This window comes from Lissotriton vulgaris, chromosome 5 (genome assembly GCF_964263255.1).
Source record: "Lissotriton vulgaris chromosome 5, aLisVul1.2, whole genome shotgun sequence".
Lineage (NCBI taxonomy): Eukaryota > Metazoa > Chordata > Amphibia > Caudata > Salamandridae > Lissotriton > Lissotriton vulgaris.
Window position 1 is genome coordinate 1,764,560,486 of NC_141693.1, and position 144,179 is coordinate 1,764,704,664.

Below are 144,179 nucleotides of genomic sequence, written 5' to 3' on the forward strand. Positions count from 1 at the left end.
CCGCAGAGTCCCGCATGGCCCCCGCATTCAATTTAACAAAAGCTCAGTGGAGGTGGTGGTCCCCAGGGCAAAGCAGGGTCTGCACAGCCCCCCATTCATATTATTTAAAGACCTGGAGAGCTGGAGGTCCAAGGCGCCTGTGGGGGTCCATGCGGTGCCCCCACATTAAATTTAACAAAAGCTACAGGGAGGTGGTAGTCCACTGGGGTCAGGGGTCCATGCATCTTCCCATATTAATTTTATTTATTGCCCTGGGGAGGAGGTGGTCCCCAGGAACTGTTGGGTCCATGCGGCCCCCATATTACATTTACTATTAGCCCAGGGAGGTGGTGGTCACCGGTGTTCAGGGGGTTAGCGCTGTCTCCTCAATTATTTTATTTGTAGCCCTGGGGAGTGGTGGTCCCTTGGGCCTGGGTGTCCATCCTGCCTCTTGCTTGTACTTTAACATAAGCCCTGGGGAGCTGGTGGTCCCGGGGGGACAGCCATCGCCCGGGGGAAAATCATAGTTAAATATTGCATGGGGGGCGTGGCTAGGCGCCGGCAGAAATCGCCGCCTGAATCGACTGCTCCGTTCACCCTAAACCCCAACATCCCTAACCGCCCTAAATCCGCTGACTCCAGCACTTGTACTGCGACATTGAACTCCCCAGCAGCTGAGGTACCGTCTGGTCTAACTCCGGTCCTGCTGTGCATCTCCATTAGCGAGCACCGGCCGTGAGAGTGGTGGCCCGGGGGCGGACCCAAAGTGGGAGTGCACGGCAGACGGCCACCTCCCTAGGCAAGTCCCCGGCTTGAGGCCTACATGGAACGCGGTGAGGCCTTGTGAGTCCCGAAAAGAGTGTGACGCCTCAGTGGGGGACCGCGACATTAACGAGGACCCGTGACACATTGTGGAGGACTTGACTGCCCTACGGGAGGTGTGACTGGGCCGAGGAGAGGAGGGGTCGCCACAGGCGGACGGAGGGCCCGGCCTAGCAGCACAGTGAACAGGGCAGCGGGAGAAGGTAACCCGCTCTACAGCCTACAACTTTGGCGGGCAGTCTCCGACTGCTTGGTGAGCCCCAACCCCGCATAACGGTGAGCACCCGTGGGCAACCCGAGTTGGGCTGGTGCTGCTGGGCCCCCATACGACCGGTACCAGACGCTCAGGACAGGCGGGCCCCGTGGCTGGAAGCAGGTGCTGGGAGCGAGATTGCCGCATCGCCAAGCGACAGCCTGCTGAGTGACATCGTGCCCCGGGAGGTGACACTGCTGCAGAGACTCCGTAACTGGCACCCAAAGGGGCAGTGAACGCCCGTGCATCCTCAAAACCAGGCCTGGGAATCTACAGAGCACTACCACGAGGCCGTCTGGTGCACCTGCGCCGACATATAGAAGAACCCGGGAATTCAGTGCACAACAATGAGGCCCAAGCAGGGTACATCCACACAGTCAAATAACCTGGACAAATACACAGTCCAGAGGGGCGCACAGCGGACAGAAGCGCCGGCTGGGGACTTACAGGGCCAGAAAGAACCATCCCTGACCAGTATCATGACGGCCATACAATCCTTGGGGGAGTCCCTGGAATCGAAAATAGACAAAATTTCCATAGAGGTTAATCTCCTACGCACGGACCTAAACAAGACGTCGGAAAAGGCCAAAGTGAATGAGGCGGGCATCGCGGAGCTGCAGACGTCGATGAAAGAGCTGGAAAAGCGGGTGAATGATCTGGTCCATCAACACCGTCAGATGGCGCTCCGGCTGGAGGACCAAGAAGGAAGGGCCCAAAGAAGCAACATCCGCCTGGTAGGTGTGCCGGAAGAAATTGAGGGGCTCAACACGGAACTCTTTGTCGAGGACCTGATCCTTAACCACCTCAAGCCGAAGCGTCTGTCTAAAATATTCACAGCCGAGCAAGCACATAGGGCACCCATTCCAAAGCCAAAACCAGGGGCGCCGCCACGAACAATCATCGCAAAGATCCTCAACTATAGAGATAGAGATGCCATTCTTCACGCAGCTAGACAGACTGGAGACCTGCGCTACGATAATGCCACAATAAGGTTTTTCCCGGATTTCACCCTCCAGGTTCAGAGAGAGAGAGACGGTCCTTTGCAGGGGTCAAGGCGGTGCTGAGAGAAAAGGGCATCAAGTACATGATGTTTTCCCGGCCAAACTCAAGGTCCTTGCCGGAGGAAAATCCTTATTTTTCATGTCACCATCGGAGGTGCAGGACTGGCTGGACAGAGAGTCACCTGCTGAGGGAAGGGGCGCGGAGGGTCAAGGCTGGAGGGACACCCGAGGTGGATCTCCGGGATCTGCAGATAGGAGATCGGATCTGGACGGCCACAGTCAACGCTCCTGGAAATCCTGCTCGGCGAGCCCGAGATGGGACACACTCCGTGATGCGGCTGGAGATGAGACTGAGGGACCCCTCCGCAGCTGAGTGGTAAACTGTACTGTTTTTCTTTTAATCAGGTTTCAGGGCGCCGCTCAACAATGGGATAAGGGTTCCACCTAGTGATACTGCTGGGACCGAACGCCAGGCACACTAAACTGCAGGACTTGTGGACAGAGTACATGCCTTACTGTTTGGGGGAGGGACTCTGGTGGCGGGCGGGGCCGGACCAGCACACGCACCCGGGATGTTGGTACACCAGGAGGGGAGGACGGGTCTCACAGACTTCTAGTTCTACCTATTCTGGGTAACTGGGGCGAAAGTCACTCTGCTAATTGGGGATGTGTGTAGTTTCAAGCCTACAGAGCAGGGGAGCAGGGAGGGGGGTGAAGAGGGGGGAGTTGGTCAGTTCGGGGTGGACTGAGATGAGGTGAGGGAGGATGGGTGGCAAGGGAAGGGGGGAGGGAAGTTTGGTTATGTGGCACTCTGACAATTTTACTGTAGCTGTTTGATCACACTAGCGAGGCACGGGCACTAAGGAGGTTCAGTGGCAGGCGTGAGACACGGGACACTTGCAGTTCGTGAAGAAAGGATGGCTAAACAATGGGAAAAAGTCTCAAGCTACTAAGTTGGAATGTGAACGGGTTGGGGACAAACTCAAGCGTACAATGGTGTTGCAATTTGTTAAATGCCACCTTCCCGACGCGGTGCTGCTTCAGGAGACTCACCTGCTAGGCATCACCTGCCAAGCACTGAACAGGTATGGGTACACTCTGGCGGTCCACTCCGGCTTTACAACAGGATCGAGGGGGATGGGCATTCTTCTCCGACGCAGCTTCCCCTTCCTCACTGAACACACTACTACTGACCCACAGGGTTGATTTGAATCGGTCTCCGGTACCTGGGAACGGCGCGGGCTTACTTTGGTATCTGGATACATCCCGCCGGGTCTTCAAAAAGCAGGCCTACGCTGACCTGGGGAAACTCATTCTGTCCCTCCCGGAGGGGTGCTTGATCATAGGGGGAGACTTTAACGCGTTGTATCTGGTACACGAGACAGACACCCACCAAGGGACACGCCTCGGGGGCAGAGATGGTTGGGGGACGTCTAAGAAATGTTTGGCCTCACGGATGTGTGGCGCATGACACACCCAACAGACGAACAGTACACATTCTTCTCGGGGCCTCACCGCTCCTTCTCCCGCCTGGATTACATCCTTACTCCACTTCACCGAGACACAGTAGTACGGACGGCGACCCACCTGGCGAGAGGTATTTCAGACCACTCACCGGTCATGGCCCATTTCACAATGGGCATCAAGCGAGAGGGGTGTGTGGCACCAATTAACGCCTGGCACCTCTGGGACGAGGACCTCCGCAACAAACTGACCCTTTCAATAGCGAACTACTTCGCTAGCAACGACGGCTCAGTGGAATCGGCAACCACTCTGTGGGAGGCCTTTAAAACGGTCCTCAGGGGAGAGACCCTCTCAGCGATTGCGGGTCGGCGAAAAGTGAGGGAGGCGCAACTGGTTGCGATAGAGGCTGACCTGGGTGAAATGGAGGAGACTGTGCGTTTGGCGGACACAACGAGTGCGCGTCACCGGCTGTCCCTTAAGACGGCAGAATACCGAGAGATAGCAACAGAGGCGGCAAAGAAAATTGCAGCCTTCAAGGAGGGCAGGATATATGACCAGGGAGTCAAGGCAGGCAAGCTTCTTGCCAGGCTCGACAAAAAGCAACAAGCAAATAGAGTAGTGGCGGAACTTCGGTCGGAGGCCGGCACGTTACTCACAGAACCACAAGAGATAGTTGCGGAATTTGCCTGACATTTCCAAATGATTTACCGCAAAGGGTCTGACCGCCGGGAGGAAGACTCGATCGAGCTGCTGACGGATCTTAAAATGCCTTCCCTCTCTGATGAGGAACGCAAACTCCTGGAAGAACCGCTCACCACGGCGGGAGTGGAACGTGCTATTAGGGATCTGCGCCCCGGGAAGGCACTCGGGCCCAACGGCCTTCCGATCGAGCTCTATAAGCTCAAACCGGAGGGCGTCAGCCCATATCTCAAATGCATGTTTGACGAAAGTAAGTCAAACGGGACATTGCCCCGGGAGCAAAGACTAGCGACAATCATGACGATCCCCAAAGAAGGCAAGCCTAGGGAACTATGTTCCTCATACAGGCCCATTTCCCTGTTAAATGCAGAACCAAAAATCCTAGCGAAAGTCCTGGCAACTAGACTCCAACCGGTCCTTAACACCTTGGTCCATCCGGATCAATCGGGCTTCATGCTCCGCCGAAACACGGCACTTAACCTCCGCCGGCTGAACGGGGACCTGGGGAGGTGCCACACCTTGACCGAAGATGCAATGGTGGTGTCACTGGACGCCACCATGGCCTTCGACACCCTAGAATGGCCATACATGATGGCGGTCCTCCGTAAGCTGGGGTTCGGCCCTAGTTTCATAGCATGGGTGCAACTCCTCTATTCGGAACCGCTGGCACAGGTAGTTGTAAATAATAAAGTCTCTGGGACATTCACATTGGGGAGGGGGACACGCCAGGGATGCCCGCTTTCGCCCCTCTTATTTGCTCTCTTCCTGGAACCACTGGCCACCTGGATTAGACAGGACGTCTCCCTGAAGGGGCTTCGGTGGACAGAAGGCTGGGAAGATAGGATTTCCCTGTACGCGGACGACATTCTGCTTTACCTGTCCAGACCTAGAAAGTCACTGATAGTAGCCCTTGACATCTTTACTAGCTTCGGCAGGAACTCCAGATACAGCATCAACTGGAGCAACTCTCAATTGTATGTCCTCCATGGGGACGCCCCCACTCTGCCACGAAATTGCCCCATACAGGTATCTACCGAAGGCTTCACGTACCTGGGCATATTTATATCCAAGGACAAGGCGGCGATGTACGAAAGAAACTTGCTTAAGCCCCTCCGGAGACTCCAGCACGACTCCGCTGCCTGGCAGAGGCTCCCCGTCTCACTGGGCCGTGCGGCGCTATTTAAGATGATGGCGCTGCCGCGCTTTCTCTACGCCCTACAGAACTACCCAGACTTGATTCCACCCACTTACTTCACTGCGGTGGAGGTGGCACAGCGAAACCTCCTATGGTCTGGGACGCCTAGGATAGCGTCGCATAAATTGACACTGGGCTGGTACGATGGGGGATAGCCCTTCCCGACATCCGTAGGTACTACTGGGCAGCACACCTCTCAGCGATTAATCAGGGCACCTACAGTGATGGTAACGATCCAGGGTATGGTATGGACAGGTGGCTGCTGCCGGGCGGGAACTATGAAGCGGCGCTGTACTTCCGGACCAGGCAGACACGCTCTAACGGGGCCCACACTCCACTCAGTGCAACTTTGGCATAGGGTCCAACGTAACATGGGCTGGCACAACACACTTACCATGGCCACCCCGCTTTGGTTCTCGGAATGACTCAGCCTTCTGGGTCGCACTAAAGGGTTCAGAAACTGGGACCTGATCAGTATTTCCCGGATAGGGGACCGCTGGGACTCAGATGGGATCAAATCCTTTTCCTACCTACAAACCACATATGAGCTCGCGGACACTGAGTACTTTAAATGCATTCAGGTACGCCACTAACTGCAACGACATATTCCGCAGGGCACAGTGCCCCCCAATCTTCCCCTCTCGAAGATAAACTGCTTGACGGCCATATACAGAAACATGCTATCTCACTCACGTACAAGAAGCTGATAAATAACCTCCCCAAGTTACTCTTGGGCCTTAAAGGGAGATGGGAGGCAGACGGCTTGGAAATTGATGAGGAGGAGTGGAGAAGTACACTTGCCTCCCCTAAGGAGGTGGCCATTTCGTCACGATTGCGACTTGTGCAACTTAAAATCCTCCACAGGGTACACATATCATATCATATACAGAAACATGCTATCTCACTCACGTACAAGAAGCTGATAAATAACCTCCCCAAGTTACTCTTGGGCCTTAAAGGGAGATGGGAGGCAGACGGCTTGGAAATTGATGAGAAGGAGTGGAGAAGTACGCTTGCCTCCCCTAAGGAGGTGGCCATTTCGTCACGATTGCGACTTGTTCAACTTAAAATGGTATTCACCTGTTACAACGCATTTTTTACAACGCACTACCACTACAACGCAGGCATTACAACGCATACCATTACAACGCATAGCGCTGGGGGGCGCTCTAGGATAAGAGGTAAGTTTAATTTACTATCCAACACCTTCCCTAGGGTCCACGGGGACTGGAGTTAGAATAGTAAATTATACTTACCACTATCCAGCACCCCAAAGCGCTATGCGTTGTAGTGGTATGCGTTGTGAATACCGCGTTGTAATGGTATGCGGAGTAAAAGTATGCGTTGTAACGTCATACATCCCTTAAAATCCTCCACAGGGTATACATATCATGTACAAGGCTAAAAAGCATGGGCAGAAGTGAGAGTGATGCATGTAGGAGGGGATGTGGTGTAGTTGGCACCTTCTTTCACATGCTGTGGGCGTGCCCACTACTGCAGGCGTTTTGGGTGAAGGTAACACGCTGTATGCAAGATGTGTGGGAGGTAGAGTTGCACCCGGAGGTGAAACGCTGTATCCTTAATATCTGGGAGCCAACGGACTTACCGGCAAGAGGCAGGCTCTGGGCAACGCTCGGCCAAATGGTAGCCAAACGCAACATCGCCAGACTGTGGGGGGCAGCCACACCTCTGCGACTCACTGAGTGGAAACGAGACATGGACTGGTCTATGTTGCAAGAGAAGACAGTATATGTGGCCCGGAGGTGTCCCAAGAAATGGGGGGAGATATGGAGCAAATGGAATGAATATAGGGGAAGTATCTGTGAACCACCCCTTCCCCGACGTTCCACGCCTGAGACAGAGATATAATGTTCTCGAAAACTGCTGTCTTGCTGACTATGCCACTGCTGAAATGTAATATCTCTAGCTGATCTACGATGTACTCCTCATGCCTGATGTGACCTGGATATCTACTGTCTGTTTGGTTTAATAATAAGAGTTTTAAATATAAAAGGACCTTGGTTATACTAGCCGATTCGTTGAACATCCATATTATCATGCAGTACACTGCACTAATTAGCTATCCATTACCAAACGCCACCGGACCGGAAGGTTGTCGGTCAATGGCCGTGTGATATGCTCAATTGTCCGGCTACTATGCTGCTGGCCTCCGGGTTGTAGGCTTGAAAGCTGTGTACATGAAGCATATGTGAATAAAGGTCTTTTAAAAAAAAATGCATGGGGGACCTGGGTGGCCCACCACGGAGAGCCACTTCCCCGAGCCAGTTAAATAAATGTATGTGGTGGTTGTCCCCTTACCCCTAGGACCACCACCTCCCAAAGTAAATTATGATGAAAAAAGCAGGGGTCCGTGCGGCCACCCCACAGCCCCGGGCACCACCGCCTACCTGGGGCTAAATACCACTCCCATCCTCGGGAGGTGGCCGTTTGCTGTTGCTGAGTTCACAGTTCCCAGCAAGCAAAAGCAAACATAACTCTGCTTTCTGTCAAAAAACTCTGGCTTGCAGAAAGCAAAGTTTTCATCTGTTTCCCTGCATGCAAATATGTGTGCAGGGAAATTGATGAAAAAAGTTGCTCTGACAGATAGGGAGCTACCTTTCAGAAGCCCCCTGTCTCTCAGAGCAATGCTGGCTCCAGCAGGAGGTGGGAAGCTGGCTGGGACCATGGGGGCCTTGAGGCTCCCCTGTGGCCCCTTTGCACACTGTGTGCCATGGCTGGGCCTGGGTGATGGGGTCCCTGGGGACAAATTCGGCCAGGGGAGGGGGGCCACACACCCCCTTTCCATAGTGTAGTTTAGGAGATGCACTATATATGTACCCAATGAGGTAGCACTTACTAATTACTCAGTAGAAAGTACTTCAGTTGGTAGAGGTGTTGCACATAATAGTGGCATCTTGAATAAATGTGCAGGGCAGGATTCATTCTGGCACAATGCTCATTTACCAGAAATGAAACCTCAACGGGAAGCACTTACAGATATAAACAAAGCATGTGCCTAAGTTGAAGTCCCACTTCTGTAAAGTACTATTCATCCTAACTTCGTGGGTATGGCCAAGGCAAAGCAAGTGTGGTGTCTCTGCCTATCCAATGTGAAAAAGTATCAGTAATGGAGGAGTTTGCATTCTTGCTTTTGCCGAGCACAAAATCTCATATTGTGTCTGTGACGAGGAGATTGTTTCTTGACATCTGTTAGTGAGACCAGATATTGTGTTCAAAACTTTTTCAACCTACAAATATGTAAACTTGCCTACAAGACATGCCCCATACAGCATTAGCAGGATGCAATGTCTTTCCGCCCTTTCTGAGGATGATGGATAGCTTATTAAAAGAACCCCCAACACATTTCGCACCCATTTTGGAGATGCATTCCTCATGCTTATGAATATGATAGCATCTTCACCAAACAAAGAAGCACTTACTTCTGTAAAGTACAAATCATCCAAGTGTGTTTTCTCTGCAGTACCACAATTGTACCGAGAGCTGGAGAAGACACTTGAGGAACAATCACATTGGCAATGTTACAGGCACACAAGGTCACTGGAAACATTTTCCCTGCATCTTTTACACAGTTGTAGTGTAGAAGATGCAACTATACAATTACACAACGAGGTAGCACTTACTAATTAACCAGTAGAAAGTATTCCAAGTGGGTAGAGGTGTTGCACAAAACAGTGGCTTCTTCTTGGATAAATACAGAGGGCAGTATTCATTCTGGCATTCATTTCACAAAAATAAAACCTCAACAGATTACAGCTAGGCAATAAAATTTGAAAAATCATTGAAATTCAGTGAAAACAACAAAGGTTATTGGGAATTTACAGTTAGTAAATAGAAATAAAAAGATCTTAGAAATTCACTTCATTAGCGATGTCATCAGTGATGTCACTCACCATGTCATGAGTGATTTATTATGTGAGGTCAAACACAGTGCATTACGGGGCATAAGTTATAGTTAACTCAGCTAACTATTACTGCTGAATTTCCCTAGTTTTGTACAAATGAAATGTGAGCCTAACTTTAATGTGCCTGTAACCTTTGGTTTTTTAGTCAATATATATGTGTCTGTGTGTGTTATTAATGACTGTTTTTGTAAGGCCCAGTAAAGGTGTCAGTCATTTAAACCTGAGCTCAACCCCTAGTAGCTATCGCGCAGAGCAGACAGACATGCCAAACTTTAGAAAAAGTGTGAAGCATTTAGAAGTGCCATAAGTACCAAAGTAGTTGATATGCCGACGTGGTCCTAACTATAACTACCCAGTGGGGACCACCAGCGGGTATATATTTTAAAATGGGTATGTTTGTGTATGATATATAAATACATTTACATATCTATATTTTATCTGAAAGTTTTATGAGTGATTTGAAGGTAGATGACTCAAATTGGTTGGTGAAAAATCAGAAAGGTTTCTGGCGATGTTCAAAATGTAAAGCCTGTGGATATTGATAGAATTAAGGGCCGCATTAGGATGTAGGGCGGATCGCCACCGCATGCATGGCGGTGGTGATCCACCCTAGCCTGCCACATTAGTATAGCAGAGGGACTGCGGTGGACGGGAAGACTGTCTGCCGCTTTTCCGCCCAGTCAATGAGTTGACCGGGCGGAAAAGGGTTCATATGGTGGCAGTGTCTGCTAGACACTTTATTCGATTATTTAAAATCACATAAAGTACAAAACACATTATAAAATGTGCACAATAATATCAAATATAAAACATTATGGGCGTTTAAGACAATAAAAACAGCATTTTTAAATAGATATTTCATTAAAATTAAAAGCAGTCAGGTAGATATTAAATTCATTCAATGTAAAAATAGATAATTTCAAACAGGAATTATCGAAGAGAATCTTTGTTTTTTAAGTCGTACAGCTGCAACCAGAAAGCTAGCGATATTAAAAATATTCCAGGTATTGCTAAGCATTTGCAAGTAGAGGAGAGCTGGCCTGACCTGTTAAAAACCCTTGCCCCTCAGAAGAGGAACTAGAAACCTCCTTCGAATTTCTGTGTAAAAATCACAAAACATCATAAAGTGTAATGCATCCTGCGGTGAAAAGGTGTCACACTGACATGGACCTAGATTCTCTGGTTTACTCCTCCCCGAGATGTTACCCAGAGAAAAAATTATTACATTAAAACGGAATCTATTCAGGAGCCAACGATGGAAGGGCTTGGTCACTAATCTCAAATAGGGCTCAATTGATGGAGAGGATATTATCAGATAATGGGCCCTGACATAGGGTTTCTGTAGCTCCCGCTCCTCATGTTTGAAAATCAATATATTCAAGAGTTGTGATTTAGTCCATTTCACATCTTCCTTTCTGATGCCTTCCAGAAGGTCAAAAAGATCAGGGAGTCCTAATTTAAAAAAACATGTGCAACCATAGGATGCTACTGTCTTTATCTAGGGAAACACAATCAAGCCGGAACGATGGTTCAGGTTTAAATCTGGATTAAGCCAGGTTTTGAGCCAACATACCAACGGGGCAATTCTCATTAAATCAGATACATAGCCCATTCCAAGTTCCTGATGGATGGCAAAGGTAGAGGTAGATTGAGGGACGGACAAGAGGGTTCTTAAAAATCTATTTTCCACATTCTGTACCCCTTCCTGCTGTTATAGCCCCAGATCATTGAGCCATACATGGCAATAGCCAACCATTAGGATCTCTAAATACCAAGCATGGCTTCAAAAGGTCTAGCACCCAGTTATTGAGCAAACCCTAAGAGGGCTGTTGTTGACCTGACTACAGCAGTCTTTTTTGGCTTCTGTTGGGGTACCCAGGGACCTCTTTCATCAAATAGCACCCCCAAATAAGTAAAAGAGGGCTCCCTAGATACCTCTACTCCATTACAATAAAATGGTTTGATTTTCCTATTTCTTTTACCATTTATCATAACATGGGATTACTTTATATTAACTATCAGATCCAAGGATTTCATAAAATGACCAAAGGCATTCAAAAGCCTCTGAAGGCCGATAGCAATACTAGCTAATATTACTGCATCATCCGCGTGTGCGAGGACCGGGAAAATCAGTTCTCCTACATTCAGGATAACCAAACAAGTCTCAACCAAAGCTTTTTCTAAAGCATTAATATAAAGGGTAAAAAGAATTGGGGCCAAAATACATATATGTCGGACGCCCCTCCCTGACTTAAAATGCCTTGTTCATTTGCTAGCCTACGTAACCCTGACTGTTGCAGAAAGATCCCGATGCGGATCAGCCAGAAAATGAACTAGAGATTGATAAATGTGCATATCTAGCAAAATAATCCACAGCTTCGACCTGTTAGGCAAGTTGAACGCTGAAGAAAGGTCCATAAAACCCATATATAAAGAACCTTCTTTAGCTATCGTATATTTGCTTATTATGAGATGTAGATTCAGACACTGATCCAAAATACTTCTTCCCTGTCTAAATTCATATTGGAGGTCAGAGAGGACCTCATTGTCATTCCCCCAGTCCATGGTGTTGGCCAAAATAAATGTTCCCAATATTTTAACAGCAGTATCAATCAAGGATATGGGTCTATAACAACCAGGATCCCTTCTCTGACACTTTTTAAAAACTGGGATGATTGTTGATAGGGCCCAAGAATCAGGAAACCCCTGAGTACCCGAGGCATTATAGACATTAGTTAATATCCTTGCCCACAATTTGGGGTCACATTTATACAGGTCTGCCGGGACACAATATAGACCAGGTGCTTTATTATTAGAAGTCTCTATGATTGCCTTTTCTACATCCATCTCCTAAGAAATCAGTGGGAGCGAGGCCCGGCACGTTATTAAACTCAGAGGGGGGTCCCCGTCCACATTGAGCCCATACATTGCCTCAAAATGCGAGAGCCACTGCTCCTCAGTGATGTTGCTCTCCATGGGATCATTCTCTACACCGGAAAAAAAAGGTGTGTTAACAATGGCCCAAAATATCGCACTATCCTTTAAGACCATAGTGATACAAATACTTTGTAACATTGTATCCCACATGTGTAATTTGGTTTTAAAAGGTTCAAGGGAAGGGGACTATTCCCCTTTGAGAGCACTCTAGACACAATTTGACCCTATGCCCAGCTGAATGCTCCTACCTGAAATGCATAGTCATGCGTGTGTGCCCGCACTTGGTAAGGTGTAAATTTGAAAAATAAACAATTTGCAATACCTTGCCTAGTTGTGCTGCCTGTTCTTGGAACTGCACCAAAGAACTGGGATCAGAATAGGCGTTAACAGAGACGCCAGTTGAAACACAAGCACATACATGTCTTGCTGCTTCACTCCCACACAGGACTCAGGTCTTGTGTCTTTGAGCAGAAACCTGCTCAACAAAAGCTTCTAATTCCATCAAGACACGCTTCGGCCAACTTAGTGGCCTTGATTACATGTACCATCTTGTTGGAATTAAAAGCTTTTCTCAAACAGATTTCTGAGTGAAAGCCTACTTGTATAGGATTTATATATATATATATATATATATATATATATATATATATATTCACTGAAAAACCCATTGGTTTCGCAAACGTTATAGTTAGGAATTAGCATTTTGAAAACCTTTGACATTCACTGAAAAAACCATAGGTTTCACACCAGTTATGGTCAGCTGGTCATTTTACATATACAAAACCTTTGAAATTCCCCCGTTATAGTTAGTTCAGCTAACGATAACTCGCGCACCCGCAATGCACTGCTGATGACGTCCCATATTACATCACTCATGACATGGTCAGTGACATCACTCATGACATCACTGATGACATCTCAAATGAGCGAGCAAAAAATGCCAACTACGATACACTACGCATTTTTGCAAAATGTAAACACAGACGAAGGATTGATTCTGAAACGCATTTGTTTTGCTGCGCTAAAGAAATAAATTGAAATTTCTGTAACTTATCCTCGTGAGTGCTGGTATCATTTCGGGAAAAGAGAAGAACTCTGGAGCAAGAATGTTATCACGGAGCACCGCCGCGCAAGAGCGCCCGCCGAAAGAGTGACGCGCTACATCTGTGCACAGGAGCAGTATGTATTAAGCGAAGTCACCAACCTCGGTTCCGAGACACCGTGAAGGAGTTCACGATATTCGGACAAAGAAGTGTAACAACTGTGCACACGGCGAACCACAAATTTTGTATTTTTTGTATTTTGAAAGTTTTATATAGCGCGAACAAGATCTTCGCAGATATCAGAGCGCTTTACAGAGGAGGGGAGCATGTATACGCAGATACATCAATCATGTTAAAAGTACATTGAAGTGATATCATAAAACAATCAAGTAAGTCAATTTCAGAGTCAAAATAAAATACAAAGGGTTCGAACAAGTAGTACAGATGAGTATCGAGTCTTTGTAGTTTTTCCCCAGTAGTGGTTCAAGTGTATTTAGCCATGAGGATCGCTTTTACTTCTTTCTTGAAAAGTATGGTAGAGGTGATGAGCCTGGTTTCAGGGGGGAGCGAGTTCCAAATCCTGGGAGCCATTCCCGAGAAAGAGCATTTATAGGTTTTTTCCTTGCGGAATCTTTTAGGCTTTAGCAAAAGATTGTTTGTGCCTCTAGTGTTTCTGGAGCCTCCAGAAATCGTCAGCTTCTGAGCGAGGTATCTAGGTGAGCTCAGGTGGACAGCCTTGTGCGTCAAACAAGCGATTTTCAGGTGTATTCTGGCTTCAAACGGCAGCCAGTTCAGGAATTTGAAGTCAGGGGTAAAATACTGACCCAGGACCAGGCGAGGGGCAAGAAACAGCAAATACAATTTATTTAAAGGGAGCCCGGGACCGGAGCTCCTGCTAAACATAAAATGAACATGTTTAGTGAAACAGTGTTCAGGGAGGCAGCAGGAGACATTTTCATAAAAGAAAAAATTGGACACGACAAGCCTAGGAACGACCGAAACTCATAACATCCCGAACACTCTGCAAACAGAATATGTTAGACTTGAATGACTATATGAAAGGGAGATACGTAAATGGTGGGAGGCCACCTCTCTTCAGAATTACATCGAGGTGGAAAGAGTCCCCAGTGGATTGCGTATCTACACCGTGCCAGCATATGAGAACCCGGACCCACTCCTCATGGAGGAGTGGGTGGCACACACAGCATTATCATGCAAAGGGATGCTAAATATACTCATGAAATTCACCTGGAGCGATAGAGACAAAGCTCTAAAGGAGATTGAGATTTTGGAGGAGGAGCTAATGAAGAACACAGACAAGAACCAGCAAGATCAACTGAGGGAAGCAATGAGAAAACGGCTATCCCAATCTATACTACTATTATAAAGAGAGAACAGAAACCTTTTGGCAAGGTAAACTCGGGAACCACAGCGCCAATCAAAACACCCAATACATTGTTGTAATCCTCAGGGTGTGTGGATGGACATAGGCTGCATAAAATTTTAAAAAAACGTAAATTAAAAAATGTAACTTTAAAAACAAAGTAGTCCCCTAAAAGTAGCGCCAGCCGCGACGTAGCGCTGGCTGTGACCTAGCGATGTCCGCAACGTGCGTGATGACGACAGGCAGGGAGGAGCGGTGACGAGCAGGGAGGAGTGGCGGTGAAGTCCGGAGCGCAGGGAAGAGCGGCGGCTCAGGTAAGGCAAAAGCAAAGGCGAGGCGGGAGGTGGAAGGCGGGAGCCGGTCTGGGCAATGTCGGGGCGGGCGGGGTAAGGCAAAGGCAAAGACGAGGTGGGAGGCAGGAGGCGGGAGGCGGGCGGGAGGCGGGTGGCGGTCTGGGCAATGTTGGGGTGGGCGGGGGCCGGGGCGGGAGTGCACCCAAGCCAGAAATGTTGCCCCCAGCCCCCTTCTGCCCCGGGCAATGCTGCCGCAATCTGGAAATGCGGCCACCAGCCCCCTTCTGCCCCAGGCAATGCTGTGGTGGGCTGCTAGTATGAAATAAAAAGAAAACAACGAAAACAAGAGAAATGTGAGTGTGACGAGAGCGATTATGCGATGGGCAAGATATTGACCTTCGCGAAAAAATCCGAACAATCAAGGGAAGAAGTGTCAATAAAGAAGGCAACAACAACAGCAATACCAGCCAGAGTGGAAACCTCAGAATCTGACATGATGGAGAATGAGCAATCAGAGGAGGAAATAGCGGGTCCATCTGGAAAACTACAGGCTCGTTATATCTGACACAATGAAACAAAACAATACGTTGGAGGCCAGTGTATACCTTCAATATGACTGATAAAGTCAGTAGTATCCTTAATATAGGATGTCAGTTAAAAAACTGACTCAAAAAGGAAATGATCTATAAACCTAGAAAGGTTTTCCGTTAGGCTGCCCAAAGAGGAAACTATTGGCCTGCCAAGTGGTCTCACACTATCCTTGTGTATTTTGGGTAAGTGATAAAATGTTGGTAAAATGTGATTCATTGTTCTCCCCAAAAAATATTCGTCCATGTCTAGCATAGATTTTTTATGCCATTTCTGTATTAAAGTATGCAGTTGTAGGATGCTGTTATAATATTGCTCTTTTGTTGTTCATAACAATCTTGATTTTTTAGCTGTCGCAGGGCCTCCTCCACAAATTGTTCTCAAGACATAAGGACAATGTTGCCACCCTTATCTGAGGGCTTACAGATCTCTGTTGTGTCCTTTTGGAGATTCATCACTGCAGTTTTCTGAGATTTAGTTAAGTTCTTTTTAACTTTAGAGGGTTTTTTGTTTTCTCTGAATTTTGTTAGATCTTTAATTACCGCTTCTGAAAAAGTGTCTATTGCGTCAAATGGCATCTGCGGTAAAAATTGTGATGGTGGTTTAAACCCACTCCCTGCTGCTTCTTGTTTTTTGTGTTAGTGTTACGGCGGCTCTCAGATCCTCTGTTGATCCTTTCTGGTGTAGTTCTTCCAGCACCTTCAGGGTGGTTAAGTAATTAACTGCCAGCAGATCTGTGTCTTTACTTAGTAATTTAAGGAGTCTTGCCTCCCTTGTAGTTGGTTTTAATTTAAAGTACTTGTATATTATGAGCTTGCGCACAAACTTGTGAAGTTAAAGGACTGAAATCAGGAAAAAGAATCAATAAATGTATGACCTGTCAGACCACACATGCTGTCTATTGCCTGAAGTGCCAGTGTGGCCTCAGGTATATAGGCAGCACGATACACTATGTCAAAATAAGAATACTCGAAAACATGCGTGCCATAGCAAAGCAGGATAGGAATTATCTGGTTGAAAGGCACTTTGCCATTAAACATAAAAGTGATAGGGATCTATCACAGTTTTTCAGTATTGATTGTGTCCCAGCTTACATCAGATGGGGGGACAGAGTGTTGAAGTTAAGAAGACTTGGGTCGGGATATATTATAGACCTCCAGACAAAAACCCCGAATGGGTTAAACAGTGGGGAGGAGTTGATAGTACAACTGGAGACTTAGAATGTACATGGAAGTCGGCAATCTAGGCATAACACCAAGTGAAAACATGAAATAATAGTATCAAAATGTATTTATTTATTCTTTTTAACTATTGTCTGATGGATGGGTGCCGATACACGGCGGGATATAGTAAATTCTACAGGGAGTATATATATATATATATATATATCCAGACAAACATCCAAGTGCAACCATGCACTAAAACAGCTGCAACGTACTCCAATATTTAGCTGGTGCTAGTAATTCAGTTTCATTTTTCTGCTCGTGCTGCCCATGATGCGTTTTGGTTAACCTTGGGCGTAGTTCACATAGTAGCGCTACGCATAGCTACGTGAATTGCAGTTCTAACTATGAGAGCTGCGCTTAGCACTAAGCGAACTGCGTAGTGTGGTAGGGAAATACTGTTCGCAACGATTGCACAGTGCCGGATGCTTGTACGGACTGTGCAATCATTGCAAACGGCATCTTGCACGTTGCAAGTAGTCGTTTTCTGCTGCTCGACTAGCTTTTCACTCGAGTGGCAGCTTTCTCAACGCGCACTGGTAGTTTTTCATCGCGAGCTTATGCGACCACTCGCAATGAGAAACCTGACCTCCCCGCGTTGAGAACCTCGCTGGGAGGTTTATTTTTCATGCTCACGTTCAGCAACTTGATGTTGCTGATCCTGAACGAGGAAAAAGTCTCACCGGGATGTTATTTTGCTCACTCGTGGTCGCCAACTTGACGTTGAGGACTGCGAGCGAGCAAAAAATGCCAACTACTCTACGTGTTTTTGCACTGTGCTACGTGCAATTCGCGTATCGCGTAGTTGCCCAACATATGCAAACTACGCAAGTATAATTTTCGCCCAGACATAGTTTCGGCCACGTCCTGTGGCCTTGATCACATGACCACACTGCGTCTGTGTGAACATTTTAACGGGAACATCACACCCCATGTGATTTGTGATGCTTTCCAATGGCAATAGAAAACATACTGCTGTTTTGCTGGTACAATAACATAATGGTAGCTCCTAATGAGAATTTTATTCGAAGCAGGCATTATAGCAACCTTATGTAGGGGCCCATTAGGATGTCTAGTGGATTGCCCCCGCCAGGATGGCGGTAGCCACCGCTGGCCTGGCGGGGGCAATCCGCCAGACATCCGCAACTGAATTTCCCCGCCATAATAGTATGTCGGGGGGACCGCGGCAGATGGAAAGACCATCCGATGCTTTTCCACCCGGTCGCCTTGCGGCCGGGGCGGAAAAGGATTAATATGGTGGTGGTGGCTAATAGACACCACCAGCCATATTAGTGTGGGCCAATTCAGATGCCTTTCCGTGGCTTGTGGTCTTCACTCTGTGAAGAGTGAAGGAGGGGTGGGGGTGCACACGGAAGGTAACTGTGGTACCCCCCAGCATTTGCATACACGAATCAGCAGGCACCGCTTAGTGTATGCAAATGCATGCATACATTTTTAACATTGTGGCGGGCGTTGCAGTGAGCACCGCCCGCCACAATGAGGGATGCGGTACAAAAGGAGGTGGTGATGGATGGAGCATCTGAATCAATCAAACACTCACACCCAGTCAAAAGATTTGGGTTCAATCCATCACTGTTCTTTAGCCCACTCTGCCACCCCAGTTCAGACATGGCTATATGCAAATCAGTCTGACCCTGTGCCTCATGGGAACAGTCCAGCCCGAACTGCCAAGCCGTGTCTTCCCTGGACCGGAAACTAGCTTCCGAGGACCGGTTTCTGGCATTCCAGCCGTCTTCAGCCTGGCTTGCTTGAATCCAGTGGCAAAGTGAGCAAGGGACTCACGTCTGAGCATACCCTGCCACACTTATTGCGGCCAAAGACGGTACAAAAGGGGGTGGTGATGGACGGAGCATCTGAATCAATCAAACACTCACACCCAGTCAAAAGATCTGGGTTTAATCCATCACCGTTCTTCAGCCAACTCTGCCACCCCAGTTCAGACAAGGCTATATGCAAATCTGTCTGGCTGGACTGTTCCCATTACTCACACACATAGTCACACATGCAAATAAACTATCAAACATCCATTTACTTGCATATACAGCTATACACACACCACTACCCTTTCTTTTACAGAAACGTACACATACTTACTCTCTTAAACAATCACTTATAGAAACACATACTTATGTATACAGGAACTTGTCCAATCTCTCACTCACACATATAAACACTTATATACATCAATACTCATATATACTAGATTAAAACACATGTAGTTACTCATAAAAATACTATTGAGACAGTTATTCACTCACTAACACACCTATACACACACTCATCTACCCATACAGTCCTGCACACATGCTGTCTTCAAAACACATACAAACAGTGAGTCAGTCATTCATGCATCTGTTCATTAAGTAATACCCCCCACCAAACTATACAGGCACTCATACTGATACTCTAAAAATCAACTAATAACCCATATAGACACTCATATAGCTAGTCACCAACCCATGCAGCCACTTATACACAAAGTGAGACACTGATACAGATATTTACATATTTAAACATTACTCGCTAATACATGTATTCACTAAGATACACTTAATAAGTCAGTTATGCAATCATTTTTACAAAAAAACATCCATTTAGACCCATTTATTCTACAGTCGACCTTTAGATACATATATAAAAAATAGGTATTTTTCTGAAAGACACACATTCACTGGATGATGTCATCAGTGATGTCATCAGTGATGTCATTTGAGATGTCATCAGTGATGTCATGAGTGATGTCACTGACCATGCCATGAGTGATGTAATATGTGACGTCATCAGCAGTGCATTGCGGGCGCGCAAATTATAGTTAATTTCAATGGTTTTGCATGAGTGAAATGTCCAGCTAACTATAACATGTGTGAAACCTATGGTTTTTCAGCAGTGATATACATATATATAGAAGCAATGAGCAATGAGAACAGACCATATGAGCATCACGAGGGACACACCTTGAGGCAAGTGTGACTACAGGGGTCCCTCGATTCCTCCCTTCCCATGGGACATTTCTACCCCTAACCCAGGGTTACTGGAGTTTTATAGTAGAGTTTGACAAAGGTCAACCTACCTAAGTGGATTAAACTTAGTCTATTTGAAACTAGATAGGAGTCCAATCTTCCACCTCCTGATGAATGCCTTGGACCCTCTTGGCCACAGAGGCAGAAACATGTTGGCGACACTGATGGGGATGGGTCACTAATTCCCCCAAGTCCCCTTTGTTAGCTTTAATATTGAGCTAATCCTGCGCAATTAAAGTTTTCATGTTATATTTGCATCAATTTTTAACACCACTCACTCACTTTCTTAGCATGGGCCCCCAATTAGTTGTAGAAGTGCTTCCCTGTCTCCTGGTGTAAGCCCGCTCTTTATCAAACGCAGTTTTTAAAGAGCAAGAACTGCCGATGATGAAGCATGACACCTGGTGGTGTGTGAAGACAGTCCTTACATTTTTGGAGATCCCCAACAGCACGTAGGTTACCGGCATAGTGTGCCACTACCTCCCTTAAGAATCAGACATCTTGCCAGGCTAGCTTCTTGTTGTGTGAGGTAACTAATTTTGTTGCCAACTGCAGAATGTAGTGTTCACACTTATGGCTCTGAGAGCCATACATACTTGTTATCTCCAGGAGGGCTGTATGATTGGTTGTTTGAGCAGGGATTGCCTGATGAGGTGTAAGCATGGGCGAATTTTGCGAATCTGGCGTTCGCGAATTTTGCGAATTTGCGGATTTTTTATTTTTTTTTGTTCGCAAGGGTTTCTGCCAGTTCGCGAGGGTTTGGTACTAGTTCGCAATTGCGAACTTACTTGTTGGCTCGCAACAGTCGCGACTATGTTGTTTCTACGTCTGGTTCATCATCACAGCCTCCCAGCACCCTCTGTTTCACCACTGCCACCCTCTGTTTCACCCATGCCACCCTCTGTTACATCAATGCCACCCTCTGGTTCATCATCACTGCTTCAACTGACATGAATTAATTTGGGGTTAGTTTATTAATGTGTCACTGTTTTAAAATTCCAGGTCTGGCACAAGCTTCCTTATCAGTAATTTGCTTTCTGTTGCAGTGCAAATTTTTTTTCCAGGACCTTTGTGGCCTACTTCTAGCTACTCTACGAGCCTGCTGTGAGGGTCAGAGCAGGGTCATACAATTGTTGCAACTAGCAACTGAACTCTGGAGGGGCCCCAGTCAGGAAGCACTACAGGGAATGGTTACTAATGATGAGCTTGAACTCTTGCACCTGCCGAGTGCTTTCAGTTTTGCAAAACTCGTTTTTCTGCAATTTCGCGGGATTCGCGGGGCGCAAACACGCGCGAGTTTGGATTCGGAAGTCGCGAATTTGTGCGAATATGCGATTTCTTTTTTTGCGGCGTGTTAGTTCGCAAGGATTTGTGCGTTTTCGCAAGCCGCTTGTAGCGCAAGACGCGAAGTTACCCTTGCGGTTGTTCAAGGGCGCGGCCATCTTGTTTGCATGATGTATTTCCGTTTCCGGGCGCGAAGTGTAATCTCGCAAAGTGTGCGGCTCGCCAGTACAATTTCGCAAGTGTTCGCGGGAACTTACCCGCGCGGTCGTGAACGGGCACGGCCATCTTGTTTCTCATTCATTGCTATGGTTCTGGGCATGCTTTTTGTATCTTCCCTAAATCTCTGCCATCCTTTGCTTGTTTGAAGTTTTTTTTGATCTGTTGATCTGTTTTACTTATTATCTATCCCTCTCTTTTTCTAGCCCTATATTTTTGTGTTTACTGCTACTTTTGGTTAATTTTAAACTACTTTTTTAAACTCTTTTCTTTTCTTCTCTTCCCTATTCTATTTTCTTTATTCCTTTCCGCCCAGACCATGGTGAAGGGAGCCGGGAAGCATCCTGAGAAGGGGAAGGGTCCCGCACCCCGTGCCCGGCTCCCGTGCGGGCGTTTTGAGGGAGGAGCTAGTGATGCCACGGGAGATCTTTAGCGCGGAGGAGGTGGCCGCACTAGTGTTCTATGTACAGCGCCACCTCCCCAGGACCATAATGGCAGGCGGCAAGATCGGAGGCGGGTACGGGATGCGGGAGCGCCGGAAGCGGAGTGAGAAGGTGTGCCGGGCCATGTACTACCACTCTCGGGTCCGGCGCACCTACAACCAGGCCACCCACCGCTGGACGGATGTCCTGACCCGTGAACGAGATCTGCTCGACCTGCTTTATCTCGAGATCCCCGGGCTTGGTGAGTAGTAGTAGCTATTTCTTTACTACTCTGTTTTCTCCTGCTGTGTTATTATATTGCAAATTTTTGTTTTTTACCAAGAGCAATAATGCTGCTCATTACATTGTAGGTAAATTATATTTCAAAATCTTCTGTACATTTGAGGTGCACTGCTCTCCTTCTCAGTAGTGTTGCTACTATGCTTATTTGTTTTCGATTTTGTGTTCATTTCATTGGCCTGTGAAATTATGTATGAGTGTAGTTTAAAGAACTGCGTAATGCTACACACTAAGGTTCAGATTTTTAATTACCGGCGCATCCCTGCAAAGTTGAGGGAGGAGCTAGTGATGCGCCAGTAATTGTGCGCCACGCCACTATCACCCATGGTCCGCCGTATTTACAATGCGGCGCACCATGGGCCCAAAACGTCACCAAAGCGTTACGCATCTGTGCCGTAAGGGCGGCGCATTGCTGGAGTTGCGCCGCAACGATGGCGCAGCCCCATCAATGCTCTGGGGTGTCCTATCTCCCCAATGCTGCGTCAAGCCGTACGTCTGCTTCAAGCAGGCGCAGGGTTTGAGTCACGCATCATTGTCGTTAAAGTGAGTGATTGAAATCGTGTAGATTTCCCTCAGCCACTTTTAGGATGCGTTCCTGCGCAGGGACGCCCTCCCTTGTGCCGGAACGCCCCCTGAAGGCGCAGGGCTTTACAACTTGGTGCATCTCCCATATGCATCACGTTGTTAATATACGCCGCACCATTGCGCCTCTTTTGTGCTGCCGCTGCGTCACAAAAGTCACGCAACAATGGAGCAAAAGAGCCGCAAGGGGCTTCTAAATCAGCCCCTACAGACTCAAGTCCAGTCCTTCCTTTGTACACATGGCGATAAGAAGAAATAGTGGTGGTGGATTGATAGTTAGAGTATTTTAATGACTGGTTAATGTAGTAGGAAACTTTAGTGTTGTCGCTGATCTGCAATCACGATGGACTTTGGCTGTCACTTTGCGTGTTGCGGACTGCTGCCTGCCAATCCTAGGCAAACCTTTTTAGTACTTTGTTTAGTGAGTTACATAAGAAGTTTCCAATTTGACGGTCCGCAAATCAAGCAATACTAATAACGTAGTAGACCACATGAGATTGGTCAATAATATATCCCGTGGAATAGTTGTCTATTTGCTATTTCGCCAAAATATTTTGTTAGTTCTTTTGAAATGTTTGATTTGGTTGACAAATATCATCCATGTTTTCTGTTTTTCTTTCTTTCATGTTGTACATCAGCCTTCCCCAGGGGCAAGAGGAGAACACAGGAGGAGGAGGAGGAGGAGGGTGCTGTTCAGGATGCAGGCCAGGATCAGGCAGGCGAGGGCTCCTTTGCTGGCCCCAGTAAGTTTTAATTTTAATATAGAGTACTTATTTTTTCCCAGCGTTCCTCATTCGATTTTTTCTAAATCGTCTTTGATCTTCTTGTAGACTGGATCTAAATTCTTATCCTGCCTCGACTATGACTCTGTGTGGTATTACTAGATTATTCTTATTAGTCTGTCTGTGTAGCTAACTAAGATTGCACATTTGGCAATTCCATTGGACTCCCATTCTAGTCAGCAATAGCTCTCTCTGGGATTGTCCATAATGTCTTTTCAAGTCTTCTAAATGTTTATGCTTTGACAATTGCCAACAATAAAAAGGTGAATGACCACCAAGAAAGAATAAGATACTACTTTACTTTTGGTTTGGATAGGAGGACAATCCATTCTACTACTGTTGCAGGGACAAATCTGCACAAACAGAACTATGGACACTGAATAATGCATTGCTTAGCTTATCAATTATAATAGGTGCTTTTAGACTTTCCACATACCTCAGTGATAACAGACTTTGTAGTTGAACCCCCAATCTCCTTACTGACTAGATAGTGTGGCAGAGTCATTTAGCTCCCAAAGTCACCGATGATTATTCCCCAATGATGTCAGAGGCACGGACTCATGCTTGCAAAAATTGCAAAACCTTTAGCTCATCCACTCTAGTCTGGAGGACCAAAAACCACAGAGTCTATTTAAGTTTAAAAGCTTTATTAAAAGTAAACACATTTATTAAAATCAAGTTTGTCATAAAAGTAATTGTTTAACTGAAAACGGAAAAGTGCTTAGTGCTGACGATTAATTGGACACATTTCTTGTGGTCGAGCCGAGCTCTCACCTGGTTTGAACTTGATCCTGCTCGTGTTCTTAGAAGTCAAGCTTCTGTCTGTTAGGAGAAAAAGTGGTGCGTGTTAAAAATAAAAAGCAAGCATTCAACAGTTGTGCCATAAAGTGCAGCAAGACAACAGCCTACCCTGGAAAAGGGATATTTTTACTTTAGAGTAGACAGTCACAAATTATTAAATTGTATACTGTTTTTTTCACATTTCTTTCTTCCTCCTAGACCAAATATTATATAGTAGTGAGTGGTGTATTCTAACATTATTAAATGTACTTTGTAGGTGGAACATCTGGAGGCGGGGCCAGCGCTGAGGTGGTGGTGGCATTGGACGAGGACAACTCTGGGGAGGAGGCGGTGGAAGTGCCGGACAATTCTTTGGGGGATGACACGGTGGTGGCGGGCAGAGGTAAGCTATATATTCCTTACTTATTGAGATTGAAGACTGCAGAGTGTGCTTTCTGCACGGGTGTATTATAAATAAACCAGGTAATAGCCTCCTCTAAATGTACTTCGACTTAGCTGTGAAGTTTTTGGCGAGAAGAATCCCAATCAGATCTGAGATGAACTTGATGGATGGGATGAACGAAAAGCGAAAGAAGGGTGTAAGTAAGTGTGGAAGGACGAGAAATGTAATGATGACTGGCAAAGAAGAATGATATGTGTTTGCTTGGTCCCCGAGGTGGCTGGGAAGGAAAGAATATGGTATGGTGCATGGCTGGGTGAATGATGAAGCAAGGATGGGTGGAAGGAGAACAGCCTGGGTGGGTGAAACAGAAACTGTATGTGTGCATATACTTTGAATGGATGGATGCCTGGATCATTCATGGCACTATCTGACTCTTAGATAGCATATGTGTATCTAGAGAGAGTAGACGGTCACTGGATGAACTAAGTGTTACTTTGAAGAGCATGTAACACCGCACCCACACGTCCGTTCCAGTGTAGGAAAGGCAAGGAAAAGAAGTTGTAATTTTGTCCAAATACTACCATGAATAGTAGCAGTAGTTTGTATTGCAACTGCAAGCACAGCATATATCCGGTTATTACGGTGGACACTCCCTACCTCTCTTAATAACTTTAGTTTAGTAGTAGTACGTCATTCATGTGTGGGTGTATCACTGTTCACTCAATAATAAGCAAAGCACCTAAAGTCATCCCATATGTCATCAAATACATCCCATGTGAAGTGATAGATAATCAGATTATTTAGCTTCTTCATTTTCCTTTTCTAATACTCATTTGCACTGTAGGGTGAAAGCTAAATTAATTAAGCAGTAGCCCTTTTAACAGAGTATTCTCAGTGCCACCCGTAATAGAAAAGTAAGAGCTTCACCACCTGCATATACTGGACTGGTACAGTAACGCAAGTCTGTCTCACTCACCATGGTGTGCGTCTGTTTTTCTCGGGTGCAAGTTCACTGCGCTGGCATTATGCCGGCTTGCATAAGATAACGTACCAATTTTCCTAAACAAGAGAGAAGAAGAAGAATAAGACTGGTGTACTGTCATAGTCGACTGTAATGGAAGTCCATAGTGCTCGTAGAATTTGTTCCTTAAACTCCCACTAATGTTAGAGCAAGGATGAAGAAGTCGGAGGTTACATAGATACTGTCCTCAATAGTTATGTACTGTGCTTTCAATTTGCTACTTGTACTGTGACAACTTTCTGCTCAATCATTTTGTGTTAATCTTAAGGAGCATTGGTTACAGACTGTGTCTTTCTTTCTTCATATAGTTGCTCCTTCCAAATACAAGAGACCATCAAGGAGGAGGGAGCTGGCTCGAATGGCCCGGCAACGGAGGCTGGATGCCACTGTCGCTGAATATCGGCGGCTGGTGGCCCTGGAGGAGGAGGAGACGCAGTCTGGTACTACAACAACGTCCACTGGGACAGCTGCATCCTCCTCCGTGCGGGCTGCCAGCCAGCGCAGTCCTCCAGCGGTACGGAGCCGGGCTACCAAAGCCAAACGCCACCGCCGAGCAGCAAAGACAGCAGCTGCCCCCCACAGGATTTGCAAGGCACGCCAGCGCCGCTTATCCCTCAGACTGTCCTACCTGGAGCAGGAGGTCCTGAACTATAAGAACTTGGTCGAGGGCCTCCGCTTCGAACATGCCACCCTCCGCAAGGAGCATGATGCCCTGGCTGCTAAAGTCAACAGCACCCTGCCGTAGTGTCCCTTGCCCCTTTTTTAGAGACTTTTGGGGGGTGGGAATTGGGAGTTGGGTTTTTTGGGGACTTTTGAAGGACAAACGTTGGGGTTATGGAGGGTCTTGCAGGAGATTATTTTGTTAGGGCTATAAAAATATACTTTTTGAAACTTTATCTGACCATACCTGTTTTTTACTGCTTTTGAGTCTGGTGGGTGGGGATTTAACAGTAAGTTTGTTTTCCTGAATAGTCCTAGGACTTTAGTAGTACTACCGTCAATCTCTCGTCTCTCCTAATACTCCATTATACTACCTCCAACCAAACGCTTATCTTACCTGTAATTTCTGTTTGAAAGTAGGGCTAGGCCCAGGGCTGGCTCCACGGGAAATGGCGATTAGGGTTGCAATCCAGGGCGGCTGAAATTTCCTGCTCATTGCGGTGGTACTAGTGGTGTGACACAGTGGCAGTTGCATGGCTATGGAAAAAAAGAAAATGAAACCTGTTTGTCCTTACTGTAGCATTACAACGGTACGATAGAGAATATAGCAGGTGACAGTACACTAGACTACAACAGTGCCACAATGTAGCCTAACAAATGGTAAAGTATTTATAGTATAACTTGTACTTGTGTAGGATTTCTTTGACATTGGCTACTACTACAAGAAATAGTACTGAAGCTGAGTAAGTCTAGAATATATCCTCGGATTCCTTCACCAGCCTGTTGCTATGACCTTATCCTCCCCAGCAAGTGTGTGGAATTATTGATGTCATTTAGTCACACATCAAGCAAAACCACACAACCCGGGGGAAGAGGGTTAGGGTTTGTAAAATAGATGGGAATGGGGGTTTCTTTTTGGGTAGGTTTTGTTGAGAGAAAAAAAAAGCACAGCATGGACAAACAATAAGTGAACATAAAGAAATTTTTGGGTACAAAGCTAACCATAAATCTTTTACGTGACATAAAGGAAGTGCATGCACTACTGAATGCATTGTTACAGAAAAGTAAGTAGTACTTTCGACAACCGTGAATGACAGAATGCGACAGTACAGGGCTACATTAAATTAGGTTTAAAAAATAGGCGAAGTAAAACCTATAGAATGGCTGAAGGGTTCAATTTAGAAGCAGAGAGAGATCCAAGAAATGCAGTCACACACACTCATTGAATAAAAGAATGGATACTGTATCTGTATTGTTGTAGTTGTCCTGTTGAATTTGGTAAGTAAGTTGCATGCAGCAAACAATTCCTCTTATTAGCGGCACTCCTCCATTCCAGCTGACGCTTCGTCCATCAATGTTGGTGACCAGAAGACACCCTGTCCACTGCCTGCCTGGCGGATGCTGAATTGCGGCTCGCTAAAGTGAAGCCTGACTCCATCCTTTTTTCCCCATTGCACAGACTGAAACCCGGCCTGTAATTATTGAACACACTGATAAATAAATATAAGGTAAGTACGCTGTGTAGTGCAAAAAGTCACACTTTGATTTTCCTAATAGACAGTACAACATTTTTGAAAGTGCGTACTCTGTCTGAGTCACCTTTTCAAGGATAAATAAGTATGGGCAAATTAATTTAGCAGATCTTTCCCCTCAAGCTAGGTGTACTGTAAACTGTGTTTTAGAACAAAATTAGACCTTCCCAGCAGTGCTTCCACCCAGACCCTTACTAAAGCCAGTTGCAAAAATGTAGAAGACCCCCAATCAGATCTCAAAAAACGAGGCCTAGCAGAAAACTGGTGACAAAACGTACTTCGAAAGTAAAAGTAGGCCCAAATACCCCCATTCCCAACGTGGATTGTATTCAAACCACTTGCAAGCAAGCAAAAGTATCCATAGCCAGCATCGCTCCAAGACTCGAAAACCCCCCCACCCAAACACATGCAATAGAAATACTGCTAACCCTAACGAGCCCTAAGTTAAGAATAGTGGCAGAGGCTTTCTTTAACTATGCCAAATCCCCCCTTTCCCACCATGGATTTTCTTCAAATGGCTTGCAACCAAAATTACAAATTCTCACAAGTGCTCTAAGACCCCAGAACTCAGTTGCAAAAATATAGAACACCCCAAAACACATGCAATCCTGCTGTTAAGCCTAACCCTAACGAACCCTAAGTTACAAAAAGTGCCAAAAGGCTTTTCCTTATGGATTTTGTCCCAACCACTTCTATCCGGTATTAGACCTTCCCAGGAATGCCCCAAGACCCGCCAACCCACCCGCCAAAAAGCACAACACCCCCAAACAGCCCAAAAGCAAAATCTCATACTTACAATATTTCTCGGCCTTCGGTCCAAACGCGCTGTGCAGCTAGGCCATAACTCCAGTTTTCCACCACGGATTTCCTGAAAAGCAAATGCAATCAAGATTAGACTGTCCCAGCAGTGCTCCCAGACCCCAAAACTCACCCACAAAAACCCGGAACCCCCCCAAAGAGCACCTCAAAGGCAAGCAAGTCAGCAAAAACACAAAATAATTTCCGCCTCCGATTTGGTCCAAACCACTTTTATCCGGTATTGGAGCTTCCCAGCAATGGCCCCAGAGCTGTCAACTCACCCGCAAAGAAGTAGAACACCTCCACAAGTGCTGAGTCTTTCTTCATTGGGCGTAATCCAGCCCTCTGCTTTGATGGAAATAGGAGTCTGGAGGAGGAGGATAGAGGAGCATGTTCTTCTGAACTTGTGAACCTGAGGAATGCAGACTGCGGCACCTTCAAATCAATAAGCAAACAAGTGAAGGCAGTTCTGATGATGGGCTTGTTTTTGTGATTAGGTGATTAAAGTTTGAATTATATTAACTGTGCACAACAAAGAAAGACAGACACACAGGAATAAAAGTGAATAAGGACGAAAAAGAAAGTTATTGATTCATTGTCTCATTTTCAGGGCTCGGTGTCAGGGAATAAGAATAAGAGTTCGTCATCATACTCTGCGAATTCAGGCAGGGTGAGGTCAGTGTCACCGAACAGAGAACAAATTCCCTCATCTACGTTGCTGTCCTCCTCGTCTTCATGCGGCGTGCTTTCTCGTACTTTGTAATCTGGTGGTATGAGGGGCTGATTCATCTTGATCATTGTTAACCTCTCCACATTTTTGGGCGAGAGGCGGCTCCGTTTGGGAGTTACAATGCCACCAGCAGCACTGAAAACACGTTCAGAAGACACGCTTGCGAGTGGGCAAGACAAGTAGTTTAAAGCCAGGTTGGAGAGCTGTGGCCACAATTCTTTTTTCCATGCCAATACGCCAATGGTTCAGCATTAACATAGACCTCTGTTGAGTCATTCAGATAGTCCTGCACCATCGACTCAAGGTCCTCCAAGGTTCCTCCACTTTGCTTAGCTTTTGCTGTGACCTTTTGAGAACCAAACCCAAGCCGATTTAGCCAATCCTCTTCAGCATCCAATGTTACTGTTGTGTCTGGTGCAGATGATCTGGTTGCCGGTGTCTTTAACGGCTGAGAGGTCACTTGTGCCACAGCCACAGGTGCAGAAGTGGATTATTTTGACTGGGGGTGGCCTACTGATGCTGATGTACTGCCTTTTCCATCAATTTTCTGCCGTTCTCTTTCAAACCTCTTGGCTGACATGGCTAGCCAACGTTTGTACTTTGTAACATCTTCATCAGCAAAAGGAAAAAATGCTCGGCCTGCCAGCACCTTTTTGTAGCGTGGATCCAGAATAGTAGCACAAATGTAATGCTGGTGTGAGTGGATCATTTGAAGACGTTCATCACCTTGTAGGCGCTCTAATAATTTCTCCGCCAAAACAAAAGGGTCTTTGTTTTTTTCATCTTTTTGAAACACAGAAGACACCTCCTTCAGTTGGTGCTCCAGCATGTACAACAATGGGATAGCTTTTCCCAAATTCCAGTCCTCCTTGCTGACTGCACGCGTGAAGACCTCAAAAGGACGAAGCATGCGTGTCAGGCTTTTAACTATGTCCCATTGCGCTACACCCATCCTCAGGTCCTTCTGAGCTGTACCCTGTTTTAAGAAATAGTGATCGAGTACCGTATACTGCTCATACAGACGCTCAAGCATGTAGAAGGTTGAGTTCCAACGTGTTGCCACCTCCTGGATGAGTGCTTTCACTGGCATTCGACGTTCATGTAGCAGGCTCCTTAGATGCTTCCGGGCCTTAAAAGAATGGCTGAAATGGTTGCACATTTTTCGGCAGGTGTCCACTACCTCGTACGCTGGACTGTCTTTCTCACTCAAGAATTTTTTGACAACCAGGTTTATACAGTGCGCCAAACACGGCACTCTGAAATACTGACCCAGCTCCATGGCCTTAACTACATTGGAGCCATTATCCGTGGAAACATAACCAATCTGGCATTTTTTTGGGGACAGCCAGTCAAGGACCTTTGTGTTAAACTCATCCAAAATGTTTTGTGCTGTGTGACGTTTCTCCAAACCAAACATGGCTAGTGTTGCATGTTTCCGAGCAGCTTTAAAAACTTGGTCCGGGTCAGCACCTGCGTTTAGCTTTGCTTTAACCCCTGAAAAAGAGACCCAGTGTGCAGTGATGCACATGTAATCAGCGCCTGCGCCACTGGCCCACATGTCTGTTGTCAGATGTATAGTGTCAACAGCACTCTTCTGCAAAGCTGCCCCAATCACCTCCAGCACATCTTCATGTAGTGCTGGAACCGCAACTCTGGCAAAATAGAACCGGCTAGGAACCTTCCATTTAGGGCAGAGCGCTGCCACTAATTCTAGAAAACCAACACCTTCTACAAAAGAAAAAGGGAGAAGGTCCAGAGCTAGCATTTTAGCCAGCTTAGTGTTATACAGACGCGTCAGTGGGTGGTTGCGTTCATATTGCACTTCTGTAAACAGCATCTTTTTAATGTTGCCCTGGACCAAGCATTTACGGGATGTTGATGATGATGATATCTTCGACCCAGTTACGCTCGCTGATGAACTTTTTCGCATTGGTGTCTCACTCTCTCCCACACTCTTAGTGTGGCTCACATGGGGTGTGCTGCTGACAGGGGTACTGGGTGTAAGTGAAGTGTTTGACACGTCTTCTTCCTCCTCGTCATCATCAGATGAAACAGCATTACATGCAATTCGTGCTTCCTTGATCGCCTGTAGGTGCGCAAACCATTTGACAGCGTGCTTTCTTTCAAGATGACCTCTCTGGCCTCCGGTACCATAGTTGGAACCAAACTTACCACGACTAACTGCCAACTTACAAATGCTACAAATGGCAAAGTTTTCCTTTTTTGGGCAAACACTAAAGAAGTCCCAAACTGCGGACTTGAAATGTCTTTGGGGGCCGGAGGAGGCGGCGATACTGGTGGTGGTGGTCCTGCTGCTAATGCCAGATGAAGTGGAGGATGTGGATTGCCGAACTTCAGTACGTTTTGCACTTTCACCACCACTAATTGAGGTCGAGGTGGATGGAGGTCCCTTCTGGCGACTAAGAAATATGGAAGCGGTAGGTGTTGGTGTACTAGTTAACTCCAATGATTGTGGTGTTTCTTCCATTGCCTCCTCGTCGACAACATCATCACGCTCAGCAGCTTCTCGGGATAGGGTCAAAATGTCTTTTTGCTGCATGCCAGCTGGGGCTGCAGTGACCTTTATGATGACTGCGTCGTCGTGGTGAGAGTCTTCATCAGCAGGAGTATCCGCCACTTCTTGTTGAGCCTCATCACACTCCATAACTATGAGTTTTTCGACGACCTTCCTTTTACGCTTAAGTACCTTTGTCAGATCATGGTGTGCCTCACTCTCAGACGGCAGTGGTGCTGGTTCCCAGTTGGGATCCGTATCATCAGAAGGAGGTGGGCTTGAAGAAGATGTAGACACCAACCTTGATCTTTTCCTTGCTAGGGATGTGGAAGACAATGAATGATCATCAGGAGGAGTGGCTTCCTCAAATGATTTAGTATCAAAAAAGAGGAGTCTTGGGCTATTACTGCTCTTATCGGAGCAGAAGGTCCATACACGACATGCCCAAATAACACAGAATGCAAAGATAGTTGCGATGTTCCTATAGATAGAGGAAGGTGTTGGTACAGACTGTAGTGCAGGTGGATTAGAACAGGGTAGCCTGGTGGTCACCCTGGGAATCCATTTTGTTAGATTTAATGCCCTCACACACCCTTTCAGGTGTCATGCTTCATCATTTGGGCCTGCTCCTTGTTGGGTCGGCGGTGCAATACCCAACGGGCAACACCTCAAAGAGGGGCTCTTTGGCAGAGATCTTTTTCCAACTGCCGTATAGATGAAGTGCGGGTGTGGGGCCAGGATTCAAGGTAGACGTAGTTGAGTGAGATAAAATAAAGCTAGTGGTACCAGAGACACTTTATTCAGGAGGGCCACTGCTTTAGTTTAAAAACAATTTCCTAGAGGAGGGTAGTGGAAAGTGATGTTTCCTACTCTCTTCTGGAGTGTGTTAGAGTCCGGTCGACATGTTTCTCGCTACTCTAAAATTTACTGAGCGATTCTTCAGGACCAAGGGGACTGATTTAGCAAGTATCTAAGTGAAAATGTAACTGTCTACACTATTGTCACAAGGTATGGTGTGTGTAAGCTCGTATGGCTACCATCCTAGTGGGTGGAAAAAGGGGGGAACTATATTACCCTTCTTCACGTTGCAATTGTTAATACCTGTTGGAGGCAAAAAAGAAGGGATAAAAAAACATATCGCGAACAAGTTGTGTTACTTTGCATTACAGTCTGTGATACTTGTGTATAACGCATGCTGTGATTCATGCGTGGCGCAGCATAGTTACACAAGTGTGGCAAGTACTCTCAACAGTGGCAATTCAGTGGGAGTGACGTGTGAAAGAAGATAAAAACAGAATCTTGTGTTAAAAATAAAATACCAATTTGGTATTAATTGCACACAATTATTCAAGACTCACCTAAAGTTAAAAACAATCAGACAACAACAGTGTCCAGCGGGTAAAGCTTCAGGAGATCTTCCACCACAATGCTATATATAGGGGGAAAGATCTCAGTAATATTTTGCACAGATCATATTATCCTAATGATATTGACAATCTAAGGACAATGTAATACATGAATATATACAGGCATATTTTACAGTAGTACTAAATGTTGAGTGTTGTTGCTGGCATGTTTTACATAAGAAAAATGTATTCAGAACTCAGAGTTTTTTCAGGGGTGATGTTGTGGATCAGCCAAATGTTAAGTGGTTGATAACACCATTAGGTAGAATAATTGTGCCAGTTTATAGATGGAGTATCTCTTTTCATAGCTAAAATAGAGGTCGGTCTGTTGTGGTTTCTACCCCAGGGGCATTGTCTCTGTGGGTGTCTAAAGGAAACTACCCCAACAAATATGTGTATAACAATAATGTCTGGTGTATGTCCCTTTGTGGACATTTGAAAAATCTGTGTTAACAGAAGGGGTTTCAATCCGGGTCCTTTTTAAGTGAGGGAGTATGCTGATGATCGGGTTCAGTGACCGAATTTCAAAAACGGAACCCGCTGTATTTTATAGTTAAAATTCTGGTATGTAATCCTGCTTGGATTCTACTTTTGAAGAGTCACGCGTCCGCCCGTTTAAATGTGGTAATCGGCGGATCGTTTTGTCTACTCGGCTTTTAGCGGTAAACATAGCGTTTGGGTTTCTCTTCAAACAAACATGCGCCCGTGTAAACTGTACACGCGGGCGCGCTGTTGTCATAACGTTTATTATGTTACCGGTCGGGTACGACCGCGTGTTTGTGCACGCTGCAAATCTTTTTTTTTTTTTTTTTTTTTCGATCTAGTTTTGGGCAAAAGGATCGGCCGGCACTTATTTACAACGCGCATCTAAATAGCTAAAACGTGAGCCTGAAATCACGGCCGGACAATATTGTGTTTAATTTTTCAAATGGGGGGGAAGGGGGAAACGCATTTCTTGACACTTACTTGATGAATGCCTGAGCTTCGTGTCAAGCACCTACCCATCGCCGCTGGAACCGGGTGGAGGCAGTGGGAGGGGTTGGAATTGTTTATAAAGGAAGTTAGCGTGGATCCCATTGGTTAGCACTAATGGCAGCCATCTTGTAGTGGTGGATGGTTATTATATGTTTATGCACAGAGACTACTAGGTGCCTGTATGATCATGTATCTGTGTGTGTGTTAATGGGGAACCTACAAAGTTGGGCAGAGAGTCTCACATTAGTATACTTATTTGAATAATTATCTATTGCGGTTAAGTTTGTTATCGCACTGCAGTACGGAGAATTAATCATTTTCTCCTCTACCTCGTGTTGACATATGGATAAGACAGAAAGAGTAAAACTACCTTCCTGAGTTTTGCAGGAAGTGTTCATATCAGTATGCAAAAATATTATTATGTTCATAAGATGGCAGCCATTTAGAATGGTTTCAAACCATTTGTATCTTACATCTCCTAGTGGAGTGGATATTTCTCGGATATATAGGGGGATATGTGATTGGGGTAGTCAAAAGCCAAAATTATTGTCTCAGTTCTTGAGGGAGCATTATATGGTTGAATCAGTATAGTGATGGTGGTGTATTCACTATAATGGTCGTTTCAGAGGCTTGCCCAGGGTATATCTTCGTTTAGGCCCTTGCTGTTGGAGGACAGTCTGTGAATCCAACGTTGTTCTTTGTAGAACAGTCCTTCCTTAGCTGTCTGGGGACTGGCTTCCAGGACAAGCCATTGGAGAGAGTCAGCTGTATGTTGCATTTCCAGGAAATGCTTGCACATTTTGGTGTTATTCTTTTTACACCTGAAATTGCTTCGATGTTTTGATATCCTGGTCTTTACACTGCGTGTTGTCATGCCTATATAGTATAGTTTACACGGACATATGATCAGGTAAATACAGTTAGAGCTATTGCAATTTGTATGGCCTCTCATTTCCCACATGAAGGTGTCAGATAAGGTGATAGATTTGTATTTTTTGGTGAGAGGGCACGCCATGCAATTCCCACATGGGTAGTGTCTGGTGACTGGTGGCAGACCCCATAATGTTGCTTGCCGGTTGGGTTCATTTTTTGTATTGGGTCTGGTATGGATAAGAATATCCTTTATGTTCCTTGACCTTTTAAAGGCAAACCTCGGTTGGTCTATGTTGAGGGTGCCAGTGTTTAGAATGGACCAGTGGCCTTTCACCATTTTCTTTACTTTGTTGGATATGGGTGTGAAAGTCGTCACACAAGTCATGGGTTGGGCAGTAGCAAGGTCTCTCTCTCTGTGTTCAATCAAACTCTCCCTATTGTTGTTCTGAGCTCTTTTCAAACTTCTTTTTATGTCTCTGGTAGGGTACCCTCTTTCCCTCAGGTTCCTTGAAAGGATAGCAGATTCAGTTCTGTAGTTGGCCATGGTGCTACAGTTGCGCCGTATCCTGAGAAATTGCCCATACGGTAAGTTGGATCGTAGGGCTTTGGGATGGTGGCTTTGGTAGTGGAGTAAGCTATTGCGGTCAGTGCTTTTTTTAAATAAGGTAGTATTCAGGGAACCACCTTCCAAACGTATCGTGAGATCAAGAAACGCTATGCGATTATTTGAAACAGTCATGGTAAATGACAAATATGGATTAAGAGTATTCATCCATGCAAAGAACGCTTTGTACGAGTCTTCGCTGCCAGACCAGAAGATCAAGATGTCGTCTATGTAACGTTTATATAGCTTTATGTTCTCATGGAAGGGGTTAGTTAGAGGTGCTATGTTGGTTTCTTCAAAGTGTGCCATATACAGACATGCTACACTGGGGGCTACAGTGCTCCCCATGCAAGTTCCTTGTACTTGGTGGTAGTAGGTACCCTTAAATTCAAAGTAGTTCTCGGTTAGGACCTTTTCTGCACATTCCATGATGAAGCTGATGGGCGTGGCAGACGTCCATTCAGTCTTTTCCAAAGCAATGGCTATAACACCTAGGGAGGCCCTCTGTGGGATGTTGGTGTAGAGGGCCTCAACATCTAGGGTTAAAAGGTAATCAATAGATCTTGCCTCATTGTAATCCTGTAAAAGGCGTAATAGATCTGTGGTATCCTGAATATAGGAAGGTATTTGTTTTACAAGTGGCTGTAAGAAGTGGTCGCAAAATTTGGAAAGTGGTTCCAGTACTGAGTCAATCCCGGAGACGATCGGGCGACCCGGGACTGGAGTGACTCCCTTGTGTATCTTTGGCAACGTATAGAAATACGGAACTTTACGGTTCTTTTTAACAAGGAATTCAGCCTCCTTCTTACTGAGCCAGCCTTGACATTCTGCTGACTCCACCATACTCACAATTGATAAAGCGAGTCGTTCTGTGGGGTTTTGGTTAATGGCCTTGTAGTATTTTGTGTCATTAAGTTGTCTTTGACACTCTGTCTCATAATCTACAGTGTCCATTAATACCGTGGCGCCACCCTTATCTGCTTGTTTGATTGTTAGCAGCGGGTTGTTGGATAGGGCGTCAAGAATCGCTCTTTCTTCTCTCGACATATTGTTGTATGTCGAGGTATTGGTTAGTTTGTTGATGTCTCTCAAGACTGCTTGTTCATAGGTTAGAACTTCGCTGGGTACCATGCCGCTATGAGGGGTAAAGGTAGATATGTTGTGTAACCCTGAGTCCTCTATGGGTTCTTGTGGTTTCCCATCAAAAAATGCCTGAAGTCTTATTTTTCTGAAGAATTTTTGTAGCTCCACTGTTTGGAGAAAGTCGTCAATCTTGGGTGTCGGGACAAAGCCTAGCCCTTTTTGGAGGACCTTCTCTTGTTTCTCAGTTAGTTGGTGGGAGGAAAGGTTTACTACGAGACTCATTTCTTGCTCGTTTTGCTCCGAGTGTCCATCCCTTGGGGTGTCCTGCCCTCCCATTGCACCCGTTTGTCGGTTGCGTTCCCTCTCTTTCGCCCTCGCCCTCTGCCCCAACCTCTGTCTAAAAAAGGCCGCTTACCTTGGGGGGCAAATTGAGGGGGGTATTGTGGTCCAAACTGCGGTATGGCCTGCGGGAACTGTGGATATTGCCACATCGGGTGTCCTGGGAATGGTAGTTGTGCGGGGGGGGTATGTATATTGCCCCCTTCTCCCACCTCTTCCACCCCGTCGTGGGCGTGTCTGCCATTCATCCCCACTGGAATTGCTGTCACTATAGGACCCTCTTCTTGACGAATTGTCGCTTGAATCAGAGAGGTAACCCCCACCCGAAGGGGTGTAGTCTTTTTTAAGGTATGGGTATACTTTTTCCTTGACAAAGCGGTCAATATCTTTTTGTAGCTTATTGACTTTTTGTTTCATCAGGTAATCCTTATGTTCACTTATTTCTTTATTGATTTCTGCCAATTTAGTTTTAAACCCTGGGTTGTTCCCATTTTTCAGTGTCGCCTCTAATGCCTGGAGTTTTTTCCAGCAGGGCGTCCGCCAGGCGTTTTGAAGTATTGACAATCAAAATCAATAAGTCGTGTGTACACTTCCAGGATATCTGGGACCATTCCACCTTGAACTGGCCATCTTCCCAGAAGATCCTTGGAAAGTTCTTGACAATTAGTCCATTCGGAGCAATTTTGGCCTTGAAATATTCCGCCATTAAGGCGCCATGTAAGCTGATCCTTATCCACTCTCTTTTGAGATCAGAGAGTGTTTTCCAGTCAGCTGTATTGCTACCCGTTGCTGCGTCGCTGGCAAGCCAGGCACGGATCCCCAGAACAATCACACCCGTAGGAGTTTTTCCCTTGGTGGGTAAGATTAGCTCTGTCCCCCTATCTAACCTCCCTGCCTAGCAACAGCAAGCCAGGCACGGATCCCCAGAACAACATCCCACCACAGTCCATCCCTACTCAAAATGGAGGGACAAGGACTTAGTTTCGGTGAGGATGATGCCGCAGCTATTCTCAGGACTCCCTCTATTTTAAACATGGACAGCGACGCAGCAACGATTTTGATTGTCAATACTTCAAAACGCCTGGCGGACTTCCTGCTGGAAAAAATCCAGGCATTAGAGGCGACACTGAAAAATGGGAACAACCCAGGGTTTAAAACTAAATTGGCAGAAATCAATAAAGAAATAAGTGAACATAAGGATTACCTGATGAAACAAAAAGTCAATAAGCTACAAAAAGATATTGACCGCTTTGACAAGGAAAAAGTATACCCATACCTTAAAAAAGACTACACCCCTTCGGGTGGGGGATAACTCTCTGATTGAAGCGACAATTCGTCAAGAAGAGGGTCCTATAGTGACAGCAATTCCAGTGGGGATGAATGGTAGACACGCCCACGACGGGGTGGAAGAGGTGGGAGAAGGGGGCAATATACATACCCCCCCCACAACTACCATTCCCAGGAGACCCGATGTGGCAATATCCACAGTTCCCGCAGGCCATACCGCAGTTTGGACCACAATACCCCCCTCAATTTGCCCCCCAAGGTAACCGGCCTTTTTTAGACAGAGGTTGGGGCAGAGGGCGAGGGCGAAAGAGAGGGAACGCAACCGACAAACGGGTGCAATGGGAGGACACAACACCCCAAGGGATGGACACTTGGAGCAAAACGAGCAAGAAATGAGTCTCGTAGTGAACCTTTCCTCCCACCAACTAACTGAGAAACAAGAGAAGGTCCTCCAAAAAGGGCTAGGCTTTGTCCCGACACCCAAGATTGACGACTTTCTCCAAACAGTGGAGCTACAAAAATTCTTCAGAAAAATAAGACTTCAGGCATTTTTTGATGGGAAACCACAAGAACCCATAGAGGACTCAGGGTTACACAACGCATCTACCTTTACCCCTCATAGCGGCATGGTACCCAGCGAAGTTCTAACCTATGAACAAGCAGTCTTGAGAGACATCAACAAACTAACCAATACCTCGACATACAACAATATGTCGAGAGAAGAAAGAGCGATTCTTGACGCCCTATCCAACAACTCGCTGCTAACAATCAAACAAGCAGATAAGGGTGGCGCCACGGTATTAATGGACACTGTAGATTATGAGACAGAGTGTCAAAGACAACTTAATGACACAAAATACTACAAGGCCATTAACCAAAACCCCACAGAACGACTCGCTTTATCAATTGTGAGTATGGTGGAGTCAGCAGAATGTCAAGGCTGGCTCAGTAAGAAGGAGGCTGAATTCCTTGTTAAAAAGAACCCTAAAGTTCCGTATTTCTATACGTTGCTAAAGATACACAAGGGAGTCACTCCAGGTCCCGGTCGCCCGATCGTCTCCGGGATTGACTCAGTACTGGAACCACTTTCCAAATTTTGCGACCACTTCTTACAGCCACTTGTAAAACAAATACCTTCCTATATTCAGGATACCACAGATCTATTACGCCTTTTACAGGATTACAATGAGGCAAGATCTATTGATTACCTTCTAACCCTAGATGTTGAGGCCCTCTACACCAACATCCCACAGAGGGCCTCCCTAGGTGTTATAGACATTGCTTTGGAAAAGACTGAATGGACGTCTGCCACGCCCATCAGCTTCATCATGGAATGTGCAGAAAAGGTCCTAACCGAGAACTACTTTGAATTTAAGGGTACCTACTACCACCAAGTACAAGGAACTTGCATGGGGAGCACTGTAGCCCCAAGTGTAGCATGTCTGTATATGGCACACTTTGAAGAAACCAACATAGCACCTCTAACTAACCCCTTCCATGAGAACATAAAGCTATATAAACGTTACATAGACGACATCTTGATCTTCTGGTCTGGCAGCGAAGACTCGTACAAAGAGTTCTTTGCATGGATGAATACTCTTAATCCATATTTGTCATTTACCATGACTGTTTCAAATAATCGCATAGCGTTTCTTGATCTCACGATATGTTTGGAAGGTGGTTCCCTGAATACTACCTTATTTAAAAAAAGCACTGACCGCAATAGCTTACTCCACTACCAAAGCCACCATCCCAAAGCCCTACGATCCAACTTACCGTATGGGCAATTTCTCCAGGATACGGCGCAACTGTAGCACCATGGCCAACTACAGAACTGAATCTGCTATCCTTTCAAGGAACCTGAGGGAAAGAGGGTACCCTACCAGAGACATAAAAAGAAGTTTGAAAAGAGCTCAGAACAACAATAGGGAGAGTTTGATTGAACCCAGAGAGAGAGACCTTGCTACTGCCCAACCCATGACTTGTGTGACGACTTTCACACCCATATCCAACAAAGTAAAGAAAATTGTGAAACGCCACTGGTCCATTCTAAACACTGGCACCCTCAACATAGACCAACCGAGGTTTGCCTTTAAAAGGTCAAGGAACATAAAGGATATTCTTATCCATACCAGACCCAATACAAAAAATGAACCCAACCGGCAAGCAACATTATGGGGTCTGCCACCAGTCACCGGACACTACCCATGTGGGAATTGCACGGCGTGCCCTCTCACCAAAAAATACAAATCTATCATCTTATCTGACACCTTCATGTGGGAAATGAGAGGCCATACAAATTGCAATAGCTCTAACTATATTTACCTGATCATATGTCCGTGTAACCTATACTATATAGGCATGACAACACGCAGTGTAAAGACCAGGATATCAGAACATCGAAGCAATTTCAGGTGTAAAAAGAATAACACCAAAATGTGCAAGCATTTCCTGGAAATGCAACATACAGCTGACTCTCTCCAATGGCTTGTCCTGGAAGCCAGTCCCCAGACATCTAAGGAAGGACTGTTCTACAAAGAACAACGTTGGATTCACAGACTGTCCTCCAACAGCAAGGGCCTAAACGAAGATATACCCTGGGCAAGCCTCTGAAACGACCATTATAGTGAATACACCACCATCACTATACTGATTCAACCATATAATGCTCCCTCAAGAACTGAGACAATAATTTTCGCTTTAGACTACCCCAATCACATATCCCCCTATATATCCGAGAAATATCCACTCCACTAGGAGATGTAAGATACAAATGGTTTGAAACCATTCTAAATGGCTGGCATCTTATGAACATAATAATATTTTTGCATACTGATATGAACACTTCCTGCAAAACTCAGGAAGGTAGTTTTACTCTTTCTGTCTTATCCATATGTCAACACGAGGTAGAGGAGAAAATGATTAATTCTCCGTACTGCAGTGCGATAACAAACTTAACCGCAATAGATAATTATTCAAATAATTATACTAATGTGAGACTCTCTGCCCAACTTTGTAGGTTCCCCATTAACACACACACAGATACATGATCATACAGGCACCTAGTAGTCTCTGTGCATAAACATATAATAACCATCCACCACTACAAGATGGCTGCCATTACTGCTAACCAATGGGATCTACGCTAACTTCCTTTATAAACAATTCCAACCCCTCCCACTGCCTCCACCCGGTTCCAGCGGCCATGGGTAGGTGCTTGACACGAAGCTCAGGCATTCATCGAGTAAGTGTCAAGAAATGCGTTTCCCCCTTCCCCCCCCATTTGAAAAATTAAACACAATAATGTCCGGCCGTGATTTCAGGCTCACGTTTTAGCTATTTAGATGCGCGTTGTAAATAAGTGCCGGCCGATCCTTTTGCCCAAAACTAGATCGAAAAAAAAACAAACAAAAAAGATTTGCAGCGTGCACAAACACGCGGTCGTACCCGACCAGTAACATAATAAACGTTATGACAACAGCGCGCCCGCGTGTACAGTTTAGACGGGCGCATGTTTGTTTGAAGAGAAACCCAAACGTTATGTTTACCGCTAAAAGCCGAGTAGACAAAACGATCCGCCGATTACCACATTTAAACGGGCGGACGCGTGACTCTTCAAAAGTAGAATCCAAGCAGGATTACATACCAGAATTTTAACTATAAAATACAACGGGTTCCGTTTTTGAAATTCGGTCACTGAACCCGATCATCAGCATACTCCCTCCCTTAAAAAGGACCCGGATTGAAACCCCTTCTTTTAACACAGATTTTTCAAATGTCCACAAAGGGACATACGCCAGGCATTATTGTTATACACATATTTGTTGGGGTAGTTTCCTTTAGACACCCACAGAGACAATGCCCCTGGGGTAGAAACCACAACGGACCGACCTCTATTTTAGCTATGAAAAGAGGTACTCCATCTATAAACTGGCACAATTATTCTACCTAATGGTGTTATCAACCACTTAACATTTGGCTGATCCACAACATCACCCCTGAAAAAACTCTGAGTTCTGAATACATTTTTCTTATGTAAAACATGCCAGCAACAACACTCAACATTTAGTACTACTGTAAAATATGCCTGTATATCTTCATGTATTACATTGTCCTTAGATTGTCAATATCATTAGGATAATATGATCTGTGCAAAATATTACTGAGATCTTTCCCCCTATATATAGCATTGTGGTGGAAGATCTCCTGAAGCTTTACCCGCTGGACACTGTTGTTGTCTGATTGTTTTTAACTTTAGGTGAGTCTTGAATAGTTGTGTGCAATTAATACCAAATTGGTATTTTATTTTTAACACAAGATTCTGTTTTTATCTTCTTTCACACGTCACTCCCACTGAATTGCCACTGTTGAGAGTACTTGCTACACTTGTGTAACTATGCTGCGCCACGCATGAATCACAGCATGCGTTATACACAAGTATCACAGACTGTAATGCAAAGTAACACAACTTGTTCGCGATATGTTTTTTTATCCCTTCTTTTTTGCCTCCAACAGGTATTAACAATCGCAACGTGAAGAAGGGTAATATAGTTCCCCCCTTTTTCCACCCACTAGGATGGTAGCCATACGAGCTTACACACACCATACCTTGTGACAATAGTGTAGACAGTTACATTTTCACTTAGATACTTGCTAAATCAGTCCCCTTGGTCCTGAAGAATCGCTCAGTAAATTTTAGAGTAGCGAGAAACATGTCGACCGGACTCTAACACACTCCAGAAGAGAGTAGGAAACATCACTTTCCACTACCCTCCTCTAGGAAATTGTTTTTAAACTAAAGCAGTGGCCCTCCTGAATAAAGTGTCTCTGGTACCACTAGCTTTATTTTATCTCACACAACTACGTCTACCTTGAATCCTGGCCCCACACCCGCACTTCATCTATACGGCAGTTGGAAAAAGATCTCCGCCAAAGAGCCCCTCTTTGAGGTGTTGCCCGTTGGGTATTGCACCGCCGACCCAACGAGGAGCAGGCCCAAATGATGAAGCATGACACCTGAAAGGGTGTGTGAGGGCATTAAATCCAACAAAATGGATTCCCAGGGTGACCACCAGGCTACCCTGTTCTAATCCACCTGCACTACAGTCTGTACCAACACCTTCCTCTATCTATGGGAACATCGCGACTATCTTCCTCAAATGATACCTCGGCTTCATTGTCGATTTCCTGATGTGCCCCTACTTTGGGAGGAACAACTATTGTGGGCACTTGTGACCCTCCATGCACCTCTGCTTGCGCATCTCCTTGCGCTGCCTCTCCTTCCACATGTACTTGTACTACTACTTGCACATGTGGTTGTTGTTGCGGCTGTGGTTGTTCAACACTTGTCAGATGAGTTACAACAACCTGTGTTGATTCAGGGACATTGCTGCTACTTTCTTGCGATGAGCCAACATCACTGGTCAATGGTGATTGAAGAAGTACACTGACTGCCTCTGCAGCACTCAAGGGCTTGGACTTAAGTTGGCGTGGTGGTGGTGGTGGAGGCACTGAGCCCAATGGAGCGGGCGTGCTGCTCCCAGCTTGGTCCCCAGCAGATCCCGCTGCTGCTGCAGGCGTACTTTTTTTTTACTCCTAAAAAACGCGGCGGCCGGCACACCAGCCTCCTTGGTAACTTGCTTCTTCTGCTCCTTACTGGCAACTTTCTTGCTAGAGGAGCTACGGAGAATTTGTTTTGGGGCCATCTTCTTCAGAGCAGGTCAGAACAGCAGGCCGCAGTTGCACGAGTTGCAGAGTTGTCTGTGGCCAGACGTGACGTTGCGTGACGTTATGCTGCACACACACACCGCTGCAGGACTTCTTCCTGGCACTGGTGGTTCTCTTGAGTCTTGTGCACCTAAAAGCAATGGAATACAGAGGAACATCAGTTCAGTTATACACCCCAAAAAAATTGAAAAAAAACTGAAAAATCAGCACAATCCCATGCCCTCCATGATGTTTAAATTCAAGACACCCCACAGAAAGACTAGGCCCATGCAACACTCACTAGTCACTACCCCTGGTGAAAAGGCCACAACAACAGGCTAAAAAAACGAAAATCACAGAAAAATCAGGACAATCCCAAGCCATCCAGCCCCTCCATGATGTTTAAATTCAAGACAACCCACAGAAAGACTAGGCCCATGCAACACTCACTACCCCTGGGCATAAAGGTTGAAAACTAGGCAAAATGGTTGCAGGCCTAACAACACTGCCTGCATTCAAAATGGCCCCCTCCCTCCCAGCACATGGCCAGGGCCTGTAGCAGCACTCAAAATGGCCCCCACCCACATGGCCTGTCCCCATGAACACCCCAAAAAATCGAAAAACACAGAAAAACCAGCACAATCCCAAACCATCCAGGCCCTCCATGATGCTTAAAATCAAGACACCCCACAGAAAGACTAGGCCCATGCAACACTCACTACCCCTGGGCATAAAGGTTGAAATCTAGGCAAAATGGTTGCAGGCCTAACAACACTGCCTGCATTCAAAATGGCCCCCTCCCTCCCAGCACATGGCCAGGGCCTGTAGCAGCACTCAAAATGGCCCCCACCCACATGGCCTGTCCCCATGAACACCCCAAAAAAACGAAAATCACAGAAAAATCAGCACAATCCCAAGCCATCCAGCCACTCCATGATGTTTAAATTCAAGACAACCCACAGAAAGACTAGGCCCATGCAACACTCACTACCCCTGGTGCAAAGGCCACAACAACAGGCCCAAAAAACGAAAATCACAGAAAAATCAGCACAATCCCAAACCATCCAGGCCCTCCATGATGTTTAAATTCAAGACACCCCACAGAAAGACTAGGCCCATGCAACACTCACTACCCCTGGGCATAAAGGTTGAAAACTAGGCAAAATTGTTTGCAGGCCTAACAACACTGCCTGCATTCAAAATGGCCCCCTCCCTCCCAGCACATGGCCAGGGCCTGTAGCAGCACTCAAAATGCCCCCCACCCACATGGCCTGTCCCCATGAACACCCCAAAAAACGAAAATCACAGAAAAATCAGCACAATCCCAAGCCATCCAGCCTCTCCATGATGTTTAAATTCAGGACAACCCACAGAAAGACTAGGCCCATGCAACACTCACTACCCCTGGTGAAAAGGCCACAGCAACAGGCCCAAAAAACGAAAATCACAGAAAAATCAGCACAATCCCAAACCATCCAGGCCCTCAATGATGTTTAAATTCAAGACACCCCACAGAAAGACTAGGCCCATGCAACACTCACTACCCCTGGGCATAAAGGTTGAAAACTAGGCAAAATGGTTGCAGGCCTAACAACACTGCCTGCATTCAAAATGGCCCCCTCCCTCCCAGCACATGGCCAGGGCCTGTAGCAGCACTCCAAATGGCCCCCACCCACATGGCCTGTCCCCATGAACACCCCAAAAAAACGAAAATCACAGAAAAATCAGCACAATCCCAAGCCATCCAGCCCCTCCATGATGTTTAAATTCAAGACAACCCACAGAAAGACTAGGCCCATGCAACACTCACTACCCCTGGTGAAAAGGCCACAGCAACAGGCCCAAAAAACGAAAATCACAGAAAAATCAGCACAATCCCAAACCATCCAGGCCCTCCATGATGTTTAAATTCAAGACACCCCACAGAAAGACTAGGCCCATGCAACACTCATTACCCCTGGGCATAAAGGTTGAAAACTAGGCAAAATGGTTGCAGGCCTAACAACACTGCCTGCATTCAAAATGGCCCCCTCCCTCCCAGCACATGGCCAGGGCCTGTAGCAGCACTCAAAATGGCCCCCACCCACATGGCCTGTCCCCATGAACACCCCAAAAAATCGAAAAACACAGAAAAATCAGCACAATCCCAAGCCATCCAGCCCCTCCATGATGTTTAAATTCAAGACAACCCACAGAAAGACTAGGCCCATGCAACACTCACTACCCCTGGTGAAAAGGCCACAACAGGCCAAAAAACGAAAATCACAGAAAAGTCAGCACAATCCCAAGCCATCCAGCCCCTCCATGATGTTTACATTCAAAACACCCCACAGAAAGACTCAGTGCACCCACCACTGAGTACCCCTGGGCAAAAGGCCCCAAAACAGCCCAAGAATCGAAAATTCCAAAATTGTAGTTGCAGCAACTGTAATGCCCCAAACAAACTTACTTGTGAAATTTCTAATCCAAAAGTGATCCAAAGAAAGTCAAAAAGGCCTCAAATCCAAATATCCAGCAGCATCCACAAAAAGTAATCCTTCCAGCTCCAGATCCAAATGAAAAGTGACCAGGAGATGGACAAAGCACTGGGAGGAGCCTGCTGGACAGGAACAGGAAGTTGAAGACTGTGGGGCACTTTCTTCCTCCCGCCTCCCCTCCCCAAAATGGACTCCTCGCAAAAAAAGTGCAGGCAAATGTCAACCTGAGGAGTTATTCAGATAAAAATCATCATTTCCAGAAGGTTTATGCTGCTTGCTGGTGGATTTCTTGTGCAGAATTGCAAATTTTGTATTTTCGCGAGTGCGAGATTGTTGCTGCTCGCCGCATCTACAAGCTCGTAATTGTGAAGTCCCGCGATACGTGATCACGGCGTACTCGCATTGACAAACTCTCGCTGTGCAAGTTGGCAAGCCGCGATGACGTAATCGCGCTCGCCAAATTCCCGCGGGATCCCGCAGCAAGATCCAAAATGGCGCAGCACTCGCAAAATATCGAGAAAAACAACTCGGCAAACGCTGAATGACAGTAAGTAAACGCCGCGCGCCGCAAAATTGTATCACCAAGAAAAAAAAATCTGCTGCGTGCGAATTTGCGGCAAAATTCGCGAGCGTTCGCGGATTGCGGATTTACCGAAAATCCGCAAAATCCGCGAGCGTAACGGATTTTGCGCTCACACTTAATGAAGTGCAAACAGTAGCAGTGTTTGGATAGGTAAATGGGTGAATGTTCATATTTCCTGCTTGTGACAGATTGTTCAGGAGAGGGGAAGGAGGACTCTGCGGATGTCAGTGTTCTGCTCCCTGAGGGGAGGGGGCACTGACTTGTGAGGATCCTTCCTCTGAAATCGCTAATGGGTAATGAATAGGATGGTAAGTGTACCTAGGCCTACTCTTAGGTGTGGCAGGTGCTGTCCCCCTCCCACTAGCTGCTCAACTGCTGATTATTTAGTACCTCGGATTTTTGGAGCAATATCTGGACCATAACACTTTCCAGAAATAGGAACTCCCCAACCAAGTGATAGATCATTGCTGGCTTCCACCAAAGCAAGCCTGCTTTGAACAGGATCCTGAAGAAGGGCTTGGCTGACCTGTCTTCATTGCCATTTTTCTGGTGGGGTGAAGGGATTCAGGCTAGACAGACAGGCTACAAATGACTGAATGGGCAAAAATGCCATTCCTCACCCATACTTTACCTCGGTGCTCCAGCCTAGGAGGATAACAGGACCCTGATATAGGTTAAGAAGTGGAGCTCAATGTGGGCACTAGCCGAGTCAGGAGTTATGCTGGTTCCAGTGTCTTGAATACCATTGTTTATAGGCCACTTGTACTGGTGTTGTGTAAATATATTTGCGGCATGACAGTGGATGAGGCGTGATCCTAGAGAGGCTCTGAATGATCTTGGTGGCCCTTATCCATCTACAAGAGATGCTTTTAATAATTTCTAAATATTAGGATAGAAAATTAATTATTATAGTATGCTAAATGTGCCGGAAAGAGTGTAACATTTAAGTTTAATCTGACATACATTTGAAATTGCAGTAGGCAATTATTGCTATTCAAGTAGGTCACAGAAGAACCTTGACACAAGTTTTCCTAGCTAAGAAAAAACAAGAAATTGTTGAAATGTGGACAACGTGATGTAGAAGCTTGACCTTAGATTGATGCTTAGAGATGTTTTTATAACTGCAGAATTTTCCCATTTAACAAAGAATATTTTTATTCTTGAATGTCATGGATGTCCTATTTCTTAATGTTTCATGTAAGAATTTAATAGAATTGCCTATGCATTTAAAAAATCAGGGCTGCTGTTTAGTACGAAAAGAATGCATTTCTTAACCATGATTTTTCTTTCAGTTAGTAGTTCATTGTTTTTGCAGTGAAATAAATAGTGATACTGAAGGTCAATGGATGTGAAAAGCCTATGGGAACTATGCCTCATGTTTCCAGAATCTAACCTTGCAAGACTGCCTGCAGCTAATAACATGATAAAACGTTTGATCCACATTTATTTCCGTGGGAAATGAGGAGCTGAACTTGCTTACCGAAGAACCCTTTCCTTCTATTAGCTTGTGGAGGATAAAGCTGACAACAATGTTTTCTATTGTTTTCCCTTTTCGAAATTCATTATTAAACATCAAGGAACAACTAGTGCTTGACCATAGGTCTAAAAGAAACAACCAAATATTACAAGGAAAAGATAACAACAGCTAAAATGAACAGCATCATAATACCTAGGGGAAGGAAAGCCCTGTGGACAGCTGGATAAACCCGTGTTCAAATCTGGGCAGACCAGCCCGGGGATACAGCCATCTCTGCGAGCCAACCACGAATAGGATCTCAGATCCGACCCAACCTTTTCCTCTGAGGATCATTACCAATTAGAATCATCTCCAGACTACTTGTACATTAGAATTCCCTGCACCAGATCCAAAGATCTGGTGGATCCCTGGCAAGACAGAATCGAGCCAAAATCAGGCTCGCCAGCATTATGGAAAAAAATAAACCCCCGCAAAAGGAAGGGGTTACAAGGGAATAGCCTGAGAATGCCCCAACATAATGAATTTAAATCTACCACCACTGCCATATTAGAAATAGCCCCCAATTTACCAAAAGTGAGTTGCCAAAACAGTTGAAGAGCAGGGCAGGATGTAAAAACATGGACTGCATTGGACCCCGCCAGTCCATACCGAAAGCACTGATCATCCGGCCATAGTTTCCTAATAAAAAGACAATGTGGAGTTAAAAAACAGTTGTTTACACATTTAAGATGATGAACCTTATTCAGAGAAACATTCAATGTTGAATGGACCATCATATGACTACGGCGCAGATCCTTGCCAGTGACTTCAGTCCTAGTCCAAGTCCATTTATAAGCCCGCTGCTGAAACCCGGCTTCGGCAAGAGCATGTGAAGCTGCATAGATCACCTTATAAACCGCCCCAATATTTCTTCTTGAAGGAGTTTTCCTAATAAGATCCAGCCCTACATCTTCAAACCAATTGAAGTCCTCGTCCTTGCAGCTCAAAATTAAATGCTGCATCTGTAAACATCTAAAGACAAACTATGGGGCAGATTTATGTTAACTGGCGCATCCCGAGGGATGCGCCAGTTAACATGCGCCACAGTGCGCCACAGCTACGCCACCCATGGTGCGCCGCATTCATGATGCGGCGCACCATGGGGCAAAAACGGCACAGATGCGTGACGCATCTGTGCCGGAAATGTGGCGCATTGCTGGAGTTGCGTCGCAAGCGCGACGCAGCTCCAGCAATGCTCTGGGGGGGCCTATTCTTTCAATGCTGCCTCAAGCCTTACGTCTGCTTCAAGCAGGCGCAGGGTTTTGACGCAGCATTGCCCTGAAAGTGACTGAGTGAAATCTCATAGATTTCACTCAGCCACTTTCAAGAGGCGTTCCTGCGCAGGAACGCCCCCCCCTGCGCAGGAACGCCTCCTCATGGCGCAGTGCTGTACAACGTGACGCATCTCCTAGATGCGTCACGTTGTAAGTAGGGCGCAGGGATGCGCCACGTTTCAGCGCCGTTGCGTCACGCAACGGCAGCGTAAACGTGGCGCAAGCCCTTCATAAATCTGCCCCCTGGACAGCAGGGGAACCAACTGCTGCAAGGTGCTGAATGAAACAAAAACAACCCTCTCAACAAGTTGTCCTAAGGTCAGCAGATCAACCCTTCCCCATATCTCTCGAAACCCTTCATGAATACCATGAGGAAATTAGGGTTATAACCCAAATACGTAAGCAGATTAAATGTAGTAATGCCAAGGAACAATCTCCTAAAAGAGCACCAAACCATATGAAAAACTATTAAGGTCTTAAAACGGGTATGCTTGAAATACATTATATTAATAATACCTGACCCAAGGACGAAAACCTGTCAGCCAATGACCAAGGAGCCCATCCCTGCAGCAACCGAAGTTGTTGTGAAAAAAGACACCAGAAATGAAAAGCTAAGGATAGGAAGTATTCTCCCCGTCCCCCCAGAATTCTTTGAACTGCTGTAAAAACTGAACCTTACATTGAGGTCTATGGTAAGCCCAGATAAACATCTGCCACAGTGTCTCCACTCTGGTAAAAACGGACACTGGACAAGAAAGTGGAATGCATCAAAAGAGATAAAGATAGCGCAAGAGAATAATCATCTTCATAAGATTACAGTGGCCGATAATCCCCGAACGCAAAAGATTCCACTTAAGAAAAACCTCCACAGAATGCTGACACAACTTTTTTTTAACATATATTTTTTGGCATTGCAAAGTTGTACACAGATGTTTCCAGATCCCAAACATTGATAAAGTGGTCCCACTCCCCACCTCTTAGTATCCAGTACATCAGTTTATAACCTACTGCAGTCATTTTTACAGTCATTACGAAGGGCCGCTGTCATTGGCCCTTCCTCCGAGCATGCCAATGAGAAACAAGAAACTTCCCCAATGCCCTCTCCAATCCCATCCTGTGTCAAATTCCCATTTGACGGGCTAGGTGTACCTTATATGTGCAGTGCCTGTAGTGTAAATGTCCCTCTGGGGCCTTCCTGTGAGCCATTCGCGAGTCATTTCGTCAGGCGTCCTCCATCTCCGCATTGTCTGAGTAATTCGTGGCTGTGTGTCCCGCAGATCCGCTAGAATTGCGACCCATGCTCTTAGGTTGTCCTCTAATTTATCATCTTTTCGGACATGCTTTATGCGCGTTGCCTCTGGTAACGCCCACTCACACATGCCCTTCATCTAGGTCTCTACCCGGGGAAGTATGTGGCTTTGCAATATTATCGGAAATTGTCTTTTTGCAAAAACTAGCCCCAACATTACAAGTTTCCTGCTCAATTTCTTTTTTTGAGGGGTTGGTAGCAATCCCAGTAAAACAGTCCATATTACCCACCCTGTGGCTCCCCGCAAACGAGTCAGTATAGTTCACCAATATATTGTCAGAGTTAAGCAGGACCATACCATATGTATAAATTCAGCGTCCCTAGCTATGCATCGGGGACATTCACCTGAGCGGTCTGGAGAGATTCTACTCAATGTCCATGGGGTGAGATATGTCTGATGTATAAACTTATACTGAATAAGATGGAAGCGTGCACTAGTGCTTGCAGTACCAAATCCCTGGTGAATTTGTTGGCAATTGTTTATGGTGAGAGGATCCCCAATTGTGACATACTTTTTTGCTTGTACTGGGAGTGTTCCCACTGGATCATCATCTCGGAGTGACCGATACAGGTGTGAAACCAGCCAACGGCCCTGTGCCATATAGCGCATGGGTTGTAGTACATTAGTGCGGAGGGACTCCTCCATAAAGGAAGACCAGAGCTCTTCAGCCACACTGGATATTTTCCCGTATTGTAGGAACTATCCTGATCCTAATGAAAAGGCAGTCTCTGCCTCTCTTTGGGTCATAAAGTGCCTACTATCGAATTGGTCTCCCATAAGTAGGCAGCCTCCCTCCTGCCATACTTCTTATCGACATGGAGTCAACTATTTGCTGGAAGGGGCTCACCATCCAGAGGGGCATATCCGGGGCATACGGCGCATGTCATACCACCCTGCGGCCCAAATGTTCCCATATCTCAGCAACATATCTTCTAGCATAGGGAAGGTCTACGGGTACCCTGGACCCAAGCATCAAGAGCTCCGGTAAGGATCATGCCCCATATGTGCCTTTCAGAAGCTGTTTTTCCCAATTCTCATTGTCGTCCAGCCAGTGTACTTCGTGTTGCAGTTGGGAGGCCGTTTAGTAGAGCTCCGGGCGTGGTACCTCAAACCCCCGGCCCACGTCTTTGGCAGCATTTTAGAACATCCACGTTTTCTATTGAAGACCCAGAGGAGGCCCACCATCAGACCATTGAATATTCTAAAGCATTAATTGGCGGATTTTGTAAAGGGAATGCTGTAGAGCTTAGAGTCGCTGTGGAATAATGTCATCCTCACAATGGCTAATCTTCTCATAAAGGACAGGGAAAGGTTCCTCCAGAACTTAAAAAGATTGTGTGTATCCTCCATGATGATCCTTATATTAAGGTTCAGAAATGCAGAGGCCGTGTTTGCCAGATGGAACCCTAAATACTGAGTCCCTTCAGCTGCCTAAGAGAATCCCACTTCAGGTAGCACTTCCAACAGACCCGTCGTCAGCCTCCCCAGTGGGACCAATTGATATTTCTTAGGTTAATGTGGAGCCCTGAGATGGTCCCAAACTTATACAGGACATCCAGAATAAAGGGTATCAACCACTCTGGTTGTTGGGCATATACAAGTGTGCCATCCGTGTATAGGGAGACCCCATAGTGGGTCTCCCCAAGAAGTATTCACCAGGGAGCCATCTGTTTGTGCAGGGCCGACGCCAGAGGTTCTATAGCCATTGTGAAAATGAGTGGGGACAGAAGGCAGCCCTGTCATGTTCCCCGAGTCAGCGAAAAGGAGTCAGAGACCAGCCCTTCAGTTTGTACACAGGTGGCGAGAGCAGTTTAGAGTACTTGAGCCCATTTAAGAAAATTAGGGCTCACTCCAAGCCATTGCAAAACCAACCTAATATAGGACCAATCTACAGAATCAAAGGCTTGCTCTATGTTGAGCAATGCCATGGCATAGTTGTCCTCCATGAGACATGGAGCATGCCATACAACACTTGGATAAAATAAGTATGAAAGGGAGTTACAAAAATGTATGAGACCCCTCCTGTGTTGGAAGTAGATAATTTGGTGTGATCATATTGGGTCAGGCCTTATTGTGGTTTATAATGTGTTGAGTGGGGGCCGGCCTGTCCTTTTTATCCCCTTGTGGCTCCTATTGTGTTGATGGTGTCTTCATACAGCCCCCGTATAACAACCTTCATGGCCTCTCACTCAAACACTTGATTTGAGGCTGACCACCAGTTCTCCCCAAAATAGTGCATCAGTGCGCTCTATATCACAGCTCCAAAGGGAGGATCCAGTAGTGCCTTGCTCACCACATGCACCATAAGGGTAGTGCCTGGTGCTCTGCTGTACCCCTAAGAGTCAGGACAGGTGAATGGTCAGAGAATTACCGGGGTAGGTACGTCACTCCCTCCATCCCGGGAGTTAGCTTCGGCGGGAGAAAAAAGTAGTCTAGCTGGTTAAAAGTCCCAGTTGCTGGGGTTTGACTAGAAAACACTCTCTTAGCAGGGTAGCAATCTCTCCACACAATGCCTAACTGCATGCCCTGTAAAATATCACTCAGGGTCCCAATCATCTGAGGTTTAGTGTATGCATGTGGGGGTTCCCGATCTAATGTTCCATCCATGGTAATTGCAGCACCCAAGTATGGTGCCGCTGCAGCCAATAGTGCTGGGAAGAATGAGGGGCAGTCAATGTTAGGGGCATATATATTGAGGATACAAAGTTTCCACCCATCCAGGGTACCATGAAGGATGACATACCTCCCATCGGGGTCCATTATGTGGTGCAAATGTTGGAAGGGGAACCCTGAGCCCACCCATATGAGGGCTCACTGTGCAAACCCCAAATAGGAGGTGGCATAAAGTTGCCCTCTCCATCTCCTTCGCAAACTGGGCAGTGAGTTCCCCCATAAATATGCCTCCTGTAAGCATGGGGTTGCATCGTCTCAGATAACCGAAGACACATCTGCGCTTCTCAAACTATGCTATTCCATGTGATTAAGCATGGGCGGAAAATCCGTTCCGCTCGCGGATTTCGCGGATTTTCGGTATATTTGCAATCCGCGAGATTCACGAATTTCCCGCAAAATCCGCGAACGGAAATCCTCGAACGGGGATTGGGTCAAAAGTTCAAGCTGACTTTTGTAACTCTTTTAGAATGGCGCCAGCAAGCTGCCAGAGCCATTCTAAAATAGTTACAAAAGTCAGCTTCAACAGGAAGCTCTAATAGATAAAGTAAAGCAGGTGCTGCTCAAATTCAGTTACACAATCATTAATCACCCCCAAACTTAGGGTGATTAATGATTGTGTAACTTAATTTGACCTTCAACTGGAGCACCTGCTTTACTTTATCTATTAGTGCTTCCTGTTGAAAGCTATTTCTAGCTATTTTAGAATGGCGCTGGCAGCTTGCCAGCGCCATTCTAAATGGGGCTGGAGGCAGAAGGGCACAAAGGTGGGACAGAGGGCAGAATGGGACAAAAAATGAGTGGGGCAGAGGGCAGAAGGGCACAGAAACAAGTGGTACAGAGGGCAGATGGGCATAAAAAACAAGAGGGTGGCAGTGATTAAGCAGGCAAAAAAAAAACCTGCGAAATTGCAAAGCGCCTCGCGAACATCCGCGAACACGCAAAGCGCCTCTCAAACACCCGCGAACACGCAAAAATAAAAAAATCCGCAAATTTGCGCGAATTTGCGAATTTTGTGGTTTGCTAATTCGCAAATCCGCAAATTCATGAATTTCCAATTCGCAAAATTCGCCCATGCTTACATGGGATCGGTTTTGTTATGCAGTGCACCATCAGTCGAGATACTTCCCCTGTTTCTTCTCTTCTTCCCCCTCCAGCCTTGGCTCTGCTATCACCCAGTGGGACCTTTTCAGGAATGCCATTCCTGCGATTTCACATGGGAGCAATAGAAACAGAGCAAAATTTCCCACAACATATAGGTCCCGAACAGTCCCAACATCCCCCCTCCTCATGGGCAGTGTCACCATTCCCTCCCCTTTTGTAGCACAAAGGGTAAAGAATTGGGTATGCCACCCCATAACCCTTTAAAACTCTTAGCAAAATAGAACTAACATCCACAGATTCATTACCATCAATTTTGCAGGTATTTAGTGAAGTAATATGTGGACTGTGTGCAGCTCTAGTGGTTGACTAAGCGGTGGAGGCAAGGCCAAGACCTCTAACTTCTGGCGCTGGAATACAACTCAGGGGGAGGGAGCCCCCCCCCCGCCCACAATTAGTTGTTCTTATAAGGAGATTTCTTGTTCTGTCACTGCCAAATCAGCTCCCTTCTATTTAGTTCATAGTGGGCCAGATGTACAGCGAGCAAAATTGTGCATTGCGACTCATTTGCGTGTCGCAATTTGCGAGGCTCAATATGCCATGTACAACAGTGTGTTTAACACTGTTTGTGATTCCCAATGGGGTCACAAATTAATATTAATGAGCCTCTCGCAATTTGCGAGCCCATTGGGTATGACAGGCCCTCCCAGGCATGATTGCCTGCTGGGCTCAGCAGACTACCATGCGAGTGGTTTACCACTTACTTGAAGTAGGTGATAAACTGCAAGTGTTTTGCGGCTGCAAATGCGATTGCAAAATACTAGTACGTAGCATGTTGACTCGCTATTTGGAAGGGATGCCCCTGACTTGCAAAATAGCATTTCTACATGCTATTACCCTTTTTTGCGACCGCAAACGAGAGGTTCTACCGTTTGCAGCCACAAAAAAGGGTCGTACATCTGACTCAGTGTCCACCCAGTGACTCCCTCCCACAATAGTTTACTTATCGGCCCCTTCTAGTGTGTCTAAAACGTTCCTGCATTAGCTGCTTGCCTCTCGGTATAGCTCGGATCAACCACCTGGTCCTGCAATGCGTCATTCGAGTCGCTCACCTTCACTGCAGAAAAGAAGAACAACGCCTTCCCTTTGTGTCTCATTCACAATTTAGCTGGGAAGAGGAGACTATATTTAAACGTAAGGTCCCGTAGCCATTGCTTAACCTCGAGGAACGATTTTCGTTGGGCCTGCACCCTTTATGTGTAGTCCAGGAAAATTGAGATAGGTCTGCCCCCCCAAAAACAACAGTCCCTTCATGTGTGTGGCCTGTAGGATAGTGTCATGATCTCTGCGATTGAATAGCCTGGCGAAGATGGCCCTAGGAGGTGCACCCGGGTTGGGGGGGGGACCAGTGCCCTGTGTGCCCTTTCAATATTAAAGAAATTGGCTAGCCTCCTGGGGGCCAGACGTTCATGATCCAGTCCACAAGAACAGCTCCTCTGAGGGACCAGGTGCCCTTTTAAAGGAAGCCTACACAGCGTTAGTTATTCCTATGTGAACTACTTTTAAAATTTTCCGTCCCTTCATCAAGGTGCACCACCTTTTTTTGAAGCTCAAAGACGGTGTCTATAAAGGAGGGGACCTCTGCCTGTAGGGTCTCCATGGAGTGTTTAGTGGTGGTTACTCTCTCAGAGACTTTATGGAGGTTGTCAGGATTTGCGTAATGGCGCCTACAGAACTACAACTCCCATAAAGATAGGTGTGGAACAGAGTCTATATATTTGTGATGTCCACTAGATGGCGCTGTAATTGATTACTCTTTTGAACCTGAAAGAGAGAGTGTGGTCGTGTTCCCTGTTTCGGGAGCTTTATTCCAGGATCAAAGACTGGGAACCTGAAATTTTGCTGGAGTTCTGAGTGGCGAGATCCTCACGTTTTGCCAAAATAGACTTGGGGAAGGCTTTCCCTAATTGTTCTTTCTGATCGCGAGCGGCTGCCGCGAGGAGAGAAATGCGTGTCATCCAGGAAGACGCCGGGTTTGTGTAACGGCTGTTAAAGAAGGCGTTCCTGTGTTCTAAGGAGAATTCCCGATCGCGAGCGGCTGCCGCGAGGGAAGATCCCCGGTTTCAGGGTGCCCGTTGCAAGGGGCGCTTTTACTCCGAACTTTGTTATAGCTAGAAAGCTTGTCAGCGCTGAGAAGTACTACTGTGCCTTGTTTTTTACCGCGAGCGGCTGCCGCGAGGTGGAAAGCAGCTGATACTGTGACTATTCGGGTTGCTGAAGACAATAAAACTTGCGCAACCAAATTTATGAACTATACAAATCTTATTCAAGGGAAGCTGGTAAGCCTCGGATGAGGAAGCATTATTTTGTTCTATTTTTGTTAGTGTTCCATTATTAGTTGGGCCCAGCTAGGAATACTAAATCGAACTCTATTTTTTGTCCTTGGATGAACTGGAAGTGCTTATAAAGATACTATCACGAATTCCTGATCTTCAGTGTTTTGGAACTGAGGTTTTGGCAGTATCATAAACTATAACCACTGGGTTACTGGAGAAAACTATTATCTACTCAAGGGAAGCATTATAGGGTATGTGTGGTGAAGGTTTGGCCTGTTGAATGCTTTGCTGAAGGTTGTTGAATAATTAGTAACACGTGGTTTTCTTACAGGGAGCACTCTGATATAGAGAAGTATCTATGGTTTAGAGGAAAGAGGTCCCCTCCTGATTTAATTGGTATGTACCGTTCCATTAGCGAGACTTGAATGAGAGTAGTCAGAATTGATGTGATAATCCTCTTTTTCTTGTCATTTCAGCTATCCCATCCGTTCCAGACCCCTTCCTCACCTTCCCTGATTTATCCCTCGCTTGATTACCTTTACGCACTGTGTTATTTGTACAGTCAGAGTCACCCTGATCCTGAGGTTTCCAGAATCGTGACAGAATCAATTACCCAAGAAAATAGTGAACCTCCCGGTCAGGGTGTGCTGAAAGATGACTACACTCGAAGAAGTGATGCAGGCATTAGTTCTTGTTCAGCAGGAGTTGGTGAATTCTCGTGCAGAAACTACTGCTCTTAAGGAAAGTTTGATAGGCAGGCTAGGAACCCTTTTGATGCTTCTGCAGGTGTACCCCAAATACAGGTTACTGTGCCCCCACCGATACCATTGGCTAGTCCGGAGAGATTTGCAGGGGACCCTCTTAAGATTCAGACATTTTTGACGCAGATAACCTTGCATTTTTTGTGTAGGCCAGCTTCCTTCCCTACCAACCATTCCAGGGTGGCCTTTGCGATATCTTATATGACGGGAGAGGCCGCAGATTGGGCAGTCCCTTTGGTGCGCAAAGACGATCCTTTGTTGACAGATTGGAATGCATTCCGAAGGGAGTTTGAGAGGGTGTTTGATAGACGGGCTACCACCCTTAGTGCAGATCATGATTTATTGGGGTTACGTCAAGGGAGAAAGGATTTAATAACCTATATGACAACCTTCAATAGATTGGTGGGGGAAACAGCATGGCCCGAAGAGAAAAGAATGGCACTATACTACCAGGGGTTGAATGAAGACATGAAAGACGTCCTGGCACAGATCGATCCCCAGCCCACGAGTTGTTTAGCATTGATCAATCTGACCTTGCGTTTGGATCACCGTCTTTCTGAGAGGGGAGGTGAGCGTAAAAGAGGTGGGCGATCATGGAGTGGGTATGAGGTGGAGAGTGTTAACCATAAGAAAGATTCAGGTCCTGAGGCTATGGAAATAGGGGCTGTTCGTCCTCCATTGACCAAGGCCGAAAGAGAGAACAGACGTGCCCTTGGTTTGTGCATGTATTGCGGCAAAAAAGGGCACTATGTGCGAGAATGTCCTGCTAAACCCCAAAAAAGGGGTTTGTTTTTCCCTGCCAAAAAGATGGTTGCAGTAGTAGCGGAAAACACCTATGCATTACAGGAGGCAGACGAGGGGGCTGAGAGTAGGCCTACACCCCCTAAGGAATGGAGAATACCGTCCTTGGGAGTAGTGGATAGAATGGAAGCAGTGTCTCATGTAATTTTGCCCATGTATCTGGGGTCAGGACAGCAAAAGGTATCTGTGAACACTATGGTGGATTCTGGGGCTACGGGAAACTTCATATACTATGGTTTGGTGCAGAAGCTAGGCTTAAAGAAAGTTCCCACTCACCTACCAGAGTTTGTGTTGGCGGTGGATGGCACCCCACTTAAATCAGGCCCCATTGTAGAACATACTGAAGCGTTAGAATTGACTCTTTGTGGACAGCCCTGGGATCATGTAGAAAACATTGTACTGAATATGATGAGGCTCCGCAATATGAAATCATCCTAGGGATGCCGTGGTTGTGGAAACACAATCCTTTGATGGATTGGAAGTTAAAAACTATCCAGTTCACTTCGGAGTTTTGTGTATCCGAATGTTTGCAGGAGAATGGGGGATCACATACTTTATCCTTGGCACAAAGTTTTAGGGTGGCCACTGCAGCCGAGAAAGAGGTGACTCTGCCAGTAGAATACCATCAGTATCGAGCAGTGTTCAGCAAAGTGGAGGCTGAAAAGCTTCCACCTTATCGCGACTATGATTGTCGAATTGATTTGGTGGAAGGTTCCAAGATTCCTACTTGTAGGGTCTATGCGTTGTCTGATTCTGAGACGAGATATTTGAAAGAGTATTAGGACATCTGTGCTCGTTGGGGTTCATAAGACCATCACGTTCCCCAGCGGCATCGCCTCTTTTCTTTATCTCTAAGGCAAACGGTGAGCTGCGCGCTTGCATAGATTTTAGACAGCTGAATAAGATCACAATTAAAAATCGTTATCCTCTTCCACTCATCCCCGTCCTGTTAGACCAGGTGAAGGAGGCCAACATATACACCCGGTTGGACCTAAGAGGGGCGTATCACCTGGTACGGATTCAGGCCGGAGATGAGTGGAAGACGGCGTTCAAGACGCGCTTTGGGCTATTTGAATATCTGGTGATGCCGTTCGGGCTCTGCAATGCCCCTGCGGCGTTTCAGTTCTTTCTTAATGACATCATGAAAGAATACATTGACCGTTTTGTTGTCATCTATATCGATGACATTCTGATTTATTCCGATGATCCATCTCAGCATGTCAGTCAGGTTATATTGATCCTCCAGAAATTGCAGGAACACTGCTTATACTGTAAACTCAGTAAGTGTGAGTTTGGAGTGACTGAAGTGGAGTTTTTGGGTGTGATCTTGAATCCTCAGGGGTTTAGGATGGCGGATAGAAAAGTGAAGGCAGTACAAGAATGGCCTGTTCCTAGGAGTGTGAGGGACGTACAATGCTTCCTAGGGTTCTCCAATTACTATCAGAGATTTATAGCCCATTTCTCGCAGCTAGCCTCTCCAGTAACCCGGTTGTTGAGAAAGGGTGTTCCCTTCTGCTGGAACTCGGAAGCAGGAGAAGCATTTGACCAGCTCAAAAAGGCCTTCTGTTCTGCACCTATTTTGAGACACCCACAATCTGATGTTCCATTTGTAGTGGAAGCTGATGCTTCGGACATCGCCATTGGAGCAGTCTTGTCGCAAAGAGATAAATCCACCGGTCAGCTGCACCCTGTTGCCTTTTTGTCCAAAAATTGAATCCTGCAGAGGTGAACTATACAGTGGCAGAAAAAGAACTGCTGGCCGTAAAGAGGGCCTTTCAGGAGTGGAGGCCTTACTTATGGGGGGGTCAACATCCTGTTACTGTATTCTCGGATCACAGAAATCTGAAATTTATGAAGACTGCTAGACACCTTTCACAACGTCAAATGCGTTGGATGCTATTCTTCGCAGAGTACGATTTTACTATCACTTTTCGTCCTGGGGCCGACAATCGAAAGGCAGACTCTTTGTCCCGCCAATTGGATCCAGGAGTGTCGTCAAAGGGAGAACAGTTGTCGATTCTACCTCCCGAGAGAGTGGTGTGTGCTACCTCAGTTGAGATGTTTCTTGAAGCCGTCCGTGGACAACGTTCTGCATCACAATGGCAGGTTTGGGCGGGAAAAGAAAAACAACGTACTCTGAAACATGGATTGCCAATGCGGAATAATGCCTTGTATCTTCCCACGCATGACTTGCGTCTGATGGCCTTTAATTGGTGTCATAACGCCATGGTGGCAGGACATCCGGGACATACCAAAACCCTACAGGCGCTACAGAGACAATTCTGGTGGGAAGGAATGATGACCGATGTAAAGTCTTGGTTCGGTCAGTACGAGATTTGTGCAAGAGCTAAGAGTGAACAAACCAGGAGTAAGGGATTGTTGATGCCTCTACCTACCCCCTCTAGACCTTGGCAAGTGTTAAGCATGGATTTCGTGCTGGGACTACCCTTGGATAAGGGTTGCGATGCCATTCTGGTAGTGGTGGATAGCCTGACCAAAATGGGACATTTTATTCCATGTCGTAATCTCCCTACAGCGGCTCAAACAGCGCAGATGTTGTTGACTGAAGTGGTACGGTTGCATGGAATCCCAAAAGTCATCATTTCGGATCGAGGACCGCAGTTTGTTGCCAGGTTCTGGCACACTTGGTGCAAGGCTCTACAAGTGACGGATGCCTTGTCTACGAGTTTTCATCCCCAGTCTGATGGCCAAACAGAGAGGCTTAATCAAACACTTAAAAAATATCTGAGATGCTACGCCGAAGAGGCTAAAGATTCCTGGTTCTCTTTGTTGTGGCTAGCCGAATTGTCCTACAACAACGCATGGCATAGTTCTACTGGGGAATCCCCTTTTCGGGCCAATACGGGTTATCATGCTGACATCTTGCCTGTTACTATTCCTAGCGATGTGCATAACCATCCTACTGTTGCTGCCAGGATGAAGGCGTTGTTGAAGATCCATCGTCGAATACAACAGCATTTGGAAAGGGCCAAAACCTCATATAAGAAGTGGGAAGATCGACGCCGTCAGGAGGGTCCAGACTACAAGGTGGGGGATAAGGTGTGGTTGTCGACCAAAAACATTCGTTTCCGCTACCGCAGTATCTTCCATCCTAGGTTCATCGGACCATATGAAGTGCTGCGTGTAGTGAATCCTGTGGCATACAAACTGAAGTTGCCAGCATCCTTAAGAATACATCCGGTATTCCATTGCAGTCTTCTGAAACCCGCCAAAACTGGGAGGCGTCAGGCGGTCCCTCCAGTGCTGAGAGATGGCCAGTTGGAGTATGAGGTGCGTCGTATCTTGGACTCCAAATACCAACGGGGGAAGCTGTGGTATTTAATATCATGGAAAGGATACGACCCGGAGGATGACTCCTTGGAACCCTGTACTGAAGTACATGCCCCTCTTGCGGTTCGAAGATTTCATGCTCAGAATCCTGGGAAGCCCGGTGCTAGAAGGCGCCATTAAGGAGGGCATACTGTCAGGATTTGCGTAATGGCGCCTACAGAACTACAACTCCCATAAAGATAGGTGTGGAACAGAGTCTATATATTTGTGATGTCCACTAGATGGCGCTGTAATTGATTACTCTTTGGAACCTGAAAGAGAGAGTGTGGTCGTGTTCCCTGTTTCGGGAGCTTTAGTCCAGGATCAAAGACTGGGAACCTGTAATTTTGCTGGAGTTCTGAGTGGCGAGATCCTCACGTTTTGCCAAAATAGACTTGGGGAAGGCTTTCCCTAATTGTTCTTTCTGATCGCGAGCGGCTGCCGCGAGGAGAGAAATGCGTGTCATCCAGGAAGACGCCGGGTTTGTGTAACGGCTGTTAAAGAAGGCGTTCCTGTGTTCTAAGGAGAATTCCCGATCGCGAGCGGCTGCCGCGAGGGAAGATCCCCGGTTTCAGGGTGCCCGTTGCAAGGGGCGCTTTTACTCCGAACTTTGTTATAGCTAGAAAGCTTGTCAGCGCTGAGAAGTACTACTGTGCCTTGGTTTTTACCGCGAGCGGCTGCCGCGAGGTGGAAAGCAGCTGATACTGTGACTATTCGGGTTGCTGAAGACGATAAAACTCGCGCAACCAAATTTATGAACTATACAAATCTTATTCAAGGGAAGCTGGTAAGCCTCGGATGAGGAAGCATTATTTTGTTCTATTTTTGTTAGTGTTCCATTATTAGTTGGGCTCAGCTAGGAATACTAAATCGAACTCTATTTTTTGTCCTTGGATGAACTGGAAGTGCTTATAAAGATACTATCACGAATTCCTGATCTTCAGTGTTTTGGAACTGAGGTTTTGGCAGTATCATAAACTATAACCACTGGGTTACTGGAGAAAACTATTATCTACTCAAGGGAAGCATTATAGGGTATGTGTGGTGAAGGTTTGGCCTTTTGAATGCTTTGCTGAAGGTTGTTGAATAATTAGTAACACGTGGTTTTCTTACAGGGAGCACTCTGATATAGAGAAGTATCTATGGTTTAGAGGAAAGAGGTCCCCTCCTGATTTAATTGGTATGTATCGTTCCATTAGCGAGACTTGAATGAGAGTAGTCAGAATTAATGTGATAATCCTCTTTTTCTTGTCATTTCAGCTATCCCATCCGTTCCAGACCCCTTCCTTACCTTCCCTGATTTATCCCTCGCTTGATTACCTTTACGCTCTGTGTTATTTGTACTGTCAGAGTGTGGGGAAATCAAGAGGTGGACCCCTTTCGGCATCACCCTGATCCTGAGGTTTCCAGAATCGTGACAGAGGTCGCATCTCAGCAGATTGACATCGATGGCCACAGAGTCTATTCTGTGCACCAAATTGTCTCTGGTGGTTTGTATTGCTGCGAACACATCCCCAATGAGGGGCAGCCACAGCCATGCCTACAGCCTCCTTGCTACATCTTGCTATGGTGCTCTCCTGAGTGTAGTTCAAGATTTTGTTAGTTTGTGCCACCCGGCCTCCCCTTTCCTTTACCATTGTGTTCCTTCACCCGAAGGTTATCCCAGGAAGCTGCTGCAGTACAGGGCAGACAGCCATTCTTCTATGAGGATCTGGGCCTTCTCACTGTGGCTCCAACCTTTCTGTCTACCACTAGAGCTTACGGTTCATAGTTTCCCCAGCATCACCAACTCCAGCCCCCAGGATGGCCCCTCTGCAGCCACCAGATGTTACCAGGGTCCTCGGGTAAGTCTTTGCTGGGCTTTGTATGAAACTACAGGATCGAAAGCCTTACCGGTGACATGCGCATCCAATAGTGTTGGTCCACAGCAGCTGGACCTACAGTCAACTCCATGTCTGCCACTCCCAGCGGTGGTCTGGGTCTATCGCTACCTGGCGCATAGACCGCATCGAGATATCACTTGGGTTTGTCACTCCAGTCAGGGGCATCAGCACAGGTGATCATGTTTTCTGGATATTGGTGTGGAGTGTTGTCTCCCAATGGGACTGTCAGAGGCTCCGTAGTTGCCCCAGGTTGTCCATCAACAATTTGGGGTCAATTCGGGCCCACCGGCCAGTTCGGTCTGCCCCAGGCTCACCCCCAAGGAAGCATCTAGCCATCCATCATCCAGTGAATCGGCAGCACTAAGCATCAGGCAGAATTATCTGAACCCGCCCAGTCCGCTTAAACAGACCTCCCAAACCCAGCGCACTCCTCCACTGGCAACCACAGGGTCCGGATAGGGCCTGTACCGCATGCTCAATCCACCAATCTGTACTGCGTCCGCTCCTCCGCTTGAGGAAACTGCACTCGAGCCAACAGTCGGCACCCCGGCTCATCCCAGCATCTCCATTCAGCCAGGCCGAGCCCTATGCTTGGGGTGGGGGCAGCCTACCAACACAGTGCCAGTTGGCAGCAGCTGGACCAGGACCCCACATAGGACCAACCCTGGCGGTCAGGGCTACTCTCACCCCTGAGGTCATTTCTTGGCCCTTACAAGGCCTCTACAATTGCACCACTGCCTCACCAGGCCACAGCAGCTCTGGGACTCTCTCTGTACCCCAGGTAGACGACTCTGTCACCAACGAGCCCCCAGGTGAGTCTCAGCAATGACTGGGGTCTCCTCTGTCGGTTCTGAGGGAAACACCACTGGGTATCACAGGATAGTGGCCGCTATAAAGTTTTTCCATGGGAGCTCCAGCAGACACATCTACACAGCCATCTTGTTAGACCACCGAATGCTGACACAACTTGCCATAGTTATACTCCAAAATATCCGGCATACTAATCACCAGAGTGACCCCCAAGTATAACAGATTTTGAACCTACCTCTGACCCTGAGCTGGTATGGCCACATTGGATATTATCTGAGTCTTATCAGAGTTCAGCCTATAACCAGAAATCTCACCAATTATTTGGTTGCAGCTACCAGTGCCCTAAATCCTCGAATTGGATCAGATGCCAAGATTGTGATATCATTCGCATACCCCAGCATTTTCACCTCAAATCGATGTAACCTCAAAGATGATATACCCTTATTTTATTTGAGGGAATGAATGAACAGCTCTCTATAGAGTCAAACAATTGCAGGGATAGTGGTCAGCCCTGCTGAGTACCAGGAAGAATAAGGATGGAATCTGTGAAAAGACCCAGCTACTTACACTAGCTTTGAGGCCCTGGTGCACACGCCAAACCCTGGTATTAAAGATAGAGCCCAAACTCATGGACTCCATTCCCTCCCAAAGGAAGGGCAAGGAGACCCGATCAAAGCACTTCTCAGCATCCCAACTAATCACACCAAATGGGCTCCCTGCTGCCAAAGCCACTTCCAAAGCCATAGTTGCCATGTCTACATGTATTGTTGTGTCCTGGGATAAAGGTAAAAGGAACAAAGGATGGACAGAATGCTGACAATGCATTGTTCACACCCAGTGACAAAGGTCTGGGTTTAATACACTGTTCTTTTAATCACCACGCCACCCCAGTTTAGATCCAGCCATATGCAAATCAGTCTTGACCCTGTTCCTCAGGGAAACAGTCCAGCCCGAACTGCCAAGCCAGGTCCTCTCTGGACCGGAAACAAGCATCCTAGGAGAGGTTTTGGGGCATCATCACTCATCAGCCAGGGTAGCTTGAATCTTATTGTGCAGTGAGCATGGGACCTACGTCTGGCATACCCTTCCCACTTTGGGCAACAAAAGCAAAAGGAACAAATGATGGAAGGAATGTTGTACAATGCAAACATTCACACCCAGTTACAAGGATCTAGGTTTAATCCATTGTTCTTTGTCTCACCACGCCACCCCAGTTTAGACCCAGCCATATGCAAATAAGTCTTGACCCTGGTCCTCAGGGAAACAGATCAGCCCGAACTGCCAAGCCAGGTCCTCCCTGGACCATAAACAAGCATACTGGGACCAGTTTTGTGTCCCGGAGTAAAGCTATGTTGATTTGGGTCCACCAACTGCAAAAAAATCGCTGACAACCAATTAGCAAGAATGAAAGTATACATTTTAGAATGGCCGTTGAGTATAGACATAGAACGAGATGACCTGGAAGAGGTGGGATCTTTCCCACTATTATAGTATACTAAATGTGCCGTAAAGAATGCAAAATTCAACGTTGAAGTGACATACATTTGAAATGTGATAACTCACAGTAGTCAATCATTGCTATTCATGTAGGTTGCAGAAGAACTTTGACACACGTTTTCCAAGCAAAGAAAAAACTCGAGATTGTTAAAATATGTATAACGTGATGTAGAAGTATGACCTTGGATTGATGCTGTGGTGCCAGAATCTAACCTCGCAAGACTGTCTGTAGGTAATAAAATGATAGAAAGTTTGATCCACATATATTGCCAAGGGAATGGAGGAGCTGAATTTGATTTCTGAAGAACCCTGTCTTCTTATTGGCTTGTGGAGGAGTAAACTGACAACAATGTTTTCAATATGTTTTCTTGAATTTTGTATTATTCCGTGTTCCTAGGTAGAGGTAACACTTTTGCTTGGAGGACTGACCCAGAGCCTTGATAGTGGAAGCTACCACTGCTTCCCTCCTTTTACCTGACTTTACTTGGATTCAACAGTTTGCTACTGCAACTGTATGCTGATATGAGGCTCAGCTGAGTCTTATGAAATACTCTTTATGGGTAATTCTGCTATTTAACTTAATTTTTAAACTCCATGTACCTTGATTTCACTCTTTTTCATTTGATTTTGAACTCTTTATAAGTTCATAACTCTTATCTTGATCTAAAGAGTAGGGAATTTACTCCTTTCATGAAACTTGCTGAAAAGCATTGATACTGATCATTGATTTTGTTCTAATCAATTTTCTTTCTGTTGAGAATTCTGTAAACGTATTTGATTGACGGACTAACTGAATCAAGAAAAATAAATAAGGATCTTTACTAATCTTTAATGAGAAAAATAAACATTTTAAATTGACAGTACAAATCTCATCGTTGACTGAACTTAATCTGATACTTTTGAGATGTCTGAATTGCTCCTTGACTTCTAATACACAATTCAATGGTCCATTCCAGACGAAGAAAGATACAGTGTGAGACGGTAAGTTCAACTCTGACTTAACTGATCATTAGAAAATAATGTGGAGCTCGGTACCTCATTATCACTTTCTAAAACAAGTGCAATCCACACCAACATTGTTACCTCCTCAGTGCAGGATTTTGGCACACATTCTCAGTATCTATACTCATTGGGTAAAGAGAGACTTCCATTGGTATGAACTTCCTGGCTGATAACAAATGAGGTGATGGCAGTAGGGAAGCTTATATGTATCGCAGGAGCAGTGCACATAGGGCACTGCATGTTATACACACAGGCCTTGGGCCCAGAAGCCCACACCTGTATGTTACCACAGATTGCACCACTGTCGGTCCTTGATGCAGGACAGGGTGCTGGGCTCTGCTGCTTGGCTTTCATTCCACATAGGGAGTCTTCTGGGTGGAGGGGATTAATAGGTGAGCAGAAGCTTAATCGTGCTAGTTGGAGATGGTACCAAAATACTACAAAAGTCAAGGAACATTTCCTTACTCAGCGTATTGGTAACATTCCAGCATGTACAATTTTTTTTTTCCAAGAGTGTTGAACACCCTCACACCCAGGTGGTAGCGTAGCTATCATAAACACAGCAGGTTCAGGGCCTCCAGCAGGGGCATAACCTCCACTGGTGCAGATGCACCGAGGTCGAGGGCCTCGAGGGCCTCGAGGGCCTCGTTGAACCCGGCAAATTGTTGCAGTTTAGTATCCCAACAGCAGTCAAAAGAGGCATTTTCCTAGCTTGCACCATGGCTCAGGACATCCCTGCTATGCTACTGGGCCCGAGGCCAAGGGGTATTTCATATGTATAGGTGAATGTAAGTTTTGGGCACCTGCAATAAACAGGCCTTATGTTTAAGCATCAGGCTTTGTCTCAAAGCAAGAGAGAGAGAAAATGGAATAGAACATTAGGAAAACATGGAGTAAGCAGGGAATTAAAAAACGACAAGAATGAGATACAGAAATGGGAAGTGTAGGGTTGCTGAAGGAATAGGCATGAGTTGGAATTAAGAATAGATTACCTTGACATTTGGTAGCCCTGGCATTCGGCATCTCCTAAGGAAACGTTAGGACCCTGTGGCCTGCACCTACCTGTTACAAATTATGGGGCATATTTCTTAACTTTCACACCATGCAGGGTAGCAAGCAAAGTTATTGATCTGCGTTCCTTTAAAGGTAGAGGGCAGAAATACTCCATATTTCCAAAGACATGGAGCATTCCTGCTCTCTCCTTGCACTAGAGCACTCCAGAAAGCCTAGTGCCAATGCAGGCACCTTTACACCATGAGGCAAGGCGCCTTCGTTGTAAGGAGAATAAAGGGCTCTCTTCCTGCACAAAAACAATCTCTTGAGGCACTTTCCTTTTTCTGTGTGTGTTGCAAATTGCAGTACACATAGAACGAGTAAATAACGAGGAGAAAAAAATATTTTTCTCCTCGTTACACTATCCTCTGGGAGGGGTTAGCGTTTCATTAAATCCCAGCTTTACAAACCATTGTATATCTGGGACTGCATGAAATCCATGGGTGGATGCATGGGAACACCTATAGTCCACCCTTGGAACACCTCCCCGAATGAAAAGTAATGAAATGTACTGCAAGCTGCTGCACTGCAGGGCCGGACTGGGAACTGAAACCGGCCCTGGCAAACTGCTCAGCTGTCACCCTTCGGGGAGAGGGGGAGTGCAGCCAAGAACAGTTTGCGAGGGCCGGTTTCGGCCGATTTTGTTACCGGGGGCCAATATTGCCGACCCCTAGGAACAAAATGGCCCCCCAGAGGCCCAAAACCAGTCCCCACCCTAGCGACCTACCAGGGAAACGCCCGGTGCCAGCTATGCCCTGCTACACTGTGTTACATTTTGTTTTTACAAAGCCATACAAGCCGGCACATATCGCTTCCTGCATGGCTTTGTAAATATCTACTGGCTTTTTGCGCTACAAAAGTGGTGCAACCATGACACAAAATGTTATCAAATAAGGACCTTAGTACTTGCATCCCCCGTAACCCAATTATGGCTATCTTTTCCAAGGGAGCCATTTTCTTTGCTTGCATTAGGGCCCTCATCACGCTTGCTACACTACTGTTGCTCCAGCCTTAGTGAACCCTGTGGGTAGTAAATAAAATGTTGCTTTTGCTTTCCTTTAAACTCCACTTTGCTTCACTGCCTGATCTAAAAAGTGCTGTTAGCAAACACTTAATCACTAGTTTCAGTGTTGTGCTTGTCGCAGTGATCAATCCCATGCCAGCAGGACTCCTATTAGCTCTGAGCACTCCCACTCTGCGGGTAGTGGAACGAGGACGAGATGGCTATTTTAAGTAAGCTGCAGTATGTTCTTAGTGAACAATGCCAGGCAGTCAGATCACTGGCGATGCCATCGAGAGTGGCTGCCCCAGCAGCGTCTGCAGAACAAGCTCGACTGTGACTAAAAGAGCCAGAGGATGACAAGTGACGTAATAAGCAGGGACAAGCTAAAGGACCTTTTCTGCCTCTCCCTTTAAGCGTGACAGTTCAACAGACTGTGGGAAGGAAGAACATTACTTGTGTGGGTGGCTCGGCGGACATGTTTAAATCAAGCAACCATGGGGTACATACTGTTTAAACTGTGTGGCTTATTTACAAGCCCCTTGCGCCGCCCATGCATCACTTTTCCCCATGTACATTTTAGCAATGCTGTTTAGTCACTATCCACTATATTAAGTGAAATATAATAAATTGGTCAAGAAAACAGTCAATTACACTGCTACTAAATCCTCCATCCAAATATTTATTTATATATATCCACTCATTCTTCAATGCAAATTGCTATATATATAATGAATATTTAAATACCGAAGCAAACCACATTCACTGGATGATGTCATCAGTGATGTCATCAGTGATGTCATTTGAGATGTCATCAGTGATGTCACTGACCATGTCATGAATTATCTAATATGTGACATCATCAGCAGTGGATTGCGGGTGCGCGAAATATAGTTAGTACAACTAACTATATAGGAGCAATTTCAATGGTTTTTTAAATGCTAATTCCTAACTATATAAGGCCTGAAACCTATGGTTTTTTCAGTGAATTTCAAAGATTTTTTATATGCTAATTCCTAACTATATAAGGCCTGAAACCTATGGTTTTGTCAGTGAATTTGCAAGGTTTTTTTATGCTAATTCCTAACTATATAAGGCCTGAAACCTATGTTTTTTTCAGTGAATACACAAGGTTTTTTAAATGCTAATTCTATTAGCGGATAACGTTTAAATATGTTAATATCCTTGTGGGACCACCTGAGCAGCCCTAGGGGGTCAGGTTCTTTCTACCCTGCCCCCTTTTTGCATTCTACACTGTTGCGTGTTAATCTAGGTTCCTGATCGATACTGTGACCTTATGCCCCTATTCGGCTATAAATCCATTTATTCCCTATATTGGTGTAATAAAGGTAGATGAGGCAGTAGATTCAGGTAGGTGAATTTATTCTTCTCAAAGATGACTCCACCCGTCATGGACGTCTGGTCTCCGTGAAGCCGATGGTTACAATGGCAAACGGAAAGACTCAGCCGTCCATGCGCGAGGGAAGTAATTCAAAGTACAACAGGGTATACACGGGCCGTGGCACGTGTATACATATTCTTAAAAGTAAACACACTAGGCTCGGGCTTTGGCTCGTGAGATGGACAGAGATCGAACCCACGAGCCAAACCCACGAGAAGACGGCAACGCGAGCGGAGCCCGCCATTACACCACCTTCCCCCTTACAACAGTCAATAAAAATGGAAAGAAAAAACATATGCAATAAAATGGATCTAAACACAGGTAACACAAATGCCTAAAATCTAATGAACTCGTTATATCTCTCAGGAGCCCTGATGTGTCTGCCGAAAGAAGAAACTTTTGTGTGAGTAGGGACATCCTGGGTAACAACAACGTTTGGAGGATCCAAAGGAACCTCCCCTGAAGGCTGCTCTGAAGACTGAGGGGCTTGTGGGAAGGAATGGTTAGGAACACCAGAAACAGAAGGAGCACTCATCCAAAAACTCCAATCCAAATTACCGGGGTTACCATTATGCTTCTTTCCTTTGATAATCTCTGCTTGGTGGTCAGAGACTTTCACAAGCTGGCGTTTGTTCCACCAACCCTTTTTCCCCAAAAAGGCTGCCCCCTTACTCACTTTAATTACCTGGATGGGTGCAAAAAAAATTTTGAGCGTCCTTTAACTACCCTACCTGGATTCTTGATTAAAACCCAATCGCCAACTAGCAGGTCCACCAATTTACCATCTGTGGTACCATCAAACTGTAATTTCATTTGGCTCTGTTTTTCTAGAACAGACTTCCTAACAGAATCCAAATCGATAGTTTTACCAGCGGAGTCCTGATGCAGCCAGGAAGGGAACAGGACAGAACGATTCTCTCTACCTCTCAGTAAGGAAAACGGGGAGACCCCGGTCACGCAATGAGGGGAAGTATTATAATGCCATACTTTTTGCTTTACAAATTCAACCCAATAAATTTAACCAAAGAAAAAAAACTTACTTTTGTTATAGGTGCGGTTCAAAGGATCACATTGGGAACGCCCCAAATTGCCCTGCTCTCAAGAAGCGATGTTCTATTTGTAAAAAAATTGGACATTTTCAGGGGGTTTGCAGATTCGCGAAGAAACCTCCGAATGTTAATATGGTAGACTTCGATACATGTACTGAATCTTTTAAGAACATTATTGTAACTCTTGATGCTAATGGTGACATTGATTCTATTAAGGGTCCACTATGTGCAGCTATTATTGATAACGTACACCTTCAAGTCATGGCGGATTCAGGCTCCCCATACACTATCCTTAGAGACTCAACCTTTTACGAAAAATGGGACAAAAGAGTCGAACTGATTGAATCTGATGTTAATCCACTAGCATTTGGGGAGAAGAATATTAACATGCTAGGGTATTTTGTAGGATTAGTCCAATGCTTGGGGAGGGAGACCGTCACTAAAATTTATGTAGCAGAAAAAGGCAAAGACATCGTGGGCTGGAAAGACTTAGCCTTGATGGGTCTTTATTTAGTTCCAGGTGATGAGAACCCCATTAAAGTTGGGAAGTTACCTACCTTTAAAACTGATTTACCTATTGCTGTAATTGATGATCATAACGCAAAGGTTCAAGAAATTTTGGCAGAATTTAAACCTGTATTCATGGAAACGGTAGGGAGTGTCAAAGGATTTGAGCATAAGATTAGACTGATACCCGGGGCACAACCAGTTAGTCATAAAGTTAGAGCTGTCCCACTGAGTGTCAGATCTGAATTAAAAATGATGTTGGATGATTTGTGTAAACAAGGTATCATTTCCCCCATCAATTCTTCACAATGGGTCGCACCAATTGTAGTCGCACGCAAAAAGACTGGGGAAATTAGATTATGTGCGGACTTACGCTCATTAAATAAGAACATTATTGTTGACTGTCACCCGCTACCGAGAATCCACGAGCTTCTGGCTAACATAGGCGACGCTAAATGGTTTTCTTTGATCGATCTGAGGTCAGCGTACCATCAGGTGTCGTTAGCGAAGGAATCCCAAGAACTTACCTCTTTTATTACTCCTTTTGGAGCTTTCAAATTCCTTCGCCTCCCTTTTGGGTTAGCGTCTGCTGGAAGCGTTTTCCAGAAGCTGATGGATGTGATGTTTCAAGGCATAGCGGGTGTGCAGGCATACCTTGATGACATCCTGATTTTTGCCAAATCATTAAATGAACACGACGTTATTCTTAGAAATGTGCTTTCAATTTTAATGTCTAGGAACATGACTGTTCGCGCAGACAAATGCAAGTTTGCAGTTAACAAAATTGATTATCTAGGGCATACAGTATCGGACCAAGGTATCACTCCCAAGTTTTCAGTCATTAGAGCCATTGAAGACGCAAAACCTCCTCCTGATAAGGATGCCTTACGGTCCTTCCTAGGACTTGCAGAATATTATGCAAGGTTTGTCCAGTCGTATTCCCAAATAGTGGAACCTTTGAGAAAGCTTTTGAGGAAAGGGTCTAGTTTCGTTTGGACGCAAGAGTTAGACAAGGTTTTTTGTGAGATCAAGAAGATGATCGTTTCTGCTAAAGCCATACATGTCGTCCTCTTTTTGTTTCCTGGCATAGAAGTTGTGCCTCTCTAACATAATGTTAGGTTCGTCACAAAATTGTTTTTTTAACCTTGCAATGGCTTCAATGTAAACGTTCCAAAGATTATCCCCACTTTCATCTTGTGCAATAGGAGGTGCTATGGGAACAATACTCTTAAAAATTCGTTGACCAGCTTGTCCTAAGCAACCAAAAAGGATAGCGAATTTCCTTTTGTCAGAATAATCAGTGGCATCAATAGCAATCAAATGATTCTCGAACAACCCGAACCACTCAGACCAAATTATGTCTGGAGTGCCTGGTTTACTCAAGAAAGGTGGAGGTTGAGTGATCTGATGCCACTGGTTATTAGCCATGTTAAAAAAAACAGTGCAGAAATATGAATGAGGTTTATAAATCTAAAATCACAATAACCTTAACACCAACAAGATGTCAGTTTTAGCATAAGCATATGTGGTTTTAAAGATGTGGAAATGCTGTTTAAATAACGAGATAAATGTTTTCAAAAACGTCTATAACGTTGTAAATATGCAAGTTTAAAAATGAAAATCGTGCGTATCGCTGTAAAGATACGCTGTGCACAACCTTGATTACCCTGTGATTATCTGTTGAAAGCGTGCGTGTCGCTGGAGTAACACGCAATAGTTAAATGACTATTTAACAACGTGCGCATCGTTGGAAATGACGCGCAATACAAAGATTTCAATCAAACTATAACGTGCACGTCGTTGAAGAAAATACGCGAAGGATAATTATTTAAATAAATATCAAAATCGTTGTATGTCGAAAGCGTGCGTGTCGCTGAAGAGACACGCAATGTTTCCGATCACAACGTGCGTATCGTTGAAGCTGCGCTCGTTAAATAAATACTTTCAATCAACACAGTACCTTGTCGTGTCTTCAGTCTTCATCGATACCTCAATAAAGTTGTTGTTAACAGGAACATCCAATGAGGCTGATCGAGAAGAAAGGTGATTGTAACTGCCCAATAGGAGTCGCTTAAAGACGAAATTTGGAAGGGCGACTCCGATGATTGGTAGTTTCATCCGACCAATGACATCACACGAAATTGACGAAGTGCTGAATCCGGAAAAAAGGTCAGCGTGGGTGGGGTGGAGTCTCCCGCTCGTCGCCAAAATATGTAATAAAGGTAGATGAGGCAGTAGATTCAGGTAGGTGAATTTATTCTTCTCAAAGATGACTCCACCCGTCATGGACGTCTGGTCTCCGTGAAGCCGATGGTTACAATGGCAAACGGAAAGACTCAGCCGTCCATGCGCGAGGGAAGTAATTCAAAGTACAACAGGGTATACACGGGCCGTGGCACGTGTATACATATTCTTAAAAGTAAACACACTAGGCTCGGGCTTTGGCTCGTGAGATGGACAGAGATCGAACCCACGAGCCAAACCCACGAGAAGACGGCAACGCGAGCGGAGCCCGCCATTACAATTGGCATAACCGTTCAAGTGCGATTTTCTGAAAAGTCATCTCTGGCCTCACACGAACAGAGCCACATTCCAGCATGACTCTCTGCTACTTCCTTTGCGACCAATTAGTGCAATGACAGAGCAGCAGTCACTATCTGATATTCCTAGATAACACTCCGAGTTCTTCAACAAGATAAAAACTTAGCAAACTTGGAAATCCCCGCTTGCTATGTTTTGATTAGTAATGGAACTCTAATGAGCAACTGATAACTATCACTTCCTAGTGACATCTTTAATTGACGTCTTATGTCCAGCAAACTTGCGTCAAACCCGGCACCTGTCAGGTATAAATATTACCAACGTTGCCTTAAGCAATGCGAGCGAGAACCTGTTGCTGATGCCAGCTGCCTGCAAGACCCCGTGTTGGTAAAAACTAGCACTCTGTCGCTGCAGCCTGCTATCCTGTGGTGGTGAAGCTGCTGATTACCATTATCGCCGCTACAGCGCGAACTATGGTGCAGTACGCTTAAGGAGCTGAAACAGCCGTCCTCTGCGAAGACATCCAGCCCAGCTGCCCGCGGACGCTGTCCCCCGCCTCCTTCCTCGACGCGCTGAGAGAAGCCGCTGCATTTCTCGTGCAGAGAAATACAGTCCCGGCGCTTCCGGTTTACCCTCGCGGGTGACTGGGATATCGAGAGAGACCCCTGAAGGAGATACCAATCCTCCATCATTCTATTCAGAGGTATGGTGTTGACTAAACCCTTAGACGAGAATTCTTGAAACAAACCTTGGCAAAACCAACTTAACTTAAGCTACTTACTTACTCCCCTTCTCACGTGTTAGGCTTAGGTCAGGCACACTGGGGTAGGCTTAGTTAGAAGCACCAGTTGAGTATGTTAGCCTAATGTATATATGACTGTATATATGTTTTATTACTTTTAAACCATTGTATGGCTAAGAAACCATATCAATGCTTTTACAGTTCTATTTCGCAATACTTATCTTACTGTACGTACTTTTTATAATAACAGTTATTGCAATTGTGGCAATACATTTCTCTTGTACGAGAAGAAAGACTGTTCAATAAATGTTAACCTTTATTGATACACGCCCGTCTCTCTATTCTCTACATACCGTGAAAGTAAACTGCACTAGACTGACTGAGTGAAATCTATGTCTATTGTTTCACCCTAGAGATTGACTCTTGATCTGAGGAGCAAAGTTGTCATGTTGCACGGTTTTGGGAAAACTGAATCCCTTCTTGTCTGTGCCAAGGAAGCTGATCACTTCCTATGCAGAGAAGAAAGTTTCCAGTGACCTCTGAGCTAGTTGGTAACACAACCCAATTAAGTTTAGCATAGTCAGTGGAGGCCTGGAATATCCGCAGTTCCACGTCGATACTACTGTTTATGTTATTCCAATGCGCAGGGCCTAGTGGGAAACTAGGAACTACACTACATGGCGCCCAAACGTTTGGTAAGGCGATAAACTAACGCAAGACTTATAGAGTAACTCAGTCGTGCATATTTCACAGAACCCTTTCTCCCGTAAAAACTCCAATAGACGTCTGGAGTGGGTGAAAGGTTAAAATCCGCCTGACCTTAGTAGGAAGAGATTCCTATGTAAAGCTCCGGTTTATTCAACGTTGAAGGATACAGTGTTCCAAAATATTGTGCACCTAATCTTTGTCTCCTTGGAGACCTACTCTGCAAAACCTGCATTTTTTAAAATGACAGACAGTGAAGAAGAAAGGGAAGCAGTTAGACTGGCATCCCAGCTAATGGAGGAAGACACGAGTCTCCTACAAGCAGACCCGGATGCTATTATCATCCCGGTCCAGTTAAGAAAATCTATAACTTTAAAACTTATAGAAAACGGACTGACACCTCAGGGTGGTACAGTAATTTTCGTGATAGAGGCTCACGAGTATCGGCAGACAGAGGTATTCTATTCATGGATAAACTTTCCAGCGGCAAACGCTGCAACACAAGAGTTTCACTATTACAAAATAGAGAAACCTCCGGAAGAGTACGCTCCTTTCGAGGAGATTGAAATTCCACTTAAATTTCAAGAGCACCTGCTCTGGTTTAATGGCGCCCTAAAACACAATGATCACATAACTAGGCTCGGTCCTCTAGGTAGACCAGGAGCAACGTGGCCGGTTCTAGCCAGCTACACACCACATCCTGACATTGCAAAAATGTCAAAAGAAGATCTCTTAGTTAACATAGGAGAATTAACTAAAGCTTATAGAGAGTTAGTAAAATTATTTATTAAAAATAATTTAAACACTCCTAAAAAGAGCTGGGATGGAAATAAACAATCCACTCCCAAGGAAAAAGTTTTCCAGTCCAGAGGAAGGTCTCCTCGACGGAGGGAAAGAACTCCGACTCGAGAACGCCAGTCTCCCCAGAGGGAGCCCTCTGAGAAAAGATATAACCTTAGAAATAGGGATCATATAAAAAAACCTGATAGATATCAAAGTATTGATACACGTCCCTCTCGATCTTTTCCACAGAATTCGGAAAGAAGAGGACGGTCAGACCCAGGAGAGCACACCAAGTCCAAAGACAAGGAACCTGCTCAAAATAAGAAATCTCAATTTCAGAAAAAGAAGGTAGCCAGTATTAGAGTAATCAACCATGCCGAGAATACTGAGGACACAGTTGAAAAACGGGGAGTGGGCATTGACAATGTTGGACAGTGCAGCAGAAATCAGTATAGCGCGCAAGAACTTGATGAGTCATCTGGAGACAGTGGACACGAATGAGTACATTCAGGTTGAAACTGCCGACACCAGACTTAGCGAGCCCCATAAAATATACGAAATAACATTGCGTATGGAGGGTGATAAGACTAGGAAAATTAAGGGTCTGTTTTGGGATAAGCTCTCAAAAGGCTATGATATTCTGTTAGCTGAAAAAGATTGGCCCCCGGAGTTTGTCAGGGAGTGCCCTCGTGGCGAAGAAGTGATTATGCCTGCCTTCTCGAATCACATTCCGATTCACAAAAAATATACCTATGCAAGGAAATGGGCAGTAGCCCAGGCACCTGCATTATATAAAAATCATGTAGGATGGGATGAGGATTCTCCGCCTCACAAAATCCAACTAAAAAGTGAACCAACTGCCCAACGGCAGTATCCCATAAAGCAAGAAGCTAAAAAACAGGTCAGGGAGATCTTAGATCAACTTGAATACCAGGGGGTGATTGAAACATGCACCTCTCAAATGAACAATCCTTTGTTTCCTGTCTCCAAGCCAGACAATTCATATCGTCTAGTTTTGGACTACAGACATCTTAATACATGTTGCAAAACTTTTGCAGTACAAAACTCGCATAGTGCAGCCCTAATGAATAATATAGTTAGGAAAAAATATAAAACGACATTAGACATATCTAATGGTTTATTTTGTCAAAACATTGCACCAGAAAGCAGATATTTGACCGCTTTCTCCGCATTTGGGTCGCAGAAAAAATTCTGTCGACTCCCACAGGGGTTCAAGAACAGCCCAGGACTATTCTCAGCTAGGGTAACAGAGTTACTACAAATCTATGATGATGAAGCATTATCTTACGTAGATGATATCTATCTCACAGACGACGACTTGGATACTCACTTGAAAAGAGTGAACACCATTATACTTGGGTTCGCAGCAGAGGGTTACAAATTCAACTTTAAAAAGTCCCGAATTGCCCATCTGACAGTACTGTTTTTAGGGTACGAATTATCAAGTGAAGGGAAAAGCCTAGCGGACAACTTCTTAGAGAAGTGCGCTGTACTCCAAGCTCCAAAAACGCTGAAGAATTTACAATCAATACTAGGTTTTCTGAATTTCGGAAGAACTTACATCCTAAATTACGCAGAGAGGGTTAAACCTCTCTACGAACTATTTAAACCTGATTTTAAACAAATCAATTGGACTCAAAAACACACAGAAATTTTGAGATCACTGCAAACAGACATGTTAGCAAAAACAAAATTAGACACACGTGACAACACGATCGATCTTGTAATCCGAGTCATCCCAGGAAGATGCAGATTCACGTACCTAACCTCTAATGAGGGAGAAAAGGTACCAATTTCAATTAAATCTCACTTGTACACACAAGCAGAAAAAACATTCAGTCACACAGAAAGAACTGTGAACGCAGTGCAAATCGCATTAGCAAATGAACGAGAACTAGCACACGGCAAAAGGATTAACATCCTCACAGCGGAATCCGCCTTCGAGGCACTACTCAGCCCAGTAAACCTGCCTACAGTGTCACTGGATCCGAAATGGATACAGTACATAGATTCTCTAGGAGCGGAAGACGTGAAATACTATTTCGCCCCGCAATACGAAGAACTGAATCATTTAGAGTATGAAGAAGAATATCCTCTGCCAATCGAAATTCTGCCTCTCCCACTATATGCCTGTATAATCTATACAGATAGCTCTGTACAGCATTTCAACGTAGAGAAAAAATCCTACGATGCAGCATGTGCGATCATTAAATGTCGTTGGCTGTGCGGTAAAATCAAACCGAAAATAACAAAAACTGAATCAGTAAAGTACTGTTCGGCTCAAAGAACTGAAATCAGATGTTTAAAGATGGCGCTCGAAAATGCAGAACGCGAATTCCCCACACTTATAGTGTGCGATTCTCATTTTTGCGTCAACTCTTACAACAATAAACTGCAGAGTTGGATCGAAAACAATTACAAAGATGACACAGGTGCCACAATAAAGCATAAAAAGCTCTGGAACGAGGTAGCTCTTTTATACAAAGAACTACAAAAGACTCACGTGATTCACGCACAGAGTCTTCAACGTGATGGCGTTCACGTTGCAGGGAATTCATTGGCTAATACAGCCACCGCGGAAGCAACTAAACCGGCTTCCGTAGCCACAAAAAAGCGTACAGATAAATACATAGACGGGGAAACCATGCTGGCAGTAAAAACGACCGTAAAAGGCGACTGTGCAGCACTACCCGTAAACTATCCACTCAATTATGCATACATAATCGATGCAAACTCCGTTCCTTTTGCTCGAATCCCTGGAGTGGGGGATAGAGTAATTCCAAACACGAACAGGAGAATATTTTTAATAGCAGATGCACATATGGGTTTGGGTCTGAGACACCAAACAATTAAGGTTTCTCTGACTGAATTACAATCAGCATACTGGTGGCTGGGAATGAGTGTAGAACACCAAATATATGCAAACAACTGTGAAAACTGCAATAGGGATCGCAGTAGCGAACCTTGCTACCGGCTACCAGTCAGAAAGAGCGTAACGCTGCCTGCACCCCAACCTGCGTCCTATTAATTAGTTAAGACGAAAAGCACTTTTAAAAAATGAGTCCTCCAGCACTCGGCTGACGCCTAGAACTGTTATAAAAGATTTGCGAGTCTTTATCGGCACATACGCAATTACCACGTTCCATTCTGACCAGGGTCCTGCTTTCAGCTCTCGAGCCTATAAGGAGGCCATGGCCAGCATGGGAATTGGGTTGCGGTATTCTTGTCCGTCGCATCCCGAAGGGAATAGTGTGGTAGAAAGAAAAAACCGTGACATAAAGCAATCTATAACAGCGAAGGTATTAGGTTCAGGCGCATGGTGGGTTAAACATTTAATAAGTGTCCAGACTAGTCTTAACAACATGCCAAGAAATTCTCTAAAAGGTTTCAGCCCATACGAATTATTGTTCGGAATTAGAATGAACGTTCAGGACCTCGATAGTCAGATGTCAGTGGTACAAGAAGAAACAAAGCACTTTGATGTAAAAGATCGTTTGGCTGTTTTACAGGAACTGAATGAAACAAGAAAATCATTAAGCAACATAAAGTTAAAGCAACAGCCAAGTACCACTGACGAGGCACCACCCGCAACAGCCCCAGCAAGGCCTGTCTGGATTCCAAAGATTGGGGATCTAGTCAGAGAAAAGATCGCGGTTAAGAAGGAATTTGGGCCTTCTTACAGAAAAGCAGTACCTGTCTTAGCAGTCACCGGAACAAGATCAGTTGTGCTACCGCCCCTTGCTGGTAAAAAGGAGAACAGAGTCGTGTCTATCGATCTGGTAAAACCACAAGCATGTGGCCTATAATCAACAGTAGGCCCAGTGGACTCCCAAGAAACAACAGAATACCCAAACTTGCAACAATCCAAGAGGTTCAAACTGAAAGACTAATCACATTCGATCAGCCTGCAGTGCACAATGAAGGACTATGCAATAATGCCATGGAACTCGTGCCTCTTGAAACACAGATTGAAACAGTTCGTCAAGAAACAACACCAGTCTACAATGATGTGGCATCAGAAAGTGCTACCGAGAGACAGATTGAAAGAACAATCCCATCAATTGACAGAACTGCCTCTGGTTATTTCATCAACTTCGACAACTTCTCTGAAGATTTAAATGACCCCGAAGTGATGCCAGAAACAAAAAAGTCTTTTAAAGAAAAAGCAACAGAACTCTTTCAGCAACTGAAGGAAATCTACCTTGTTTCCCCTTGGCTAGAGTTCTGGTTCGGTCTAGGTGTATTTTTCCTCCTGCTTTGGCTCATCATGGTACTGTGTTTGGGAAAATTCATTGAAGGAAAATATATTACAATGGACACAGCAAGTCAGAACATCAACTTAGTCCTGAAACCACACAGATCATCCCACGTGAAGAAAAGAGGACTGTCAACAGTAAATGTCACAGCAATTCCAATACCTGGTGGGGTAGTATGGGAGAAAACAGACTATGAGATCTATGGTCCGGTCGAAATCCTGAAGTATCCTCATCAACTAAAGGTTTCCTTAAGTGACTTTGTGACTCCTAGTACATTCTCTGATGATTGGGACTTTAACAGTATTAATGACATGATGTCTGATTTAGTAATGTCAGCTAGATTCACAGATCATGATTATTTACAAGGTTCATCTAGTTATGAGCAATTATTCTGTTACACCCACTATGGGGATCATTACTTGCATAAATCTGCACAGCCTAGAAATGTTTTTATGTATAATCAATGGGAACATTGTTCTACACCACCTAAAAGCAGTTCTAAAGCATTCTTTGAGAGATTCAAATACTTCTCAGGGTTTAACACCAGTGATGCAGAAACGTTTTATTACAAACTGTTAGAGAAAACAGGAATGAAAACAATGCTGACAAATTCTAAATTGATATATTCAGAAGCATTTTATGACAAAATGATGACATTTGGTTTTGATTATTGGAAAAATAATATTGAAACGAAAACAATTTGGGGTACAAAAGATTGGCAGGTGCAAGGCATAGAAGCACTATTTAGAACCTGCATGATACCAGAACAAATGTTATTTTTAAATGACACTGTACACCAAACATCTTGTCTTGGCCTAGCTAAGATCAAAGACCTTAAAACACCGTCTATACCAAAGCCAATACCTGAGAATGCAACCACAGATATTGAATTAGACGTGTCACAAATTTTACATTTCAACAGAACACATCCTGATTGGAAAAAGTGGTTAATCTGGCCTACAGACACAAATAGCTGTCAAGATAGATTCCTGAATAAAACACAGGGTTTCAAAATGACCAGATTAGACCCTAGATACTCCCAGAGACAACATCCAGGGATTATAACAACATACAGTGTAGGGAAACTCTGCCTAGAATGGCTAGCTACATCCACACTGGCTGAAATTAAGCAACACTTGTCTTTATTAAAAGATGGTGCTGATTTGCGTGATTTCATTCTTGGACCACGCAAACAGCGTCAAAAGCGTTTCATAGCGACCAGTATCTATGCTGCTTACAACGAGGCTTGGAAAGTAAAGCAAATTGAAACTGTTGAAAAGATACGAGAAATTGATCGTATTAATTTGGAGAAATCACTTTCTGTGGTAGACAATGGGTTAACGACTCTGTCTTCCAGAATATATTCGTTGGACAATATTGTATCCTCTGCCTTTGATGTGATAGACAGAGATTTGCTAATGTTACAACATGGCCAGTCTCAACTACGCTCTATTATAGAACTAGGCTGGACGCTGCAAAACCTTCGTTCAGGCTATGTGCCTTGGCGTTTAATCAACACAACGTCATTATTTTCCAGTTTTAACCTTACTGATAAACAGATCAGTTTGGCACAGAAAGGAGCAGACTATACAATCCTGAGCATCGAAAGACTCGAGAGATTACCATTGACAATGTCAGAGAGTCCTGTCATTGAATGGATAATACACGGAATTATCACAATTCCGATAACAACTTTCCGATTTAAAAAGTGCCTTGAGTACATACCTGCTGGCCAATATGAACAATTGGGTAAAGGATATGTAAAATCCATATGGAAATTACCATACACTCATTCTTGCTATAGTGACAGCGACAAAAATGTATTTCTTAGTGGTGAGAACTGTAAACATTCACTAAGCGGTATACTTTTGTGTCAGGGTATTAATTTACACGGAGCATGTGATGGGAATTCAAACAACCTTTCATGCCACCAGCTAGTCACACCTGCAACTCAGATAGAGCCCTTCTTTATGCAACTCGCGAACGGGAGTTACATTCTTAGAACGGATCACAGGTGTTGTGGCCTCGCGCCAGGGACAAGTTATCTAGTACAAGTTACGTCCATGGTCAAATGCTGTATGCAAGCATTGTTCCCGAGCGGGCCTCCAGACATAGTGACTCCCCTCTGGCCTCGTCTGAATCTCTATTCTATACAAATTGATACATTAAGCAAAATGAAATCTGTGCTTTTACAGACAACAGTGCCTATAACGTCATCTAAAGAGACGTATGATCTTCTAGTCGCAAGGACGGCTACTGAAGTCCATGACCTTTTATCAACAAATTGCCCCGTGCATTTCGTAGAAATGTGCAGCCAACTCCTTAACATGTCTAGTGCAACAAGCATCCCAGGCATATTTAAGACAGTCTTTACGGGACTGCTAACACCCTTCCAGGCAATTTTGGGAATCTTTCCTAATTTTGTACACTCCATTTTTGGCGGCATACCACTATTTTTGGGACTCGTTGCAGGGATTCTATTTTTGACCATCCTGCTACGTTATGGCAAGCCTCGGCTCAGACATAGCTCCCATGGGAATGGAAGAGACAATCCTAGCAATGCGCTACAGGGACAGGATAACTGACGTCCTCGGATTGGCCAGGCTGAGAGATCTAAACATGACCTGGTTCCTTTCATTCAGAACGATATGGCAAAATTGCATTTTACCTGTGCTACGGTGTATGCTTTGCGGCGATGAATGCGTGTTGGACATCTGTCTTTCACTTCCATCAGCAGTACCAATGGACGTCGATACTTTGCTCAGTCCAATAACGGCTCACGCATTGTGTTGTCCCCAGCGGCTACCAATCCTGATGACAGCATTTGTGGAGACTCCTGTACTACAGCCAAGTGGTAACAGTGGAGCGAGTGACAAAAGCAACATCACCCAGGTACAACGTTCTGTGAGCATTGCTGGTCCTGCCTTCGATGACAGCAATCATTCTCACACTTGCCAAGTTACAGCGCTATCTAATTTGGTTGAACTATCACCTGATTTTGTAGACCAATTCTTTGCGAGCCTGTCTGATACGATGTTCTCACCCACAGAGAAACAATAACTTTTTAGAAGCTTTCCGACACACAGCGTTCCCATGAACTCTGAATTCGGCCTTCAGTTTTGATCAACAAAAACTGCCAGGAGCTTTGGAAATCTATTTTCTTTGAATTGGACAATTTTTTCTAATATTGACCTTTTTTTGGCACGAACAATTCTTTGCTTAACGTAAAAACTATTCTTAGAGAACAGAAGCTTCACACTTCTATTTCTAAACTCATCTAGAGACATAACAACATAACACCAGCCTCTAGCACACATGGTATTACAATGCATTTTTATGTGATGATTTATCTCGCATTTCTTCTGTCAGAGATACTTCATGTGTAATTCTTTATGCATAATCGTTCATTGATTTCATATGCAATAATTTTTGAATGATTACTATGCTTTAAAAAACGTACAGTACCTAAATTCCATGTATTACAAGTACGCCTATTTCGAATGCATTTATGTATTTTGGGGTGGGCAATGTTACACATGCATCTAATTGCTTAGTTTTAGTAAGTTTGATGGACATTACCCGTGGAGTGGGTGTTGCGTGTTAATCTAGGTTCCTGATCGATACTGTGACCTTATGCCCCTATTCGGCTATAAATCCATTTATTCCCTATATTGGCATAACCGTTCAAGTGCGATTTTCTGAAAAGTCATCTCTGGCCTCACACGAACAGAGCCACATTCCAGCATGACTCTCTGCTACTTCCTTTGCGACCAATTAGTGCAATGACAGAGCAGCAGTCACTATCTGATATTCCTAGATAACACTCCGAGTTCTTCAACAAGATAAAAACTTAGCAAACTTGGAAATCCCCGCTTGCTATGTTTTGATTAGTAATGGAACTCTAATGAGCAACTGATAACTATCACTTCCTAGTGACATCTTTAATTGACGTCTTATGTCCAGCAAACTTGCGTCAAACCCGGCACCTGTCAGGTATAAATATTACCAACGTTGCCTTAAGCAATGCGAGCGAGAACCTGTTGCTGATGCCAGCTGCCTGCAAGACCCCGTGTTGGTAAAAACTAGCACTCTGTCGCTGCAGCCTGCTATCCTGTGGTGGTGAAGCTGCTGATTACCATTATCGCCGCTACAGCGCGAACTATGGTGCAGTACGCTTAAGGAGCTGAAACAGCCGTCCTCTGCAAAGACATCCAGCCCAGCTGCCCGCGGACGCTGTCCCCCGCCTCCTTCCTCGACGCGCTGAGAGAAGCCGCTGCATTTCTCGTGCAGAGAAATCCAGTCCCGGCGCTTCCGGTTTACCCTCGCGGGTGACTGGGATATCGAGAGAGACCCCTGAAGGAGATACCAATCCTCCATCATTCTATTCAGAGGTATGGTGTTGACTAAACCCTTAGACGAGAATTCTTGAAACAAACCTTGGCAAAACCAACTTAACTTAAGCTACTTACTTACTCCCCTTCTCACGTGTTAGGCTTAGGTCAGGCACACTGGGGTAGGCTTAGTTAGAAGCACCAGTTGAGTATGTTAGCCTAATGTATATATGACTGTATATATGTTTTATTACTTTTAAACCATTGTATGGCTAAGAAACCATATCAATGCTTTTACAGTTCTATTTCGCAATACTTATCTTACTGTACATACTTTTTATAATAACAGTTATTGCAATTGTGGCAATACATTTCTCTTGTACGAGAAGAAAGACTGTTCAATAAATGTTAACCTTTATTGATACACGCCCGTCTCTCTATTCTCTACATACCGTGAAAGTAAACTGCACTAGACTGACTGAGTGAAATCTATGTCTATTGTTTCACACGACCCTAGAGATTGACTCTTGATCTGAGGAGCAAAGTTGTCATGTTGCACGGTTGTTGGAAAACTGAATCCCTTCTTGTCTGTGCCAAGGAAGCTGATCACTTCCTATGCAGAGAAGAAAGTTTCCAGTGACCTCTGAGCTAGTTGGTAACACAACCCAATTAAGTTTAGCATAGTCAGTGGAGGCCTGGAATATCCGCAGTTCCACATCGATACTACTGTTTATGTTATTCCAATGCGCAGGGCCTAGTGGGAAACTAGGAACTACACTACAACACGTTTGTTTTTCTGCTTCTTTTGTGCCTCGGTCTACCTAGCACAAGATGAATGCCAACACTTCCTGGTTAGAAGTATTGACAGCCAATGAGCATGCTGCTTTCCGGTGAAAGGTATGCTGATTGGCTGCCACTGTCTGTCAACACTCCAAACCAGGAAGTGTTGGCAGCCATCTTGTGCCTCGGTAGAACCAAGGCACAAGAAAGCAGTGAAACAAAGGTGCAAAACACGCAAAGGGGGCAGGGTAGAAGCCACCTGACCTCCTAGGCCTGCTCAGGGGGTCCCACAAGGACCCCCCAGGCCCAAAAATATTTTTGTTTTCTGGCTTTCCCCGTGGTACGCTCAGGGTACGCGTACCTGTAATCGTACATGGGAACGCACCCAGCGCTTACCCAGCAAAAATTTCCAAAAAAGTATATAGTTTTTTTGCAACACAAGGTCCTTCTAGGCCCCTCTCAGAAAACCTAGGGGGTCAGTGGGTGTCTACCCTGCCCCCTTATAATCATTTCCCCCTTTTTATTTTCACCTCTTGTGTCTCGATTCTCCCGAGACACAAGATGGCGGACTCTCCGGACTGTTTAGAATGTTGACAGACATCCGAGAGCCAATCAGTTTTCCACTTGCGCACTCCCGTGGCGTGCTGGGTGCGCTCCCCGGTACACGTACCTGTGAGCGCTGGGAGCGCGCCTATAGATATATATGTGTTTTTGAAGTTAATTTTCGAAAAAAAAACTGGAGCAATTTTCACCAAATATAGTAAAGCCACATCTGCGTACCAGTCCCTACAATTTTGCAAAGTTTGGTGTAATTCCGTTCAGCGGTTCGGGCTGTAGCCTTGTCAATTCGTCCTATGGAAATGAACATGGGGAAAACACGTTTTGGGACCCCCCTTTTTTCTTGGCCCCCGCATGACGAATTCCCCCGGAACTTCCAGGGAAGGAGCGGAGCTGGCCTAAATTTTGGAAAATTACACGCAAATTCCTCAACCGGCGCCAAAGTTATTCCCAATAGAATGTTGCGGATTTCCTATGGTAGCTAGGTCCTAACTATATATACCTACTGGCTATCCCCAGTAGGTAAATCACGGAATAATCCAAGGCTAAAATAAATAACGCTATAGTTAGGTGAATATTTCAGCGACAGCACTAACGTTTTAAACTCATGACATGTTTGGTGACATAATATATGACATCATTGATGACATCTCAAATGACATCCCCTTAAACAATACTGTTGGTCCCAGGGGCCGAATATGGCTCTGGGAGAGGGGCCACGAGCATCCTCCTCATATTTATTAAATCGGGCCTCAATGATGGTGTTCTCTGGGTTGAACATGACTCGAGGAGGGGGAGCCATGTGTCCCCTCTCCATATTTATTCAATCAGGTTCAGGAAGGGGCACCATTCATCCACATATTAATAAATTAGACCCTGGGGGTCAGGGTCCCCAGTGTGAAAAACAGCTCAGGGAGAGGGGCCTGCATGCCGCCTCACCTTAATAAATACTATGCAGCCCCAGACCGCAATATTTTTTTCTGCAATGCCCCGGGAGTCCCACAGGATCATGGTAAAGAATTGCAGATTTATTTTTATTTTGGCCAGGGGGGTGGGGGGAGTGTCCCTCAGGGTCACCCAAATGGGGCCTAGGTGGGGAAGGTTATCCCTCATCTGCCCCCTCATGTACGTTTTTTAAATAAAAGTTCAGAACAGGGGACTGAGGGCCATATGTACGACCCTTTTACAACTGCAAAAAAGGGTAATGGCATATACAAACACTATTTTGCGAGTCACTGACTCACAAAATAGCGTTTGCGACTCTTCCCCTTTGTGAGTGTGTGAGAAAATATTTTTTACGGGAAGGCAGTGGTCCCTGGGACCACTGCCTGCCCTTAAAAAAATGAAACTGAAAAGTTTCATTTCACTTTTTTAATGCATCCCATTTTCCTTTAAGGAACATGGGCTGCATTTTAAAAAAAAATGCTGCTTTATTTAAAAAGCAGTCCCATACATGGTGGTCCGCAGACCCCAGCAGGCTTGCGAACCATTCCCTATGGGGTCGCAAATTGCAATTGCCTCATGAATATTGATAAGCCATTTAATTTGCGATCCCACTGGGAATCGCTAACAGTATCTCTGACACTGTGGTACATTGCATTTAACGAGTCGCAAAATGCGAGTCACAAAGCGACGCAATTTGCGAGTCGCAAAATGCCAGCGTCGTACATCTGGCCTTAAGTCCTAAAATAGCTGGCAACAACATTTTTCTTACACATTTACAGACCATACATTTCCTACATTTTCAACAAGCAAGTTTGCATCCTAAACACAACACTGAACCAATGCCAGTCTCAATGATTGATGATTTAAGGAAGGACTTGGATAGAGGACATGTTATGGCTCGAATTTTGCGCGATATGGCTGCGACCTTTGATATGGTTGATCACGAGATGTTACTTCACTTCTCAAGGCTGGAGCCATTCAAGATATCACATACGAGTGGCTAAAATATTTTATGTGTTATAAAATGGCCCTCTCTGAAGGGTCACCCCAAACCTTTTGCCTTCCTCCTCCTCTTTTGGCTGAATTCTTTTTGTAGCCTTTAGGACTCTGACCAGCGCTAAAGTGCATGTACTCTCTTCTCTAAACATGGAATCATTAGTTAACACCTGTTTGGCATATTTAATTTTCTTGTAAGTCCCTTGTAAAGTGGTATATCATATACCCAGGACCTGTAAATTAAATGCTAATATTTGGCCTGTTGCACTGATTGTGCCACCTACCCAGTAGCCCATTAAACATGTCTCAGGCCTACCACGGCAGAATCTGTGTGTGCAGTTTTGCTGCCACTTCATCTTGGAATTTGAAACCCTTTGTCCAGCCTGAAACTCCCCTTTTATTACACATGTAACCCATACAGTAGGCCCTAGGTAGCCCATAAGGCAGGGTGCTGTAAAAGCATGGATATGCACATTTAAGCTCTGCATGTCCTGATAGTGAAAAACATCTACATTTGTTTTTCACTTCTGTGAGGCCTACGCCTCTCATAGGTTAACATTTGGAACTCCTTAATACACCTTTAAGCTTTACTTCCTGATTAGGAAGGAGAAGCTGTATCATGATTTATATCTTTAGAATGGTAATGACAAATCCTCTTTACTGGTAAAGTTGGATTTGACATTACTATTTCAGAAATGCCACTTTTAGAAAGAGGACATTTCTCTGCTCTTACAGCTCTTTGTGCCTGCAGCTTGTCAAACACAGGAAGGTTCGGTGTGTTTGAGTAGGCACTGCATTCGTATGGTCCTTCCTGGGCAGAAAGGGAGTGAGGAACTGACACACCTGAATAGGCAAGGTCTTGTCCCCACACAACAGGCTTATTGCCCTCTACAGTTAGGTTGGCGCCAGGGATGGGAAGAAAATGAGACTTCTGTGCACTTCAAAGACCCTTCTTTGACGTCACCCTCACTTCAAAGGTGCAACTGGGTATAAGTACTGGAAATCTGACCCCACCAAATCAAACACTTCTGGACCTGTAACTGAACTCTACAAAAAGAACAATTGATGGACAGAATGTAGAACAATGTCATACATTCACCCCAGTGCAGAGATCTGGGCCTAAATCAATCGTTTTTTTGCTCACTATGCCATTCCAGTTTGGACCCAGCCATATGCAATCAGTCTTGACCCTGCGCCCAATAGGAACAGTCCAGCTCGAACTGCCAGGCCAGGTCCTCCCTGGACTGGAAACAAGCATCATAGGACCGGTTTCGGGCTTTCAGCCCTCATCAGCCAGGATAGCTTGACTCCAGTGGCATGGAGAGCACAAGACCCACGTCTGGGTATTCCCATCCCACTCTAGGTGGCAAATGCGAAAAGAACAATTGATGGACAGAATGCAGAACAGTCATACATTCCCCCCAGTTCAGAGATCTGGGCTTAATCGTTTTTTTGCTCACCATGCCATTCCAATTTGGACCCTGCCATATGCAAATCAGTCTTGACCCTGTAACTGAACTCTGTCAGAAGAACTGCGGGCTGCATCAAGGACTGACACTCTGCTGGCCTGCTGAGTGAGAAGACCTGGTGTACTGCTGTTCTGTCCTGCTGCCTGCTGCTCTCTAATCTTGCTAAGGGAGGGCTGGATTCTGCCTTGCCACTGAAGTGATCTCCAAGGATTTGTTGGAGTGTCTCCTGTTGCTTGAAACCAGTCATGGTTCCTGCCGTTAAGAGTGGTGGGACAGGGATGCCGACAGACTACAGAATAGGCTTTACTTAATGTATTTAATTTTCCCTATTCCATCATCTGCCGACATCCCCCTGCACCACCCCATTGCCCCACCGTGCTTACCTGTAGGAGCTGCAGCTGCTTGAAACTCAGGGTTTCCAAAGTCTTTACAACAGCTACTGGGTCTGGTTCACTGGAATGGATCCATATACTTGCACCTGAGAAATCGTCGAATCTCCAGTCTGCATGTTTGAGCGGCGCATCAACCCTGTTGCGGAATTAGAATTAGAGCAGCGCGCTCGGAACCAATGCATCACCTTGAGAGCCCATCACATTTGAACCGCACCTCGTATGAGAGTGGAGAGATCAACGCAACCACTAGACTGAGAGGAGAAACCCAGCGCATCACACTTCGGAACAACGCATCTCGCCTCAGTGCTTCATCTTCCGAAGCGATGAATCGCAACCACTTCATGGATTCATGTCCTCTGCCTGCGCTCCATCGTGGTCGACCTGAACTGTTGACTTTACCCCGGTCGAGCACGAACAGGTAACCCTAATTTGGGCTTATTGCTTCTAAGCGCTAGAACTCGACTTCTAACTATTGGATTTTTGTCGGTTTGCTCTTGATTTATTTTAAAATTATTGCCTATTCTAATATGGTGTGGAGTCTTTTTATGGTGTTTTCATTGTGTTACTATGTGTTGTACTGCACAATTTACACAATACTTTCTACATTGCCTCTTTAGATTAGTGTGACTGCTCTGTGTCAATCTACCAGGGGTGAGCACAGGTAATCTTTTTGTGTGTATCTGACTTACCCTGACTAGGGTTGTGATTCCTGATTGGACAGGGTGCATACCTTTGCCACCACAAACCGAATTTTTAACAATTAGCAATTGAACTGAAGCAGTATATCTGGCACCATGCATAGCCCTTGAGTTTAGAGTTGACTATGGAGTCCCTCAAGGATCAGCTCTTTCACCTCTCTTTTTCAGCATCTATATACAGCCGCTGATAACGGAACTAGCCAGAAGAGCGTACCACATCTTTAATTATAAGGATGAATCTCAGAAATGTACTATGCTCGGAGAGTGGGGAGATCTTTCAATGCTGTTTTCGAGACTCTATGCACTTCATTCATGGTTGGATGAAGAAGAATCTTTTAAAGCTAAACACAGATGGTCTGAAATTGTAGTCTTTAATGGCAACCCAGGAGTCTGGTCATTACTCTACTGGCCTAGGGAAATGGGCTGGCTACCTAGACCCAATGTGGTGGCAAAAAGTCTGTGTATAATAATTGATCACAAACTTTCCATGAGTCTGCAAATTAATAATGTGGTCTCAGAAGAGGTTTTTACTCTTCGGACTGCAAGAAAGCTCACATTGCAGCAATGACTGGAGAGACAATTTACTAGGCTCATAGAATTTAGCTGAGATTACCAGACTGTGGCCTAGAAGGTCTCTAAATACCTTAGAATGCTGCAATCAATTTGGTTCCTCGTGGATCATACACCCTCCAGTTGTTAAAACAACTGCATTGGTTTCCAATAGCACAGTGCATTCAACTTAAAGTCAGCCGCTTAATTTTTAAGGCTGTTTATGCTATAGCCCTAGATTTTCTTACTCAGCATATATTAAGGCATGTCCCAACCAGGGTCTCATGTACATCCAGCCAATCTTCTAGTGATAGGAGGGGGGTGGGCGCACCCTGCCTCACACTCCAGCACTCAGTTTGCCCCGATGCATCATAATAAATGCAGTGCATGATAATACTTTCTTTGGTGTCAAGCTTTAGTTTTTCACCCTTGTGGATGCAGCCAGTGCTGTGTATCTCTAGACAAGTGTATAAGGATAATTGTCCTTCTTCAGTAGAGAGCAACACTTTTATTTTGGGGGTGCTGGAGATGCTGCCCAAATGCTTCTTGGGTCTCAGTACCACTCGCTGGGCACAGGTGCATCAACCAGAGCTTGTCAGCTTGATAGCTCAAGGGAGCATTTTCAAATAGGATGGGGGTGGGCGCACCCTGCCTCACACTCCAGCACTGAGTTTGCCCCGAAGCATCATAATAAATGTTCTAGTGATTCCCAAGTATCAAAAAACTAGGGGGCAGATTTACAAGTCCATTGCGCCTCTTTGCGCCGCCATTGGGTCACTTTTTGTGATGCAACGGCGGCGCAAACAATGCACCCTATTTACAACATGACACATCTAGGGAGATGCATCACATTGTAAAGCCCTGCGTCACATTATACATGTGTCAAGTATAATGTATGCAGGGGGCGTTCCTACGCAGGAAAGCCTCGTAAAAGTGATGCAGTGAAATCTACAAGATTTCACTGTGTCACTTTTTAGGACGCCACTGCGTCAAAACCTTATGCCTGATTCAAGCAGGCCTAAGGAGTGAAGCAGTGTAGTGGGAATAGACCACAAAATGCATTGCTGGAGTTGCGTCGTGCTTGACGTGAGTCCCTTGCTCACTTGGCCACTGGATTCAAGATAGCCTGGCTGATGAAGATTATGAATCCGAAACCGGTCCCAGGATGCTTGTTTCCGGTCCAGGGAAGACATGGCTTGGCAGTTCGGGCTGGACTGTTCCCATGAGGCACAGGGTCAGACTGATTTGCTTATGGCCATGTCTGAACTGGGATGGCTGAGTGAGCTAAAGAATGGTGATGGATTAAACCCAGATCAGTTGACTGGGGGTGAGTGTTTGATTTGCTCAAACCTCGGTCCATCATCCCCATTTGTATCGCTTTGTTCACCCTATGTTATGTTATTTGCAATTTGTAGAGCGCGCTGACACCATGGGTGTCCTGGCGCTATAGAACAGAGGTGAAAAACACGGGCTGGAAGTTTTCAGGGTTAGCAGGGTGGGGGGAAGCGGAAGGTTTAAAGCTGCTTCCTGAAATGAAGGAGGGAGCTGCTAGATTTGATGGTCAGGGGGAGGAGGTTCCAAAACTGCGGGGCTAGAAGGGCAAACCTGCGGCCACCGAATTTCTTTGTTCTGGTTCTAGGTACAACGAGCGTGTGATGGTGGGCAGAACGCAGATAGCGGTTTGGACAGTAAGGAGTGATGAGTGATGTTAGAAAGGCGGGGTTGGTGCAGTGGAGGGCTTTGAACGTTAGGCAGCCCAACTTGAAGGCCACACGTTGTTCTATGGGCAACCAATGCAGTTTATGCAGCAGGGGTCTGGCAGATTGCCATTTGGGAGATTTGTAAATGAGGCGAGCTGCTTGGTTCTGGACTGCCTGGAGACGGTTAAGAAGTGATTTGGGAAGTCCCTAAGTTGGCAGGGTATGCTCATACGTGAGTCCCTTGCTCACTTGGCCACCAGATTCAAGATAGCCTGGCTGATGAGGATTATGAATCCGAAACTGGTCCCAGGATGCTTGTTTCCGGTCCAGGGAAGACATGGCTTGGCAGTTCGGGCTGGACTGTTCCCATGAGGCACAGGTCAGACTGATTTGCATAAGGCCATGTCTGAACTGGGGTAGCTGAGTGAGCTAAAGAATGGTGATGGATTAAACCCAGATCAGTTGACTGGGGGTGAGTGTTTGATTTGCTCAAACGCTCCGTCCATCATCCCCTTTTGTATTGCTTTGTTCGCCCTAAGTTGGCAGGGTATGCTCAGACGTGAGTACCTTGCTCACTTGGCCACTGGATTCAAGATAGCCTGGCTGATGAGGATTATGAATCCGAAACCGGTCCCAGGATGCTTGTTTCCGGTCCAGGGAAGACATGGCTTGGCAGTTCGGGCTGGACTGTTCCCTGAGGCACAGGGTCAGACTGATTTGCATATGGCCATGTCTGAACTGGGGTGGCTGAGTGAGCTAAAGAATGGTGATGGATTAAACCCAGATCAGTTGACTGGGGGTGAGTATTTGATTTGCTCAAACGCTCCGTCCATCATCCCCTTTTGTATTGAGACACAACTCCAGCAATGCGTGACTTTTGCCCCAACAGATGCGTAAGAATTTCTGACGCATTTGTCACTCCTTCCGCCATGGTGGGCCGTATTGTAAAGCATTTTTTAGGGTGGTGCAAGGAAAGTTACGCATCTCTATAGATACATCTGTAAATCTGACCCTCGGTTTCCAGGTCCAGCACCAAAGATATGGAGCTGTATTCCAGCATCTATTCTGGCAGTAACGTCGCTTGATCTTTTTAGATGAGCATTGAAAACCTGGCTGTTTCAGAAAGCCTTTGGCTCTGGAAGATCGCAACTGACATAATAAGAGCAATGTTTTTCCTGGGGGCACAGCACCATGACACCTTTTATTGAATGTGCACTTAACAAGTCACCATAACTTCTAATTACTTTTGCACCTTCCCCTATTTTAGGCCCGTGGTATTTTCAAACTGCAGTTTAACATACCACAGGGACATGGAAGGCCAGTCCTCTTCATTTGTCCCTCTTACATTTTCTGTGTGGTCTGTAGCCTTTTGTTTCTAGCCCTATAATGTGACTCCCACAGGTGTTGCATACCCCGCAGGTGTATTTGTTTATGTTGTTACAGATACAGAATATAATGTTGAATATTTATATGCACTTGCTATATAAGGCTGTTAGACCTGGCATCCTTGACATGGTTTCCCTGACTGTTTGCCTCTACCTCCTGTATTTTTAGGCACTGTGCTGGATTTTCTTTTGCTGGTTTAGATGTTTTGGATACTTTGCCACTGCTGAACAGTGTCAAAGTGCAAGTGCTCCCTGGTTAAATTATTATTATTTTTTTGGGATAAATTCTTTTTATTAATAAAAATAAAGGTTTGATGGTCATCACATTAATGATACATTATATTCAAGTGTGCATATCCGGAGACATAAAGCAGATGAAACATTAATCATGTACAAATAATCAAAGCAGTGCAGCACATAGCAATTTACAGTACAAGCAGTTCGTCAACCGAGACAGTTTGAGGCGAGGGGGGGTCACATATGTTGCCTCTGTACTCGTTCCAGTTGGACCAAACTTCAATCCATTTTCGTGGTCATTCACGTGCCACATACACAGTTTTCTCCTGGAGCATGCACCAGTCCATGTCTGTCTTCCATGTGCCCAGTCTCGGAGGCCTTATTGCCCCCACTGTGTAGCTATATTTCTTTTAGCAATGGCATAGCCCAGTGTAGCCCACAGCCTCCCACAAATCAGTGGGTTCCCAGATGTTTAGTAGGCACCTCTTCGCTTCCAGCCGCAACACCACCCCCCATACTTCCGGCATGCAATGAACTAACTGGTTCCAGTAATTCTGCAGCACAGGGCATTCCCACAGGGTATGAAAGAAGGTCCCTCTCTCACCAAATCCCTTTCTACAGAGCCCCTCCTCACTAGGGCCCTTTCGTTGCAGCCTGGTCTCAGAGAAATATGCTCGGTGGAGAATTTTTAACTGAATCAACTGGGGAAGCGAGCGCAGTCCTCCACTCTTTGTCATCTATTTCTAGACCATCAGCTTCCCATTTCCCTTTGAGTGGCAGTAAGCGGTCTGGGGAGTTATATGGCGTGTTCAGGGAGGTGGCCATCTAAAAGTCTATCCTCCAGGGGGGAGGAGTCCAGGGGCTGGGTTCCTGAGGAGATATTCACCTGGAGGGAGTGTCTGACCTGCAGGTATCGAAAGTGTTCTGTATGTGCCAGTTTGTAAGTCCTTTGGAGAGAGGCAAAGGACCCTACTCCTTCCGGGCCCCACAGATCTTTAATTCGTGAAATACCGATGAGATCCCAATTACGGAATCCTTTAGTTCGGACCTTGGTTCCCAGCCTCTCGGAGACCCACAGTGGGGTGGCCATCGTGAGTGTATCAGCCCAACCCATCCTACACTGTACAATGTGCCATAACTGGACCGAGTGTTGTGTGGGCCCAGTGAGTGGGTACCTACCGGGCTTAGAATAGAGCGCAGCCTCGAAGTTCCCACCCGGCAGGAGCCACCGGTCCATTCCGTATCCGGGGTCATTCCCGTCGCAGTATGTGACCTTATTGATGGCAGAAAGGTGTGCAGCCCAGTAGTATTTTCGGATGTCCGGGAGCGTGATGCCGCCATCAAACCAACCCAGAATCAATTTTTGGAGGGAAATACGAGGCGTCCCAGACCATAGCAGTTCTCTCTGTGTGGCTTCACTTGAAACGAAGTAGGAATTCGGATAGTTTTGCAGGCCATATAGAAACCTCGGCAATGACATCATTTTGAAGAGCGATGTTCTTCCCAGCGGGAGATTACTCCAGGAGGCAGAGTCCCTCCTGAAGCGCAGTAGGGGCGGCACGAGATTCCTCTCATACATGGTAGCCTTCTCCTTAGAGATGAAAATCCTGAGGTACTTGAACCGCTCAGTGGCCACAGTGATCGGGCAATTGCGGGGGGTGGCAGAGGGTTACCCTGCAAGACGTAGAGTACAGACTTGTTCCAATTGATTGTGTATCTTGAATTTCTCCAGAAGCTGGCAAAGATGTGTATTGCCACTATAAGAGACTTAAGGGGTCTCATTAAATACAGGAGGATATAATCCGCGTAAAGCAAAATCCTGTCTTCCCACCCGTCAGCCCATTGTATCCCCTTCAGGGAGAGATCTTGCCTGACCCATGCAGCCAGAGGTTCCAGAGACAAGGCAAAGAGTAAGGGCGAAAGGAGGGACCCCTGCCGTGCTCCCCTCCAGAGCGCAAATACCTCAGAGGCTTTATTATTAACCGAGACCTGGGTCAGGGGTTCAGAGTAAAGGAGACATACCCACCCAATGAAGGTGGGTCCAAAACTCAGTTTCCAAAGTACCGCCATCATGTAGGGCCATTCAAGCGTGTTGAATGCCATTGCGGCGTCTAGTGACACTACCACCGCGTCTTCCTGGATGGTGTGACAAAGTCCCAAAACCCTGTGAAGCCGCCGGAGGTTGAGTGCGGTGTTGCGGTGGGGCATAAAGCCGGATTGGTCCGGGTGGACCAGAGCTGGCAGAACGGGTTTCAGCCTATTTGCCAGAGCTTTGGCTAAAATTTTGGGCTCCGCGTTTAACAGTGATATAGGCCTGTAAGAGGCACAGGAGTCTCTTGGTTTCCCTTCTTTCGGGATGGCCACTATTGTGGCAATCCACTGACCTCGTGGTAGAATGCCCTTCTCCTTACATTCTTCTAACATACGCTTTAAGTATGGACTGATGCCGTCCGGCTAGAGCTTGTACAGCTCCATCGGCAGACCATTAGGCCCGAGCGCCTTCCCCGACCGGAGCTCTCTTATCGCCCGACTCAACTCGTCTGCTGTAAGTGGCGCTTCCAGTGTATCTCGTTCGGCGTCCGAGAGGGTGGGCATACGGATGTCAGTCAACAGGGCAACTGAGTCCTCCTCCGGCCTGTCAGAGCCCGCACTATAGACCCTTTGGTAATGCAACGCGAATGTCAGGCTCCACCTCTATCTCTTCGGAACTGTGCTGAAAGACCTCTACCTTCCCTCGAAGAACCACCCCAACGTCTGAAGTATACACAGACCATAAAGGCAATTCCCCCAGGGAAGGAAAGGAAGGGAACAGCGGGGAGGGAGATCTGAAACGACAAACGAACAGACAATTAGAAGAAGTCCCCCCGTGCCCACTGACTGCTAACGCTCCTCCTCTTTAAATACAAAGCAGTTACATAACCTTTCCTTCCTACCTGTGGGGAGAATATAATAGGGATTAAATGCGAGGAGAAGAGACTTGAGGTGATACCAGGGATTCTGCTTCACTGTAGAAAAAGACAAAGGGAACCAGCATGAAACCCTGATGCTATTAAAGACCACAATCCTCATTCATAGGAATCACTCCTTAACGCTGTTTGCTTTGTACAATGTCACAGTGTCTCCTATGCACGTGTTGCACGTCCCATAACTCTGACCATGAATACTGCAGCAATTCGACTTGCAACACTTCGCCACTACTTCTGCGACAACAAAGTCTTCACTGAGCCTTGTATCCCCTCTCTCAGCCGAGAGAGAGCGTGAAGCTCATAAACACACGCTACCTGCGTGTCCAATTCTGAGGCATTACTGAATGTTACCAAAAGTCCTTTCCAACACGCTGCCTGCGTGTTCACAATGTTAAAAAATGATCTCCCCCAAAGCAATGAGGGACGAGAAGCAAATGGACCGGCTTACCGCTACTAAGGCTTACCACACCGAAGTCTCTGGGTTCAGCTGAATAATCGGTGCCGCCGCCGGTTTCAGATGCCTTCTTATTTCCGGGCGAGCACCTGACCCCGCGTCTCCTGTGCGCCGCGATTCTCGGCATGCCGGGAATTGTAGTTCCACCACCGGCCGCTTCAGGACTTCGTGCTTCGTGTGAATCAGTGCCGCTCCACATACATATGGAGCGTGGTATGTTCCTCTTATCGAGGGGGGGGGTCGAGCTCTGACAGTGAATTCCCTAACTATTTCACGGGGTTCAGTGATGACGACCCCCGAGTTGTCTTTGAATTCTGCCACCACTCTCTGAGCCTGTTGCTTTTTATCAAGCCAGGCTATAAGCTTCCATGCCTTGTCTCCCTGGTCGTACACTATACCGTCCCTATATCTAGCCATTGTCCTAGCCGCATCGGTGGCCAGGGCCTTGTACTCGCCGCCTTGAGTTGCATCAGGTGGATCGTCCCCGGGTCTCCTTCGGTTTAAGCCACTGTTTCAAGCGCGAGCAGATCTCTCTCCATAGTGACTATTTGCTCCTCTTGTTCCCTGCGGCGGCCAGTAATTGTAGAGAGGAAATACCCTCTCAGCACGGTCCTAAAGGCCTCTCAAAGTACCTCTGATGAGCCCACCGTGCCCTCATTGTCTTCGAAATATCGTTCAATCGAAATAGTGAGCTTTTTCCTCACTTCTTCGCTACAGAGGTGCCAGGCGTTAATCTGCGCTATACATCCCTCTTGTTTGTCACCGACGGAGAGGTGGATGAGCAGTGGTGAGTGATCAGATATCCCTCTGGTTAAATTATTACTGTGATTGGCTATCCATAATTGGCATATTTGTTTTACCTGTCAAGTCCCTAGTAAATGCCACTAAGTGTCCTAGGGCTGTAATCCAAATGCTACTAGTGGGCCTGCAGCACTTGTTGTGCCACCCACCTGAATAGCCATAAAATTGCGTCTCAGGCCTGCCACTGCAGTGCCTGTGCGCAGTCTGTGAACTTCCATGTGGCCCATGCCAGTGTACACACTGACTAGGCCTGACCCTTCCCTTTTCTTACACATTGGACGCCCCTATGGTAGGCCCAAGGGACCCCCCTGCGCAGGGTGCAGTGTATGTGAAAGGTAGGACATGTACTGGTGTGGGTGACATTTCCTGATAGTGAAAAACGAATTTGGCAGTGTTTCACTATTGAAAGGCTCTCTTGCCCATAGGCTAACAATGGGAATGCTGTGTATCATATTTATCTACATATCTTCCCATAGCGGCAAGATAGTCATATGGAGTCTGGTATCCCTGAACTCAGAATTTAATAGCTCATCTTTTAGGAAAGATGGTTTTTAACTTCCTTGTGTGAAATTAGCACTTTTTAGAAAGTGGCTACATTCCTGTTCAACCTTTCTGTGTGCATCTGCCAGTTTGTGTATTGACTGTCTAGTTTGTTAGTGCAGGGGCTAGGGGTGGCTGCAGGAGGATTGGGGAGTCAGCCTAGGCTGAATAGACTTATCTACACTTAGAGTGGTGTTGAGGAGTTGCACCTGAGCCTGAATAGGACTGTGCCTACCTTCCACAAGCGTGAACTGTGTTACAAGGGTGAACTGTGTAAGCAAGGAACAGTACAAAAGTGAGCTTGTGGCTAGAAGCATAACAAAGAACCATTTTTAAGGACTGAGTACCTTTGCTGACGATCTGATCTAAACTAGATATAAAGAAATTGTTGGAGGAGGAGCTTAGCGCGCATCCAAGATGGTCGCGTGAGCACAGGGCTCCCCGGACCCTCGCCACTCTTCGCAAATGATCCTGATGATATCCTGAATTCTTGGACGGATTCTCGAAGATGAACCTCGACTGAGTCCATTACTCTTTTCAGAATTTAAATCAGAATTCAGAATTTGGGCAACCAAAACTACAGTGTTTGGAACTTTTGGGGCCCACCTGGAGGTGAGCGGGGGACTTGGCGACTTGTGGATCCGGGACGAAGTTGAACAACAACGGCCGTGGGGTCTCCTGGGCGGCCCTACCTCAACTTTCGGTTTCGTTTCTGGATCCTGGCATGGTCTGATCGCGAGACCGTTTCGCTTGGTTGGGGAACAATCCTGCCTCCGCTCAGTGTAAGCACTGCTTCATCATCACAGCCTTTTGGGTCAAGTTGTGACTTTGTCTTGGCCGTACGAGCCAGTTTTTGTGGTTTGTTGGTGCCCTGGCCGCAGGCGGCCATTTTCACTAGGTCTCGCGGGCCCCTCCGGGGCGCATCTTCCAAAATGACGGGCAGGGGTGAAGCCGAGAAGCGGAAGACCAAGACGCCTCTTCATGGGGGACCGGTCCAGACAAATGTTATGTACCGGTACACTCAAGCCAAAGGATCCCCCGGGCTCTCCAGCTGTACCCCAGAGGATGCCAGAGAAGACCCGTCCGCTCCTGTTGATTTGTTCCTGCGGGACATTATGGGCGCTATCACCAACATGAAGGAGACCATCGGCCAGCAATATGAGGCTCTGGCTCACAAAATTGACACAGTCGCCATTGTGGAGAAGTGTGGCTCACTGGTTAGAGCAGGCAGACCCTGAAGCAGAGGTCAAACCCGGGACCAGGGTTCGATTCCCGACGCGGCAGGGTGTTGAGCTCAAATGTCCACGGACTCGATAATTCTCGCTTCGGTGCCTGACCTAATCATGGGTTCACACTCTGCAACTCTGGGCATTAAGCTTGCTTAATCTCCATAACGGCCCCCCGCGGCGGGATGCCTGGCTTTCACCTTGGGGATGCCCTGTAGGGGCTATCTCACAGGGAAAAACCAGGACGGGTTTCCAAGGCAAGCGCGGAGATACCCCTTCGGGGGTCGATTCTGGCGCTATATAAGAAATACAATAATAACAATAATAATTGATGTCACCCTGATCAGGGCTGACCTGTCCAAGACCAATGAGAAAGTGAAGTCACTGGATCTAAAGACTTCCAGCCTCAAGGCCGATGTGTCGGAACTCCAAACCGAACTTGGCAATTTGAAATGGGCCAATGACCTGATGTCCCATCGGCTGGAGGATTTTGAGAACAGGGCAAGACGCAACAACATCCGCGTCATAGGTGTTCCAGAAATTCCCGAGACTCACTCGGTTGACCTCCTGGTTGAAGATCTAGTCCTGACCCATCTTACCCCTTCTGGACTGAGCAAGTTTTTCGCAGTGGAGTGTGCACATCGGGTTCCGGGTGGTAAGCCCAAGCAGGGTGCTCCTCCGTGGCCTATCATCGCAAAACATTTTCACTTCAGAGATCGTAATGCGATCCTGCAGGTATCGAGAGTGAGCGGCCCAGTAAAATTTTAAAACTCCACTGTCAATTTTTTCCCAGACTTCACTCAACTTGTCCAGAGACAAAGGATGGGCTTTCAGGGGGTTAAACGACGTCTTCGGGACTTAGGACTAAAGTGCGCCATGCTTTTCCCTACTAGGCTTCGAGTGGAATATGAGGAACAGACCTTCTTTTTCGATCGACCGGAAAATGTGAATGACTGGTTGGATTCCCTGCCTGGCCGAGGCGATCGGACGGAGCACCCTGGCGGTGCCGAGGGTGGTGAGCCTACACGGAAGTGACTTTTCGGTCCCTGACTTCCGAACATCGGACATTGCTCAGCTGGGTGCTATTCCTTTTGCAAATTAAGACTTATTGTTGTCCACGTCCGGGTGGCGGGTGGGGATGGGCCTCTTTCCTCCTCCGGGGTCTTTTTGTAGAATGGGACTGTTAGGGCGACAGGCACACTGCATGTTGGGGTGGCTTCTTAGTCTACTGCAGGGGTGCAGGGAGGGGGGAGTTGTAACAGGTTTTGGTTGGGGGGTGGGATGGGGTGTTTGTGTATGTGTTTCTCTTTCTCAAGGAGACATATTGGTTTCTTCTCTGCTTCAGGTGTCCAGCTCTTTGTGGGGTGACTCATGCATCACTTGTGGGGATGGGGGGTAGTGGGTTGAGGTTGATATCTTGGAACGTCAATGGATTGGGGGAACGTATAAAACGGGGTTTTGTACTGCAATATTTGCATTGTTTGTCTCCTGATGTGGTACTCTTGCAGGATACACATTTGGTGGGAAATGTGTGTCATGCTATGAATAGGTGGGGTTATCGCTTGGTTGCACACTCCGGGTTCACCACTGGTTCCAGAGGGGTCGGTATTCTGGTCCGGTCTTCTCTCCCTCTAGAGATTGATGACGTAATCCTTGACGACAAAGGGCGCTATGCCGCCCTCACTGGAAGGTGGGAGGGTAAGACTCTTTCATTGGTTACTGTATACGTTCCCCCGGGTCTCCAGACCTCTACTTTCTCGGATGTTGGCCAGATGATGCTGGTGCTCCCTGACAGCCTTCTCCTCATGGGTGGGGATTTTAATTCTGTGCTTTCAGGCGGTTTAGATCGCCACCCCCCCAGGGATCTTCCCAATTCCCAGTCAAGGCTCGGTGGGTTCTTGGACACCTTTGGTCTGGTAGATTGCTGGAGGTTAATGCATCCGACCCAATGTCAATACACCTTTCACTCCGGGGCCCATGGGAGTCTCTCCAGGCTTGATTACATCCTTATGCCTGCTGTCCAGTCTTCTTACGTCGGGGAGATCAGACACTTGGCCCGGGGCATTTCAGATCATTCTCCTTTGTGGCTTAGTTTCGATACGGGGATACACGCTGCGGGGCGAATCGCACCTATCAATCCTTGGTACCTGCGCAATCCCAACACCCGTAACAGCCTGATAAAGTACCTGGATCACTATTTCCTGAAGAACGAGGGGTCCGTTTTGTCCTCAGTGTCCCTGTGGAAAGTCTTCAAAACTGTTATTTGTGGACAGGCCCTATCTTTAATAGCTGAGACCAAGAAAGCTAGGAATAAGGAGGTCGTGAATCTGGAGGTGGAAATACTAGAGTTGGAGGCTGACCTAGACGTAGGTGTCACCTGTGATAGACTCCACGCCCTTAGTTTGAAGCAGTTTGACTATAAATCCCTTGTTACAGATGCTGCCAAGACAATGTACAGGGAACAGCAAGGTAGACTGTATGATGTTGGGGATAAGGCGGGTAAACTGATCGCCTGGCTTGATAAGAAGGAAAGAGCGAATCGTGTGGTCCCTGTGATTCAGACTTCGGATGGTGTGAATGTGACTGACCCTGGCGAGATTGTGGAGTGTTTTGCTGACTATTTCCCTGTGGTCTACTCCCCGGTGTCTGATAGAGACGAGGATGACTCTCGTTTACTGCTTAGGGACATCGTGCTGCCCCGCCTGTCTGAGGATGATCGAGAGTGCATGGAGGCCTCGCTGTCGGTCGACGAGATTGCGACCGCAATCCGTTCCCTCCGTCGCACCATATATCCGCGATATGTTTATGGAGTCAGGTGATCTCGGCACCCTCCCCTGTGACCAGCGTCTGGCAACCGTCGTAGTAATTTCCAAGGAGGGCAAGCCTCGAGATCGTTGTGCCTCATACCGGCCTATCTCCCTATTGAATGCTGAGCCGAAGATTCTCGCCAAGGTCCTCGCTAATCGTCTACTCACTGTAATTTGTGACCTGATCCATCCGGATCAATCCGGTTTTATTCCGCACCGGAACACTGCTCTTACATGGCGTTCTCGCTAGGGCGGAGTCTCTTCCGGAGCCGGCCATCTTGGCTTCCTTGGACGATGGCCTTTGATACGATAGAATGGCCGTATCTCTGGGCCACTCTGACGAAGTTCGGTTTCGGTGCGGAATTTATCAGTTGGGTGAGACTTTTATATACGGACCCGCTGGCTCAGGTGGTCGTCAATGGTAGAGTGTCCCAGTCCTTTGCTCTCGGTAGGGGTACTAGGCAGGGGTGCCCGCTGTCCCCCCTGCTCTTTGCTCTTGCTCTAGAACCGCTTGCAGCCTGGCTCCGATGGGAGCCGTCGATAAATGGCATTCAGTGGGCCCCCGATTTGAAGACCGAGTCTCGTTGTACGCCGACGATATCCTTTTGTACCTCACCTCCCCTCGTAAATCCCTTAACGTCCTGTCCGACGTTCTCACTTCTTTCGGCAAGAACTCCGGTTTGATCATTAATTGGTCTAAATCGTGTGTTTACGTCATCCCTCCTTACCGAGTAGGTTTCCCATTCAAATTTCACAATCCGGCTTCAAGTGTTTGGGGGTCTATATATCGTTAGACCCAGCTGCCCGCTACGAGCACAATCTCCTTCACCCTCTCCGACGATTGAAGTTGGACGTGGCTCGGTGGTGTAGATTGCCGTTGTCACCACTTGGTCGAGCTGCACTCTTTAAAATGATGTCCCTGCCTCGATTTCTCTACGCACTTCAGAACTTTTTCAACGTTATTCCGGCGGGCTACTTTCGGGATGTGGAAGGCTTACAGAGGAGGCTTGTTTGGGACGGTCGCGCACGCATCGCTCTTGCAAAACTAACTCTCCCCTGGTATGACGGGGGCATCGTGCTCCCGAACATCAGGAGGTATTATTGGGCCTCCCAGTTGTCCGCCATCAACCATGCGACTTATGCACCCGGTCCGAATCCAGCTTTCGAGATGGATAAATATCAATTGCCCAGCGGTAACTTCAACTAAGCGCTCTACTCTCGAACGGCGGGGAGGAACCTAGTGGGGCCCACCAAGATTGCGGTGCGCGTGTGGAAAGATGCCAATGCGGCCATGGGATGGAATGATCAATTGACACGAGCGACCCCTTTGTATGCTTCTGAAAGATTGGGATGCCTCTGGACAACGAAAGGTTTCGAGAACTGGGATATGATTGGTATCAGTAGAGTGGGTGATCTCTGGGTGAAAGGCGCGGTTAAGACCATTGCGGTGCTTCAAAGTGAGTACGAGTTGAGTGATAGGGAGTTCTTCAGGTATGCACAGGTTCGCCATGCTTTGCTGTCTGTCTTCACAGCCGGTGTTATTGTTCCTGAATCTTCCCCACTCGAGGACCGTATACTTGACGGTCATCTGCCCGATAGCACGATCTCCTTGATTTATAAGAAATTAATTAACAATCGGGCAGATTTCCTTGTGCGTCTCAGGGAGGCCTGGACCGGAGACGGGCTGGAGTTGGATGACGAAGACTGGCAGTCCGCACTATCCTCCCCGAAAGAGGTCGCCATTCCAGCCCGTCTCCGTCTCGTCCAGCTCAAAATCCTTCATCGTGTGTATGTTACGGGTCCTCGCTTGGTTGCTATGGGTTTTTCCTCGGATGGGTTGTGTAAGCGCGGATGTGGAATGAGTGCCACCTTTCTTCATATCCTTTGGGAGTGTCGTGAGGTGGCGGCGTATTGGCAACGTGTGCATGCGGTAATGGGGTGTGTCACCGGGGTCGCTCTGCTGCCTGAGGCTCGTAGATGTTTGTTGAATGTGTGGGAGCCAAATGATTACAACATTGCCCAGGCCCGGTGGGCGGCACTTGGGAACATGATCGCAAAGAGAGATATTGCGCAGCTGTGGGGTTCCCAACGGCCTCCCACCATGTCGGTATGGAAGGAGAATATGGACGGGTGCATGTTTAGAGATAAGACAGTATATTTGGCTAGGGGCAAGCCGAGGGCGTGGAGTAAAATTTGGGGTCAATGGAACGCCTACCGAGGGAACATCTGCACACCCCCGTTTGAAGACACTTCGGACATTTCTCTGTCCCCCTGATCCTGAGGTTCCTGAAATAATTTACTCCTTTTTCCTGATTGTCTGACTTCCTCACTGCCTCCCCCCCTTGGTCATTTCTATTGCCCTCCTGATTCTCTATCCGATAATGCAGGTCCCCCTCATCGGAGCCCGACATTGTCTAGAACGCTTCTCGAGTTTTTGTTTTGTTTGTTTTTCTCTTTGTTCCTTTTTTAAAAAACTAAAAATATCCATATCCTGACTACATCCTGTGTTGCTGAGAAATGTATCCTGTACTCTGCTGGATCTCCAAGGGATCAGTCGCTGCTTTGTGGTGTCACACCATCGCTTTACATGTACTAGCGGCTGGCCCCTGTGGTTGTAGGCCCATACTTGTAATGATGTTGTTTTGCACAATAACGTTTTTCAAAAAAAAAAAAAAAAGAAATTGTTATTTTTATAAACCATCTGTGTGGTGTACATTTGTGGTGTTTCACTGTGTTACTGTGCGTGTTAGTGCAAATACTTTACACATTGCCTTGGGGATAAGCCTGTCTGCTCGTGCCAAGCTACCAAGGGGGTGAGCATGTGTTATCAACAGTGTGTACCCACTTACCCTGACTAGAAGTAAGGGTCCCTGCTTGGACAAAGGTACTTACCTCTGCCAACTAGAGACCCCCAGATCTAACAAAGGCACAGGTAGGTTGAGCGTGGGTGTAACCTAAAATGATGGGACCCCCGTGCAGAATGTGAAGAGGGGCCACTGAGTCTCATATATCTCGCCGCTATTCATTGGCTCTAGGCTGAACTCCCTTTGAAGCTTTGGTGGGCCCCTGAAGGGTTGGTGCTGCAGGTGTCTGAGTTATACTAGGTTGAGCGACTTACCAATAATCACTAAGGGTCCTATTTTTGAGGCCATATGTGCTGCTCTTGCACCACACAACGTAGTGCAAGAGCAACGCAAACCTTAAGACAGATTTTGAAGCCATGCAAAGCCACTGTGCTTGCTTTGAGTGTCTCCCAAAATCTGGAGTAACGCTATGCAGCGCAAATCGCTGGGTTGTGTAACTCTGCCCTGGGGAGATGTTCCATGGGCATTGCCTGGGTGTTCCCATGCAAATCCTATGGATTTTGATGCATCCCCTGCTTTACAAGAAGTTGGAGACCTGGGGATGTGCCAAAAACGTATGGGTTCCCAGGGAACACGAAACAAGGAGAAATATCTCTATTTCTCCTCGTTTATTCCTCTTTCTATGTGTGCTGCATTCTGCAGCATACATAGAAAGAGGATTATGACTCCTGGAATTGTGTTTGTGCAGGAAGGGAGACCTTCCTGCACAAAATCAATCCTGAATGCAATACAGGCACCCTTGCACCATGGCGCAAGGGTGCCTGCGTTGGCACTGGGCTGCCTAAAGGGAGCCCGGCATAGGAAAGAGCAGGAATTCACCGTAATTGCCATAATGCAGCCCATTCCTGCCCTTTTCCTGCCATGCAGTGCAGAGCTGCAGGGGGGCTCACTGCGCTGTTTAGATCACGTGCCAAGGCTAGAGCAGAACTTAGGGCTCCAGCTACAAGAGCACTTCTAGTCACAGTGCAAAAATACAATTCCTTTTTTCGTATTTTTCCTAAATATGCGCCCTGTTTCATAACGATTTTGTAGCTTGACGGCAATACTGGTTTATTTTCGTAATTGGCAAAGTACCGTGCCCTAAAAAGGGGCACCTGAGAGCATCGCGCTGCATCAAGTACACTGGAACGCATTAACATAAAAACATTAAAAATAAATTTTGAGGAAACCTCAAATTGCCCATCGCAGAACTCAGAATGCTTTCAGACGAGCTTCATTAATATCCCCCGCCTGGCCCTGTGCGCCTAAAACCGAACTGCTTCATCTTACTAAACCTGCGGCTGGCGGCTGCCTCCTGTCTGGCACCGGGAAGCATTCCGGATGATAATCATAAAACAATTCCCATGCTTGCAAATGAGGAAAGGTATTTATTAAAACGCTTTCTCGGCAGGTAGCCTTCCCAGTAATAGGCTATTAGAGGCCTGCTGGCTTCGGAGGCGCCTCAAAAGCCCAAATTACTCTGGAATCCGACATTCATTACCACATCCCACCGAATCTGGCATTCACTTCTAAATTTTATGTCTTTTTAGTTTTGTGCTCATATTAAATAGTTGCTGAGTTTTCAAATGAGCCCGATATCTTTATTTGTTTGGAGAAACACATTTTGATTGAGAGAGTGCAATAAGACATTGCAATTAGAAGAGGTGCCTTGATGTGAAAGGGATGAACTTACCAGCACCGCTACTACTTTGCCCTGATAAAAGGTAAGTAACTTTAGAGTTTAATTAGCACCACATGTAATTGTTTAATTTAGCACGTATTACGAATGTCGGCGTAAATCATTGCTTGAACGTCTGATAAACATCAGATTTTACCGATGTTCAATATTTATTATAAAGATTAAAAAACAAAAGTAATTTGTCCCAAAAAAATATAGTGATCAGGGCACATTACCCAAATCCAAAGTAGGAGCACATGTGATATATAATGAAACATATATAAAAATAACTGATTGGAAAATGAGATCTCAAATGGGCAATATATGTCAATCAATAATTTTTTTTTAGAGCGTGCTACTCACCCGTGAGGGTCTCAAGGCGCTTGGGGGGTGTAGCTCCAGATCTGTACTTTGAAACAGTCGGTGTAGGGGGCGTGGCCAAGATGGCGGTCGGATAAGATGTACTTCTGTGTCTCTCTGACTGGCCGACATTACCATTGACCCAGCTTCCCTCTATGGAACCTTGCTGGGGGAAACGCCTACTGACCCGGGAACCTGGGGGCCCTATTGAGACTCACCGAGAGGTTGACGAGCTGTGGGTTCTGAGTCCCCGAGCGTTGTGGATGAGGGTGGGCCCGGCCCGTACTGGCACCTCGATGGAGCTGAGCTGAAGGTGAGAGGCAAGCATTGGCCTCCTCGGAAGGTCAGACAAGCGATTGGAAGGCCCGGGTGCCACAGCTGTACCCACTGTCAGAAGGGGAACGTCCTGAGCTGCTCTCCCACCAGCCGCAAAGTGGGAGTGGGCCCGAGTGCCCTGCTCAACTGAGAGGTGCAGCACAGCCCCGATCTAGGAACAGAGAGTAGCGTACAGGAACACTGGTCCTCTGGCGGAGGGACCTCCCAGGTCACGTCGCTCCTGGTGGCCCCCTGGACACTTGCTGTAGAGCTGGGGCCGCCGCCCCTAGCACGGTAGGTGCAAGGCACGCTGGGGGTTGACGGCGGCTGACGGCCGGCCAGGTGCGTTATGACAGACCTCACCCATCGATTTTAAAGAGCGCAAAGAGATGCAGGCCAGCAGGGTCCTACAAGAGACAACACCTGGCCCATTCGTTGCACAATAGAGAGCAGTGTGCCCGGCCTGCTCTGATTTGAGATTGCCTACGGGAGGTGACCCACCGGGGTCCTCCAAAGCTGAGACCCAGATTTGGGGCACACTCGGGTTGGATGGCCGTGGGGGATCCCCTCCTCCTCTTCCCCAGATGCTTCACATAGGAGCCGGTAATCTATCTGTCGCACCCCCAGGGGCGGCCTTAGGCATGTGCAAGCTGTGCACCTGCACAAGGCCGCCAAACCCCAGGGGCCGCCACGCCAATATATATCCTTAATATAATAATCCTCTGAGGATGGATACATATTTGCGTGGCGGCCCCTGGCAGGGATTTGGTGGCCTCTGTTCCACTTCCAAACACCCTGACCCCCCCCCTTCACTGGTCTCCGCGCTTGCGTTCCTCCGGGGGCCCCCTACCTACGCTCCCTGCGGATCACTGACATAATATCGAGGGACAGAATATCGACCATCAAGAATATCGTTGACAAAATATCGACAGTCAAAATATCGAGTTTCTATCTACAAACAGGTAAGTACAAAAATATTGAGATAAAAATATAGTTTACTAAAATATAGTTTTAAAAAATATCGACTTTACTAAAAACAATGTTACATTTAATTAATATAAAAAATTATTTACTAAAATATACTTAAAAATACTTAAATGAACTTATCATAATTAAATAATTAATGAAAGTTAAAAAAAAAATTAATTCATATTTGTTAGAACATATATATATAGTAACAAAATATAATTAAATAATAGCCAATATTATTAACGTACAATAACAAAAGTGTAAAAAATACTATTCCCACTCCAAAGAGTGCAAGCGTAGGGAAAGAGTTGGATAGCGTAGGGGTTAAAATTACTATTCCCACTCCAGTGGGTGCAACAGTAGGGAAAGCGTTGGATAGCATAGGGGTAAAAATGAACATTACCACTCCAGTGGGTGCAACAGTAGGGAAAGCGTTGGATAGCGTAAGGGTAAAAATTACTATTCCCACTCCAGTGGGTGCAACAGTAGGGAAAGTGTTGGATAGCGTAAGGGTAAAAATTACTATTCCCACTCCAAAGAGTGCAACAGTAGGGAAAGCATTGGATAGCGTAGGGGTAAAAATTACTATTCCCACTCCAGTGGGTGCAACAGTAGGGAAAGGGTTGGATAGCGTAGGGGTTAAAATTACTATTCCCACTCCAGCGGGTGCAACAGTAGGGAAAGCGTTGGATAGCGTAGGGGTTAAAATTACTATTCCCACTCCAGTGGGTGGAACAGTAGGGAAAGCGATGGATAGCGTAGGGGTTAAAATTACTATTCCCACTCCAGTGGGTGCAACAGTAGGGAAAGCGTTGGATAGCGTAGGGGTTATAATTACTATTCCCACTCCAAAGAGTGCAACAGTAGGGAAAGCATTGGATAGCGTAGGGGTAAAAATTACTGTTCCCACTCCAAAGAGTGCAACAGTAGGGAAAGCGTTGGATAGCGTAAGGGTTAAAATTACTATTCCCACTCCAGTCTTTTCAACAGTAGGGAAAGCGTTGGATAGCGTAGGGGTTAAAATTACTATTCCCACTCCAAAGAGTGCAACAGTAGGGAAAGCGTTGGATAGCGTAGGGGTTAAAATTACTATTCCCACTCCAAAGAGTGCAACAGTAGGGAAAGCGTTGGATAGCGTAGGGGTTAAAATTACTATTCCCACTCCAGTGGGTGCAACATTAGGGAAAACGTTGGATAGCGTAAGGGTTAAAAATTACTATTCCCACTCCAGAGAATACAACATTAGGGAAAGTAAATACTTCATATATTATTTAAAAATTTAAAAATGAATATCTATTAATAATTAATAAAAAATAATTAAATTTTTTTATATAATATAATAATTAATACATTACAATTACTAATTAACAATAATTATTTCAATTGATCACCTTTTAATACAAATTAATTAAAAATAATTAATTATTTAAGAATTAACAATAATTAACAATTATTTCCAATTAAATACATTTAAATACATTGAATTATTTAATTAATTATTAATAAATTACTTCCCACCCTATTCCCCTAAAAACCCACAACCCGCTACAGCAAATAAATTATTAAAATTAACATAATTAACAATTAATCAATTAAATTAAATTAATTGGCAAATACATTTTTTATAATTACCTATAAATACTTAATTAATAATTAATTCTAAATAAATACCAATTAATCATTTTACATATTTAATTAATTATAATTTAATTACTTCCCACCCAACTCCCCTATAAACCCACAACCCGCTACAGAAAATAAATTAGTAAAATTTACATAATTACCAATCAATCAATTAATTCAAAATAATTATCAATTAAAATTTAATTAATTTACAAATATAAATTAATTAACATATAATTAAAAATTACTATCAATAAATAAATTTACATATTTAATTAATTATAATTAAATTACTTCCCACCCTATTCCCCTATAAACCCACAACCCGCTACAGAATTAAATTATGCAATAATTATAAAAACAAAATTCATTAATTAAAAATAATTAGAACATAAATACACACTTTCCACACATATTATAACATAAAAATACACTATAAAAAATTAGATATTATTAAAAAATCGATATTTTTAACTACCTATATTATATACTTCGATATTTTAACTTTCTATATTTTTAACAGTCGATATTAAATCACTTACCTTAAAAACGATATTTTGGTTATCTATATTCTGTCCTGTCGATATTTTGACCAGACTATATTTAGTACTTGATATTATGTCCAATCGATATTTTGGAGTCGATATTATGTCTGTGGACCGCTCCCTGCCCAGGGCCACAATGAGCCTAGAGCCGCCCCTGCCACCCCACACAATGTTCCCCAGAGGGTTTGCGAGTTATTGAAGGGGGGCCGGCCCTGCAGGGGTGCAGGCTGGGAATCTGGTGCCACACACTCTGTCTCACGGGGGGAGCCTTTGCCACGCGCTCTCTTGGTCCTTTGAGGAGCTGGGGAAAGGCTTGATATCCTGAGGCAGCACTACAACACTCGAAAGGGTATGCCTCTGTCACAGCACACATCACCCCCTGGATGGGACACTCAGCTTCAAAACCTCACACATAGCTGACACTTGAAGCGAAAGGAACCTCTGAATGTTAACGTGCAGGTCTCATCCTGTGACAACTGGGAGCCTCTGCGACACACACCCAGTGCCAAGGGGTTACCCTGATATAACAGCGCCCGATGGACACACCAGGGCCCTCCCTGGTCAAACTCCAGCATGCAGAGGACACAATGGCAACGGCCCCGGAAAAAGAAAGAACGCTCACTGAAGGAAATGCTGATGAAGCCGCTCTTCTCGGAGACCCATGCTGGGACGTCTCAGGATGGAGAGGGACAACAAGAGGGACACGGAAGTACTTGTCATCAAAACATACATGACGGCGCTGTTTACGTCCCGACGTAAAGACCTACAAGAACTGAAGGTGCAACTGTCCACCAACTGGAAGGAGGCGAAGCATGACTTAGAGAAGGTGGGAGACCGCTAACGACCTTGGAGATGCACAACTCCGGCAGGTAGGAGTAGCTCGAAATGATGCAACAAGAAATAATTCGAATAAAGGACCAACATATAGAGCTTCAGGCCCATGTGGAAGACAAGGTTAGATGGTCCAGGTGCAACAACATCCGCATCAGGGGTGTCCCAACAAACGCGGAAGGTGAAGACATCCAAGCCTACATCCTGGCCCTTTTCCGTTATCTCCTGGATGACGATAAAATCCCCAATATCAAGATTGACCATGTGCACCGCGTGAGACAACCAAGGAATGGCAGGGCTCCCCCAGCAGACAAATTGGCATCAGTCAAATAACTGATCATTCGCCTGGCAAGGGAAGCACACCCTGTACACTTTCAAGGACATTCACTGACGCTTTTCCAGGATCTTTCCATAACCACACTTTACAAAAGGTGGGAATTTCTATCAGTCACGACACACCTCTGAGAGAAATGGATTGCATATTCATGGGGGTACCCTTTCCAGGTCATCTTTTGGTACAGAGGTCAGACCAGACAGCTCTGCTCTCTGAAAGAGGCTCATGACCTCCTGGGGCTGATGGAACCCAAGACTCAGGATGGCGGAAGACACTGCAAGGAGGGCTCCCAAAATAGACAACCTTGCTGGCAAAAGATGGGGAAGCCCTCCTCCAACCATAAGCCGGGTCTAAAAACAAAAGCGAGAAAAAGGGAGGTGGTCATTCACTCTCTCACTGAGTCACCGGTTCAGACGGCTCAACCTGAACGGGTTTATGTTATTGTGAGGGGGCTTCAACCTGGCTGTGGTTGGGGGACGCCTCTGCTTCCACCTCACCTCCAAAGTGAAACTGGATGAAGACACCCATTTATATGGATGAATCCCTGCAGGCATCCAGAAGGCCACAAGTCAGCATCGCCAAAGGAATCCTCAACGTTGACAAACTGTTGTCAGTGTTTGCTTGTTAATAATTATTTTTTTTAGGAATTTCATTGGGTGTTTTAGGGGGCGGTGAGGTTTTTCTGCACCGAAAGCTAGACAGTATGTTCTTTTCCCCCCACGTCAGTCCCTGACAACATCTAGAGATGGCGATAGGATAACACTATATCATCCAGACTACACATGTGCTAAGCATCACTATGGCATCCTCCCATAAACAGATACAGTATAGGTAAAGACCTAAATATAAATAGCCTCAACTCCTGAGGCCATAACCATCTGGTGAAATGTGCTGTGATTCTTTCCCTACTTGAGAATTCTGGGGGAGATATATGCCTTCTTCAAGAAACACACCTGTTATCAAAGGATATGGCTCGCATGCGATCCCAGCGCTTCCTAAACCAATTTTGGTCCTCAAGCGCTTCTAAAAAGAATGGGGCTGCTATCCTCTTGAGAGCGAAATTTACGAACAAAGTAGTCTCAACGTTGCTTGAAGGGGTGTGTACTTGCGATTCAAATCCATTGGGTGTCCCTACATTTCACGTTAGCTAATAGATATGCTCTGGACACTCAACAAGAACCCTTTATCATAATGGCCCTTTCAGACATACTAGTAGTATCCCCTGATCCTGGTGGGAGTGGACTTCAATTTGGTAATGGAAGCCGAGGTAGATAGGTCTTGCTCGTTCTCTCACAGTCCGTAAAATTCTCATTCAAAAGCAAGCACTTGCTGGTGGACAATGGCCTGTATGACACTTGGCAACGACAATACCCGGAGTCTCACAACTACACCTTTTACTCAGCGGCCCACAAAACGTACGTGCACCTCAACCACTTTTTAGCCTCTGCTGCATTATCATCTAGACTAAAAGACACGACCATAGAGCCGAGACCCTTATCAGATCACAGAATGATCACAACTACCATTCAGTGCCCTCTCGATGGAGACTGAGAGAGAAGAGCCTCCCACAATCCCTGATGGTTTTAACAGAGATGCACGCGAAGCTATACGAATATCTATATATAAATGATATGGGGCATTCTTTCCTGGCCGCAGTGTGGGAGGCATTGAAACTGGAGATGAGAGGGGAATTTATCACTGTATCGACAGCCGAGGACCGAGAACGCTGGGAAAAACGACAGAGTTTGGAACAGGAAGTGGCAGAGATAGAATCTGTCCACAAACAGACGTAGGCTCCAGGAATATGGAGGGAGCTGGAAAAGAACAGGCTCCTGCTGAAACATCTGGATTTGGATAGGGTAGAGAATGCCCTCCTCAGACTTAGGCATAAATTGTATTTGAGCAGCGACCGTTGTGGAAGATTGCTCACACAAAGGCTTAGGGCCATGGCAATGGCGACTGCAATCGCCTCAGTATAGCGGCCTACTGGTGAAGAAGCATACTCAGACGCACAGATAGTGGAGACATTTACAAATTTCTACCAAACCCTGTTCTCCAACATAGATTCTGTAAATCAAAACACTCACACTTACCTCAAAGACTGCCCAGTTACCCATCTCCCAGAAACGATTGCAGCCCAACTCGACCAACCGATACAAATAGAGGAAGTGGTCTCAGCAATAGCTCATGTAAAAGTGCAGAAATCTCTGGGCCCGGATGGGTTCCTGGCGCAATTCTACAAGACCTTCTGCCGGGAACTGGCATCACTCTTGGCGCAGTTGAACTCATTCCTTGAAACTGGCACGCTCACTGACTCCATGTTGAAAGCCTCAATATCACGCTTTCTTAAACCTGCTTAAGATTCCAGCGAGTGCGGGTCCTACCGGATTATCTTGTTACTGAACTGTGCCGCAAAACTATTCACTGGTATCTTGGCTGCCAGGCTAAATCAGCTGATGGCTGGACTTGTGGATCCGGACCACGCAGGTTTTATTCCCACTCGACAAGGAGGCGACAATCCCAAAAGACTACTCCATGTCATGGATGAGATTCACAGATTACATGAAGAGGCACGTCTCCTGTCAATAGATGCTGAAAAAGCATTTGACAGGGTCCGCTAGAGGTAGCTCTTTGATACGGTGCACCATTTCGAGTTTGAAGAAGGGTTTATAAAGTGGGTTGGCTGCATTTACCATGCTCCTCGGGCATTTGTCTGAGTGAACAGGACATCGTGAGACTCATTCCCAATTGTCTGGGGCACAAGACAGGGCTGCCCTCTGTCCCCCTTTCTTTTTGCTCTCTACATGGAGCCGCTAGCACAAAAGATTAGGCACAATCCACTAACTCAGGGCATTATATTTGGAAAGGTCTCCCATAAAATTAGCCTTTATGCAGATGATATGATCCTCTTGTTGACAAATTCAATTTCTTTCCTCACGGATTTGCTCGATGAACTTGAAAGCTTTGAGGAACCCTCGGGCTTCAAAGTTAACCTAAACAAATCACAGATCTTAAATATCTCAGCGCCCCCGGTGCATGAAGGGACCTTCCGGAATAAATTCCTGCTGCACTGCATCCTTCTGGCTCCCACTATACCTAAAACCCTAGTGCTTAATTATGTGGCAGTCGTAGACCAGCCAGCTAAGGCCCTGGAGGGGTGGTCCCATTTGAAACTGGCGTGGCTCGGACATATTGCAGCAGTTAAGATGATGGTGCTCCCCTGCATCCTCTACATCTTCCAAACTCTACTGCTAACACCATCTCAGAGGACTGAACACACTCTGCAACTTGCGATAAATACATTTGTATGGGGGGAAAAACACAACTGCCAATTGCTCAACAACCTAAGTGAGAGGGAGGGCTGGGGCTACCACTGATTCATAGATACATGCAGGCAGCACACCTCCGCTATAGAGTCGAATGAAACCACCCACACTCCGAGAAATACTGGTCCTTTATGGACCAAACTGTGGCAGGAATAAATATCAGGTAGGCATGGGGATTATATTCCTCCCCGGTAACCTCATCCACTATGAAAGTATTGGACGCAGTAGCCAGAAAGAAGGGCCTAACAACATTCCCCTCCCGATGTCCCCAATCGTGATTTCCCCACGCGACGTGGCTTGGAGGTGTTTCATAGGTAGAGAGAGCTAGGCTGTAAATGGTGGGTTCCACATTCGACCCCCGTGGGATTATTCCTTTTGAGCAAGTCAGACAGGAGCACCTCTCCCACAAGCTGCTTATTGCAAAGGAAGACTGAAGGACCAGTTTATCATAGGGTGCAATCTTGATGCTTATTGCAAAGGAAGACTGAAGGACCAGTTTATTATAGGGTGCAATCTTGATGCTTATTGCAAAGGAAGACTGAAGGACCAGTTTATTATAGGGTGCAATCTTGATGCTTATTGCAAAGGAAGACTGAAGGACCAGTTTATTATAGGGTGCAATTTGGAGAAAGCTAAAGAAATCTTTTGGCAAAAAGATAGCCCGACGCTTACAGACATACATGCTATTGCGAAAACCAGTGAACATAGTCAGGCATGTGTACAGGAAATAAAGAAGGGGTCCAGTATGAAGAATGAAGAAGAAATACAATTAGCCAAAGCCAAAAGTGTTATTAATGATCAGGTTCGTTCTTTTAAAAATAGAAAAGTTAGAGAGAGAGAGAAAATAGGAAATTCCGTGGTATGTGCTTTAGGTGTCGTGAATATGGTCCCTTAGCCAATAACAAAGAATGCACTGGATGGAAAGCTATTTGAAAAACATGTGGAGAAAAGGTCATGTGATGAGGTGTTGTAGGGGTAACAATTTAAGGCAGGAAGTTCAAGAAATGAAATTAAATGTGCATTTATATATCACATTAAACCTGAGGGTATCAAAATGCTAAGGCAAACAGATAATGTGTGAGGATGAAACAAAATGAAATAGAATGTAAAGAGATAGTTTTACAAGTTATATAGTTTGGTAAAGATGGCCCTTTTGAGTTTGTTCAGATAGAGATGTACTCGTGCGTATGTTATTTTACTCTGGGACTAAGATAACGTTGATCGCCAGATATATATACATGAAACAGAGTTTTAAAAAAAGGTCAGATTCTTCAAACCTGACATTCGGTCAAAAGGATACGGTGAGGAACCAATCAAATTCCTACAGCTACCTCCAGGTACAACACTGGGTCACCTCTCCGGAATTCCAGGTGGCGGCCTCAAGACCATTAACGGCCTTTCAAAAGTGGTTAATGCGCAAACACAATGATAAACATCTAATCTCTGAGCTCTATGCAATGCTCTCCACCGGGAGGGAGGTAGTGCTACCAAAGGACAGCTTTGTTGGGAGGAAGAATCAGGCAGAGCACTCTCTGATAAAGAATGGGCAGAACTGCTGAAGGGGGTGCAGACTAACAGTCACTCTGGTACACTTACTATGGCATTGTCCGCGATTGGTTCATTTTTGGGAGCTGGTTCTGGACAATATAAACACAGCATTAAACATCATACTTCCAAGTTTCCCAGCATATACTTTACTGGGACTGTTCATCCCTCTGACCTTCCCACTACGCTCCTTGAGGGGACAACATATTGCACTAGATCTGCTGACAGCTCGTCAGGTAATCTTAGCCCGATAGGACACCGACAATATACCAGAACACATGGCATGGCTACACAAACTATGGGCAATACTAGCCATGGAACGCATGCCCCTGGTGGTAGGACACAAGGCGGAATCCTACTCCGAGCTTTGGGCCCCCTTTCTTCAGATTCTCTCTAAAGACCTACGAGAAGCCACATGTCCCAAATAGTTACAGATTCTGCGACTCCTCCCGGGAAGTGGGGTAGAGACCGTAAAAACCTCACAGACGATGCTCAAAGACCAACAAATGCCCTAAACGGCTTACACTCTCTATATGGCTTAGAGGGATAAGTGACTGGTGCAGGAAAAGGGTGGGATGGATTCCCCTGGGAGTGTTCTGTTGTTCTATTAAGATGTTTTGTTGTGTTATTTTCGATGAACAGGACCCTTCTATTGCTGCCAGCCTCAGGGTTGTAGGCGCAAAACTGTGTAGAACTGCACCCCTGGTTATTCGCTGCCAGCCACTGGTTGTAGGCACTGTGTAATTGTTGCCCTCGATCTCGCTCAATAAACAGATTGGTTTCATACAATACTATACATTTTACAATAATAAAATGGAAAAAAATATGTTATCCACTTGATACTTCTACGTAGTTCCCAGAAAGTGAAGTTGTGTTGTAACTCAGTGGTGGGCAGCCCACTTATGTTTAACCCTGCCTGAGGATGATCCTAATCCCCAATCTGAGGAAGTCAATGCATTTTAACTCTTTGAATTGCTTAAAAGGGTCTCACAAGGATTGAACCTGACAAGATAGGCTTCTTGGGAAGTATGATATTAGCGTTCTGTAGTTTAGATGCTTCATTCAAACCAGTTGGTGCAGTTTTTAAGTGAAATGTTCACCTTGTTAGTCCTTCCATTATCAATAATCATAAGAAAGATTGCCTGAAATGGACCATCCAAAAGTGATTAAATCAAATAAATGTGTAGGCCATGTAGAGAAGCTTCAACTATGCAAGGAGATAGGACTCATCCTAACTATTTAATTCCTAATCCTATCTACCACAGCTAACAATAACGCTCCAAATCTCACCATACACCCACCTTAACAGTGACATAAAACCAATGCCACAAAAAGACCTTCATGAAAAAAATATACAAAATACACAAATGCCCTTCAGGTGTATGATCAAGGAGCGTGATCAGCATGTTTGTCTGCTAAGGAGAAAGTAAGCTCTCTCTACATAGTGTTTCATCTTCGAATACACCTGTCTCTCCACTAGGAACTGCCCCTTGCTTCACCTAACAACCCAATTTACGGATGACAGTATGAGATGGGAAAGGGACCAATTTTCCACTACCGGGCCTCTTGTTGAAAACGAGAACAAGTGCCAAGGCAATGTGTTGCAATAGAAACTAGCAGTTCAATTTGTGGAACTCTTCTCTTCCACCAAAATCGCAGAGGAAAATATTCCATGTTTCTCTGATGTGGTAGTGGAGGTTTCTTCCCCAAAGTAACTGTATGACTATGGAGGAGGCATACGTTGAGTAACATCTGGTGGACATGTTGTCAATGCCAATATAAAGTGCTTGAAATTTTAACCACCAAATGTGGAGACTGGAATTGTTTCTCTAAAGTGACTGCAGATTGTCAGTGGCACACATCTAGTCTCAATACGTACCTTTTTATGACAGTCCTCCATTCTTTCCAAGACAACCTTTTAGAGCTACGGTTATGAATATGCCATTGTTAACATATGTTTTTCTTCCAGTCTCCCCTAAACTATTCCCAAGAAACAATGCAGAATGAATTTCCTTCTTGCCCATGAGTCTATTTCTACCATGCAACACACCATGCCAAATGGGTGATGCCCATTCTGATTTCCAATGTCCCATCATGCTATTTCTCAACATCAAGTTGGCAAACACGAACAAGGAAAATCCACCTTCAGGCGAGATTTCTCAACGCGGGCGGTCAGATATCTCATTGCGAGCAGGCTCATATGCTTGCGACCACTCGCATTGAGAAACCTTTCTGTTTGCATTAAGAAAGCTGACGCTCAAGTTAAAAACCTACTCGAGCGGCAGAAAGGGAGCAGCGCCCATTAGTCCTTCTTGCACCTGCTTGCGCTGTGCTTAGTGCCGTTCGCGATAATTTCACAGCTCTGACAAACACCCAGGGCTGAAAATGACCACGAACAGCATTTTTGTAACACAGTCTGCCACTTGCGGAGCTCTGCGTAGTGCTACTGAGGTTTGTTTTTGCATGACGCGGAACTTCATGAACTCCGCCCAGGCTTTCTTAATGATGACCTTGTGGAAGAAGTCTGTGCTCATTTCAGTGTGTAAATGTGTGAAAACATTTATTAAAAGAGAAACATATGAATTGCTGAGTCAGGCAACAAGGAGATCCGTGTTCACTCCTTGAACATAAAAGCTAAAGCGCACAAATATCGAATTGCAATTTGTATGCTTTTATATACAGGAATCCAGGACAAAACCGAAACAAATGGCCATGTGTGGTATCTTCTTCTTATACAACTCCATGCTGTGACATTACAAGTAATGACATAATATTCTAGAATCTGATGATAGAATGTGTGTGAGCAAGAACAAGCCAGGTGGTGGAGAAAGAAGGAGCTGTTGATGACAAACTGGTTAGGACCTCACCTCATTTTCCCTTCCACCTCAACTTCACCATCTTCACAAGATCATAAGCACTAGAGGATCTTTAAACTACTAAGGCTCCAATGGAATTCTGGCTTGGAAGAAATCTAACTCAAAAGTTAGGGCTATTTTATGATGTTAGCGCTCTTCCTGCAAGGCTGCCGCCACAGCAGTCCCGGGAAGACCGCCAAGCCATCGGCATTCTTGCCTGCCCAACTACGGTCCTGAAGATGGGCTGGTGAGGCCACGGCGGCAGTCTCACAGCGGTGGCATGCTTTGGGTGAGGATTACAGCCAGCAGTCATGCCGCTCTAGTGGGATCGCTGCCACGTCAGTGTCCTCCCTGCCATGAAATGGGCAGGGGAAATGCAGGTCGTAATCTGCTCAGCGGTGCCAGCATCAGCAACACCAGAATTTTCAGTCCCTCTCACCACTGCTGCTGCTGCGGGATCCTGGATCCCTGCAGAGGCGGCGGTCTTGTGGCAGTCATACCGCCACCGTCATAATCGGGAGGCACACCCGATGCAATGGCGGCTTTAAGACCCAGGACCACTGTACTCGTAATTAGGCACTAAAACAGGTTGGAAATGATTGCCATTTTCCTGGCTGCTTTGCAATTTCAATTTAAGTCAAACGTTAGAGGTTTGATATTACCATTACTCCTAATTCCGCCCCTCAGTGCTCCCCTGTTTATGCTTCAAATAATGACAACACGTGCTTCTCAGGCATCAGACACATATCAATTGTGATGGTGCTGGCAAGTTCCGGCTCGTGCGTACTCACATGTGTGGCAAATGCTGCCATCATTGCTGTCTTCGACAATTTCCCAGAGGAATTTGGGCACCAGGAAGTGCTAGTTTGTTCACTAGTTTGTGTGTCCAGGAATGGGGGCCCACTACATTCACCGCCACCATCTTGAACTGGGGAATGCACAGAAATCGGCCTGTTGAGTAGTGTTTACTTTAAAATGTTGCCTCACGTTGCAATATAAGGGGCAGATTTACAAGGTCTGGCGCATCTCTGCAAATCAGCAGGGATGTGCTAGAACACTTGCGACACGCAAAACTACCCGTGCGCCACCACTGATGCACCGCATTTACAATGCAGCTCTCCATGGCGCACGGATGGTCTGATGCATGCCGCATCCCCCGGTGGAAATGCAGCGCATTGCTGGAGTTGCGTCGCAAGCGCGACACGGCTCCAGCAAGGCTCGGGGGTGCCCTATGCCCAACATGCTGCAACACTCCTTGCGCCTACTTCAAGCAGGCGCAGGGTTTTGACACAGCATGGCCGTAAAAGTGACTCAGTGAAATCTTGTAGATTTCATTGTGTCACTTTTACGAGGCGTACCTGTGAGGGAACACCCACTCTGTGCCGGAATGCCCACAGGAAACCTGACGCAGGTTTCATGTGGCGCAGGGGTTTACAACGTGACACATCTCCCTAGATGCGTCTCGTTGTAAATACGGCGTAACATGGCGCATGGTTTACGCTGTCGCAGCGTCACAGAAATGGTGGCGTAAATTGTCACAAGGGGCTTGTAAATCTGCCCCTCAGTGTCTTTTTATTAGTGCAACATTTTTTTAAAGCAAATCTATATATATTAATTTTGCTGCTGACAACGTTTGGGATGGTGCTAAATCTCCTTTTAAGGAACTTCTTCAGTAGTTTATATTTGACTTCAAGGGCCCGATGTAGGTAAATCCCATTTACCGATTTTGAAATACCGAATTTTACTGATTCGGTATTTCAAAATCGGTAAATGGGATGTAGGTCCCAACATCTGGATTCGTTACCGAATCCTTAACAATTCTTTAATTACCGATTCGGTAAATACCGAATCGGTAATGCCCATTCATTCCTATGGGCTTTGAAGCCCATAGGAATGATTAGGAATTACCGATTCGGTATTTACCGAATCGGTAATTAAAGAATTCACAAGGGTGCAGGGGGTGTCACTTTGACACCCTCTAGCACCCCCAAAACGGGCATGTGTGCAATGTGGCACACAGACATGCCCTAAGGGCACGTCTGTCTGTCACATGGCACATGTGTACATGCACAGATGTGCATGTACACAGGAATCGGTATTTTACCATGGATTTGTATTCCATGGTAAAATACCGATTCTGTAAGCCATGTGCTGATGGAACATTGGCTACCTACATTGCATTTTCTGTAATTTTACCGAATCGGTATCATTACCGAATCGGTAAATATTACCGATTCGGTAAATTTACCTATTTGGTAATGATAACGATTCGGTAAAATTACCGAAAATGTGCCCCTACATCTCGATAGCCCTTTACCGATCGGAAACGGCCGAAAATCGCTATTTTCGTCCGATTCCGATCGGTAAAGGGCTACCTACATCGGGCCCCTAGTGTGCAGAAGTGCTTAATGCATCAGACGAAATTAGATTGAAAAAAAAAAGGAACATTTGACCTTGGACAATTTTCTCTTGCTTGAACACTGAAAATGTATATTTTTCACTCAAAATTATTTTTGTGTTGTTTAAATTAACCGCCTACCTTCACAGGTGAAGTTTCACAGGTATTATATCAGATACTGGACTATCTGTTAATATAAAATGCAGAATGTACCTCCACCTCCATTCTCTTTAATGACCTCTGGGGAGCTTTCAGTGAAATGGAGGAACTGGAAGAATATTTTTAGTCATCATATATGTGTGTGTGTGTGTGTGTGTGGTACATCTCTGAGTGCAGAAGGTAAAACGTCATTGTTTTTACATTGTCTACGACCAGAGGGTCAAGTAGTGTTTGAGCATTTGCCTGATTAGTCAGCACAGGATTTAAATGATTTTGAGATCTGCCTAAAGAAATTAGGTTTACATTATGAGCCTAAGTCTTCATGGACCTTGTGAGGTATCATTTTGACAAAAGGATGCAAAGAGAAGAGGAAACAGTAGAAGAATATATTACGATGTTGAGGATGTTGGGATCGACGCGCAATCTTGATGCTTATTGCAAAGGAAGACTGAAGGACCAGTTTATCATAGGGTGCAATCTTGATGCTTATTGCAAAGGAAGACTGAAGGACCAGTTTATTATAGGGTGCAATTTGGAGAAAGCTAAAGAAATCTTTTGGCAAAAAGATAGCCCGACGCTTACAGACATACATGCTATTGCGAAAACCAGTGAACATAGTCAGGCATGTGTACAGGAAATAAAGAAGGGGTCCAGTATGAAGAATGAAGAAGAAATACAATTAGCCAAAGCCAAAAGTGTTATTAATGATCAGGTTCGTTCTTTTAAAAATAGAAAAGTTAGAGAGAGAGAGAAAATAGGAAATTCCGTGGTATGTGCTTTAGGTGTCGTGAATATGGTCCCTTAGCCAATAACAAAGAATGCACTGGATGGAAAGCTATTTGAAAAACATGTGGAGAAAAGGTCATGTGATGAGGTGTTGTAGGGGTAACAATTTAAGGCAGGAAGTTCAAGAAATGAAATTAAATGTGCATTTATATATCACATTAAACCTGAGGGTATCAAAATGCTAAGGCAAACAGATAATGTGTGAGGATGAAACAAAATGAAATAGAATGTAAAGAGATAGTTTTACAAGTTATATAGTTTGGTAAAGATGGCCCTTTTGAGTTTGTTCAGATAGAGATGTACTCGTGCGTATGTTATTTTACTCTGGGACTAAGATAACGTTGATCGCCAGATATATATACATGAAACAGAGTTTTAAAAAAAGGTCAGATTCTTCAAACCTGACATTCGGTCAAAAGGATACGGTGAGGAACCAATCAAATTGATAGGCTATTTTACAGGATCAATTCACTTTAAAGGGCGGTATACTGCTGGTGTTTAAGAAAGGAGATTCGCTTATCAGTTGGTATCATCAAGTAAAGTTATCCCTTTTTTTAGAGCGCAGGGAGAACCCTGCAGTCTGACTGAAGGACACCGAACAGGTTTATCAGATTGGAGTAAGTAGGCCAGAATATGAAAAGGAATATCCTGAGGTATTCAAAGATGGGTTTGAGTACCTTAAGGGTTACACTCACAAGATTATGTTGAAGACCAACTCTGAGAGAGTTGTGAGCAAAAGTTAGAGGTGTTCCATTGGTGGTTAGAGATAAGATAAAGCAAGAGGTTGAGAGACTAATACATTGTGGAATAATTGAGAAGGTTGAAGCAAGGGAATGGCTCACCCCCATTGCAATGGCACATAAACTCAATAGTAAAGCAAGGATGTGTGTGGACTTGCGTGAGCACAAGCAAAATGTTGTAGTAGATCGCTATCCCCAACCAAACATCACCAAGATGTTAATAATGTTGAATGGCATTCATTTAAAAAAAAAAACACACACACACACACACACATATATATATATATATATATATATATATATATATATATATATATATATAAATATATATATATATATATATTTATATATATATATATATATATATATTTATATATATATATATATATATATATTTATATATATATATATATATATATATATATATATATATATATATATATATATATATATATAATATATATATATATATATATATATATATATATATATATATATATATATATACATATGTGTGTCTTTAAATGATTGCCATGAAATTTTGGTTCCAAATAAACGTGTCTCCTTGCTGTTAACCCCCTCTGGCCTCTGATTGCTTCTTGGAGTGATGTGATGACATATTTTGCTGCGCCAGCCAGGGGCGCAGAACAGATGGCCCTGCTGTATAAGTGACCCGGACTACATACTGGCACCACGTTGTTTGACTGCGTTTGTGACTCGGGGTACCGAGAAGTCCGGGACCACCATCTGTGAAAAACCAAGGACTGGAGAACTGAGGTATTTTACCTCCATTAGGGTGTTTTACTGTTGTAATGATGGCCCCTACTCTACAGCGGTCCTTTTTCACTTTTGGTAGCAGCAGTCTGAGGGGACTCAGTGGGGCGGCCGTTGACTTTTGGAACCTACTTTGGGGACCCCTGTATCACCTACCTGCGGAGTATCAGCTGGCCCGCACCAATGTGTTTCTCTGCTCCCCATGCCACCAACCTGGAGACACAGCCATGGTGTACTCTGGGAGTTGTAGTTGGGATATTTGCGCAACGAGCAACAGGAGTGCTGTAGTATATTTTTTTGAGTTGGGGAGGAGCATTCAGGGCACGCATGCACATCAAAAGCAGCAGGATTGGGTCAACAAGAAACAGGACTCCACACAGTGCAGGGCGCTGAAAAAGGCTGTAGGCTGAAATGCATTTGCCGCCACTGTTTGGTTCCAAATAAACGTGTCTCCTTGCTGTTAACCCCCTCTTGGAGTGATGTGATGGTACATATATATATATACTAGCAGCCCGCCCCGGCGTTGCCCGGGGGAGAAGGGGGCTGGGGGCAGCATTTTAAGGCTCTGTGCACTCCCGCCCGCACCGACATTGCCCAGACCGCATCCCTCCCGCTTTGCCGCCCCCCCCGACATTGCCCAGCCCGCCTCCCGCCTCGACATGGCCCAGCCCGCCTCCCGCCTCGCGCCTCGATCCTCCCGCCCGCCTCCCGCCGCCAGCCTGCCTTTGCCTTGCATGAGCCGCCCGCAACGGACTCCACTGCCACTCCTCGCCGCACGTCACCGCTCCTCCCCGCATATCGTCATTATGTCTAGGTCGCGTTCAGCGCTACGTCGCGGCTGGCGCTTGTTTTAGGGGACTACTTTGTTTACAAAATTTAATTTTTTAATTTCCGTTTTTTTAAAATTTAATGTCGCCTATGTCCATCTGCACACCCTGAGGATTCCAACAATGTATTGGGTGTGTGGATTGGCGCTGTGGTTCCCGAGTTTACCTGGCCAAAAGGTGCAAGTTCTCTCTTTATAATAGTAGAATAGATATATATACACAACACCCCTACTCCACTCAGGAAGAAGGCACGCACACGAGGGCTGCAAGGTAAAGGCTTCTTTATTTCATGGGGCCTCCCTCGACCCCTCAACTGAAGAGACACATTTCGGCTGCCTGCGCAGCCTTTCTCAGTCTAGCCAGCGCCATTATCATCGGAACATTTATACCCCCTCACAGTCGTAGACATAGAAAACATACATGGAATTATAAAAAGAGAGGTTAATCTGGAGAGCAGTATTTCCAATAAAACAACTCCTAATGAGTATTGTTGATGGCTGGAAAATATCAAAATACATTGAGGCACTGAGTGCGGTTGATAAATTGTGTTGTCAATGAGCTCATAAACATGCTTAGTGCAAAGTAATAATACATCTAAAAAGTATAATACATCATTGACCCACATTGCCCTTAGTGATATATCCAAGTCTCACTGATACATCGGGAAAACATCACCTTGCTTCTGTCAAGGACATGCGATACTCGAGAGTCTAGTTTGTTTAATCTCAGATGCATTGGCGCAAACTCCTTAAGAAAATGCTCACCCATTAAAATAAAACAAAACTAAAACATAGTATGTTGTGTTTAAAACAGTATAACATCAAAGGAGTCATCATTCACTCAGCCTAATGAGTTCATGGCAAGAACATATCGTCCGGGCTAAATTCGTAACGCATGTTTATAATTTAAAACGGGAAGCAATCCGATGTACATCAATTGACCACACATACTGAATGTATTGGGGCAACCATCTGATACACCACTGGAGGCAAAAAACACATACTGTTTACTTTTGAACTAAAGTGTCAGCCTCCAAGTGTGAAGATTGCAACAGGAAGGAACTGCCAGTCCCATAATGCCAGTGTCGTGTAATGAAAACAAGGGCAAAATCCCAAGTCCGTGACACCGTAATTAAAAGCTAAACTTCATGTTTCCTAAGTCCCGGGATGCAGAAGACTAAATAGAAACTCACTAAAAGAAGCCCGACATGTCTCCTGAGTTCCCAACACGGCTTCATTTATTGGCCATGTGGAATAAACGGTAAATGCAAAGTCAAGCCAATTAAAGGTGAAAGTCATGCAGCCTCCATAAAAAGTGCAGTGCTAAGTATACCAAACTATTGAACAAAAGTGCAGGGTCGAAGGAGGTCAATTAACAAAAAATGTCTGAGCCAAACAGTCTGAGCCAAACAGTCTGATCCGCCCGCCCCGACATTGCCCAGCCCACCTCCCGCCTCCCGCCTCCTGCCTCCCTGCCTCTCGCCTCGCGCCTCGATCCTCCCGCCGCCCGCCTCCCGCCTCCAGCCTGCCTTTGCCTTACCTGAGCCGCCCACAACGGACTCCACCGCCACTCCTCGCCGCACGTCACCGCTCCTCCCCACATATCGTCATTACGTGTAGGTCACGGTCAACGCTACGTTGCGGCCGGCGCTTGTTTTAGGGAACTACTTTGTTTACAAAATTAAATTTTTTCATTTCCATTTTTTTTTTTTTTTAATGTCGCCTATGTCCATCTACACACCCTGAGGATTCCAACAATGTATTGGGTGTGTGGATTGGCGCTGTGGTTCCCGAGTTTACCTGGCCAAAAGGTGCAAGTTCTCTCTTTATAATAGTAGTATAGATATATATATATATATATATATATATATATATATATATATATATATATATATATATATATATATATATATATATATATATATATATATATATATATATATATATATATATATATATGTATATATATATATATATATATATATATATATATATATATATAGATATATAGGTATATACTCAGCCAATCCTGTTTACCACCATTCAAATCAGGCACCGACTCCGTGGGATGAAGTTTCAAGAATAACATTTATTCCATACGATTAGGCGCGTTTCGGCAGACAGGGCCACCTTGGTCACTACATCTGTTGAACTTACATAAGAACTCTCAAAATGTCATGGCATATATATATACACACATTTATCATCTATCAGGATGCAGTGGGTAATATATCGATATCAGACTGGGCTTATAATTACCAGCATATGGCCCACAAGCACGAGGCACTTTATTTCACTTTATTGAACCCACTACTTAGTGATGTAGTTTGGCAATGGGGCTCTATTGCCACTGAGCAGTTACTTCTTGCATCTGGTGTAACATAAATGACTAAGATAAAGTCTACTCAATTGGACATAAAATAGAGAAAAGAAAAAAATGTGTTCCAATGTAGGAATAGAAACATTGTATTTTGTAAGGCTGCATACCAGAAAGCATTCCAGAAACTATTAAGAAATATTCGATTTTAGTACACCTTGTTTTGCACTAATCACTTATACTTTCAGGACATGGTTTTAATATGTAAAGTCATTTTATATTTTTTTACATAGTTTTAGCCACAATGTTTACAATGTATTTTGCACAAACAGTATTTTTTCAATAAGAAATGTATGTAGTTTTTGAATTGCGTACCTTTTCTGTTTCCATTTGACTTGTAGGCAATAACATGTGACTAATTCAGAGGCCTATTTAACCAATGTCCTGAATTGTGGCTGTGTCATGTGATCAAGCGCTCTGGGCGGCGCGAAACGCGTCATGGCGATTTGAATCTACAATAAACTTCACTTGCACTTACTTTGGGTCCGTATCCATGTTTACAGCTTTGGAAAGAATCATGTGATCAAGGACTTTGACAGTCAGAAACGCGTAATGGTGGCGGTGCGATTCAGCAAATAAATGATGAAGCAAACACTATATATATATATATATATATATATATATATATATATATATATATGTATATATATATATATATATATATATATATATATATATATATATATATATATATATATATATATATATATATATGTATGTATGTATGTGTATATATATATATATATATATATACATTATTTTGGGCGATTTTTCACATAAAATACATATACACAGAACAAAAACCCATTACAAAGGGTATCGTAGGTCAGCAGGTTCATATGATGAAGTTTGTGGCACTGATCAATGATATAGGCAGCAGAAAGAAAAAATACTCATGATATTATGATAATCTGTTCAAAGAAAGGGAAGATAGATAAGAGAGAGAGGTGGGGGGGCGAGAACTAAGGATCATTAATATACATTATATTATACAATAAGGCATTGGAAATTGAGCAGAGAGAAGGTGCTCACTGATATGAGGCACGTATTATGGAACATATGGACTGAAGCTCCTAATCAGAATTGTGTGTCTCCAACAAGAGTAGATAAGTATGAAGAGGTTGCCAGACACCCCTCGGTCTAGATATAAGGGGTTGTAGTTGTGCATAGTCATTGTCAAATGTATCACAACAGGACATTGATTTAAGCAAGGTCTGTGGGGGATTGCCTGCTGCCCCAGTGTATGACAATTACCCCTTTAGCCAGGTAGAGTGCTATGTAAATGAGTTTGCGGGATGATTTGGGAAGATCGTGAGTGTTCCCTAATAACTCCAAGTGGGGTCAGGCTGAAGTGCAACATCTGTCATTGTAGAAAGGAGAAAAAAAACAGCAGTCCAGTAGTTGCTGATGGCAGGGCATGATCCGGTAAGATACACAAAATCAGCATTGAGGGCAATACATTTGGGACATTGGGAAAAGTGTGTGGAATCAAATTTAGCAACTTCTGCAAGGGAGACATACACTCTATGTAGAAATTTAAAATGCTTAGGAGTAATAGACACTACTTTCATTTGGGAAACAGCAATAGGCCAAGACCTATGTTGGATATTGGGTATCTGAGATCTGCACTCCAAACCTTACAAACACACTCAGTAGAGTCCGGCTTCAGGGCCAAGCAGAAGTGATAGATCTGGGATATCAAGTTGCTCCATCGTCAATTGTGATAATAAGTGTAAGCAGGTTAACTCGCCCTGAGTGAGGAGGTATGTAGATATACAGGAACAAGGGGACTAATTACGATGGCAGGCAGACTAGGTCTAACAGGTGGTGAATAAGTCGGGATATCAGTTGGATAAATGGGACTGCCCATCAGCAATAGGCAAGAGAGGAGTCGCTGTCGCACCTGATACCTCTCAGGTATGAGGTATGGTATGCGGAAGTCTGGGTGATACCAAAAATTAGTATATTGACACTGTACAGCCAGGCAAGAAACCCGCCCTCTCATATGGAAGAGTAAAGGTGTCCCATTTATCTTGGGGACGGTACCCAAACCAAACCAGTTGCATCATGAGGCTTAGAAATGTGAAAAAGAAGAGTTGGGTGAGAGGGATGGGAAAGTTTAAAAACAAATATAAAAATCACGGTAGAATTGCCATTTTGAATAGTAATATTTGGCTGGATAGGGAAAGGCTTATCCAATGGGCAATTTGGGATGTAAGCCTGTCAATAGCTGGGCCATAATTCAATCGAATTATTTGGTCTTTATCCAGATGCAGGTGAATAACAAGGTAGTTGGTAGAGTCAGAGGTCCAGGTCAAGGGATATTTAACATCCACAGGATTTTTAGCCAAGTTCAAAGGAAAAAGTTCTGTTTTGGCCCAATTTATATTTAGTTCCAAAAGACTGACAACGCGCACAATCTCCCTGACCAATGGAGGAATGTTTTCAGCGGTATGTCAGACGTGCAATTATGTCAGCATATAGTGTTGTTAGAAGTGGGCCATGGGAGAGTTGAAGGTTGAAGTCTGCAGTGCATATATCGTTCTTGTAAGTGATGGGAAAGATGGCCCTTTGTGATTATAAAAAAGGAGAGGAGAGAGCGGACAACTCTGACGGGTACCTCTGGTGACACGGAAGCGGTCAGTGAGGGAACCATTCACTTTCATGCAAGCTGTTGGATTAGTATAGGGAGCATAATCAGGGCAACAAAGAAAAACAGAAAGACTATTTTCACTAATGTTGCCCTTAAGAACATCCACTCCAAGGAGTCAAATGCGGACAAAACTGAGGTGATATTCTTCAATCAACCTAGCCCCCCCCCTCACTCCCTCTGGTGGCAATCTGAACTGCACCACCCGCTGAACCCGTGTTCTTGGCCAAGAATGTAGGTGTCAGGTTCAATAGTGAACTCTCTTGCAAAAATCAAATCGCCCAAGTTTCGGCAGCTTGCTTCAGGAAACTCCACATCGTCCGTAAAATGTTCCCCTTTCGCCCTGAAGACTCTCGCCGGATTGATGTCCATGCGCTCATCACCTCCCACCTAGACTACGATAATAGTCTGTACACGGGGGCTCCGCCATACCTGATCAGATGCCTGCAGACTGTCCAGAACGCCGCGGCGAGGCTGATTTACAATATCCCCTATCGCCACCCGAACTCCCCCTACATAAAAAAACTCCACTGGTTCCCAGTGGCCAAACGCATCCAATTCAAATCTATGGTTCTATGGCATTGGTCTTCAGATCGCTTCAGAGTACAGGCATGGCCTACCTGAGAGCCCGGCTCAAACTCACCCAGTCTAGCCGTGCCTTCAGATCCAATCATCTACACCTTCTCGCATCCCCCCCTTTCGTCGCTCAAGAATGGGAGGCAGAGCATTTGCGATGATCGCTGCCAAAACCTAGAACAGCCTGCCTTTGCCTCTAGGACTGACTAACTCTGAACCTATTTTCCGCTGTGACTTCTAGACTTGGCTCTTCTCCAGCAACTAAATTTCTCCTAATTTCTCTCCTCCCTCGCCTGTCCTAAGCGCCAGGACACCCCCGTCGGGGGTAGCTGCGCGCCATACAAGCTTCTAAATAAATAAATGCTTTTTCAGCATCGATCAATGCCGCCACTGATGGAGTCAATGGGGAGATCCTGTTTAACACAGAAAAAATTGTTCTAAGATTAAAGGAGATGGACCTATGAGTGAGAGCCGAGTGGCTAGGACCTTAGTAAAGATCTTGCTATCTACATTGAGGAGAAATAGCAGTCGATAAGAGTAGCAAAGTTGTGAATCTGTGCAAGCTTCAGCATTAGTGAACGCACTGTGTCCCGGAGTGGGAGGGAGGGAACCATTTTGTAAAGCCTCTGTAAATATAGCAAGCAAATGCAGGGTAGGAAGGGTTTTACAGGAATTTATAGAAGGTTCCAGTAAGACCATTACGGGCCTTGGAGCCATCCATAGCATCAATTGCATTTACTAATTCATCACTTGTGAAGTTGGACATCTGTGAACAAAATCATGGCAATATCTGTGGAGCGAGACATATAGAGCAGCTCATAGTATGGAGTTCCAAAAGTATGCTATCATTATCTGTTAGGACTGCTAAGGTAGATGAGTGGAGTTCAGTAATGAACCCAGCGTGGCAATTGGGATGGAGCAACTGAGTAAGTGTGTACCCAGGACATTCACCCTCACTGTATCTGCGGCCTGTTACGTATCTCCCCATGCATTTCACCTCTCTTTCAGCGAGGTCTTGAAATTCAGACAACAAAGTCGAGCGGGCATGTAATTTGGGATGTTCGTCAGAATGTGAATCCACCAGATTAATATCACGCAGAGCTGTTTCAATCTATGTCAGATTGGCTCAGATGTCTTGGAGTATATCGCAATGTGTAGAAATGCTATTGTTACGTATGTAGACCTTAAAGGCCTCCCATAGGGTAGTCTGAGGATGACACTGTGCCTGTATTTATTGATGGCATCCATCACTCTTTGGGACTTTAACATTTCTCAAGAATGCCCTTTGGGCTGATTTTAGCTACTGCTGTAATTTAAAAGGTGATGGAGAGCATATTGAGAGATGTAGGTGGAGTAAAGATATGCAAAGATGATGTGCTTAAATATGGTAGCAATCTTGAAGAGCACAACAGGAGTGTGTGGAGGTACTTGGCAGATTGACGGATAGTGGTCTTATGTTAAAAGTGAAAAAATGTAGATCCAACCTTTCAGACATAGACTATCTGACCCAGGTCAGGGTACCATCCTCATGTCAGATGCTAGCTCAAATGGATTGGGGACTGTGTTGATGCAACATCATCAGGATGTAGATCGCACAATACTGTTCCTATCTAGTGCATTACGAGGGGCAGAACACAATTATTCTGTAATCGAAAAAGACGTACTGGTGGTATATTGGTCTTTGGGCAAGTTAAGGAAATTCTTTTGGGGACAAAGATTTGAGAATAAAATAGATCACAAACCGTTGAAGGAAGTTTTTGAGAGGAAAGGATTAGATGCCATCTCATGAAGGATTAGAAATTGATGATGTCTTTGTAAGAATTTCGGTTCAATATGACATATGTACCTGGTGTGAAGTGAATGAATGAATGAAATGAAAGTGGATTTATAGAGCGCATGGCTGCCCGGGAGGGTCCCAGCGCTATAGAACAAGGAATGCCAGGGACAGTGCCAGCGTCTAGGGGTATTGGGGGAACAGAAAGGTTTTAAGGAGCTTTCGGAACTTCGGATGGCTCGGCTCCATCTGAATCCTAGGTGGAAGAGCATTCCACAAGGTCGCTGAGTTCACTGAAAAACGGCAACGCCCAGTAAGCGTCCGCCTCACTCTCTGGACGATTGCCAAATTGGCATGATCGGAACGAAGCGATCTAGTGGCCTTGAAGGGCGAACAAGATGCCCTAAAATGGGGGGTCCGTTCCCCTGCAGGGACTTGTGAGCAATACATAAGGACTTAAATTTAACCCTTTCACGAATTGGTAGCCAATGGAGGGCTTTGAGTGCAGGTCTGGCTGACGATCTGCGCGAAGTACCAGTAAGCAGTCTCGCTGCCGAGTTCTGGACTCGTTGAAGAATATTAATTGTAGATTCGGGAGCTGACAGGAGAAGGGCATTACTGTAATCCAGTCTTGAAAGGATTAGTCCCTGAATCAGTAGTCTCCTCGAGTGCTCTGGCAAAAGGGGGAGAATTTTACGAGCAGAACGAAGTAGCCCTATACAAATGACCGCTGTCTTTTTTGCTTGGGTCTTAAATGTCAGATCCTGCTCCAACCATACCCCCAGACTTTTTAATTCATTCTTTGGGGTGGGCGCAGGTCCCAGACAGGCAGGCCAGATGGAATTAGGTAAAGATGTTATGTGGTGGCCTAGCCACCTAAGCTCTGTTTTAGCTCCATTCAATATAAGACGTGAACCATTCATCCAGGAATGGATTTCTGAGAGACAGGTGTGAAGATTTTCCGCGCAGTGTTCTTCTTGGGAAAGCGAGACGACCAGTTGGGTGTCGCCGGCGTAGGTGACTATTTTGATCCCAAAAGGATTCACCACATCCTCGAGGGGGCCATATAGAAATTGAATAAAGTAGGGCTCAGTGATGAGCACTGTGGAACCCCACACTCGAGGAGGGTTACCTTAGAGCGTGCTGCACCCTCCCAAACCTGGAAGGTACGATTCTCCAAGAAAGATGTGAGCCATTGCCGCGCTGTACCTAACATTCCCAAGTTGCTCAAACGATGGATTAAGTTCTTATTGTCCACCATGTCAAAAGCTGCGCTTAGATCCAGGAGAATCACCATTGTTGATCCCCCTGAATCCAAGATGCACCTTGCCTCCTCCACGACTGCTAATAGGGCAGACTCTGTTCCCTGCCCTCGGCGAAAACCAGTCTAGGACTTACGAAGCAGCCTATTACTTTCTAAGAAAGATGAAAGCTGCTGATTGACTGACTGCTGCTCGAGTTTGGTAGGTGAGGATCTGAAGAATAGTATGGGTGGATGTAAAGATGAGGAAGAATATCATTTTTCAAGTGGTTCATCTGTGATAACATCATAAAAGAAGAATTATTGAAAGGAATAGATAAAGGGACAGTGTTACTTCAGGTGTGTCAAACACTTAAGACTGGGTGGTTAAATTATGATAAATCTGACAATGTTTTAAAGGTATTTTGGAGGGCCAAAGCTGAACCTTCCTTTCATGGGAGTTTGTTATTTTTATGGAACTAGATTCCTCCCTATTTATTGAGGAGTGATCTCATTCACTTGCTCAGTGCTTGGACAAAATATTGGGTAAAAAATATTGTGCTGCATTAATATAGTGTTAAGAACATCAGAACTTAACATATATAAATGTAAGTAATATTGCAGCTAAAAAGATTGTTTCTAGTGTTGTTTATACTATCAATGTTAAAAATGTCAATGTAGTACATTTTTTGGAAACAAAATCGTTTTTTATTATAAAATAGTATGTTCAATTATTTGTAATCTTTGTGTTTATAATTTTTTTCACTTTTAAAAGTTTTGTTAATATATTGAATTGTTGATATTTCTACGTGTTATTGTTTTAATGTATTTTTATTAATTATAGAAAAAATATTTTTAGCAGTGCGATGTTGGGTTAATAGGGTACAAGAGTTGGGAGAATTTTTCCCAAAAGTATATTTAGATCTTTATTTTTAAGTTACAATTTTTGTAATATGAAATGCTTTTTTGTATAACGTATTTTATAATTTTATTTAAATTGATAGATATATTTTATGTTAAGTACGATATATGAAAATGTTTTTCTTTTTTAAAAATGACTACATTATACATCTAAAAAATGTACAAATGTTTTCAATATTTTTATAAAGTATTGTATTTTGATTTATTTAGAGAACATAGTTATAAATATTCAATTTTTTATGAAAGTGCTATAATTGCATAACTTATTTAAAATTAGGAATACATTTACAACTGTTTTTGAAAGTATTAAAAAAAAGTATACAAACATTGAAGAAATTCTTATAGAAATGATTTAGTAAATTTACTATTTTGTAATAATTGTAAATGTATTTTTTAAGTTAATGTATGGTAGATGATGTTATTTACAAAGCTGAAAAATGTATTATTAAATAAGATATAAATATTATTTTTAAACTTTAAATTTGTATATAAATGTTAGTTGAAAATAGTAATACTTTTTTTAAATCTAAACATTTACAAAAGTATGATAATTTGTACTATAAACAGTGTATTATCCATTTTTTAAATATAATAGTCTGAGTAAAAAGTTGCATTTACAGTTGGATAGTTTTCTTTAGCTTCTTTAGGTTGGTTTAGATTGGAGAGGGAATAGTAAAAGTCACCCTTTAGTGTCCATCACCTTCACTAGGTTGATTTAGATTGTAGTGTGGATAGTAAATATCACCCCTTTAGTGTCCAACACCTTTTATGAGATGGTTTAGATTGCAGTGGGAACAATAAATGTTACCCCTTTAGTGTTGAACATCTACTATGATTTGGTTACAATTGGAGAGGGAGTAGTAAATATCTCCCCTATTACTGTCTAACACTTTCCCCAATATGGTTAGGCTGGAGTGAGAATAGTAAATGTCACCCCTTTACTGTCTACACCTTCCCCAATGTCGTTATATTAGAATGCGAATAGTAAACATCACCGCTTTAATGTACAACACCTTCCCCAAGTTATTTTACGTTGGAGTAGGAATAGTAAATGTCACTTGTTTAGTGTGCAAAAACTTCCTCAAGTTAGGTTAGAGTAGGAACAGTAAATTATCACAACATTTAGCATAATAAAAAGATGGCACGCATATTTTTCAAATTGTATTATTTCATAATTCCACATTAATTATAGTTTAAAATTGTGTTAAATATATTTTTGTTTAAAAATAATAGTAATTATGAAGTCATGTAAATTAAATAATTACTTTTTTATTACAAAAAAAACAAAAATCACATTTATATATATTTGTATAATGAATATTTTCACATGTAATTTTACATTGAATATAATTTGTACATGTTTCGAAACATTTTTTTATAAATCTTTTAAAGATCATTTGACATGTTTAATTATTAAACATTGAATAAGTGTATATATTTTATACAAAAATGTAATTTATACTTTACAAATGTTGACACATTTTTACCAAATTCTTTAATATGTTTAACATTGTAAATATTGTTTTCCTTTTTTACATTTATTCAACATTTCTAATATATTACTCATTGAATTCAATGGGGAGATAGTCTTTTTTTTTGTTTCATTTTTTTTTTAATACTACTTGGTATAGTGCAGTCCATTGGTGTAGTTTTGGGTCTTTTTTCCAGGTGCCAATTTGCAACTGGGTGCTGCTGTTCGTCGGAACAGGTAAATCCTTTTTTAAGGATGTTTTTAGGGTTTTGAAGAAAGGGGTATATAGGATGGATATTTAAAAGTTGGGGATAATGTTGTTTGGGAGACAAAAGTATATTTAGATGTGTTTGTATTGTGTTGTATGACATTAATTTTACAATGTATTACTGATGTACGAATATGTTTTATTAAAATATGTACTGTTTCTTATGCTTTGATGAATAGGGACCTTATTACGAGTTTGGGAGCCCAACAGCACATTGTCTATAAAGCTGCTGCGCTAGCAGTCTGCCGGCCTCGGTATTACGAGCCTGCTGTCTGAAACACCTGAGTACAATCACAGCACTCTTCAAGCCAGGACAGTGGCAGTTAATAAACAGTGGTTATCCAACGGCGGTAGACCACTGCAGTACACAGGCAAAAAAACACCACTACAGTGACCATTGGATAGATTTTAAAACTACACAGTTGAAGTGCTTTGGCAAAGCTGACAAACCTGCAAATTACACTGTAAACACACCCCATCCCTGACCACCATCATATGATTACCAACTGTAGCCCACAGGACAGCACCACCGTTTTTTGCGTTTTTAAATAAGCCGCCCCTTTTCTCATCTTTCCCCCATTTAGCACTCTCCACCACCTGTAATTTTTGTTGTGCACCTTTTTACATGTATCACTTGTTTGTTTTTCCTTTCAAATACTCGTATTTTATTGTTTCATCATACTTGGCAAAATGAAACACGCTTCATTGAGCATGAGTTGGCAGTCATGGTGGATGAAATCATTAGAGTAGAGCCACATATTTTTGGTTCCCAAGTCCATCCTATTCCTCTCAGTAGGGAAATCGGAATGTGGGACAGGATAGTCAATAGGGTGAATGCTATTCTTAACACCTCTGGCAAATAGGGGGGACATCCACCCAAAAATCAGAGAGGTGGGGACAGCAAGACACTCACAACGGCCAGGAAGAAACCTTGCCCCTAATGTCCTCCCGTATGTCCTACTTTGTGGACTTTGTGGCCTACTTGTCTATACCTGGTGGTAGGAGTATGTTGGTCTTTGAACTCCAGACAATTAGGAATCTACAATGGTTTCATCCACCATGATGGAAAACTTCACTTTTTATTTGCATTGTGTAATTTTTATTTAATGCCTTGATATCATCCCTGTTCACTTCATTAAAAACACATGCCACCAAATCATTGTCTCCTGTTGTCATTCTTACATATAACAATGTGAATGTACTACCATCCGAACTTTGCAATGTCAAAACTTTGGACTTCTGGAAGTATGGTTATGTTGTATGTAAACCATCTCCAACTCAGGGTCACTATCATGTCACAACAACACATATGTACAAGTGTATGGTCTGATAACATCTTTATTCCATTGTTCAAATCATAGGCTGACCTTATGTCAGAAACATACCAGATAAGACATGACTCAGTTATTCTGTGTCCGAGATCACATAATCAGTTGCAGATTTTCACAACCTGGAAGTAGGACGTACATCTGGCAATATCCTACACAATAGGCAACAATAAAGTAGGTCTACTTCATCAGCTGGAGCCATATTGACAACCTCACAAAAAGAATCCTACATCAAATAAATAAATAAACACACACATGTCAGTACAACAGTTTCTGGCTACAGGGTCATTTCAATCCAGTTTTCCTAGCACCTGGTGGATTGTCACAAACAAATGTCAGTGATGTGCCACAAACACTTTGGCCTACAATGAGGAGACACATAAATAGCTACATACAGGTCACACACAATGAGGAATTAGACAATGTGAGGGGAGACTACCATGACTTGGGCCCAGTACAACATTGTGTTGAATCATATGGTAGTACACATATTGCATTAGGACCACCACACCACAAGGAACAAGTCCATTGGAAGCCAGGTGACTTCCATCCTATCGCTGTGCAAGCTGTCCTGGTACCTGCTGTTTACACCCAAACTCTGTGACAGTCATTCCGAGGGCCAGTTCATGTCCACTTCATAAGTCTGAACAGCATCATATACCTGCTAATGTCACAAATAAGACTTGTCAAATCAAGATTCCATGGTAAAGGTACCTGCAACAGACCAACACAGAGATTAGCTAAGAAACTATACATATGGCACACATAACATTTTCAAATCCTAGAGATCCTAATCCAAGACAACATTTACAGCTAAACAAATCTACACTTACAATACAAGTACTTTTCCCCAGAAATCTCCAGACTCATATCTTCCTAGTATGTAGCATTAACATCCTCCTAACATCACTACAAGAGTTGCAATAATAATCAAAGTCATCACATCACACACCATACTTACACTTAGGAGAAATAATTTCAAATGAGAACTTGACGCAAGTCTGCACCTTCCTCTTCACCACTATCATCATCATCATCATTTGGCATTTCAGGTACCTCACCCAGTGGCTCTCCATGGCCAGCATCCTCAGCAATGTCATTGATGTAAGGGATTTCCGTCGGAGGTCAATGTTGTGGAGCATGCAGCAGGCCATGGTAAACTTACACACCTTCCTGGGTGAGTAGAGGAGGGTTTTACCAGTCTTGTCCAGACATATGAATCTGGCTTTCAGGAAAGCAAAATCCTGCCCCACTGGGCACCGTGTTCTTCATTGGGCCTTTTTGAAGCAGACTTCTCCTGGCATAGAAGGATTCCTCAGCAGTGCCATGGCCGGTTGGGACAAGCTGAGTCTCCTTGATGGAAGACAGACAGAAGTGCTTTAATGTGCTACACACGTTCAAATCATACTACCTGACATCACCCACACAAAGTAAGGACAGATTACACGTACCTACAAACCAGGCCTTCTCCGGTAGTAGCTCTGACATCAGCTGGGGTGTGGTGCTGTTGCCCAGTAGGAAGGTATCATGGGCAGATTGTTGTAACCAGGCGCAGACATTTGAGATGTACAAATCCACCTAGAAGACAACTTGCATGTTGATAGAATTATACTGCTTCCTGTTGTGGTACACTTGTTCCCTAAAATGCAGTGAAACCTAGGCAATATGTGTTTCATCAATGGATCTAATCACATGTGGATGTGATCAATAGCATAGAAATCTCCCTTCACAGTGGCTAAATCCTGATGTATGGGAAACTTTATGTAGCTGCCTATATGTCTCAAAAGTGCTGTTTGCACCTCTTGGAGTATCCGGATGAACGTAGATTGTGACATTCCACCTGAAATAGCGACAGTGAATTGAAACAAAACTGTGGTCAGAAAATGCAATGCAGGTATGAGTTTCACCAGTGGTGGGATTGATGTAGGATTAGTGATTTGTGATTTGAGGTAAGAGGTCAGGATCCAATTAATGACATAAGTCCAGATTGTTTGACACTTCAAATGGAACTTCTAGATCACATGTTGCTCTTCCATGGTATGCAAGTCTGGAAATGGATGGTATACTGGAGCCTGGCGTCTCCTCCCTCTCCTAGAGTAACTATGTGAGGAGTAGCACAAAAATGTATTTTGGTCACAATGTGCAGAGTAACATATGTGAAGAGTAAGGCAAAAGTAATGTGTCTGAACATTAATGCTTCATGAAGCATTGCATATTTCACTTTATCATTGTCAAATCTACCATACTGAAGGAGGCATAACATTTCATGTGTAATACCACCAACCATGGTGTACATTGTGCTGCGGACACTTTGGCTATGTGCACAGTAATGCACTACACAGATCAAGTTTTGCACTGGACATGACATGGGAACAGGGTAGTTCAAATGTAAACATGTTTGCTCTCATTTGTAGTGGTGTTGACATACTTAACTGTAGCCAATACAGTTTTCCCAACTGCTAAATTTGCGGATGCCTGACCTCGATGATAGGACATGTGGAGCGTCCCCGCAGGTGGAAATCAAACGCGCAGTGGTCGGTTGCATGCACAGCAGACACAGCCATAGGCTAAAGTTGGGGATAGTGATGGTCGCAGTCCAGTGGCTGTGTTCGCTGATGCTAATAACCACGTACATGGCCAACATGTATGATGTGGTTCGAAAATTTACTCTGTCTCCTGACATTGCAACTATCAACACTGCCTCCATCTGCGCTATGCCACCTTTGGATGAAATTATGGCACACACTGCAGGGTAGCCTGGTGGGTGGGGTTCTTCCTCTGTATGCTTAGCTCCATGGCTTCCCAGAAGAACAGGTAATTATGTCAAATACATGTTTGACTCTATTTAACTGCTTCCTTTCTATTTCCATAGGCATCTAATGTGCCCATGAGTGTCAGAGTGTAAGCATTATGTTCATTGCATACATTGTGTGGCCGCTATATAGGATGCACATGTAATGGATTATGGGGCCCTATACTTGATGGAGAGACAGCGACCATTTGAATGTGGGATAAGGGTAACTTCTACTTGTGTTACATGCATATATCTATGCAGGGATCAAGTTCAAAGTAGCAACAATTATTTCTAAAATCTCATCATGGTATATGTGCATAGTTATGTATAGGCATCACAACATTACCCATGTTTGTATTCTGTTATAAGAATTTGAGGATGTTGTTAGCCAAGTGTACCATCCCACAGATTATTCAGAATTTGTAAGACAACTGTCTGGCAGGTAGCTGTACCTCCCAGAGTGGTAGGAGAACTGATGCACAGAGTAATGTCCTTGTGGACCTGCTTATTCATGGATGTTCTCAGAAAGAGTCATTAGCACCTCTTGTAGCCCTGATAGCTGTTACATGGGTAATATTAGGCATGCTGACTGAGGTGACCCCCTGACCTGATACTTCTTCCTATTGACCCACAGTGTCACTAATGCCTGTCCCTTTACTCGCACATGTCTGTTGACACTTTTCTAATAGTGTTGCTTCCACTTTAAAGGCCTACAGCACATCTGAGACATGTACAGCATAGATATTGGGTTACTTTGATTAGATTTAGAAATGTGAATTATCTGCTTGGCTACAATATTCCGTATCACACAACACATATGCTAGTATGTTGAATGTCATCCATGTTAAATTGTGAAAAGTAGGAATTCCGCTGCACTCCTCGGTTAACCAATTTTTTAAATTATGAATGCGAAGAAAGTTAAGGTCTTTTAGGGTGCTCAGGGTGATGCTCTTGCTGTCCAGGAAGAGCAGAACGTTAAGAATGCTGAAAAGAAACCTTGTAGGTACAAGGTGGTGGACCTGAGCACACCTGTGTGCTATAATGAGCAAAAAGTAATCCAAAGGTAATGTTCAGAAAAGTTTTATTCACTTTTTCTCATTTTCTTAATATATTCATGATGATGATCAAAATTGTCTTCAAATGATCAGTACATCTTTTTTCATGAAATGAAACTTATCCAAAATATTCCAACATGATGGCGTCAAATACATATATCCTCACCCCGATGCATTTCGCGCCCGAAGGCTCTTCGTCAGGGGGTATAGGCTGTGAATGAAGTAGAAGAAAGTGGTGTAAAACAGGAGCCGGGCCCGGGACTGGAACGCCACTACAACAACCAGAATGCCAAAGAAAAGCCTACGAGAGGGCGAACATTGAGAAATGTATCTGATTGGTTTTTGTTTGGTTCCAGCCCCCTTTGAGAACTCTGGCGCACCCTTTGAAAAAGGTCTGAGATAGATCGAAATGCATCAGGGGGAGAAGACAA